The 139,305-nt window shown below is 44.3% G+C and overlaps 1 protein-coding gene across 5 annotated transcripts; it reads right to left on the minus strand.

The window, feature by feature from the left end:
- Positions 1-14,129: 14,129 nt before the first annotated feature.
- Positions 14,130-121,270, minus strand: SERINC5 (serine incorporator 5). Of its 5 annotated transcripts, none has more exons than XM_042252036.2 (13): positions 121,116-121,270; positions 69,972-70,133; positions 45,831-46,009; positions 45,269-45,351; positions 43,697-43,790; positions 36,090-36,301; positions 34,458-34,553; positions 31,047-31,173; positions 24,766-24,832; positions 23,330-23,434; positions 21,641-21,680; positions 20,846-20,990; positions 14,130-18,603 (listed from the first exon to the last, which is right to left on the minus strand). In XM_042252036.2, the coding sequence occupies exons 1-13, from the start codon at positions 121,140-121,142 to the stop codon at positions 18,456-18,458; spliced, it is 1,485 nt and encodes a 494-aa protein (XP_042107970.1). In that variant the 5' UTR covers positions 121,143-121,270; the 3' UTR covers positions 14,130-18,455. The 5 variants fall into 5 exon arrangements, with proteins under 5 accessions (XP_042107970.1, XP_042107969.1, XP_060274807.1 ...); XM_042252035.2 differs by lacking the exon at positions 121,116-121,270 and adding an exon at positions 87,707-105,658; XM_060418824.1 differs by lacking the exon at positions 121,116-121,270 and adding an exon at positions 70,911-105,658.
- Between the last annotated feature and the right edge of the window lie 18,035 nt (positions 121,271-139,305).

Consider the following 139,305-nt stretch of genomic DNA (forward strand, 5'->3'; position numbering starts at 1 on the left):
CAGATTATTCACAAAGTTAATTCCACACTGGAAGGGATAGAAGATGTCAATTCCATACACATGTAAAAGAAATCAACGGGCTGGCCTCATGGAACCCCATGCTGCGGAAGGAGGCAGGGAGTGGGGACAGAGCAAAAAGCACACCTCTTGGCTGCAACAAAATGCAAAACCAGATGTCTTACCTTTAGCCCCTCAGCTTGGCATTCTGTCTTGTCTCTCCCCTACTTGGAGAAAAGCAAACTAGATCCAATCACCTTCTCAAATTCTAAAACCAGGCTTTCTGTCAGAATCAGGGCCAAGGATTTTCCATTCTCTCTTGCACTGCAGATAGTTTACCTGGGTCTTAATCCATAACATTGACAGCTTCTAAAAAAGAAACAGAAATGAAAATCTAGCCTCGTGTCCTCTCCCTCTAGCTGAACAGAGAGTGGGACGGGGTCAGTCAGTCCAGATCACCACCAGCCCAGAGGGAGCTTCAGCCCAGATTTCCCATTCTCTTCACGGGTATCTACACGCCACACCTCCATTCCCCGTGGGTGAGGCAGAGGCGAGAGAAGGTGCTCACCCGCTTTCTCTCACACCCTGTGTAGCAGCCCAATAACACAACGCAGAAACCGGTGACTTACCTCCGAGAGGATGTCACATGCTTCTCCAATGGCTATGAGGCGGCCCAGGCTCAGCTGTCATCCTGTCCCATCATTAACAAACATCTGCAGAGTCACGCCTGCTGTGGCCTAGAGAGGCACGCCAGACACTAGAGGACTCGGGCTCACAGAGACCACGCTCAGGCCACCCTTCTGGCCCTGGCCTCCCAAAATGAGGGAGCCCTTAATCACACTGACTAAGCATGTGTAAGAATTTACTAAAAGGGAAGATGGGGTAGGAAACAGCTTAAGCTGAGACTCAGGAGCAAGACAGACCTGAGCCCCTGCCTCCCACTGGCACTTATTCACTGTACAACCGCAGGTGGGAAATTACCTTTCTGAACCTCAAGCTTCTCATCTGAAAAATAGGCTAATACTAGTACTTACCTCTTAGAACCGACGGGAGTTTTAACGGAGGTGACACAGGAAAAGCACTTAGTCTGGTGCCCAGTGCATATTAAGCAGTCAACAGTAACAGAAATGATGAAGGTGATGATGATGGAAGCCTGATACAGGGAGGGGTACTAACAGATAATTACATGGGGCCAACTGATCCCCAAGTTCAGTGATCTCTTGCTCTGATTTTCAAACATTTTTTAATCTCTCAGCACACAACATAATTCATCCTTGACTTATATGTTCCCTGAGGATTTTGATGAAATTAAATCGAGTGTATTAGTGTCCTGTGACTGCTGTTAAAAACAAAAGCCAGCCACAAACCCGTGGCTTAGAACACAGAAATTTATTTTCTTGCAATTTTGGAGTACAGAAATCTGAAACCAAGTTGTTGTAGGGCCCTCCACACTCTAGGGGACAAAACATTCCTTACGTCTTCCAGCTTCTGGTGACTATTAGCATTCCTTTGCTTATAGCTGTATCACCACTGCGATCTCTGCCTAGCTGTCACGTCTCTTAAGTATGTTTCTCCTCTGTGTGTCCCTTATAAGGACACTTGTTACCCACCTGGATAGTCCAGGATGATCTCTTCATCTCAAGATCTGTACCTTTGTTATTTCAGAGGCCACATTCACAGGTTCTGGGGGATTAGGGTATGGATATATTCCTTCAATCTACCGCTCAAAGTAACTAAGAACATGAGCTTTAGAATCAAATTGACCTGGACTCAAATACCAGCTTCACCACCACTAGTTGGTTGAGTCATCTTAACTAATTTACTTAACATCTCTGAGCCTCAGTTTTTGCCAGTTCCTCGGGGTTGTTTGTAAGAAGTAAATAAGTTAATATGTTACCTCCTTCTGTAAACAGTACTCCTCTCATTAATGGTAGGTTTACCCTACCATTACTAGGCTGCAAGCTCCCAACAGCAGGCAGCATCTTGCTTTTCTTCCTTTTCAGGTCCTTCTAATACAAGCCTGCAAGCATTTCATCCTCAGCAAAGACAGGGTGAGAAATCGGCTAAACAAGCTATGCAGGCAAGGAACACCACCAATGACATGAGATTTCACAGATGATAGGAAGTTGGGTTCAAATTCCACACATCTGAAGGAGGCTGTTAGAGGAGTCCAACAGTGACCCTAATCTGAGCATTGCAGGGCTCAGATGGGTGGGCTTCGGGCAGAGAATAGAATAATTAGACAGGCATGCAATTGGCCTCACTCAGCCGTATTGTTACCATTAAAAAAAAAGAAATCCCTCCCAGTGACCTCATTCCTTGGAGTGGGGCAGGGAAAGATACTCTGGAGAAGCCCCAGAATTTCATAAGAACTCGAAATCCTAGTGAGGGGCCCTTTACCAGACCACAAGCGGGAATTCACCTCCTCATGTTCCCTATCCCAGAAGGGCGGGCTGCACTGGCATATTACAAACATTTCAACACATCTGAATAACCCAAGCAGCTCACTTTAATGCAGATTTCTGCTTCCCCTCCCACTCCCAGACTGGCTGAATGAAACTTTAGTGGGTGGGATTAGAAACTAATGATTTCAAACAACCCACTGAGGTAACTCTGATTCACTTGGAGAAAAACCAGCCATGATAATCAAATTATAATTCAACCAACCCATCCCTAAACAAGAGCTTAATCTCCAAACACTGTATAGAAGAACTAATATGTCAAACTGGAGACAGAGTTTGGGAGTCAAGGAGGATACAGATCCTAGCTTAGGTCCTTCACATAACAGCTATGGAACTGTGGGGAAATTCTATCTCTGGCTGTCAGTTTCCAGTTCTGTTGAGCAGACCAATATACCTCTCAGGGCTGTGGTTTTAATTAAATGAGAATTATATAAGGTGCCAGCACACAGAAGGCAATGGCAACCCACTCCAGTACTCTTGCCTGGAAAATCCCATGGGTGGAGGAGCCTGATAGGCTGCAGTCCATGGGGTCGCTAAGAGTCACACACGACTGAGCAACTTCACTTTTACTCTTCACTTTCATGCATTGGAGAAGGACATGGCAACCCACTCCAGTGTTCTTGCCTGGAGAATCCCAGGGACGGCAGAGCCTGGTGGGCTGCCGTCTATGGGGTCGCACAGAGTCAGACACGACTGAAGCGACTTAGCAGCAGCAGCAGCAGCCAGCACACAGTAGGTTGAAGCAGAGAGTACTACTATTCACCAATCCATTTCTTCTTCACTAATACACAGCTAGACTCTATTTCCAAGCATCCTGACAGTTTGGCACGTGACTAGTTGACACCAAGGGAATGATTGTAAGTAATGTGTGATTCCGCTAGACAAAGGCTTGAAGAAGAGATGCATGTACTTCCTGTTCTTTCATCTTGCACCAATTGGATGCAGGCGATGGCCCTAGGAAAGTGGGGAGCTACAACACGGATGGAACCTGGGGGTCTCTGAATCACTGGGTAGAGGAAGGCCACCCACCAACCAGAATACCTGCCTTGGATTTTTTTTTTTTTTGCAAATGAGACTAAAGTCCCTATACCTTCAGGAATTTAACAATGAATGTATAGATGGTCAGAAAAATGTTCATCTTTTTTCTGCACCTTTACATAATAATTACACATTACCTAGAATTGGTTCAAAAGTCTATCTCTGCTCAGAATTTCTTTGTAATATAAAACATGTAGTAAGCAAATCTTAAGATGGCCTCTCTGAGAGTCCTGTCCTCTGGTTATTCATTCAGTTAAACACTAATCTTCAGATTTCTGTGAAGGAATTCTTCAGATAAAACTAAAGCTCCAAGCCAATTGGCCTTAACATGAGGAGATTATCTGGGTGGACCAGATCCAGTCATGTGAGTCTTTTAAAGCTCAGAAGGGGGAGTCAGAGAAGCTGGAGCGTGAGAAGGCTCCATATGCTCTTGCTGCTCCGGAGATGGAGGGCCATTTGAGAAGGGACCAAGGGTGGCCCCTGGCTAGCAGCCAGGGAGGAAACCAAAACCTCAGACCTACAGCCGCACAGAACTGACTTCTGCCAATAACTTGAAAGACTTTGGAAGCAGATTCTTCCCAGGGGTTGCAGAGACGAGCCAATGCTTACTTTCTGGCCCTGTGATATCCTGAGAAAAAAAACCTCACCGAGCCCACCCAGACTTACAACCTCCAGAACTGTGAACAAATTCAATTGTGTTGCTTAAACCACTAAGTCTGTGATAATTCGTTACAGCTGCCACAAAAAACCAATACATTTTCTAAATCTGTTTCCTCACCTAGATTTTTTTATTTTAAAGAATTCTACGAGGAGGTGGTAGAAAGCAGGTTAGGTGATACCCAAGCATTCTTTTCGTGGAGACATCGTTCCGTGTCTCCACTGTATATGAAGGAGCCCTATGCCACTTGGAATCTGAGGGGAACATGGAGCAGTCTGGGTATTAGTTGCAGCTATATGAGCAGACGATCCACTTCCCATTTCACCAGCCCTCAAATCCAAGCCTTAGATGTGGCCACGTTATCAAAGAAAACAAAGTTTGGCAAAGTGATTCCAAAGCCACTGTGCTGACTTTAACCTCCCGGCAGATTTCCAAGCCTGATGAACGTGGAGGATCTGGCATTTCCCACTGTTCTCCAGGAAGGTGGCTTCTTCTGATCACATCTCCTGGAACCCCCAGCCGGATGCATATACTTATTTCTGTGTCTCTTATGCTAAAACACTTTCCCAAAGCAGAACATGTTTCCACATACATTATGCCCTCGACCAAGGTGAACTGAAGAAGTTTCTTTTACTATTTTTTTTAAAGTAAAGGAGGCAGATACATACAAGTATCATCATGAGATACTGAAATAAATGGACAATGGCCAGATTATATATATGGAAACAGAATGCTGGGGAATTTCCTGGCAGTCCAGTTAGGACTTGGCACTCTCACTGTCGGGGTCCTGGATTCAATCCCTCCCGGGTCAGGCAACTAAAATCCTACAGGCTGCGCAGTACAGTTAAAAAAAAAAACAACCGACAACCAAAAACACACAAAATAAAAGAACTATGATCCACAACATGAAGCAACCAGCCCAGGAATCCAAACAACAACCTTTGTAGTGATTGACTCAAAATGGCCAGAATTGGATTAATAACTGATAGCTTCCCTAATTGTTGCCCCCACTTCCAATTTAGGACTAAGTGGAGAAAACGAAATCTCCACCCATACCAACCACAAGGGATGCCTGCATCTAGTTAGCCTGTTAGCTTGAAAACAAGTTTCTTCATGGCAGCAGCTTCCAATCAGAACATAACCCTCCACTATGAAGCTCTTCTACTCCTCTGCCTGCCTTTGAGTCTGCCAAGCACCTGTGATGGTGGCTGATGCCCCTGCAAGATCGGGAGAGCTTTCGCTTGCTCTCCTTTAGCTAGTCTTCATTTCTGTACTTTTTGTTCAAGCAGATTTAGGGCCCTAAGACATAAAGTGACATCCTGTTTTTAGTAATGTTAAATTATCCACACTAATACCAATAATAAAAGAAAAATTTCTTATTAGGCTACAGGAGTGTTTCATGGAAACTCAGAGTCAAGACAGTATCTGGGCCACGTGAAGTTCCTAAGACCAGAGTCTGGAAGAGTTACCAGAGCTCTCTCACGATCTTGCCTCTTATCTCAGAGAGTTTTCTCTACCTTATCTTGTTTCCAACAGAAATCTCTGGTTTTCTGGTCCGCAGGGCAGAAACTATGGCCATGAACAGGGCCTATGTCAAATGGTGCTTGTCTAGACAAGGGGGAGTTATTTTCAGAGATAATTCCCCTTTCCCCTTCTTTTTTCTTCTCCTGATCTCTGTCTAGTCTCCAGGGGAAAGGACACAGGGTCTATCTTAGAATAATTCACCAACTAATTCACCAACTATTACAATTCAATATTCTAGGATAAAATAATTCATCCTAGAATAGTCCCCAACCCCGAACCCAGTTGGTGATGGCTGTGGGCAGCCTTGGTTATGACCACGGCGACCAGGAGTCCATCCCTATAACCCTTTGAAGAGGAGGGAGGGCTGGGACAGTCTGCAAAGTAAATGGACAGAGGCAGACAACCTGAAAGGGGTTCCCTTCATTCCTGGGGCAGGGAGATGGTAGTTGTGAGGTGCTAGATTCTGTGCCTCCCAGTATCACTAACCAGCATGGTCTAGTTACTGATTTTCCCTGGCAAGACATCCATCCATCCATCCATCCATTTAACAAACAGCAATTGCACATCCTAGCATTATCCTAGGTGCTAGGTATACCGTGGTGAAAAAACTCATCATCTCTGCCCTCACGGAGAAGAGGATGCCACCACAAAACTGGAAAATTACAACACTGTGAAAAGTATTATGCTCATTCGATAACCCAAAGCTGAACAGGAGTGGGGCTGAGCGGGGAGCTGTTTTAAGAAGTGTGTCCTTAAAGAACAGGTATCTGAAAGGAAGCTTGAAATTTAGGGAGGCTGGTAGAAACGAAGGATGGAGGAATGCTCCCGGCAGGATCAAATTCACGATCCAGGAGGGACGTTTAGGGATACCAAAGGACTGAAAAGTATTGCAAAGTTGACACGAGAAGTATTAGGGTGAGAGCCCTGGGAGGTAGATGAGAGAGGGGGCAAAGGCCAGGTTTCTGGGACTTGAAAGCCATAAATATATGATGAGGCCTAGGGCTCCTTACACAGGAGTGGCCTGGATTACTAGATTTACATTCTTGAAAGGTCACCGACGCTAGTAAAGAACTGGGCATATCTGAAAATTGAGAGCGCCAGTTGGGCAAGTTCATTTTACTAATCTTGGGGTTCTAAGGTGAACTAAAAAGGCCTGGAGATAGAGAAGAGCAAGTTGATTCAAGAGATGTTACCAAATGGATCAAAAAAGGCCATGCTGTGGGTTGAGTGGTGGGAGGAAGATATGGAGATATCAAGTTATTACTTGAAAGAATGGAAGAAAGACTGAAATAAATTGATTCTGTCACCGTTTATTGGTGGGATCACAGGCTGAATCATGAGCCTTCTTGCAAGCCTCATCTAAAGCTTGCTCAGTTCAGAGATTATATCTGAGCAAGGAGAAGCTTATGAGTCAGTCACCTATCAAAGTGATTTTGCGAGCTTTCTTGTCTCCGAGAGACAAAGAAGAGAAGAACATTTTAGGATTATCATTATGAAAATTCATTTAAATATACTGAAAAACCAAAGTAGTGGGGTAGGGGGGAGAACTGAAAATCTGATTTTGTCTCAACCACTATGCAGAATTGGGACAGAAACAACCAATTAGGCAGAAATCCAATTTGGATTACAAAAAACTAGTTCATCAGTAAGACCAGTACTGACTGTAAAATCAGATGCAAAGGAGAGCCAATTAAGCAGGAAAGTTTCACTGTGATAACATGTAATGAAAGCCAAACTGTACTAAGTATTTAAGTTTCCTGCCAAGGAGAAATATCATCTTCCCTGGTGGCAAAAGTCAGAATTTCATGACATCAGCCAGATAACCATAAAAGAATGTATCTTGTAATACAAAATGCCTCTAAGTCATCATGAGACTATGCTTTCCCTAGCCAACTAACCAACATTCATCATGTACCGAGGTATTTATTTAACAAACACATTCCATTTCATAACCACACTCTAAGCTGACAGATTGGATAGAGAGATACCTAAAACACAAGCTATACAACTTATTTTTTCCTTCTATGTTGTGAGATATTAAAAGTTTTGGACATATCACCCTTCCTTATTAAACATAACAGGTTATGTGGATAACTGCCTTTTTTGTTCAAATAAAATTTATAAATTTTAATCTGGTTATGGGCTTCCCTTGTAGCTCAGTTGGTAAAGAATCTGCCTGCAGTGCAGGAGACCCGGGTTCGATCCCTGGGTTGGGAAGATCCCCTGGAGAAGGAAATGGCAACCCACTCCAGTATCCTTGCCTGGAAAATCTCATGGACAGAGGAACCTGGTGGACTGCAGTCCATGGGGTCGCAAAGAGTCGGGCACGACTGAGCGACTAACACACAATCTGGTTATGAAATAAATTTTTGCCTTAAATTTTTTTTTGTTTACATTCAAAAGTAATTTTTAATAAAAATTTCTCAATTGAAATTTTAATCTCAAAAGAAACACATTCACTATAGAAGTTTTCAAAGGAGAAAATTAAAAATCACCCTAATTCCAATACCCAGGAATGATCACATCTGTAAGTTAAGACACATTGACCTCATGTATAACAAGGGAAAAAAGTACATTGTAAGAATTTTTAAAAATCTTATTCCCCATTATAGTAGGTTGTATTATTGTTCAAAATATCAGCTTCCCCACTCTGGGGGAGGGTAACAATTGCCTGCCTCATTGCACCAGCCTTGACTATGTGACTTGAGACACCTCTCCTTGTGGCAAGATTATATTTCCCCCCACTTGTTGACCTCAAGGGTGGCCATAGGATGTGCTCTGATTAATGCAGTGATAACAAATGCGATGTATACCACCTCAAGGAAGAAGCTTTGGGAGTCACTTTGTGATTCTGCCAGTGGTCTTTCTTGAGCCCAATGTATATAAGGAAAAAAAACCCAAAAACTCTCCCTCCATTCTTCTAAGCTGAGACCTCTGTAATATAACATATTAACAAAAGAAAAATAGACACATTTATTAACATGCATACCTCACATATACATGAAAGATACTCAAGGGAAAACTGGCTCCCCAAAGTGGCTTACAATTCACGTGCATACCATCTTAATAGGGAAAGGAGAAAGGGGACATAGGCATCTTAGGGAAGAGTAAATGATTTTTAAGAAAGATAAATAAATGGACCCTTTGAAGAACAGATGGGGGTTTATGTTGAAATCTGGGTGTGGGGGCAACTTCTACTCTCCTTTGGTTGATGACAGTCTCCAGGGAAGGGACTGTCAACTACAAACGGGCACTTGCCAAGGGCACTCGCCATCTGCCTCTTTGGAGATTGAACCCTGTGCTGCTGCTGACCTTCAACACTCCCCGAGGGAGTTCAGGGTGAAGAGTGAGGCGCTTTGTGCTCCAGGAAAACTGGTGGAAGAGGACTTTGGATAGTTAGATATTTTCAGGAACTGATTTCAAGATCCCAATCCTCAAATCTAGAAAAGCACTAAATCCCTTCATAGTGACATCAGCTCCTTGTGACTAGCAGAAAATCTATAAGATAAGTTCATGATTGTGTGACTTCCTCGTTCACCAAAATCACATATATTGACCCTGAAAGTTTTTCACAGATATGCTTCTTAACTATATATGGGCTGGGCTTCCCTTGTGGCTCAGCTGGTAATACGGGAGACCTGAGTTCAGTCCCTGCACTGGGAAGATCCCCTGGAGAAGGGGAAGGCTACCCACTTCAGTCTTCTGCCCTGGAGAAGTCCATGGACTGTAGAGTCCATGGGGTCACAAAGAGTTGGACACGACTGAGCGACTTTGACTTCACTCCACTTGCCCCACTACTTCTCTGGAGCAGTTTCTCAGCACTATCTGAGGTATTGTTTCCTGGGCAGAAATCCTCACTTTGCCCCCCAAAACACTTAACTCAAAACACTCACATCATGCATCTTTTGAGTCAACATGGTCTATGACTATTGAGTCCCTTTTGGAGGATCTGTCTATAAGCAGGCAAGGGGCATTCAGAGAAAGCCTCTCCCTGCTTTGCTCCTTACTTGCTATAGCTCAAAATTATTGATACACCCAAGTGGCATATTTTGGGGTGGAATGTTTTGCTACCCTTTATTTTATACATCATGTATACATGGGAAATATACAGGAAAAATTAGTAACTCTCAAAAGTAGCTTAGAACTCAGATTTAAATACCATCTTTAGCTAAAGGCAAAGAAAAGGTATAGGGCAAGCCAAGGATGAAGAGGTGGCCAGGAAAAGCCAAGGATGAAAAGGTGACCAGGGAAAGCGTGGCAAATTAGAGAAAGGTTTATTATGCAGATTTAAGTCAATGTCTTCTCCATGGATAAGGGTCCAAAGTCGTCTCCAGGGATTAATGCTTGTCCGTCCGGGTAGAGGGGGGAGGAGGGATGCTTTTCTAAATTTATGTTCTGCTTTCAGACAAATAGGGAAAGGCAAAGAATTTTTCTTATATATTCTCAATTGCCTTTTTCCAAAGTAGCATATTTTGGAGCGGCAAATTCAGCCACCTTCATCAGCAATGTCCCAGATAGGGGCTGCTTTATCAGTCTGGCTCTCAGAATGAAGAGAACTTGGAGCAGAGCTGCAGACATCTGATAGCTGAAATGCATCATGAGTGAGAACTGAACTTTAGTCACTGTAAACACTGAGATTTTTAGACTTGTTACCACAGCATATCTTAGCCTATAGTGACTGACACACCCAAAGAATCTAAACTTTCCTTATGTTTGAAGACAACTTTTATGTACTGAAATGTTTCAACTTCCATTTCATATATTAAATTATATATATTTTAAAATAATTTAAAACCTTTTAAACTCATGTCATTTTCTTTGCAAATTGATTAATTTTATGTTTGTTTTTGATTAACATCTCTTTGGCCTATCAATGTGATAAATACATTTGGTTTATAAATGTGATAAATACTTTGGCTTAAAAATGTGATAAAACATTCATCATATTTTTTAAAAAAAATCTTAGAAATTTCAAAGTACAATTTAATTTTAATACATTTGATTTTCTCAAACCTTTCAAAAATCCAACAAAGATGACTCACATTAGCATAGACAAAACTTTCTAAACACTTAAAACACAGGAAACCTAAAAAGTTTAACCTTATAAACTTAGTAATTTAAGCATTTAAACATTGACTTTAATTACCTGTATCTTTTGAATTTTTATTAATATTATAATTCTAACTCAAGAGTCTTTTCACTCACTTTCTCCCCTTAAAAGGCAGAAAAATACACATAAACATACAATGATTATAAGACTTATTTCTAGGTAATAGTTAGTATTGGACATAATTTAGCTTGTCATCAGAGGGTCTTCAAAATTCTTCCTGTTTTCTGGCAATAACAAGATATTTCAGAACTTTATGCTTCCTGTGCTGAAATATGCAATGTACTTTTCTCTTCTGCTCGGAGTGTAAATAAGATAAATCTGCAAAGTAACCCCTGGAGTTCACAAAAGAGCCAGAAATTCACAGTAACCTTTGGCCTGACATCCTTGGGATGCTGAACTAAAATCCCATGTGTTTAAGACACTGAGGTTCACTCTGTTATAACTCAGAGGCAATTCCTTACTGATATACCTATGCAAACACAGAAACCAAGAGGAAGTTCTGTGTATTAAAAGCAAAAACTGACCTAAAAGGGGAAACCTTGAGGGATGGAAAATGATAAAGAAAAGGAGATGGGAAAGATGGGTGGGAAGAGCTAAGATTTGGCCACCTCTGTAAAAGAAAAATAAAAGAAAAAACTGCAGGAAGGATTTTAAGAAGAGTTTGCCTTTCCCCCCCAAATTTAAAATGAAAGTTAGAACAGTAATTTCCATAGGGTCATTATGAGAATTTTACAAGGCATGCATAAAGTGCTCAATGAACAATTGCTCTCGTTGCTGTTTCAAACAGAGGCGCCAGAACGGGATTCGAGTGGGGAACATTAAGAACACCCTGAAAACCCAGAAGCCCATTCTCTCTGCCCCACCCTTCCCCTCTTTCATACCTGCCCCTCTGCACATCCATTTTAATCCCAGATCTTCACAAATTGGCTTTCTCCCTGTGTCCATAACACCTAAACCAGACACTAACAACATCGTTTAAGCTTCCCAGCTCCTCACTTCAAGTCCGAACTTCCAGAGAGGCTGATCACCCAACTTAAATGAAAAGTCGAATCCTGAATCAACTAACTGTAGCTATGACAATTATATGGAAAAAAAATAGCTGTTCCTGCTGCCACCATGCAAAGAGTTCCCCAAATATGAAGGAAACGGAGGGTGGGGACAAAACAGTCATACCCTTTGGGTGCATTTTCTCCGAGCACGCGAGCACAACGTGCGTGTTCCGACCAAGTCCGTCTCCTTGACCAAACCAGGCTCCTCTGAGCTCTCTTCTTGACCAGACCTCAACCTTAGCCTTCCACATCCATTCTGTCCTTGCCAGGGCAGCACAACCTTGGCTCAGCAAGACTCCCCACCCTTGATATCTGAAGTTCTTCATTCCCCCCATCTTTGGTGTAAAATCCTTTCATTACCCAGGAACTGGGTTTGCCTCTTGGTGGGTTTCACAGCCAAAAGATACAAATAAGCCCAAGACTGAGAGAAGGAAGGATTTATTATCACTTGCAGCAAGTAAAGAAAACACCAGGGATCTTTCCCAAAGCAGTGTCTCCCTGAACAAAAAAACTTGGTAAGTTTTAAGCTAAGGGGACATGTGTATTCACGAAGGGGTGTGAGCAGAGGAGAATATGGCATAGAATTGGGGCAACAATTGACAGAGTCCAGGCTGTAGTTGATCGGAGTCATGAGGATCAGAAAAAATCATCATCCCTTGTATGTATCCTGTTTACAGACGTGTCCAACTCTTTGAGACCCCATGGACTGCAGCCCACTAGGCTCCTCTGTCCACAGACTTTTCCAGGCAAAGAATATTGGAGTGGGTGGCCATTTCCTACTCCAGGGGACCTTCTCATCCCAGGGAGCAAACGTGCTTCTTCTGTGTCTCCTGCATTGGCAGGCAGATTCTTTACCACTGTGCCACCTGGGAAACCCATCGTATCTTAGGTCCCAGTTAATCTGATGGCTGAGGACTCCTGTGGAGTTGAATTCTGCAAAACAGCTCAAGAGCATGCTTTGGATTATTCCTGACTTTTGAAACAGAACTGGGAGTCTTTACAACTGACATGTTGTCTCTGATGAAGTTAGGTTATCTGCTTGTCTTGGTAGTTACTAATTCTTACCTTCTTTTGTTCCTTTAATATAATTTACTACTGAGACCTAGCCCTCTGCAAGGGCAGGCACTGTGGCCAGGCTTAGATCACAAAATAGCTCAGGCCTAAAACGGCTTCTGTTGCTAAAGTTATGCCTGGTTCTTTCTCGGGGGGCCCCCTACCCTGTCTGCTTACACTTGGCCTGTCTACCTTGAGAAAGAATGTCTCTACCCGAGGTCTCCTCTTGTAATTTTCCATCTACTGGATCCCCTCTCTCTGCTCTTTTTGTTCTCAGTCCCTCAGTCATGTCCAACTCTTTGAAACCCCATGGACTGCAGCATGCCAGGCTTCCCTGTCCTTCACTGTCTCCCGGAGCTTGCTCAAACTCATGTCTAATGAGTTGGTGATACCATCCAACAATCCAACCACCTCATCCCTCTGCTTGTTGGCTGTCAACCCCACTTATCCTTGTATTGAGTTGATTTCTCGGCCCTCACTGCCCAAGTCCCCTCACCTCCCCACCTGCTCCCGCACAGTGAACATGCTGAGTCCTAACCACTAGACCACCAGGAAATTCCTAAGTCTTACTGTTTTAACAAGTGCCAGAATTTTTTTTTTTTTTAAGAGTTCATACATGCAGGATTTGGATCACATTGAACAATTTATTTCATTTAACACCACACTGAAACCCACTCAATGAAATATCTTTCCAACCACACTGTTTTATTAACTACTTATCATTTCTAAGATGCCACAAGTAAAAATGTAGCTTCAAGGTCAAGATAAAGCCTCTTATTAAGATCTCAAAGATTTAAGGAAGTGCCAAATCCTCTGGCCAAACCGAAGATTTCTAAGACTCTTAAGTGTCTCCTAATCTCAGTTAGTTAGATTAGAGGGCTTCTGCCAAAATATGAGTATTGTCACACAGCATGCTCCAGTGCAGGAGGCCCAGCTTTGTTCCTTGGTCCAGCAACTAAGGGCTGCATGCTATGACTAAAGATTCTGAGCACCACAGCAAAGACCCTTCACAGCAAAGTAAATTAAAAATAATAATAATAAGAAAGCAGTCTGTAGAGGCTTTCAGCAAGGAAGAAGGCAAAAAACTTGGGTTTTACTTTGTATCTTCTAGAAGCAGAGCAGACTCTATGAAATTTGACAGAGATTAAATTAACATTTGAAGACATCTTTGGAAGATGGTACCTGGCAGACTTTATTTATAAATATATTCAATAGCAAGAAGAAGAAAAAACACATAGTTTTCAATTTTTAATTTTATTAAAGTACAGAGTTAACAAGTTTTGAGTTTTCTACCTAGGAAAAGACTGGTCAACTTCGGCTGCTTCAGAGAAAAATTAGCACTCAAAAAAACCCCAGTTATAAATCCATAGGTGCCTTTGTGACTTAAAACAAAAAAATTACTAGTTTTAAAAGTTACCAAAACTCAAACATATCTGAGACCATTATAAATTTCAAACAGTAGATTACCACACATACTACATTTTCAAATTCTAACAGCAAAACATAACCACATAATTTGGCTACATCTAATTATTTCAGACAAGTTTTTTTAAAAAAAGTAACAAAGTTATGACTATAAAACTTCTGTAGTTTCTTTTTTCAAAGTAAAATAACCTTAAATCTTTAATAAAGGAAAACAAACAATCCTTAAATTTCTTATAAATAGCTCTCAAGACATATATTACCCATCTGCTGCAAGCTTGCTTTACCTGAGAGAATTTCCCAGGATCCTTCACCACAAAGGACTACCTTAAAGAGTTCTTTCCAACATTTTACTCACATAAACATGATCAACCTACAGAAGTGGATGTGGACAAATGCATTCTTAACCCACCATTCCCCAAGTTAAGTTTTTGCTGAAAGGATTTTGCTTTTTAAAAAAGAACACCTCTTTGGTAAAAGCCAAATACTTCATCCTCTCAAAATGAACACTTCTGTAAATGATTTACTGAGGAAGGGAAAAAAGAGAGAGAAATCTTTAGAATGGTTAGCATTAATTCAAAAGACCTGTATCCTGCTAAGCGAGTATATTAGCACATCTCTGCCTAAAATACAAAACTGGATTAAAATGTCTGAGGCTTTACAAATATATTAAGGATGGCAGGAAAGACAGTTAAGAACGAAGCCAGAGGGATTTAGTAAATCAAGGAGAATACCCTACAGAGAACATCATGAACCCAGGGGTACTGGCACCGTCCTCAATGAAGGAGAGCCCAGGGTGCTCTTTGGACATGTGGGATCCTGGCCCAAGATCACATCCTTCGTAGTTATATCTAAAACCCCCTTTCATTTTCAAGACGAGTAGGACATGAATGTACACCAAAATGAGATGCTCTTTAGAAAGGCAATCAAAGGAGAAAAAGACCTAGGCAGCGTAAATGCATACAGGCTCTGGAATTCCCTTTGCAGGGTAACAGGAAGAACCAACGGTAGTAAATTTCTGGCCAAAATTATTATAAATAAGCAAATAATCTTAAAAAGTCAGAAAGAGACAATGCGGGGGGAATTAGCACTGCACAGAGGTCAACCATAGTGAAGGCATCTCTGAGCAACTGGAAATAAACAAAGGGGTGTAGGAGTGCCCTCGCTGGCCCCCAGAATCCCAAAGCCCCAGGGACCCCAACCTTCACTGGCCCACATGCACACAGCCCATCTACTCTACAAAAGAGCTCCAGGGACTTCTGGCAAACAATTCTTTCAAGCCATTTCCCAAGAAATTGTGAGGACAGAAACGAAACCAACTAACCAGCATTAAAAAAAAAAAAAAAAAAAAAATCAACCCAGTAAGGACCAAGTAGGGTTTCTAAAAGCCTCTGATGAGCAAGTTTCTGGTCTTCAGTCAGGTTACACACCTAGACACAAACAGCAACACTCCCAGAAGAATCCCTTCCTCTATTTATGCGTATCTACTCATGAAAATGAGAAGTGAAAAAATTTCCACATTGGACGAACAGCACCGAGGAAGCTGGCACACAGTTTTAAAAAATCTTCAGCTCTCATCGCTTAAGGAATCTGACCAGCAGCTTCTGAGAATGCACTTTTTAAACCATGTATAAAAAGTTGTAGGAAGCAAAGTCTATTATTTTGAAAAGATTATCAGTGAGTTTATCAAATGAACATCATCCTTAACAGCAACTCAAAGCAATTGGCACTGTGTTTCCAGTTTCTTAAAACATAAGAGCACAAAAACGTAGACTCTTTAAACCCATGAATGTTGACTTATCACCTGAGTACTGTTTACTACGATTAATAATCATTAAAGTCAACATCTTATTTATATACCCTTACTCCTCAGAGAACGTCCACATCTCTCTTGATCATTCAAATAAAACTGCTTAAATGTTCAGTTGAGAATAAAAATCAGAGTGACTGTAACTCTTCTTGTGTCAGACTGACCTTCAGAAAGGAACATTATCAGGCACCAACCAAGTCTTAAGCAGCTGGAAAATGTGGGTTGGCTGCGGGGGAGAGGGGCTCAAGAAGGAAGCCTGGCCACTGGCGATGTCCTTTCCTCTGTGTCTCCTTGAGCTAGTTTCTGCACGGGAAGGGCCAGCTCGAAAGTCACAGAGTTGGATGCTAGACCCTAGCAGGAAAAAAAACACAACAAAACCACCCCAGCTCTTGACCTGCCTGTCCTCTTGATCTCTGTAAAGCCAGTCTCGCTTACCCAGAGCCTGTCACTCACCAGCCACTGCTGTGGCCCCTGCCAGGGTGCTGTGACACACACCATCCACTGCCGCCACCTGTCTGACCACAGAGCTCCCACCCCCATGGGCTTCCGTGCGGGCCACACACGGCAACCTCTCATTTTGTGCCTACAGAAGACCTCCGGACCAAGTTTGAAGAGCTCCTGATCTGGGCGGGGGCGAGGGGGAATAACTTGATCAAGTGTACAAAACAAGGCTCTCCACACACACAATGAGTGCCTTTAAAAAGTGAATCTCCAGCACTGTAACTAAGGCAAGTTTCTGGAGGAATTCAGCCACTGGATGCCCCTTGCGTCCACCCAACTCCCCCATTTGCTTGAGAGGAGGGCAAAGGAGTGAGTGGAAATGAAGAGTGGGACTAATTTCCCAGGTCAGCATTTGGCACCCTGGAGCCCAGCTTACGGGGGACCCAACGTGCCGAGAGGATTCTTTCCATCCTGCATGAAATACTAAAAGGTGGGTCCCCACTGCGTTTCCACTGGGGTCTCCAGTGGACATTACACTGTGTAAACTCCTCCCTGGACGAGAGCATCAACACTGAAAATGGAGATCTTCTTGCACAGCTGCCTAGAGTCAAATCTCTCTTAAGTGTCACCTTAGGAGTATGTACTTTGGATATTTCTGTGGCTTTTGCTCATGGCTTAATTAAATAACTCCCCATCCCACCCACCTCTTTTTCTAAGTATATCTGGTCACTTCTACAACTTGTATAATTGGAGGCCTTACCTGGTCGCCCTGTTTGAGGTGCTGCCTATGATTCTCACCTTAGCAAATCTACCCCTAAAATCATAAGGGACATTAACGGTGTGGTCACATTACAGAGCTGGAAAACAAAAGCCCTTTTGCTTTTACAATTTCAAAGGCCTCACGTGGAAGAGAAACTGGTTGACTTCAGTAATGGAAAGAGGGGTGCAGCAGGCTTCCGTCAAGAAGCAACTTCCCAAGTAAGGTCCTAAAGTATCATGACTATCAACCCACAAACAAGAACTATAGCAAAGAAAATAACACGAACATTGTTCTGTCATCACATGAACACCACCACAAGTAAGGGTCAAATTACTCCATCACCGCCTGACCTGAGTTACAAAGCAAGTCACTAAGGCAGGAACTCAGATCAGGCGGTGACAATCTGGTTGGGGGGAATCACATGGGTGGTGATGGCAAACTGTGCTTTTTCACATTGTAAGGTAGATGCTGAACCCGAAGGGATGAGGGCACCTCTGGGAAGGGCAAGGGCAGAGTGAAGCCTGTGATTCCCAGCATCACAACTTCAAAGGGAAACGTGTCGGGGCAGGGTGGAGATAGCACAGGGGTGGAATGAAAATCAGATGCTTCTTCTTGGAGCCAATAAATACCAGGACGGTGAGCAGGAGCTCTGCAGGCTGAGGTGTGGAGCCTTCTGAAGGGTCTACCTTCTACTGGGGGCAAAGGGCTCCAGATTTTGTCATGTCTCTTTCAGGGATAGGTAATAGGCCACACAAAGTAAGCTTTTATCCCAGTGAAATGATGTCATTCCCCAAACTCTGCTTTGGTAAAAACACGCTGAAGGGAAATACTAGTCTGACCACTATCCCAATATTTAGGGGTAAAACACATACAAAATCTATAAACACTCAGCATCAACTTAGGTGAAATTTTCAATTCTTTAGGGGCAAATTGGTAGCTTCTTTTTGAATTTCAGAATTACAAAAAGCGAATCAAGTGATTTCTTTTTTTCCCCTGAAGGTTTTTCAGACCCAGTGAAGCCAGCCAGGGGAATGCCAGCTTGTCACAAAGTACCAGTCACTGCTTGACTCCTGGGATATTTGTTCAAGGGCATCACTTTCTGCTGCAGAACCAAGGAGATTGCTCAGATCCTCACACGGAGTACTGCGGAGAAGGTCGACAGAGGGGGGCAATGAGCGTACCCAGGTACAGGAGAACACATATCCAGCAGGAAGCCATCTTGACCCAAAAGATGGACCAGCTCCCGCTGAAGAAGGTCTCAATGTTGGCACTTTCATAACTGTGGAAACAAGAGACCCAGCTGTGGTCAGAGCAGGAAGAAAACAGGTGGTGAAAAGGGCTCTTCCCACCAAGTGTGTCCCTCCCTGATTCCACCGCCACCCCACCCCAGCCTTTCTTTTTTTCCCTAGCAACTCAATTAATATAATTCACACCCTCTTAGAGCACACAATTTTTTTTATACTCATAGACTTGTGTAACCACCACCACAGTCAATCCTAGGGCATTCTCATCACCCTAGAAAGAAACCCTGCACCCTTTAGCTGTCCTCCCATTTCCTCCTCCACTTGGCCCCTGGCATGACTTAACCACTTTCTGTCTGTATGGCTTTGCCAGTTCTGGACATGTCACTGGGCATGGAATCAAGTGGCCTCTTAAGACTGGCTTTTCTCAGTATATTTCTTTTGGGGTGTCTCCATGCTGTAGTATGTAACAATACTTTATCCCTTTCTGTTGTAGAGGAATATTCCATTGAGTGGATATGGCCCCTTTTGTTTATCCATTTGTCAGCTGATGGACATTTGGTTGCTTCCACTTAGCTATTATGAACGATGCTGCCATGAACATTTGTGTATAAGCTTTTGCGTGGACATGTTTTTTTCTCCTCTTGAGTATATAATTAGGAGTACCATTGCGGGATCATATAACAACTCTGTGTTCAACATTTTGAGGAACTATTTTTCAAAGTGCCTATACCCACCTACCAGGAGCGAGAGAGGGCTCCAGTTTTAACACATCCTTGATATCTGTTATTTTCTGCCTCCAACCTTTTTTAAGCTTCCCAAGCCAAAATGTTCCAGGAATTCCCTGGTATACTGCAAGGAGATCCAACCAGTCCATTCTGAAGGCGATCAGCCCTGGGATTTCTTTGGAGGGAATGATGCTGAAGCTGAAACTCCAGTACTTTGGCCACCTCATGAGAAGAGTTGACTCATTGGAAAAGATTCTGATGCTGGGAGGGATTGAGGGCAGGAGGAGAAGGGGACGACAGAGGATGAGATAGCTGGATGGCATCACTGACTCGATGGACCTGAGTCTGAGTGAACTCCGGGAGTTGGTGATGGACAGGGAGGCCTGGCGTGCTGCGATTCATGGGGTCACAAAGAGTCGAACACGACTGAGTGACTGAACTGAACTGAACTGAACTGCCTGCCTCCGCATTAGAGTATAGGCCCTGCCACCCACAGCAGTGTGGCCCAGAGGAGCCACTCATATGTTTGTTGCACAATGAGTCTAAATAAATTCTCCAGGCCAGAATACTGGAGTGGGTAGCCTTTCCCTTCTCCAGGGGATCTTCCCAACCCAGGGATCAAACCCAGGTCTCCCACACTGTAGGCAGTTTCTTTACCAGCTAAGCCACAAGGGAAGCCCAATAATACTGGAGTAGGTAGCCTATCCCTTCTCCAGAGGATCTTCCTAACCTAGGAATCGAACTGGGGCCTCCTGCATTGCAGGCAGATTCTTTACCAACTGAGCTATCAGGGAAGCCCAAATATCTATTCTAAGTTATTCTAATGTCTACCTTAGGTATATCCTAACGTACACCAAATTATGATCCAACAGAAACTCTGGATCAAAGAAAGATAAAAACGAATTGAAAAGAATCTTCATGTAGTAACAGGGAAAGTCAGACTCATCATGGAAGTTAAAAAAACAAAAAACAAACAAACAAAAAACCTAACCCTCAAGGGAGAAAATATGTGTAATCACATTTATATTAAAAAAAATTATATACGCTTATAAATGCACAGAAAAGAAATGAAAGGAAATACATCATATGATTAGCAGTGGTTATGGAGTTGGGGTGGAGGGCCCATGCTACTTTTCATACTTACATATTAGTTGGTTTTTTGTGTTTTTTTTGAGATGTTTCAAACTTTTGTAATGAAGGTGTTAAAAAAAAAAGACAAAGTAGAAAAAAAGAGTATCATCTCTTTTCTAAAAGCCAGATGGTTGCTTAAGAATTCTAAGTTCTTTTTCCATTTCTGTTACTATGTGCTATAGACTGTCCATATGCTATTAACCTCCTATTTTCTTAAGGCTGCAGTAAGCATCACCAATTTCCAGGGTTAAAAGTATGCCAAAAGACTGTCAGGAACTTGGACTGTTTCTGCGAAGACGAGTGCAGCAGGTCTTGGAGAAGAGGCTAATTAACTTCAAGAGGTCTGATTTTCAGGCTGTCAAGAATATAGGATGTTTTAAAAAATTAACTTCTGAAACATCTAAGACGAGGGGCCACTCACTTGAACCAGTTGGTGACGGTCATCATCACATAGAGGGAAGCCAAGAAGAACATGAAGTGGAAATAGGCATAGCTGTAGACGGTGCTTTTCTTCTCATCATAAATGACCCGTGGGCCCTCTTTCATATTCCGCTTCTCTTCAGCGTCTGTGAACCACAAAGTGAGCACAAGCTCCGTGAGTGAACACAAGGATGCTTACCACTTTCGCAAAGCCAAACTTGCTAATTTCCAACCCAGAGGCTGTTGAGTAGGAAAGCTGTCAAACACCATTTGTACCCTCAGGCGATCTCATCTATGCCATAAGCCCCAAGCTCCCACCTCACCCCTGAACCTTCTGTAATAAGATGAGTTATCTACTGGCACATTTATTTTAATAGACGAGAGCTCTTAAACACAGAAAACTTCTTATAAACTCAGAAGAAAGCGACAGCAGAGAAAGAGTTCTCAAGCCCCTGGAATGTTCCAATTCAAGAAGAGGAAGCTGAATGAAAGAAATTTTCCAAATTTGCATTCCTTTAAAAAAATGTACTTCTTGCTCCTCAAAAATGTACTGTGAAATTTAACTTATAAATATGAGCCAAAAATATCAACTTTTCCTCATCTGCCAGAATACCAACACAAATTCCAAAGGCCCTTTGGGAAGAATGTGTAAAGTATATAAACAATAACCAGCTCTGGAATAAAGGAATTCCCCTTATCACTCAAGTTATTTGTGCCTAAATCCCAAACACCTACAGACGAGTGGTACAGGTCTGCAGGGCATCACGGAGGCCCAGACGGAATGCTGTCCACTTACCCTCTCCTCCAGAGCCGAAGCAAAAGCAACACCGAGCTACCTGTGAGGGCAAAACCAACCAAGTCAGGAGGCTTGCTTTCTGCTTTTCCATCTCCACATCGGTTAGGAACTAAAGGCCATCTGCGTGCCAAATTTTCCCCATCTGAACTACACTCCAAATCCAGCACTGCACACTTCATCCCTTTGAAAGGTTCTACTAAGTGTGTGTTCTTCCCTGATGGTCTGGGGGCTGGTGAGATGGGAAACATGAGGACATGGAGGTGAGCCACCCAGAGCTCCTTCCAGGGTGCCCCTTCCAGGGTGCCCCTTTAGTGCCTGCTCAACCCCTGCAGGCCGCTGGGTGGCAGCTCCAGGTTCTGCCCTAGCTGGGAGTCGCCCCACCCTCAAGCAAGCCCTTCCTGGGCAACCCACGCAGGATAAGAGCTCCTAGCAGAGGTGTAAAGGTGCAGCCACAACCCGTGGGGGACAGCTTTGATGGGTCATATCTGCTCCGAGCACCCATGGGGTGAGCAGTGGCTCTGTCCAGCCTGCAGTGCCCTTCAACTTCCCTTCCCTCCTCCGCATGTGTTGAAAAGTCAAAGTGTTAGTTGCTCAGTCATGTCTGACACCCATGGACTGTACCCGCCAGGCTCCTCTGTCCAGGGGATTCTCTAGGCAAGAATACTAGAGTGGGTTGCCATTCCCTGCTCCAGAGGATCTTCCTGACCCATGGATTGAATCCGGTCTCCTACACTGTAGGCAGATTCTTTACATTCTGAGCCACCTGGGGAAGCCTCCCTAATAAATATCCTGCACGTCAGGCTCTGCCCTGGTGGCCACTTCTGGAAAACTCAGCCTGGAACATGAAGTGAATGAGATAAGGTCCCCTCCCTCTGGGAGCTCCCTCCTGGTGCTCTGCTCTACTTGCTGCTCCACTTGATCTTCTTTGGCGCCAGGGGCTGAGATCATTATCCTGCATTTAGGTGAGGAAACTGGGGTCAGCCAGGTTGAAGACCTGGCCTTAAGTCACGAAACAAGCTTAGTGACAGAGCTGGGACAGGAACTTGGGCGGATGGGAACTCCCAGGTCTGTGCTTCACAAGGGGCAACAGGCAGCATGTGATATCTTGATGGTGGAGCTGACAGACTCAGAAAGGGGAAAACTAAGGGATCTGGAGCCAGCAGGCCCACCCACATTGCTACTAGAATCAGACTCTGAACTGGAGGCCTATGGGAAGCAGGGGTACCAGGGACGGCAACGCAGGGGGTGGCTTCTTCCAAAGGTCGTACCACGTTTCTGACCTACTCAAGACAACAAACTTAATCTTTTTAAAAAATCGCGTTTATGAAAAATTACTACATTGATTCCAGAAAGACTCTGGTAAAGAGAATAAGAAACACAACACATACCAGAACAGTCTAGGAAGTGCTGGGTCCTCAATACCTCTTGGCTTGATAGTTTTATGATAAAGAACAGAGAGCTGGGGGCAAGGACGTGGGAATTCATGCCTTTGTCCCATTTATACACCTCAAAGCCAAGCCCTTTTTCCTTCCTGTGTCAAGGAAACTTGTCATAGAGGGACTGGTCTTGACAGAATCTTGGATAAAGGGATATAGTCCAAGATTCACTAATTCATTCCGGGGGCCCAAGACATGTTATGCTGGGGTCCCAGTTCTTTTGAAGCTTAAGTTACCACAAGCAATGACTGACTCTCTCTTTCAAAGGTCTATCCTGTGAAACGTGATGCAAGGAGTTGTCGAGCCAACTTCCATCCTGTGTGCGCTCCGGTTCAGAGGGAAACACTGGGGCTCTTTCCTCGGAATGAGAAGAAAAACATGCTCTTAAATCTAATGCGGAGACTTGCTGTTCTTTGCACTTTTAACTCTGTACACAATAGGGATATTGAAGCCAGAGCGGTCCAGCCTCAGCAGGGGTCACCCAGTCAGTGGTGAGCATGACTGCCTGCCTTCTAGAGCCATTCTCTTCTGAAGAATAGGCAGCAACCCATTCAGACTCAGTACAGTTTGCTCCTTCAAGTGACAGAAAGAACTGGTGAATGCTCCTGGCAGACTGACAACCCCTCGTAACGGTCCGCTCTTTTCAGGTCAGGTGGAGGGAGGTCCATCCCCAGAGCAAAGCGCCCGTGTCTGGACAGACCCCAGGGCTCTTCCTCCATGCAGGGAAAGGCAGCCGGGGGTCGGACGCCAGGCAGGGTCAGCAGCAGAGCCGGCAGACAGCAGCTGGATCTTGGGCAACGGTGGCTGGGAACACAGCACTGACTCGAGCATGACTACAAGGTTTACATGCTGGCGAATCCCAAGTTTAAAGGACTTTACTTTTCTGTTTGTCCCCAACCCTGATGGAAAATGGAGATAAAAGCCTCCTTGGGTTTCTTTGAAGATGAAATCACAGATGCAGTACTTAGAACACAGCAAGTCCTATTCGTCCCTGGAAATGCCTCTTCTTTCCATTCCTGGAGTCAGGGCGGAGTCTCTTTCTGGCTGCTTCCATCTGATTAGACTTATTGTGACCTCAGTGGATGTTCCACCAAGGGCCTCAGAAAACGACTTTTGCATCAGAAAGAAAAAGATATTCTGCTGACCGACAGGCCTCTGTTCACTGTTTGCTATTCTTCACCCCATGAAATGCCCACCTGCTGGAGCTGCTGCAGGGAATAAGCTCACATATAGACAGTGCCCAGCAGTGTGCACAGACAGGGTGTCCCTCCCCTTCTCTTTCCAATAGCCACCGTCTGACCTCACAGTCGTGGCATGTATGGAGAACACATACAGGTACACACTAGGGGAAGGGATCAGAAGTTAAAACAGCCCACATACATTCTGTTACGACAAAGCAAAAAAGCAGAGAGCAGACTGACAAGCTACCCAGGCCTCTGGTGGGAGCGGGGTGGCTGGATGCCACACCAGAGGCTGCATTTGTTGGAGAAAAATCAACAGCTTTTATTTTAATCCTATAATATATTGAGGACATTTCTTTTTCCGTACAGGAATCGTGTTCCTTCCTGAGTAAAGAAAATGGGATCATGGGATGCAGACCACTAAAGATGCAAATAAAGACATAAAAAGCCTTCCTGGAAAATGGGTCTTCCGAGATAAAGCAGGGCCAAGGAAAGGAAATGAACTTACTTCCAGCTCGGGAGCTGTGTACCGGCCCTGCAGAGCATCGGAACTTGACCTTGTAGTCGATGTCAAGCTAAGACAAAACAGAAAGGTCAGCTGAGTATATTAACATGTCACATAACACGTCGAAGGAGGGCAGAGCTGCCTGGCCAGGACTCCCAGGAGGCTCGCTCTAACCTACAGTTCTGCATAAATAAAAGTTGTCTATTTTAATATCCCACTTTATTCCAAAACTGGCTGACCAACTCAACGACCGATATCTTCTTCCATGGATTGCATTAGACCATTTTATGCAAACAGAAGCTTAAAAAAAAAAAAAAGTTGTCTTTTGGTCCTGTTATTTTGGTTTTCACTTTGGTTTTTTGCTTCTCCTCCTTCAAATGCCAACATACTTTTCATATTTCACTTTTATATTTCCCCTCCTTTTGACTAGTCTCACGTAGAAGAGATCAAAAGCAATGAAAGAAGCCAGAAATGGTGATAAAACTCAAGGGCATGAAAAGCAAAGGTCGTCACAATTTTCTGTGATAATCAGCCTTGGACAGACAAGCTTTTCTATTTAGAAATTCGGTATAGAGTAGCTATCAATGTAATTAAAAAAAATTCTTCCTGCCCCTTTCCTCCTGCCTAGAGAGGTAAAATGTTGTAAAATCTGGCTTACAGATTTATTTTTTCCTGGGGTGGGGATCATTTTAAGCACATTTCTATGTGTAAATATACAGTGTACATGAATAATCTATACGGATTCATTTAGCAAATGTTTACTGAAGGTGTGCCGTGTCAGGCCCTGTTCTACGCACTGGGAACTCGGTGAGACATACAGCAATCCCGTTCCTCCTGCCACTCCAGGGATAGGGGAGAGGGTGGGACGGTGGGAGCTGTTAGTGGGGAGGCAGGAATTCCAGACTCATTTCAACCAAATAAACCGCAAAGGGAACACTGTCTTCTGGACTCATTCTCATCCTCTTTCCCAAGGAGAGATCAATGAGATGCAAATAAACAACAGAAAGCTTCCCTCGTAAAAAGGTCCTCTGGGACCCAAGATCATTGTTTCTTTTGTCCACTCAAGTCCAACAGCATCACTTTCATTTCTGCTTTGAACTGATGGATACTAATGGACACCCACTCCACTACCACTTCCTGGCTTGAGCCTGGTCTGAGGAGTGACAGAAGCAATTCCATGGCTGTATGCCCAAGAAACACACACACCTGGCTCCTGCACTCAAGGTGCTATGTTTTGCGCATATGAGTTATGAGTTAATACAGTCTGTCGTTTCCATGGGGGGACATGGGACTTAACTTCAGGAAGAGATCAATATCTGGAATTTTCATCTGAAAGACGACGTTTATTCTTTAAAGGAGCATGGCTTAATATTCCATTTCCTAGCTTCTTGGGAATAAGATGGTTTCAGAAAAGCCAGCTTTTGGTTCTGGCACCTCTGTCACTTCACTTTCATTATCGGAGGACACTAAGAGCGGGAGCTTTTGTTCTTACTTCTAAAAATACTTATAATCAGTTCATCATACATATGGATTTCTATAAGCAAATGTAACTATAAGATCTTTATTCAGTCATAGCCTTTATCCACAAAACATTCTTCTTAGAATTATTGAGAAAATACGTTGCTTTTGTCTTTTACAAACTCTTTAAAAGCCTGGGAAATTCTTACTGTCTGCACTCTATTACTAGAACCATCTGGTCTGCACAAGACAATTCCCGGATTATCCATAACCTCTTCCCTTCCAGGGCTCAGGCCTGAGTGACTTTAACCCTGTACTTCCTGTGGGGGTGGGAGGAACCTGACAGCATTTGGTTGGGGCAGAGCTTCACTGGACACAAAATGTCTAGTAACTTTATTTGATTATTATCCTGAGCCCTCACTCACTAAAAGCCAGTAGCATCTTTCCATTGCTGTGACAATGAAAAAATATAAACACCCCGCTACCCCCAAGCCCTCCCAACCTCTGCTGAGCTCTGAACCCCTTGCACACTGGAAGAAAGATTTGTAATGAAGATGCCCCTCCACATCTGCTTCAGCTGCTTTTGGAACTGGCCAAACTCCACTAGGTCACAGAAAATCTCCAGCCAACACATCGAGACTTTCCTGCTGGAGACCACAGATTCTGCCCCTGACCAACTTACAGGGCCCTTGACAGATCACGTGACTATTCTCAGCCTTGGTGTGATCAAGTTCAACTTCCTTCCCAGTGTAACACAGAGCTGGAGGCTCAGCTCCCAAGAGAAACCAGAGTTTGTAAGAAGGGGCCTTCAACACACCCCTGATGCAGAGACATGAAGATTTCTAGCTGGCAGGTTCTGGAGTAACAGCATTCCCAAAAATATACCCCCCAATTCTTTAAAAAAAAAAAAAAAAAAAAAAGGAGCAGGTCCAGCCCACACCAACAGTACAGGTAACCCTCCTTGATGTGCCAACTTTTCTCAGCTTAAACTAGTCCCTCCAATGCCATCTTACTAACCTTTCAGTTATTTCCAAATGGTCTGCCATATTGCTGTGAATGTCCCATTTGAACTAGCAAGTTGATTGACCACTACTAAAGATTCTTAGTTTTTCCACTTTTGTACCCAAATTCCTAGACAGCTGAAAAAAATACTTATTTTCTTTTCTCTTAAGTATAGCTAAAACTAAAATAGCCAGAAACATTTTATAGCGCAAATGCCTCCTAATAATGCAATTATTAAGTTACCCAGCTGATGGGTCCACCTAAGTAAAACGATCTGACTCCAAGTCATCCCAGGGGAAAGAAAAATGACTACAAACATGTCTCTCCCAATATTTCAGCAAAGGAGGGGGAAGGAAAGGTTTCCGTAACTGGGTGAGACATAAAGGAGCAGGCTCCACATCTCAGTTTCCTTGTACTTTCATGGAGGGAACTGACTATTGTGGGGTGGGGGGCGGGGCACAGCTTGTAGATTCTTAGTTCCCCAACAAGGAATCGAACCCAGGCACTTGGCAGTGAAAGCACAGAGTCCTAACCCCTGGACTTCCAGGAAATTCCACTCCATGGGGGGACTGAACTTGATGGACTCCATAATCCTGTCTCATTGGACAGATTGTGAATTTAAAGCCAACAGACTAAACTGCAGCCAAAATCAAGAGACCAAGGAGGGCCTCAAGGAATAAGTAGGGGAGGACAGGGCAGGTGACAGCCTACGAGGGCACAGGGGCATAGCCATACAGAGAGAGCCACCAGGGAACTCCTGACGGGGTCCAGGCTGTGACATTTCTTTACAGCATAATGCCTGGGTGCAGGGGAAGCGGCCGCCTCAGCTGGAAAGCTGGGGTGTGGTTTTGGCTGAACCCTACTTCCAAGCTAAGACAGCCAGGATTAAAACATCCTCATAGTGAGTGCCACAGAAGCAGGACTTGGGGCAGAAAGCCAAAAAGCAAAACTGGAGTTCATTATGAGAGCCTCCTAAAGAAGCATTAGAGAGAGAGTGTGTGTGTTTGGGTGTCTGTGGTTGGGGGCGAGGAGGGGATACTCCAGTTAGGAAAGAACACAGCACGTGAGCCTCTAAGATCTTACAGAAGTCCCAAGCAGTCCTGGACTCCTGTTGAAATGGGCGATTTCAGACTTCCCTGGTCCAGGGTTGGGAATCTGCCTGCCAATGCAAGGGGCACAGATTCACTCCCTGGTTGGGGAAGATTCTACATGCATTGGGACAACTAAGCCCACGAGCCACAACTACCGAGCCTCCGTGCCACAACTATTGAAGCCTGTGCACCCTAGCACCTGTGCTCTGCCACAGGAGAAGCCATGCAATGAGAAGTCCCAGCTCCACAACAAAGCATAGCTCCCGCTTGCCACAACTAGAGAACACACACTCATAGCAACAGGACCAAAAATAAATAAGAATACAATGTTTTTAAAAAAAGAAAGAAAGTGGGTGAATTCTTCTCTCTGCAGTGCACACAACCAGCTAGTCTTCCTACAGATTCTATCGAACAATCTGGACATTCTTGCAATCATCTTCAAATGACGGTTTTCGCCCAGGCAATGCAGCCTCCTTTTGTAACATCTTCCAACTTCTTAATCCTTTTTGAGGCTAGGAAGTCAAGATTTGAAACCCTCCAAATTGTACCACCTCCCACATTTCCCCTTTTCAAGGCCCTCCTGGGGCTGAACTCAAAGCCCCCTCAAACTCCAGGCTGCTTGCTATAACGTTCTCAAAGCCCACTCTTCCTGGAGCTGCGGTGGGTAATTAGAGCAAGCACCAGTCACCCAGGGCCCCCCTCGCTGTGCAGCACCGTGCTGAACCACCAGGAATCAACTGCCATCACCAGGAGGTATATTCATGCCGTGTGCTGCATCAACCCACAGAGCTGCCTGTTACTCCCCAGCTCCACTTGGTGTGGCTGCTGTTTTCTGTCTCCTCATCCTTCGAGCACTATGGTTCTGCAGATTGATTACCAGCATTCAATAACGTGTGCTATTGGCATTTAGACGGATTTTACATAGCAGCTGTCAGCTTCAAAAGTTCTTTTGGGAATCTCAGACTAGACCTTGCCAACTTCTGCTAAGGTGCTGCTAAATTTCAAAAGCGATGTATAGGGTGGAAATTACACACCACAAACCAAAACCACTGGTGGCAGTTCTATCACCATATTAAATAGTATTTTTGCATCTTTCCCACTGATAGCAAATCTAAGCCCTGTTTTATCCAAGGGAGCAAATATTTTTAATCATGTGGGATTAGGCATTCAGCAACTCATAAAAACATCTGATTTTAGTCTATCAAATATCTTTACAGTTTTTTTCTGATAATACACACAAAAGAAGCAATTGTTCATGTTAAAAAAAAAAAAGAACACTTTTTTTAAAGAAAAAAAAACCAAAAAAATTATATACATAATACAAGCACTATTACAAGCTTGGCTTATCTCTTTCCAGAACTTTTTCTTCATATGTAAATACAACTACATTTTATTCTAAAAATAAAATATTCTACATTTATAGTTCAGTAACCTACTTTCTCCTCGCTGGAATCACCAATATTTTTTACATGCCAATACAGAAAAAAAGTGAATGACAGATCATAAAATTAGCCATGTTGCTGACATTTCTCCCCTAAAGCCCAAAAATAATAGACTCAGGAAGGAAAAACTTAGGAACGGAAGGACTGAGAATCAGGATTAAAATGTGGGTGCCTTAATGGTTTTCCTGAAAACATGCATTGACGTGAGCCCGAGTCAGTGAACACGTATGGAATTAATAATAATGGAAGGCCACAAAGTATTCATGACGGTCACTTTTGCTGCAGTGTGGAGAGGCTGCCACTATGTCACAGACAGGCTGAGAGTCGACACTGCAGGTCTTTGCAAGCTTGATGCATGACTGTGAACACACGCTTCATAAAACTCAGTTCTCCTGTCTATATCTGTTGTCAAGGCCCCTGTCTGCTGGACCCTCTCTACAGCATGAAGGGGTGTTAGAGGCTGTAAGAGAAAATGCCAACATGTACAGAGAGACATTCTACTTATACAAGCTACCAAGGATGGTTCAGTTTTGGCCAAAGGATCACTATAACGTGCCTGTGACTGGTTGAAATTTTTAGACACTGAAATATACCAAAGTGTAAAACACAGGAATAAAACCTAAACATGAAAGGATGACTGTCAAAGGGAAGCACGGAGACATGTAAATGGAATAAGAAACTTACGATTCCTACCCTTTACTCTTCTCCCTCTGGTATGTTTTTTAATACAGATTTAAAAATAATAAACCCCACCCCAAGCACCTAAAACACAGCCTGCTTACATATCACACCTACTTTTGGAGGAATGACTTCACTCCTTAAAAGCAATGTGAGTTTTAGCATAAAAGAAATGTTTCCTGTCTTTCCTGGACCAAGCACAAAATGTCTGTGTATGGAGTACTTTGTACTCTTTCCATCAACAAGAGAACAAACGTTTTTTCTGTTGGAGCAGAAAGTTGCCAAAACATTCTGGCACATACCGTCTCTTCCTCACTTTGTGCTCCCTTACTCTCCAAAAGGGCTTTAGCAACTAATACTCAACCATCTTTTAAAGGATCACAACATACTGTATATGTTTATTTTATTTACCCCAAAGAAATACAAGTTATGTAAAATGAAGTCCAAACAGCTAGATTTCATGTTGTAATACCACCTTCTTACTTCAGGCTTCATTTTCCCTCTTCCTCAGATGGTATTTGTTTGACTGCCTCATACTGCTAAAACTTATGTAAATTTTCTCTCATACTTTCAAAGTCTGCAAAGCTGGCCTCAGGTAACTTCTAAAACTTACCATGAATACAAGATGCACACACACAAGATAGCAGTGCCCAGTCCAGCAACCAAGGTCTTGTCCCTGTATAGGTCCTGACCAAAGTTAGGCACACAGATGGTGACGTTCTTCCCGTGTTCATCCAGAACTTGTGAAGAAAAGAAAAAAGGAATCATTCCCATATTAGAAAAGCCCTCTGTAACTCAGGGAGGCATTCACTTTGGGAAAAGTCATGCAGTATAGAACAGTGAACACTCAGCACTGCAAAGGTTTCCTCTACCATCCAACTTAACTCGGATTAGATCGCTGCTCTGTAAAGCACCCTCTCCCACCTAGGCAGCCTCTCAGAATAAGACCCTTGGGTGTCAGCTTAGTGCTAAAGGGGTCTTCAGTACCAGGGATTTCTAACAGTCATGTTGTTTTTCAGTACTATTGGAGCAATAGTAAAAAGTATTGGCTCATGGGTCTTTCCTCATGGCTCAGCGGTAAAGAACCTGCCTGCCAATGCAGGAGACATCGATCCCTGGGTTGGGAAGATCCCCTGGAGAAGGAAATGGCAGCCCACTCCAGTACTCTTGCCTGGAGAATTCCACGGGCAGAGGAGCCTGGTGGGCTACAGTCCATGGTGTCACAAAAGAGTCGGATACAACTTAGGGACTAAATGATAACAATAAGTTGGCCGACTGGGCAGCAGGTAGCATGCAGGTAACTGAGAGCATCCTCCATGTCTATCATCCTTGGAGACGAACCAACAATCAAGCAGGAACTTGCAGGAACTGCTGTCTGGCCAACAGCCTCCACCCAGATAAGAAGTCATTCTATTGTCAGTAATAGTATGGTCATGACATCTTTTAGGCTATAACCTGGGAAACTTCTCAAATGGCTAGGGTCTAATAAAATTGTAGAGGCTATATAACAAAGATTTCTATCACATTACCATCATTAGTTGTTTACTTTTTATCTAACAGAGTCTTCAATTCTGAATACCCAAGTTGGCTCTATTTGCTCTGCCCCCAAATAGGGAACATAAATACAAAATAACAGGCTACAAACCATTTTACAAACATGCACATTCTATGGGCTTGAAGTTACACTAAAATTATTACTTGTACTCCCACTTGAAACTGTAAACTTAACTGCGTGCTGTGGCTTAAGGAATCTTTATTCTTAGGCCACTGAAAATTTTCTTTACAAACCTGACCAAAATATGAACTTTGCTATTTAAGTACTACCACCCAAAATTAAAAGGTTTTTTTTTCTGTATTTAAGTGATACCTGCCATTGAAAAGAAAAATGCTGTAACCAAAAAACCTCATTAAGTTAAAGCCAGAGATTAATATGTAAACAGTCAAATACTCATAAAAGTTTTAAATAGACTAGATTTAAATAAACTTGAAGTCAAATTTATAGAGCTTTTTTCTAAAAAAATTATATCCAGGATAGACTATACTTAACAAAAGACCTACAATTATATTCACATTGTACTATAAATAGCTATAAAGGCAAGACCCATACATACAACATGTATATGCTAAAACTTTCAAAAACATCTTTGCATTTGCTTTCTAAATTTAAAAGAGGAAAACATCAATTTTCTACTCTAGAGAAAAGAATACGTTTATTTAACCTGATTTATATAAGATAAAATATACCCAAACATACACACATTTATATATACTTACGTATATATGAGTATACATACATCTATATACCACAAAAGTGAAAAAAATGATGAAATATAAGGAGTTTGGAGATCAAAATAAGAAACTATGGTCCTTTACTGGGAAAGCTCAAGGGCTCATACAGTAAGGACGTATAATGGTCTTTTGATAGTTCTCAAATATCCGTTGCAACTACTCTATAAAAATAATAGGCAACCTTTACAAAGCACCTCTGACATGCCAGAAACTGTACATATACATATATACACACGTACTCAACTGAAGTCTTAAAAACCACTCTGTAAAAGAGGAATCTTAATTATCTTCTTAAAATAATAATTAAAATTCTTATTTTAAAGGCAAGACATCTAGGAAGAGAACAGTAAGTCACTCTATATAAGTTACTGAAGTGGCAGAACCACTCCCCCACACTCTTTCCACTCAGAGTCAGAGAAATGATCACTGAAAGTTAATTAATAACCATCTAAAAACAATAGCCATAATAAAGAGAACAAAAAGAAATATCTTGAATATTTCTGATAATGTGATTATTTGATTATTTCTGAGCAGGAAAATGCAGATTAGGCTTAGAAGCAAACTCATTAGCCCTCGTGAGTTCATGTCTTTCCTGCAGAGCAGGAAGCCTCAGGAGAAGGAAGGTCCAGGTTCATGTCCCATGTTGAGGACACTTTTTTTCCCTGCATTTTCTAGTCCTTTTATTTTTTTTCTTTTAAATTTAAATTTATTTATTTTAACTAGAGGCCAATTACTTTACAACATTGTATTGGTTTTGCCATACATCAACATGAATCCGCCACGGGTGTACGCGTGTTCCCCATCCTGAACCCCCCTCCCACCTCCCTCCCTGTACCATCCCTCTGCGTCATCCCAGTGCACCAGCCCCAACCATCCTATATCATGCATCGAACATGGACTGGCGATTCGTTTCATATATGATATTATACATGTTTCCATGCCATTCCCCCAAATCATCCCACCCTCTCCCTCTCTCACAGAATCCAAAAGACTGTTCTATACATCTGTGTCTCTTTTGCTGTCTCGCATACAGGGTTATCGTTACCATCTTTCTAAATTCCATATATATGTGTTAGTATACTGTATTGGTTTTTCTTTCTGGCTTACTTATAATAGGCTCCAGTTTCATCCACCTCATTAGAACTGATTCAAATGTATTCTTTTTAATGGCTGAGTAATAATCCATTGTGTATATGTACCGCAGCTCTCTTATCCATTCATCTGCTGATGGACATCTAGGTTGCTTCCATGTCCTGTCTATTATAAACAGTGCTGCGATGAACATTGGGGTACACGTGTCTCTTTCAGTTCTGGTTTCCTTGGTGTGTATGCCTAGCAGTGGGATTGCTGGGTCATAAGGCAATTCTATTTCCATTTTTTAAAGGAATCTCCACACTGTTCTCCATAGTGGCTGTGCTAGTTTGCATTCCCACCAACAGTGTAAGAGGGTTCCCTTTTCTCCACACCGTCTCCAGCATTTATTGCTTGTAGACGGTTGGATAGCAGCCATTCTGGCTGGCGTGAAATGGTACCTCTTTGTGGTTTTGATTTGCATTTCTCTGGTAATGAGTGATGTTGAGCATCGACACTATTTAGTGAAGAAGTCTAGATCATCTCTCTACTTTGATGCCCTGCATCTCTGATACTTAAACGATAGTTTGAGGAGACACAGTCCTCACCCTACAAATGACAATATTCACCCTGCAAGCACAGTCTGCCTACAAGTCCAGCTTACCTACTTCTGCAGGTTTGCTGGACAGGGCTGAGAACGTGAGATACGTGACATAGCAGCTGATGAGACCCGACTGCAGTATTCCAGAGTGTGGCTGTCCTGGAGAACAACAAGGGACCATGTTATAAATCAATGGTGAGAAAGCATACGCACCCCCCCTCGCCCAACACCAAAAAAAAAGGTCTGCCCCAAATAATATCCCTCAAACCTGGAGCCCCACACATGAAGGTAAGAAGAGGTACATAGTGTATTTCTCATATAACACTAAAATCTTTGGGGGGAGGGAGTGACACACTGAACCTAAATGCCACTTCAGAGATGCCAAGTTCTGCCGAGTTCTCGCCCAACACTTTATTTTGATAATAACTACAGGTGTACTGAAACATACTGCCTGGTCTCCCTGAGGTTTGTAACATTAGTTCTTAAATCACAAGGTCTCCAGAAAAATTCACCGTTAATTTGTGAGATCACATAGCTTAGTGGGGTAAATGATGGATTTTACAGGGAGGACCTGGATTCCATACTCACAAAGCCATCAGATACTCAGAATCCATGCTACTGGGGAAGAGTTCTCATCTGTAAATGGACAGAAAACCTTTGGGAATACCAGAACTGGTCCAAGCCAAAGAATGTGGCTATGGGACTCAGCATTTATTGGGAAAAGGCTTTCTATGTTATAATATTTAAATTAAACGGTTCAGATGGCTAAGAGTAACCAAGATGCGATAAAAAGGACTCATCCTTTTTTTTGGTGAAATTTTCAACCATCCACAGACATAAAATATTTAGTTTTACTCAGTCTTCCCTCTGATTAAATTTATCTCCAGAACTTTACCTATCAAATTATAAGGACCAATAAAGGTAAAAAATAGGGCTTTCCAGTGGTGCTCTTTGGCATGGGAATGAGACCCACCTTAACAATTAATGGCACTAAACCAAATTGCAACTATTTCAAAAGGTAGAATTTAACCCAAAGAATATTTTGATCTGAATATTAATAATGTCTTAGGAAATTCTTAATGGATAAAGGAACTGGGTGAATAATAACAATCTCAATTTCAATAATGAACTTCAGTCATTTCTTTCTTTTGGCTTTGAAACAACCATGAGCAAGATCAGGCTCACAGGTTTCTATTGGCTTTGTTGAGGAAGGACTTGGATCTGAGAAAGGCCAGTTCCTGGGGCCAGTGGATGGCTGAGCCAGGATTGGATTTCCTGTTTCCTGATTCTGGGACCACGCTGTCCTTGATTTGTGGTCCACAGACGTCTTAAGTCAAAGATAAGCCCAAAACAGCTCCTTCGGGAGCCTTCTCATTCATTCAAATTTTACAAAGAGATTATATGAAAGAGCTAAATATCCACCAAAGGCATTTTCCACTGAAACACTCCTTGTAGTACATTATTTAACAATAGTAACAACTATCTTCTTATTTATTGACTTCATTATACTCAAATCTTTGGCAAAGGCATGACTGACTATCACCTTCAGCCCAGTGCAGGGTAGGAAGAGGACAATGGAATCCCACCTGTCCTACTGCTGACCCACCTGTGGTAAATAAAGAACTGACCATAATTTCCAAAATTATAGTCAAAGACATTTATAATATGAACAGGAAGTACGGATCTCATACTTACGATCTCGGACAGAAGGTGAGATGGATACCACTGACATAAGCAGACACAGGCCTCCATTTACTCCCAGGAGAATTTTATTTTCCATGCAGCCATCTTTCTGGGTATAAAACACTGCCATCCAAATCAAGCCTCCCGTGGTGATGGAGTACGCGATGAGGGTCACCAGGGACAGAGAGGCGTACCACAGCTTGTTGGTAGCTGTGCCTGCAGTCCTGTTTCTCCAAAAGTAGAGGAGAGGAAGGGGTGGGGTGAAGACAGGTCAGTTGATTCTCCAACAATATCTACCACCCTTCAAGCATTATTAGCTAATGCTGTCAGGTCCCAGACCATTGTAATGAGTTATTCAGACGACCTATCATTTTACCAGTTTTTGTGGATCACAACAAACTGGGAAATTCTTAAAGAGATGGGAATACCAGACCACCTGACCTGCCTCCTGAGAAACCTGTATGCAGGTCAAGAAGCAACAGTCAGAACTGGACATGGAACAATAGACTAGTTCCAAACTGGGAAAGGAGTATGTCAAGGCTGTATATTGTTACCCTACTTATTTAACTTCTATGCAGGGCACATCATATGAAATGCCAGGATGGATGAATCACAAGCTGGAATCAAGACTGCCAGGAGAACTATCAACAATCTCAAATAGGCAGATGATACCACTTTAATGGCAGAAAACATGGAACTAAAGAGACTCTTGATCAGAAGAGAGTGAAAAAGCTGGCTTGAAACTCAACATTCAAGAAACTAAGACCATGGTATCCTGTGCCATCACTTCACAGCAAATAGAAGGGGAAAAGGTGGAAGCAGCAAGAGATTTTATTTTCTTGGGCTCCAAAATCACTGTGGATGGTGACTGCAGCCATGAAATTAAAAAATGCTTGCTCCTTGGAAGGAAAGCTATGGCAAACCCAGATAGCATATGCAAAAGCAGAGACATCTCTTTGCCAACAAAGGTCCATATAGTCAAAGCTATGGTTTTTCCAGTAGTCATGTATGGATGTAAGAGTTAGACCATAAAGAAGGTTGAGTGCTGAAGAATTGATGCTTTTGAATTATGGTGCTAGGGAAGACTCTTGAGAGTCCTTTGGACCACAAGGAAATCAAACCAGTGAATCCTGAAGGCAATCAACCCTGAACAGTCATTGGAAGGACTGAAGCTGAAGCTCCAACTCTTTGGCCACGTGATTTGAAAGGCCTACTGGCTCAGAGGTTAAAGCGTCTGTCTGCAATGCAGGAGACCTGGGTTCGTTCCCTGGGTCAGGAAGATCCCCTGGAGAAGGAAATGGCAACCCACTGCAGTATTCTTGCCTGGAGAATCCCATGGACAGAGGAGCCTGGTGGGCCACAGTCCATGGGGTCGCAAAGAGTCGGACACGACTGAGTGACTTCACTTCACTTCACTTCACTCATTGGAAAAGACCAAGATGCTGAGAAAGACTGAGGGCAGGAGAAAGGAGCAGCAGAGGATGAGATGGTTAGACAGAATTATCAGCTCAATGCACATGAATGTGAGCAAACTCCAGGAGATAGTGAAGGACAGAGGAGCCTAGGGTGCTGCAGTCTATGGGGTCACAAAGAGTCGGACACGACTTAGTGCATGAACAACAGCAAACAATCATTTTACCAACTGAAAACTAGAAGATACAGCTGAATATGCAAAAAATTCTTGGCTCAAGCTTAGAATTTTTTCTTAACACTGAAAAACTTCAGTCTTTGATACAAGTGTATTCAGTAACTAAAGTGAATATCCACAGACTTTAGCTTCCCCATTCTGGATGTCAACTACCCCAGGACAAGTTCTGGCAGTATTATAAAGTGGGCTGTGTGCTGGAGTTCTCACTGAATTTTCCCAGAAACAGAGCCCGGAGGTGCCAGTCTCTTTCTCCAAGTGCTGCCAGCAGCTCCTGCTGATGCCCATCTTCTGTTTAGGGAGAGAGAAGTAATTGAACTCCACCCAGAGAAAGACTGGCTGACCTCATCTCTTTTGTCTTTGCCCTGAAAAGACGACTCTATACCAGGACTGCTTCTCCCAAACAATGCCAGGTATGATTAAGGAAGAGTCTGACATTAAAAAAAAAGTGAAGGCAGGAATTCCCTGGTGGTCTAGTGGTTAGGTCTCAGTGCTCTCACTGCCAGGGGCCTAGGTTTGATTCCTGGTTGAGGAACTAAGATCCCACATGCCTTGGAGCACAGCCACCCCCTCTAAAAAAAATAAATAAATAAAGTGAAGAATAAAATCAGCCAGAAAAAGAGTAAAACTTTTAATGGGATTTATAATAAAGACTCTAGAAGAGGAGACTAGTGTAAAGATTATATTATTTTATATAAACACAATTAAAGGGATGGGAGAAGTATGTGGTGGCTTAACAACCTATAGAGATTGTTCCGAACAAAGAAGAGTGCTTATTGATGCTAAAAGAAGAGGCCAGAACTACAACAGAGGTTGGTCTGAATCACCTCATCTGCCTTAGGGGTCAACTGCCCTTTGTAACCACATCTCACAAAACTTCGAGAGCAGGCAACTTGCTTAATGTCTTCTCAGAGCTGGAAGCTGTTCAAGCAGCCCAGCTGAAATGTTTGAATGATGGAGAAGTTACTGCGGCCAGAAAGAAAACAAAGAGGAAAGGCCAAAATGATAATGACCGTCACACTCCTGACACTGAGCCAGGCGGTCCGATGACTGTGGAGTCATTGTAATAAAGAAGGCACACAAATCACATGAAGATAAAGTGAGACTCAGAGAAAGCAGAGAGTCAAATGCCACCTGTTGACAGGGAGAGAAAATGGCTTATGAAGAAAAAGGTGAACACTGCTGACCAGTGTGTAAGTGGGGGCGTCCAGCTATGTCCTCACCAGTCTTTTGGGCTATTTTATTAGTGTAAGAAGGACTTTCTTAACAGTTGATTTTGCTTGGATTCCCAAGGTTAAATCTTCAACCCTAACCTCTCCCCTCTACTCCAGACTCGTATTATCCCTGTTAGTGTCTCCACTTGGAGGTCTAACTGGCTTGTGGACCTTAGGAGGTCCAGGTTAACTTGCCAGGATTCAAACTTCCATCCCCAAACCTGCTCTCCTATGGTCTTCCCAACCTCAGAATGTGGGAATTCCATTAGGGGTGAGGGTAGATAAAGAACTGTAGTTGCTCAACCACTGTCTTTCACTCCCTGCCTCTCCCCTCTCCCCAACATCATGCCAATTCCAGCAGCAAACGCACTTGGTTCCCACTTCAGACTCTATCAGCATCTGACTGCTGCTACCATCTAGCATCAAGCTACGGCACCCCTCCCCTGGGTCACCTCCCACTAGTCTCCTTACTTGCACCTGCAACCTCCTCTCGTCTTTTCTTAAAGTAAAATGTGCATTAGATTCTGTCCCTCTAGTGCCCTGCCATCTGCCATGATGGCCCCAGAAACCTTTCATGATCTGGTCCAGGGCCATCTCTGATGAATGACTTTATCCCTTGCTCCCTCCCCTCGCACCTCTGGGGTCCAGCCACAGTGGATGTCTCCTCGCTCCTTAGACAAGCCAGCACAGCTCTTGTGTGCTTCTTGAGAAGCTCAGGCTCTTCTCAAGTTCCTTCATCTCCTTCATGCCTTATAATGAAACCCTTTCCCTGCCCTGCTTGCCCCAGCTCTCACACCCACAGCACACTCTCCACCATTGAACCTATCACTTACTTGCTTGATTAGACTTATTAGCTACCCCGTCTCCTCTCCAGGAGAATATACACTCCACAGAGCAGGGCACTGTTGCATTCACTGCCTACTGTCAAATGCCTGGCAAGCAACAGGTGCTTAAAGAATGTCGGTGCAAGGACTGCCAACTGTCAGAGGACAACTTGAAGCAACAATGAGGACAGAGTGGCCGCTACCTGTTGCTCCGGACTCTGCTGGTCCTCCCGAGACCACCTCTGTAGACACGCCAAATAATGCCATGACTATACTCTCGGTGCCTGGTACAGAGTTGGCACTCCAAAAATTTTGAATCAATGCTCAATGCGAGCACTTGGATGAAGATTAGAAAAGGACCAAGCAGCAGGATGAAGTGTATAGATACAGAAGCAAGCAGGTTATCAGGTTAGAAGAGGTGGCTGGGCTCAGGGATGAGGGCTAGCAGAGAACAAAAGCCAACAACGTGAATTTTTAAATCTAGAAAGTCTAGAAAATGAGTCTTCATTAGAAACACCTGACTATACTATTTTTTGTGATTTCAGTTTTGATAATAGAACTGACACTTTAAACCACAAAAATTGACCTAGGAAGTGTTAAAAAAAACAAGATGAAAGACTTAGAATGAAGTCACCAAGGCTAAGCCCCATGTCACCAAACCAACGCAACAGAGTATCAGCTCTCCCAGAAACAGTCCATCAGAAACTAAACCAGTCAATCAGAAATCTCCTATTCAGCACTAATTAGATAGTCTAGTTAACTAGTTAGGTAGTCTGACTGGTAGGACCTGCCATCCCCTATAGGGAAGTTACCTCACAATAACTAAATTGCTTTTCTGCCTAATGTAATTTCCTTGTCTCTGCTCCTTTTTGCCTATAAAAGTCCTTTTATTTTGTACAGCTCCTCAGAGCTCCTTTCTACTTGCTAGATTCAGTTCAGTTCAGCTGCATCCGACTCTTTGCGACCCCATGAATCACAGCACGCCAGGCCTTCCTGTCCATCACCAACTCCCGGAGTTCACTCAAACTCATGTCCATCGAGTCAGTGATGCCATCCAGCCATCTCATCCTCTGTTGTCCCATTCTCCTCCTGCCCCCAATCCCTCCCAGCATCAGTCTTTTCTAATGAGTCAACTCTTCACAGGAGGTGTTGGAGAGTGCTAAATTTGAACCAATTTTAACAAACATTTTTAAATGCCCTAGCTTATCTTTTAACAAAAGAACAAGACACATCACTTCACAGGTATAAAAACTGAGGTCACAGTAGTCAAGTCATATGCCTTAAGATTCAAAGATGGTAAGGAATCCGCCTGCAATGCGGGAAACCCGGGTTCAATCCCTGGGTCAGGAAGATCCCCTGGAAAAGGGAATGGCAACCTACGCCAGTATTCTTGCCGGGAGAATCCCATGGACAGGGGAGTCTAGTGGGCTATAGTCCCTGTGATTATAGTCAGACACGACTGAGCAACTGAAGACGCACACTTGCCTCAAGTGAAACAGCCAGATAGTCAGGGACATTAAAACCTGCTGCCTGGTATCCAGGCCCATGGCCTTTCTGTCCTGCTGCCTTTGAGATTATCTCTTTCTCAAGATCTTTACAAAAGGAGAAAAAAAAAAAGGGAAGAAAAACTTTGGTTGTTTCATCCTTGAAGAGAGATACAAGCATTATATTTTCTAGACTAACCTTGAAAGCAAGAATCTCCACTAAAAAAAAAAACACCTAAATTAAATGAACTTACATAAAAATAACAATACTTGTACACTTCCTATCTTAATCTTAATTTTAGGCAGATCAACAAGCCACGACTATGTGGACAAAAGGGATTTTGTTGGGATACTGGCCCCACAGCCAGTACAACAGCAACATCAATTGCTGCAAAGCTCTTAAGCCATTCCTATTAGGTGGCTTCTGAAAAGTTTTTAAAGTGATCAAACGCTTCCAAAATGCCTGTTAAAACTTGGCATCGATAATCAGTCCTAGAAAATGGCTTCAGAATCAATCAAAACATTAAAAGTCAGAATAAAGCAGCACAAGCATTCTCGAGAGAACATACTATTTAATGGGCAAATCAGGCCCTCAGCATCAAAGATATTCATATTTTACTACCCAAGTTCCTAACTTGAAATTTGTGAAAATCTTAGAAAAAATTGGGGATGACATATTATACTTTGTCCAATAAAAAATTCAGAGTGAAAGTACATTAAGAATCAATGGAAAGTGTGATATTTAATCAATTAAAATGCATTTCTAACTTACTGTGCACATTTCTTCTGTACAACTGAGAAAACAGGGTCACATAAAACTATAGTCACCCATTAGACTTATCTTCAGGAAAACTTTGCAGCCTCAAAACAAGATCTAGTAGAAACCCCAAACATACTAGGTTTTCAGGATGACTCAAAATGTAGGACAGCATGCAATAATAAACTTATATTTTGGACTTCCCTGGTGGTACAGTGGATAAGTATCTGCCAGTGCAGGGGACACAGGTTCAATCCCTGGTCTGGGAAGATTCCACATGCCGCAGAACCACCAAAGCCTGTGCACCACACTGCTGAGCCCGTGCTCCCCAAGAGAAGCCCGGGCACCACAATGAAGAGTGGCCCCTGCTCGCCGCAACTAGAGAAGAGTCTGAGCGGCAGTGACGGCCCAGCACAACCAAAAACAAATACACTTAAAAAAAATTCACACAGGAGCACAATTCAGACCTAGAAATCTGCATTTTCATAGTGATTAAGACTTGAAAAATACCAAAATATGACTGTAGCACTACTTGAAAGATGATCTGATGTGCTATAAACATTTTTAATGTTGGCATTTGGGTGCATACTCTAGTATTTACCAAATAATAGAATGACTAGCAGTATCTTTTTATTCATGCATCTCATGATTTGATCTTTAAAAAACAAAACAAAACCCAAACAAAACAACAAGTACCAAGCTGCAGAATATAATCAGAATGAAAAGTGTTTTGAGAGAATGTGGACAGTATATTTTATGTTATCCAAAATTTAAAAAATAAATTCACATTCATATAGAACTTTCAGATCTCCCCTACCCCAAAACAGTATAAAATAACATAATGCCTAGAAAATCTACAAAATAACAAGAGCCTTACTAGATACAGCAGGCAGTTATTTTCATTCATATGTTATAAAGTCAGACAGAGCAGTTAAGGCAGACAGAGCTTCGCCCAGAGTAACAAAGTCACCTTGGCCTTAGCACTGAAGAAGCCGGACCCCTGTCTAGTCATTTCCTCAACGTAGCTCAGCAAGAAATAAAATGAGCCACTAATAGTCTGGCATTTGCCACACATCTTGGGACGTGAATCCTATTTTTAAGGCACTTAGTGTCTATATTTTTAAAAGTCAGGATGGCTTTCTAAGTGAGCACAACAAAAGGTCCTAATGAAGGGGCCCTTCTTCTCTTAGGCAGTTGAGAAGCAACAGAATTATTTTTAAAGAGGAAAGAACTAGTCCATTGAATAGTCTTTGCTGAAAGTGAACTTTCAGCTCCAAACTACTTTTTTCTTTTTTAATCTGCCAAGGATGGGGGACCAAGATAAAGCTCACTCAGTGTTTTTAGCCACTGACACAGCACACAGCTGGGCTGCGAGGCTTCAGCAAGCAGGGGGGTTGCCCGTGGCCAAGTCTCAGAGTCCAAACGAGAGGGTGTAGGGGAAAAGGCAGAAAAAAGTGGAAAGAACTGATGCAGGAAAAAGAAAGGTAGGAATGAGAGAAAATCAGTGTGGGAGAGGAGTGAAGGAAGAGGTTCAGAGAGCAGAGGGAAGGGAGAGAACCAGCAAAAGCCAGTTTCGGTGCAAGCAGGCTGCTAACCCCTGGCAATACGACTCAGGGTAGGGCCTCTGTCGACAATGGGCACTTCCTCTGAGCCAGAGAGTGAGTTCACGTGGAAGCTTTCCACAAAGGCACATACCAGTTCTTGTTCCATTTATGCGCAAACTCCACAAGCAAGAGGAGCTGGATGACTATGAAGAGGAAGCCTCCGACGGCTCCCACATAGCGCCAGGCTGCAAAAGAAGACCGTTTGAACGGAGATGAGGTTACGGTCCCAAGTGTCTAACTCAAGACAGTAATGCCTATGGGTAATTCTTACCTCAGGCTCCCTGTACTGCTAACACACTGAACTCCCACACAACTGTACAAGGTGGGTACTACTATTATACCCGCTTTACAGATGATAAAAACAGAGTCTACATAAGCTGACCAGGTCCTGCAGCCAGTAAAGGATGTGGCTGGGATGTGAGCACAGGCAGTCTGGCACCACAGCATCCAAGCTTCACCTCCATGCTATAAATAAATGCCAGATACCTTAACAGATGTAGTTAATTCATAAAAGCAACAACAACCTCCCATTTAAAGTAAAATCACACGTTTCCAGAAACACCCAAGATTTGAATTTTACTGGGGAGAGAACCATGAAGGTTCAGTGAAGAAATGAGGTTCAAACTGGAGTTCTACCTCTGGCTCAGCCACAAAGCAGCTCAAACCTTGGATGAGCACCTCACATCTCTGGGTTATCTATAAAACAACTGAGCTGAGCTAGCGGACTAACTGTTAGGCCCCCTCCATTCTAAGTATATTATTCTAATATATACAAGGACCTCTGTGGGGACTAGAAAACTAGTTACAGGCATTTTAGGTTAAAAGACAACTGGGATACAACTTCCTTAAGGAATGCATAGAAGCAGTGTGACCCTAAGAAACTCGCTGGACCTGGCATGTGGCTCTTTGAGGACCTAAGCTCATTCATAGCGTGAATACTTTCACTATCTTGATTAGGAAAGTGAATCCATTACGTCTGAATAGTGCTTTGAAACTCTGAAACGCAGGCTTTATTTTTCCCCTCCCCAGCTCAAATAAAGAAAGGCCCCTAGTTTCACTTATGATTGAATGCTTCATATTAAATATTTCTGGTAGATTCCATCGATAAGGATATACAATTGAATTGAATATAACTGACTGAATAGAGTTAAATGTTACACAGTTTCACACCAGTCAGGTTTAGACACAGCCTAGAGGACCCCACTGTCTTAGACACAGCTACGTCTTAGACATAGCCTTTTTTAGCCCACTATCGCTGCAGCAGATTAAAAGCTGCTAAGAAGCCCTGGGTTTCTGTGTAGGGCAGAAAGAACAAGGTCTCCCTGCTCATGCTGCTGACATGCTAAACTAGTTTTCAAACAAGTTTTCCAAGTGCCTCATTTTCTCTTCAGGCCAATAACCTTTAACTTCAATTCTTCAGCCAGCAGAGTAACTAGAGGTTCTGTCACCAATCCGGGGAGGTGGGGGTGGGGTGGGGGGTGTTGGGGGGAGACAAGAAGTAGAGAGGGTGAATGAGTGTGGGCTGGTGAGGCAGGTGTTTTTTTTAAGCTACAAGAATGTTAGTGACCTAAACTATCAAAGGCACCCTGGACTATGCTTTGGAACAATTTTACAAAGTGGGTGAAAACACAATAAATAGATACCCCCAACTCTCCATTCGTACCATTCAGAAAGGTCTCCTGATCTGGAATGAAGAAGGCTCCTGAGCACATGGCCCCCAACAGCAGAAGTTTAAAGAACCAAAAGCTGGAGGGGAAAAAACAAAACAAAACAAAACAGGAAATGTATTCAAATGATATTCAAGGAAGGACAAAAGACCTCTTAGAAGGTAAGTGTGTCAACCCATGATTCTGTTCACTTCAAATGGAGGGGAAGAAATTAAGTGACTGGAGACTGCCTCCTCCCATAATTAGACAGACTCAATGTTTGGCCTCTGATTCTGCCAAACCCTTTTGTTGCAGGGTGGAAATGACCTGGGGGAAGGTCTTCGTATGAGAAATAAACTCTTATCTCCACTGCATTTCTCATTACGGCATCAGGTGTCACAAATAGGAATTCAGTTCGTAGTCCACTGTGCAGTGAAAAGTGTAATTTCCACCTTCTCTAGAATCATTGTCAACAATTTCAAGTAGAGGAAAGCAGTCAGAGGGTGTGACAAGTAGAAGACACCTTGGAATGCTGCTCTGAGTTCAAGGAAAGGAGAAACGATCCCTGTGAAGACTCACCCATTGTGAATGTAGGCTCTACAGCTTTTACTGTTGTTGATATTCAAGGTCAGGAGGCAGAAGATGAAGAAGAAACAGGCCATTCCAAAACAGACTCTGTATACTGCAGAATATCCCACCAGCTTCTCACAGGTGTCACCAGCTTTAATGCCTTTACAAATATCTTCAAAATAAGGGATCTGAAGAAAAAGAGAGAAAGTCTTTGTTAAAACTACATAAGGAAGAGTTGGTACGGTTCTTTCAACCTGCAAGTCAAAATCCAATGTGAAATATACCATGTACCAAGAGAAATTAAGACTGAGAAGAAAGTCTCTCTTCCAAAGACCTTTTCCTTAATTTTCTCTGAATCCTTTCGAGAGATACAGCGCTCATAACGTACCACTCACCCTTCACTTACCCCTAATGAATTCTGAAATCCAGCATCAGAAGTTTTAAAAGTTATGCTTATAATACACGGGTATTTTTTCTTAAAATGTGTAAATATAGAGATTAAGTGCACATATGCCTTTATTTATGCAGGATAAGCTCCTAACCTAGCAATGAAATCAATGGGTCAGGTAGTAGCTACATTTTAAAATTTCAAGCAACAAAGTCAAATCACTGTTTTCAAAGGCTGCATTTATATCCCACCAGCAATATTTGAGACTGCTCACATTCCCAGCCTGAGCACCACATTTAAGGGTTAAAAACCATGAAATTGTTTCAATGTCCATAGTCCTCATTACTAGTAAGGTTCACATCTTTTTTTAAATTTAATATATTGTTCTGTGAATTGGTGGTTAATAGGATTTTTACTTGATCCACTGGAGTTCTTTATTTATGGATCTTAATCTGATAAATGTCAACAATGGTTTCAGTTCAGTTCAGTCACTCAGTCATGTCAGACTCTTTGCGACCCCATGAATTGCAGCACGCCAGGCCTCCCTGGACGCCAGGCGTCCATCACCAACTCCCGGAGTTCACTCAGACTCGCGTCCATCGAGTCCGTGATGCCATCCAGCCATTTCATCCTCGGTCGTCCCCTTTTCCTCCTGCCCCCAATCCCTCCTAGCATCAGAGTCTTTTCCAATGAGTCAACTCTTCGCATGAGGTGGCCAGAGTACTGGAGCTTCAGCTTTAGCATCATTCCTTCCAAACAAATCCTAGGGCTGATCTCCTTCAGAATGGACTGCTTGGATCTCCTTGCAGTCCAAGGGACTCTCAAGAGTCTTCTCCAACACCGCAGTTCAAAAGCATCAATTCTTTGGCGCTCAGCCTTCTTCACAGTCCAACTCTCACATCCATACATGACTACTGGGAAAACCATAGCCTTGACTAGACGGACCTTAGTCGGCAAAGTAATGTCTCTGCTTTTGAATATGTTTGAAGGTGAAGTCACTCAGTCGTGTCCAACTCTTTGCAACCCCATGGACTGTAGCCCACCAGGCTCCTCAGTCCATGGAATTTTCCAGGCAAGGGTACTGGAGTGGGTTGCCATTTTTATTCCAGTATAATTAGAAGGTTTTAATATAAAACCCACTTACATTATCAGAATAATTAAAAACTTACATTATGAGAACAAGCAGCACATTTCTATTAATGTCAGAAAATAAAGATTTACTGTTAAAAAAAAAGAAAAATCTGCTTCTTACCAACATCAAAGGTGAACACTCTTCAGAACAGAAAATAAGTTGAAAAATCACATTTAGCCTTTACTCACAAAACAAAAACTAAAACCAGGGAGAGAAAGGACAAAACACTAAAGGTAGAGCTGAAGCATGATAATTTCGTTTATTCTACAGAAAAGATCCTAAACGACGAGGTTATTAAAATTTCCATCCGAGACCTAAGAGCCCACAAGTCACCTAGCACAGCCAAAAAATAAAAATTAAAAAAGTTTTAAAATAAAAGATTTCCATAAACAGAAGGAAGACTAAATGCAATTGAAGTTCATCTTCCTCCCTGAGGATTCTCTCCCTCAGAAAAGATCTGCAATCATTACTATACCTGGATCTCAAATATGATTTTTTTTTAAATGAGTGTCTCAGGCAAAAATGCATTGCTACTGAGATCCCATTATAATAGTTCCACTTTCATGCATAGCTATAAAATATTTCATAAAGAAATACCAAACATTTTGTGGTCAGCAAGTTCCTACAACTCCAATTTTTTTAGATCACAGCAAGATGTAAATGCACAAAGAGAGATATTACTATTATTTTTTGACCAAGCCAGGTAAAACACAGATTGTCTAGTTAAATTTAAATGTTGTATAAATAACAACTAATTTTTAATATAACAATATTTTGGGATACACTTAGACTAAATATGGAATGGGGCATACTTATACTAAAAAAGTATTCCTTGCCAAGAGATAAAGCTCAAAAGAAGGCATGATCTTGGTGAGAAGGGCCGGGTATATGCCACGCCAAGAAGACTGGCTCCCACACTGTAAGGAAGGGGAAACAGCTATTTAAGCCGGAATGCCTTTGGCTGCAAAGTGAAGAACATGTGAGAAAAGGGACAAGTTTGAGGCAGGAGGATTAGAAGGCCACTGAATTAACAGTCCAGGTAACAGTTGAAGAAAGGAAACTAGTAGCAGAAAAAAATACAAAGTCTATGGGTAGAAGTCATAGTTGGCAGGACTGAAGGATAGGGAGAGGGTTCTTATCTGCCTTTTTAAAGTATTTAGGGTGGAGGGGGAGTAGGGTTAAAGGGAAAAAGGAAAGTGAAGTTGCTCAGTCGTGTCCAACTCTTTGCCACCCCATGGACTGCAGCCTCCCAGGCTCCTCTGTCTGATTTTCCGGGCAAGAGTACTGGAGTGGGTAGCCTATCCCTTCTCCAGGGAATCTTCCTGACTCAGGAATTGAACCCAGGTCTTCTCATTCCAGGTGAACGCTTTACCCTCTAAGCCACCAGGGAAGCCCTAGGAACTGAAAAGAGCTCTGGGAGTTTGTTTTTAACATATAGGGTTGGAAGCACCCTGGAGCATTCCAGTGAGAAGGTGAGTCTGGAAACTGCTTGAAAACAGTGATTAAGATACAGGATGCACCCCCACCAGGTCATGAGAGACCTTAGCAAGGGCTTTCTGAAGGAGTCTGAATTTTCAGCTGTTTCACAGTGAGTGAGCAAATTCACACGGTTAAAATCTTCATCTACTGAAGTCATGGGGGACCCCATACAAGTGAATGTTTCAGAGTCTGTAGCAGGAAACAAAAGCTGCACCCTATGAGCGGTACTGGTAATAAGGAGGTTCAGTTCAGTTGCTCAGTCATATCCGACTCTTTGTGACCTCATGAACCACAGCACGCCAGACCCCTGTCCATCAAGTGGGCCTTAGGAAGCATCACTATGAACAAAGCTAGTGGAGGTGATTGAATTCCAGTTGAGCTATTTCAAACCCTGAAAGATGACGCTGTGAAAGTGCTGCACTCAATATGCCAGCAAATTTGGAAAACTCAGCAGTGGCCACAAGACTAGAAAAGGTCAGTTTTCATTCCAGTCCCAAAGAAAGGTAATGCCAAAGAATGCTCAAACTACCGCACAATTGCACTCACCTCACACAATAGTAAAGTTATAGGGAGGTAATGTTGCTTTAAATTTGTAAAAGGAGGCACCATGCCTCCACCTTATTTGTTTTATTCATAAGGGATTTACTGCTCTGTAATATTCATTCAGCTCTTCCCCTACCTTCTCTGTTCCCCCTATCAGCAAAGCTAATCCCTTTCGCACAGCGCCGCCACACTCCTGCCATAACATGCATGTCAATTCAGTTCAGTCGCTCAGTCGTGTCCGACTCTGCGACCCCATGAACCACAGCACACCAGGCCTCCCTGTCCATCACCAACTCCCGGAGTTTACCCAAACTCATGTACATTGAGTTGGTGATGCCATCCAACCATCTCATCCTCTGTCGTCCCCTTCTCCTCCTGCCCTCAATCTTTCCCAGCATCAGGGTCTTTTCAGATGAGTCAGCCCTTCGCATCAGGTGGCCAAAGTATTGGAGTTTCAGCTTCAACATCAGCCCTTCCAATGAACACCCAGGACTGATCTCCCTTAGGATGGATTGGTTGGATCTCCTTGCAGTCCAGGGGACTCTCAAGAGTCTTCTCTAACACCATAGCTCAAAAGCATCAATTCTTCGGCACTTTATAGTCCAACTCTCACATCCATACATGACTACTGGAAAAACCACAGCCTTGACTAGACAGACCTTTGTTGACAAAGTAATGTCTTTGCTTTTTAATATTCTGTCTAGGCTGGTCATAACTTTCCATCCAAGGAGTAAATGTCTCTTAATTTCATGGCTGCAGTCACCACCTGCAGTGATTTGGGAGTCAGCATCCCTTTAATTTACCCAGCCCATCTTTCCCAGTCAGATTCTTCTCCAGCTCCCTACCCACATCCAAGTCTCTCTTCTCAGATCAGTTCAAGAAGAATGCTCCTGCCAGCAGGCATGGGTACCCACCCTGTCATCCCCCACAAACTCCCCTCCCCCAAACCCTTACTTACTGTGCCTGGGGCCCTTAGGCTGATCAAAGGGTGAGTATGTGGCACTGTATATCTCATCCACAATAAAGTGGGCAAACAACCCCCTGCTCTAAATACCAAGACCTGCCTTATGCTCTGTGGGTGACTCAAGTCGTCTAGCTTTCAGCATGTGGTGAATATTTTTGGGTAAAGAACCTCCGAGTAGAACAAGCTGGCAGGATTTAGCAACGAGAATTTGCTCTGATTAAATATTTGCTGTTCCGAGCTCCATCCCAGTTTTAGAAAAAGAAAACATACATCACACACAGATTCCACACTGTGGGCTGGAGGGGGCGGGCCTGCTAAGGATGTTGCCTCTTCTGTCTGGCTCTGGGCATCCAGGGACACTGCATCTGTGTTGGTTCTGCACAGACCCAAGGGCAAGGAGTTTCCTCCCAACCACTGAGCAACCAAACTCAAAGTCACAAAGTATCAGTGAGAATAAAGAGCTCATGCGGACTTCCAACCCTAACTCCACTAATAACTTGGGAAAATTACACACGCTAGCTGAGCCTCAGTTTCCCTATCTGTACAATGAAATAATACTGCCTTCCACCTCATGAAGCTGCTCTGAGAATTAAATCAGTGAATCCTTGTAAAAAGGGCTCATCACAGTTCTTGATCCATAGTAGCCATTAAGCAAACGTATTTAATTCTAAAGTTATTATTTAAAAAAAAAAAACTTTCAGGGGAGGGAGTCAGGCACATTACATGAACCCCTGATTGGCTGATGCATTCTGATTTAAACAAGAGGGGAGATGAACATCTTAGAACTCAGTAGACACTCTATTCACTTTACCAAAGGATTCATACTGAAAGATACAGTTGAACTTCTGTATAACTGCCAGTTCTGCATCTATGGATTTGACTAACCACAAAAAAAAATTAAAAAAAAATTTTTCCCCAGAAACTTTCAAAAAACAAAACTTGAATTTGCCATGTACCTGGAACTATTTACATAATATTAGATATTTTAAGCAATTTAATTAAGTATTTAATTAGATATTTTAAATCAATCTAGCAATGATTTAAAGTATATAAGAGGATGTGCCTAAGTTATACGCAAGTCCGTTTTATATAAGGGACTTGAGCATCAGTGGATTCTGATATCCAAGAGGGTCCTGGAACCAACCCCCAAAGGATACCAAGGAACAATTGTACTGGCAACTTTCAATAAGATGAACCTTTCCCTGGCACATCTATATAGGCATACCTCAGAGATACTGTGGGTTTGGTTCCAGATCAACGCAATCAAGCAAAGGGCACAGTAAAGCAAGCCACATGAATTTTTTGGTTTTCCAGGGCACATAACAGTTTAAGTTTACACTATACTGCCGTCTATTAAGTGTGCAATAGCATTATGTGATTTTTTTTTAAAAAAAAGCATTGTTTAAAAATTTAATAACATAAGATTTTAAAATATTTTATTGCTAAAGAACACCAATCATCTAAGCCTTTGCTGAGTCATGGCAGTAACATCAAAGATCACTGAACATGCAACAACAGTAACGAAAAAGTTTGAAATACTGCAAGAATTATCCAAGTGCGACACAGAATGAGCAAATGCTGTTCAGAAAATGGCACACTGATTCACTTGCTCGAGGCAGGGTTCCCACAAACCTTCAGTTTGTAAGTAAAGCACAACAAAACAAGGTATGCCTGTATAAGAACTGAGTTCTAAAAACAGTACTCACTACCTGTCTTTCAGAGACCTAGTCACCACTCAAAAGAAAATATATCTGAACTTCCAAATCAGGGAAGACATTTCAAAACATCAGCACAAGTATTAAGCCTAGAGATGTTTGCTAGAAAATCCCCATGGCTTGTCTGTTGAGGGGAGATGCTGGCTATGCCCTTAAAACAATTTGAATCTTGGGCAAATAAATGTGAAGAAATAATGGCAGGGTTAGAAAGGCCTATAGGTCTAGTTGGCCAGGGGCCCACATGATATAAACTTGGAAATAAAGAATAGAATTTGGGAGTGGTTCTTACAGAAATGAAGAGGAAAAGGAGCATCATGTCCCCATAACATTATTTTAGAGAGATGAGTAAACGGCACATTAGCAAAGCTAATGAGTCTTCAGTTCAGTTCAGTCGCTCAGTCGTATCCGACTCTTTGCAACCCCATGAATTGCAGCACGCCAGGCCTCCCTGTCCATCACCAACTCCCGGAGTTCACTCAGATTCACGTTCATCGAGTCAGTGATGCCAACCAGCCATCTCATCCTCTGTCGTCCCCTTCTCCTCCTGCCCCCAATCCCTCCCAGCATCAAAGTCTTTTCCAATGAGTCAACTCTTTGCATGAGGTGGCCAAAGTACTGGAGTTTCAACTTTAGCATCATTCCTTCCAAAGAAATCGCAGGGCTGATCTCCTTCAGAATGGAGTCTTACCTTCCATTATATCAAATTTTTAGGACACTGAATGAAACCAAGCTGCAAAGAAAGCTTGGGGAGAGCTGAGCAGGAGAGCTATCACAGAACCTAGAAGAACTAGATCTACAGGTTCTGTTTCATATCTTACTTGAAATAAACTTCAGAACCAAGACTCTCTTCCCTTTCTGACATTCCAATTATTCGTAAACTTTTAAAGACAGTTTAGTTTTCTCTGTGGAAAAATTCCAGTCTCCATGACAGTGGACCCACCCATGTCTGTTACCCACCCATGAACAGGAGTTGCAAAACAGGGAAGGCTAAAATCAGCTTCCATCCTCCCCTTGACGGCTTCTAGCAATCAAGAGTCATTTCTCTGTAAATTATTACCTTTGAGGCCCTTTCGGGATTGTGGGGGCTATTTTTAAAAACAGTAACCACCAGGGACTTCCCTGGTGGTCCAGTGGTTAAGACTCTGCACTTCTAAGGTAGGAGGCACAGGTTCCATCCCTGGTCAGGGAACCAAGATCATCGCACGTGCAACGCAGCGCAGCCAAACAAAAAGAGTAACCACCAGTACTCACATCTCTCTTGTTCAGATTTCTAAATATTTTTAAGAGAAAAGTTTACAATGTGTTATTATTAAAAGTCATATGTGGGTGCTCAGTTGCTCAGTCCTGTCTGACTCTTTGTACCTTCATGGACTGTAGCCTGCCAGGCTCCTCTGCCCATGGATTTCCCAGGCAACAATACTGGAGTGGGTTGCTATTTCCTACTCCAGGGGATCTTCTTGACCCAGGGATCAAACCTGTGTCTCTTGCATCTCTTGCATTGGCAGGCAGATTGTTTACCACTGAGCCACCTGGGATGCCCATTAAAAGTTATAAGGGGAACTAAAATTCCACTGAGCCTGGTTTTACTTGACCCAGTCACCTCTGCAGTCAGGAACTTAATGTCTCCAATAGTAACTCCCCAGAATCTCAGAAGCATGCAAGACAGAGACGATGCTAGAGTTCACAGCTCCCCCTCCACCATGAGCCTTTCAGGATCAAACCGCCACAACTATGATTAGATAGTTAGAAAACAACTCCAATCACAAACTTCAAATAATAAGCTTTCAATTGAAACAAGACAGCTTGCAGAGAACTGACTAATAATGATGACATGAGGGGCTCTTCCTCAGAAGGGAAACAGGGGGCAGCTACCGTCAATCTGCTCAGGGAATTAGGATTTATGAAGGCAGAATGTACAAAGAACCACTCCACTTCCTAACCTTGAAGGAGGGATAAGAGTTAATCCCAGCGAAAACTCATATAAAGCTTCAATGAGGCAACAGCAGTGGGGCTTGGGGCCACGGAATACCTAGGTCCTATGTGCTGACTGGTGCGGCCTATGAGGGAAGGCAGAGGGACCAAAGACCAAGATTCCCCATTTCTAGTTTGGCGGCGGGTTGGATGGTGGGCCAGCAGTGGATAGGAAGCACCGGAGAGGGGCGGTTTCAGGGTGCAGGGGCAGTAATTCCCTTAAGTATAGGCTTCCAGAATCACGGAGGAATATGGGCAGATGGCGAGAGAGCAGGACTACAGAAGAGGACTGGTAGGGCCAGAAGAGATGGCAAAGGAGGCACTCAATGGAATAAGTAAATTTACCAGGAGAGGAACCCAGGTGGAGGAGCGAGGGATGAAGGAGACACAGCTGGGAACAGCCCAGAGAGCTGAGAAATGCAAACATTCAGGGACTGGGAAGAAGGGGTAAAAAAAAAAAAGAAAAAAAAAAAACCAAGAAAGAAACTGAAAAGACACAGAGCCAGAGAGAAGCTGAGCCAGCAGAGTGTGTCAAATACCACCAGCTGATGAGACGCCAGAAGTAACATTGGATTTGGCAACAAAGAGTCATTTGGGGAAGTAATCAGAATATTCTCCAGAGCAGAGACTGAAGGCTGAGGAGAGGAGACAGTCCAGGGGGCTGGATACTGGGCAGGAAGTGACCCCAACAGGCCTTTCACCCCTGCTTTCAAGAAATCTAACTGCAAACCTAAAAGTACATCATTCTAAAATATATTTATTTACCAATATACAAGCAATCTGGAGAAGAGAATGCCAACCCACTCCAGTATTCCTGCCTGGAGAATCCCCTCGACAGAGGAGCTTGGCGGGTTATAGTCCACAGAGGTGCAAAGAGTCAGATACAACTGAGCAAGTGAACATACATATAAGCAACACATATTTACATCCTTGTTGCCGAGGAAAATGTAAATTACAACAGATACAGGTAACTGAGTCTCCCTAACCATCATGACTCCAACTCTAACCTGACTGCTTCCAGAGGGAACCCGTCACACTTCCTTGTAGGCCCTTTGCTCTGTTACTCCCCACTCATTATGTCCCACAGATTGTTGCATGCTCAACACATAAATCTATTTGCAACATTTTAAACTGCTACGTAAAGAAAGCTGCTGCTGCTGCTGCTAAGTCGCTTCAGTCGCGTCCGACTCTGTGCGACCCCATAGACGGCAGTCCACCAGGCTCCACCATCCCTGGGATTCTCCAGGCAAGAACACTGCAGTGGGTTGCCATTTCCTTCTCCAATGCATGAAAGTGAAAAGTGAAAGTGAGGTTGCTCAGTCGTGTCCGACCCTCAGCGACCCCATGGACTGCAGCCTACCAGGCTCCTCCGTCCATGGGATTTTCCAGGCAAGAGTACTGGAGTGGGGTGCCATTGCTGAACACTGAAGAACTGATGCTTTTGAACTGTGGTGTTGGAGAAGACTCTTGAGAGTCCCTTGGACTGCAAGGAGATCCAACCAGTCCATCCTAAAGATCAGTCCTGGGTGTTCATTGGAAGGACTGATGTTGAAGCTGAAGCTCCAATACTTCGACCACCTCATGCAAAGAGCTGACTCATTGGAACAGACCCTGATGCTGGGAAAGATTGAGGGCAGGAGGAGAAGGGGACGACAGAGGATGAGATGGCTGGATGGCATCACTGACTCAATGGAGATGGCTCCAGAAGTTGGTGATGGACAGGGAGGCCCGGCGTGCTGCGGTTCATGGGGTTGCAAAGAGTTGGACACGACTGAGCGACTGAACTGACTGAAACTACTATACAGAAGTCCACAGCCCAGACCCACGGTAATTTAGTCTCTGTGACCCTAGTGGCAGCCATTCACACTGTCTCTGAGTTTTCACCCTTAGGAACAAGGTATAATTGATAGTGCCCGTATGGTGGGTATCTGCACATGTAGAGGCACTAAGGAGGACTGACATCCAGAAGATAAATGCTGGATCAGGAAGGTGGTTAAATTTTAATAGACACTGACAAACTCTTCCCAGGGAGGGTTGAAAACTCTAGGGTAACAGGGAGAGCAGACAAGACGAACAGAGGAGCCAACAGAGCCCCCCACCCCGTCTCAGAGCTAGGAAAGCCTCTGCTGCTCCCACAGGGTCAGCTTCTCAGTAAGCACTGCCCCCCAAAATCAAGAGGAAAAGAGTGGACCAGGGCCCTGAGTCCAGACAGCAAATCCATACCTAAGCCCAGAGATAAGACTGCAGCTGTGGAGGCACAGACTTTGTTTTAGATGGAAGACACAGTTACTGACCCACACTCTCTCCCGCAGGATGCAGGGTCTGATAGAGGAGTCTGTGCCCCCTGAGAGGAGCAAAGCCCACTGACAGTTCTCTCTTGAACACTCAGATGCTGGGGTTTCTTTGAAAAGGACCAAGTGTCTAAACAGGCAGGGCTTTCTAGTCAGACCGCTTATCAGTGGGGAGATGTGCTTATGGTGTAAGTGAGCAGCACCAAATCAGCTAACTTCCCATTGAATGTGTGAACAGGAAGAGCCTGGTGATCTGAATATGCAAATCCAACCACGCTCATGGCTGTTTTCTGTAAATAGCCACTGAAAGTCCAATGAAATGGGAGTTTACAGGTGTATTCCTCATGCACACTATATGGTATGCAAATATACCTAGATATCACAGCACAGGGCTTGGTCATTCTCATTCATATCTACTATGTACAGGTATGCTTCTAGGTTATGGAGATTCAAGCAGCAAATAAAACAGATTAAAAATCTAAGCTAGGGCTTCCCTGGTGGTCTAGGGGTTAAGAATTTGCCTGCCAGCGCAGGGTACACAGGTTTGGTCCGGCAGTATCTCACATGCCACGGAGCAACGTGCACCCCAACTATTGGGCCAGCACTCTAGAGTCCAGGCTCTGCAAGAAAAGCCACTGCAATGAGCAGCCCGCGCACTGTAACGAGAGAGTAGCCCTTGCTCTCCGCAACTGGAGAAAGCCCGAGCAGAGCACCAAAGACCCGGCACAGCCAAAAATAAATAAATGAATAAAGAAATATATAAAAAAAATCCAAGCTAACAAGGAGCTAACTTTCTAAAGAAATGCTAACCATGTGAGCTCTACTTTACGGGTATTTCAGGCATTTTCATGGTTCAGTTTTGACTACCCACATTAGTTAGTCCATCCTAAAGGAAATCGACCCTGAATATTCACTGGAAGGACTGAGACTGAAGCTGAAGCTCCAATCCTTCGGCCATCTGATGTGAAGAGCCTACTCACTAGAAAAGACTCTGATGTTGGGAAAGATTGGAGGCAGGAGGAGAAGGGGGCGACAGAGGATGAGATGATTGTGTTGCAGGAAGGAGGACCCCTTCCAGGGCCAGAAACCGGGCTCTTCTCTAACACTCGGAAATGAATTGTCCGAGGAGACACATGTGCTGACAAAGCAAGAGACTTTATTGGGAAAAAGCACCCGGGTGGAGAGCAGTAGGGTAAGGGAACCCAGGAGAACTACTCTGCTGCATGGCTCGCAGTCTTGGGTTTTATGGTGATGGGATTAGCTTCCGGGTGGTCTTTTGGCCAATCATTCTAATTCAGAGTCTTTCCTGGTGGCGCACGCATCGCTCAGCCAAGATGGATGCTAGCGAGAGGATTCTGGGAAGTGGACGGACACGCAGTGTCTCCTTTAGACCTTTCCCGAACCCTTCCGGTTGGTGGTGGCTTATTAGTTCTGTATTCCTTATCAGGATCTCCTGTCATAAAACAACTCATGCAAATGGTTACTATGGTACCTGGCCAGGGTGGGCGGTTTCAATCAGTGTGCTTCCCCTAACAGTTGGATGGTATCCCCGACTCGAAAGACATCAGTTTGAGCAAACTCTGGGAGATAGTGAAGAACAGGGAAGCCTGGAGTGCTGCAGTTCATGGGGTCACAAAGAATTAGACATGACTTAGCAACTGAACAATGATGACAATCCATGATTTTGCCTTAGGTAGGCACAGAAACCTAACGTTCCCCAAAAGATGGAACTCTACTGTGAAATGAAATATTCCCCACTCTACACTCAAGTCTCTTTCAAATGCAAATATCTGAGCCTGAAACAAAGCCAGCTGTTTGGAAGCCATCCGCTACTTCCTCCCCATTAGAGCTGAGGAGCCGGTGGAATGTGAGAGGTGGCCTCATCGGACGCCCCTTACAGTAAACGGGAGTAGGAAGTGAACAATAAAGAAAGCAGGTCTGGCCCCAGATTGTTAGAGGCATATGAAAGAAATGATTTCAGCAAACCCAGAGACTTGCATTTTCCCATACGTAAAAGATGGCTGAATCTCTTCACATGACAGATTTGGCTTTTCTTAAGTGTGTGCTTGCTCCATTCCTTCAGTCCTCCTTGCGACTGAAGAGTCCTCTTCAGTCCTCTACCATGGACTAGCCCCCCAGGCTCCTCTGTCCATGGGATTCTCCAGGCAAGAATACTGCAGTGGGTTGTCATTTCCTTCTCCAGGGGATCTTTCTGACCCAGGAATTGAACCCCCATCTCCTGAGTCTGTATTGCAGGATTATTTATCCACTGAGCCACCTAAAAGTGTGAAAGTCGCTCAGTTGTGTCTGACTCTTTGCGACCCCAGGGACTATACAGTCCACGGAATTCTCCAGGCCAGAATACTGGAGTGGGTAGCGTTTCCCTTCTCCAGGGGATCTTCCCAACTCAGGGATGGAACCCAGGTCTCCTGCATTGCAGGCGGATTCTTTACCAACTGAGCCACAGAGTAGTCTTTCAATATTCAGACTACCTGCCTCCTTGCTGCAAACTTATACATAGCCTAGGTCCTCCTCCGCCTCCTCAGAGTCAGCTCTCTCAGGATTGGCTGAGATGCTGTCTCCTGGGCTCGAGTCCTAACATTCCCACTGAATGAAACCTAACACTCAAAGTTTGCACCTGTTTTTCCGGTCAACACTACCAAACCTACACCCTCCAGATTCTGAGAGCCCCTGGTCACTTGTTCCCCAATTCTAGGGCTAAGACCCCAGCCACACACACAGTTCGGTTTCTAGCCCACCATCCTTCTCATTTTACACTGGACCAGGAATTGGGGGCCCCCAGGAGAAGAACTGGGGTACCCACATACTCATTTTCTCCACCCCTACTTCCTCCCAATCACCAAAATGCTTGGATTGGCTACACAGAAAGAAGGGCTGATATTATTATTTTTAACCTGTGAATGATTTACCATGTATCTCAAAAGGCCAGGATGAGTAAATCCGTCACGAGTAAAAACATCATGCTGTTCAATGTGTCTCACTAAACTTATTGCTGTGCTGTTCTTGTCTAGTCAACCCAGAACATGGCTCATACAGCCTGGTATCTGCAACTTAATCAGGAGCTCCAGGACCCTCAGCACAAAGTTTAGCCCATTCAGGCTTCTGCTTTAGGGAAAGGGGAGAACAATTGCGTAGGACACCAACTGGGCCACTGAGGTCAACCATGGGCCAGCACAGCAAAGGAAAGCCTGTGGGTCAGAACCAGCCAGCTCCTGTTTATGTAAATAAAGTTTTATTGGAACACAGCCATGCTCATTTGTTGGTATTTTGTTTCAGCCGCAGAGTTGAGTAGTTGCTAAGGACCACAGGGCCTTCATAGCTGAAATGTTTACTAGCTGGCTCTTTACAGAAAAGGTTTGCCCAGCCCAGGACCAGGAAGTAGAGCTGAGGAGCTGTGCTAACTGCTGAAGTGTAAATTAGCATCTCAAAGGCAAATGACAACTTACTCTACAGATCAACAGTCAAAGGAACAGCAGACAGGCAATCAGCTCAACTGGTCGTGATCAATTGGCTGTGGTCCTCCCCTGAGTGTCCTGCCTTCTCCAGAGCATGCCCTGATGCCCCCCAAATGGAACCTGGTGCTTTAAGTGAATTAAATTGTTCATCTGCCATATGTTATTTTCAGGGCTACAGCTTAAGGGTTTAATTTGTCTGTCTACAAAAAAAAAAAAAAAAAGATTTGTGGAAGGGGTGGTGGAGGACATGTCTTTGAGTTCAGCACTTTTTTTCTGTGGGTCAGAAGCCCACATAGTAGGAAAAAAAAAAAACAAACCCTCACATCTGTTATACAAACACGGCTTGTGGAACCAAAAATAAAACCCACACTGATGAAAGCCGGCGTGTTGCAAGATATAATTTTAGACTTAATTTTAAGACTGTAGAAACAGCCTCACTAAAATTTAAAAACCACAACCTTGCTTCCCCCCTCCCCCCCCCGAAGCCCCAACCCTCCCAGCAAATACCTAACCCCTCTTTGTGATTAAGCTCAACCCTGCTTTAGAGGGCAAAACACTCTAAGCCCTTTTACAAACCTCCCACCTCAACTGGACTTCCAGTTCCCCCACATAAGGATAGGGAGAAAGCATTCCTGAGTTCTGATGTGACCCCAGAGGTCAACAGAAGGGAGCACTAAGCTGACACCACCATCTCTGATAATCACTAATGGAATTCAGATATTTTTAACTTTCAAACACAACCACGTGCACATGTGGCCTGATGCTAGGGGCGCCTTCCTCACACACAGAAAGTACATAAGGAGGCCCAGTTCTCACGCCCGCATCCCATGCACCTGGCATACTGCTTGGCACTCACACAGGCAGGAAAGAAGGGAGGAAGGAATCAGTTACGTGACTTAAAAGATTTTTTTTTAAAACAAGAACTCAGATTACAGTTTAACCAAGTAACAGGATCAGTCTTTTAAACCCTTATCAAGTATCAAGACTCAACTATTCACAAAATGTCTGTCTGCTGCTCACCGCCGCAATCTGAGGCTACTGTTTAATGTTGTGCCATTTGTCTGTGCCTCTGGCCCTGTCACAGCAGAGCTGTTTCCAGCCATAAGACCATGTCTGTCCCATTTATCTGTAGACAGCATCAAGGCCTCTGCAGATCGTTGCTTAACGGACACTTTTGATGATGACAGAAAAACGGGGTTAGGAAAATTTCAGTTCTCACATCTCATTGTCCCTCGCCCACAGTGAGGTGCATCCTGAAACGGAGATCCTACTAACATCCGATGCTCCCCAAAAGCTTCTGGATAATAGATCTTCCAGACAAAGGACAATAACTATTGTTTCTTGTTTTCTGGCTCCTGGAGAGCTCATTATTACTGGACAAGGGTCAAACCTCTTTGTCTTTGGTTCAGACTCAAAAAGGCTCTCAGCAGGGTTTCACATTAGTTCAGATCGTTGCCTGCAGAACCAATCTGCTTCCCACCATCATTTCCCCACATTCACTAAGTACTGAAGGCTGGGGCCTGAGCCACGAAAGAAGCGACGGATGGGGGGCCACAGGAATGGTCTTCTTTGGGTGGTGTTACGTCTGGATGCAATGCAGACCTAAGATAGAACTGTTTGGAAACACATGTCCCCAGAGTCAGCCAACTGAGAGTGGAGGGGACCCAGAAGATTTAAAAGATGGAATCTCACTGCCAGCACACCCCTGGCTAACTGATCAGGCCACAGTAAGAATTCCCCCTCTGCATTCTACAGAGAACTTGAAGTTCAATGGCCCAGACCAACCTTTTAACCTCAGAAACACGCTGGCTGATCTGCTGGAGACATATAAGGAACAATAGCAGTACAATGAACTCAGCAGGTGTTCAGAAGGAGGACTTCTGAAAAGCATTCTATCTCAGCTGAATTTAAAAAAATAAAAATAAAAAACTCCAGAATCAGATAACTAGGTCAGCAATTTTGGGGGTGGGGGGTGGGCCAGGGGGTACTAAGTCAACACTTGTTCTAACACAAAACAGAAAATACCAGCTGAGACTATAGAGTTCCGCTCCCTAGAACTTGAATACACTACAGCAATACCTGTTGCAAGGTCTCAGGTACAAGGGTCTAACATTCAACCAGTAAAGACCAAAATCAAAGCGAGAGCCAGACTCCCCAGCTTGAGTGTGAATACCTGTCATTCTGTGCTGTGACAAATTACATGGTGTTTGTGACCAAAGCAGAGGATTTTTCACCGCTGCTGTTTACTTTGAAAAGATGGTCACACCAAACACGACTTGAAGGCAGGTTCTATTTCACAGGCAAAGCCACCGCATAAGTAAACAGTAGATCTGTGGTGGCCCCTATTTTCTACTTCAGACTAACTGTCGTCCCTGGAGCCCAGCTTCTGGTTCTCACGGGGGAAGGAGGCTGGTGGGGAAGGAAAGCTAAGGAAGCTGCCGAGGCCCGTGTTTTCCAGAGGAGATGCTTCTCCCTCACCGTAAGTCCAGAAGGAAGGTCAGGAATTGTGAGGAAGGGTGCTTGCTAAGGCTTCTCCTGCTGCTTCTCAGCAACAGCCAGACCCGGCTGAACAGGCCAGAGAGGCGCCCCCAGCGGGGGCCCAGCAGCCCTGGGTCCTCGTCCAGCGCTACCTGGTGTCACGCCTTGGACAAGCCACCTCACTGCCCTGGGCCACCCCTCTCATCTGTCAAAAGAGGAGACTGGTGAGGATTATAATGAAGACTCTGACACTGTGAAACAATGTTTTACTCAAATCATACTGTCAAAAGAGGGCAATATGTTCTGCGTCGCATGTAACACCACGTAGTATCTGCTGTCTCTTCACTGGGGAGAAGACTTAAATAGAAGCTGCATCCTTCCCCCCCGCCCCCCGCCCCCGCCATCTATTATCTTTTTAACTAGATTCTTTAACTAGTAATTTTATTTCCTTTTTTTTTTTTTTATCCCCTGTGACTAGCAAGGGACTGGGAACAGGAGGGCTTTCCCCAAAACAATACTATCCCTAATGCTTTCATATTCCTAATAATACAGGTTAAACATAAAAAGTAGAACAGCTCATTACTGAATTTCAGCATCTCTAACGTAGTGGATCAAAGCTCTGTCAACTCTAGGAACCACCAAAGCTGGCTAAACGTCACTGAACTGACCACAGGTGTGCTCAGGAGAGCATTCTGAAATCCAAGTTTTTCTCTGAGGCAAGTAGCTTCTGCGTTCCTCTACAGCCTGTGGGGACTCTGGAATTTGAACATGGAGTACCATCTGGGAGAAATACAAGTTCCAACAACATCCTCAGGTCACCCATGGGGATAGTTATCTAGAGAAAGAAGTCTGAGGGAAGTGAACATGCGAAGCCGGGGACAGGAGGGCAATCCAAGTCTCAATAAGAGAACTGGAATGAGCCATCAGGAAGCCTGGCGGGCTGAAGCAGGACTGTCCAACAGCAGACTGGAAACCCAACACTTCATGACCTTTGTGGGGAAGTATGTGGTCAGCACTGGACCTGGAAAAGGTGGGGAGGATGACCTGTCAGGATCCCGGGCCTGTCCTGAGAAAAGCCTGCCTCAACCAGCTGACCTGTCGGGATGTGAACAATCAAAGGCAGAAATGAAAGTGCTGCTTCAGGGAAGGGATCAGGCCAGGATGTGACCTCTTCACTGCCTGCGGGGTGGGGGGAATCTCCAGATATGGATGTGGCTTGGAACAAGCCTGGCTATAAATAGTAGTTCTTTATTTCATTTTCATCCATCTACTTCCAAATAATCTTATGCTAATACAGCTAATATACATGAATTTCCTATTAACACATCTTCTTCTAATGCACAGTGAAAATGACTGGGAAATACAGGCCAAAGGTAATTTATATATCACCTCTAGGGGATATGTTGAGAGAGACTAGATTTTCTGAATAAATAGAGAAAAATCCTTTAAGCCCATCCTGCTACCTCCATTCCAAGGGCCTAAATCCATAGCTGGCAGCCTCAACATCCATCCCTGTTCCCCTTCCCTTGCAAATTTGGACTTCATAATAACTGTAGAAATCGTGATTAGAACATATACTTGAAATTTGTTTAAGGTGGGGGAGGTGGTGACGGTAACCTGGGAGTGTAACTGAAAAGGGGGCCAGATTCAGATCCCATCACTGTCCCACTTCCACCCCACACTGGTCCTGAGATTGAGCAGTCTACTGAACCAAAGTGACTAGGACAATTTCTAAATGGCTCCTTGGATAAAAAACTCCAGATTCCAGCAAGCCAAGGGCAGACCAGCCACGGCAGGAAGGGGCTTCTCGGGTCCAGCCTGGGCCTGTGTGCACAGATCCGCACAGACCACTGAGCACACTCAGCAACCTCTCTCCTCATCAGGCTGGGCAACGAGCCTGGGCTCCATTCTGATACATACAAGCCTTTTCACAAACTCATAAACTCAGAATTTAAGCTGTTTCAGGAGATGCACATCCAAATGCCTTTCTTGGGAAGCAAGAAGTAAGGATAGAGGTAAGCATCCAGCAACAGGGCCTACGGTGAGCTAGCAGGCTTGGCCCTCTAAAGGCAGCCAACCGCACATTACAAAAAAAAAAAAAAAAAAAAAAAATCTGCAGGTCAAACAAGAAGAGCTTGTAAACCAACGAACAATTCCTAGGCTAGGAGGTTTTCAGGGGCACCTGAAATCCCTGGGTGTGGCCCTGGCTAATGGGCGGGGCTGGGGCTGGCTTTTCTCAAATTCAGGGAAAGAATGGAATTCAGAAGCTGCTTTTAAGACACTGAGGAACTGCAGCCGGAGGCAGCCCCTCACCTCTGGGATCTCATCCAGCCCTCCTTTTCTGCCTACGTTATCACCCTGTGCTGAAAAGAACCAAAATGCTCTTTTCATCCAATCATAGGGAGGATGCAATTTCACATTCCTACTCAGAGGAAAATGACCTAAACTCACCAGCAGAAAGTCATGTATATGAAGAAAACATGTCTCCAAAAGAGATCAAGTTAAGACTATAAAACGTTAACACTTTCTACAACAAAGGAAGGGACCAAAAAGACCACTGCTATCTAAACCAAAGATCATAGTAGCTTCTCCTCTCAATACAAGGAATGATGCTTCAAATTTTAAATTTCAAGCAAACCCACACACACTACAACAACAACACAAACACCGGTCTTCCAAAATATGGAAGATGTGTTTTGGTTCTGAAAAAAAAGTAAGACACAAAGCTTCAGCCATCTCAGGCACCACCTACCACCCCATCAATGAGTCAGCCTGGGGACCAAGTGAACACGGGTTGGAGGAGACGGATCTGAGACGCTTCAGTGCAGGGGCCTGCGGGCTCTTCCTACCTGGACCTGGCACACAGCTCACAGGGAGGCAGCCCCAACGGCCATACATGCCCTTCCCTCCCTTTTCCAGCACTGGCTTAGTCTTCAGAGCTCCTACCCGACAGGAAACAAGAACAGCCCTCCTTGGCACAGCTTCCCAGGATGCCCAAACCTCAGGGTCAGCACCCCTCCACACAGAAGTTCCATCTTGATTCGGTGGTGCCGGGCAGAAGGCTCACATCTCTCGCCCATTTTGTAGTTATTCTCCGATGTTCTAAAGTGGATTTTTAATCCCCACAGGCATCACATATCTCAAGACTATTTCTGAGTGAATTACACAGCTACTGACGACGATGACTTGCAATAAAACAGGTGGTATGTTTTGAGATGGGAAAAATGCTCACAGGAGAAGACAGAAATCACACCCAGGTCAACCAGCACAGCAGAATCAGAGTGCTCATGAGAAAAAGGAGGTTCCTAAGGGGAAAAGGGAGGACGTGCGCTCATCTTCTCCTGGGAGAACACCAAGATCTCAACTCGCTGCTGAACGATCACTGACAGGAGAATGCGGCAACCCACCAAAAAGATACCCCGCGAGCAAGGACAAAGGAGAAGCCCCAACAAGACGGGAGGAGGGGCACAATCACATCTAAAATCAAACTTCATATCCACCAGAGACTCTAGGAGGGCACACACCAAACCTTGTGCGCACCAGGACCCAGGGAAAGGAGCAGTGACCCCACAAGAGACTGACCCAGACCTGCCTGGGTCTGAGGGCCTTCTGCGGAGGCTCGGGTCAGCAGTGGCCTGCCACAGGGCCGGGGCACGAGCAGCAGCAGTCCTGGGAGGCGCGGCGTGTGGCATTCGTCCTCGTGGAGGAGGTCGCCATTAGCTCCACCAAGGGCTCCACTCCAGCACTCTTGCCTGGAAAATCCCATGGAGGGAGGAGCCTGGTAGGCTGCAGTCCATGGGGTCGCAAAGAGTGGGACACGACTGAGTGACTTCACTTCAGTCACTTCATACTTCATCACTGGAGAAGGAAATGGCAACCCACTCCAGTATTCTTGCCTGGAGAATCCCGTGGACAGAGGAGCCTGGCGGGCCGTGGTCCATGAGGTCGCAGAGAGTCGGACACGACTGATGTGACTAAGCACGCATGCACAAGCCCGTGGGTGGGTCCTCCACAAACTGGAGAACAGTTACACCCGAGAAGTTCTCGCACTGTTGCAGAAGCTCTAGACCCCACAACAGACTTCCCAACCTGGGGATCCAGCAAAGGCTCTGAGAACCCCCCAGGCAATCTGACTTTGAGGGTCAGCAGGATTCGATTACAAAACTTCCACAGGTCTGCAGAAACAGTGAGAAGAGGCAGGATGAAGTCTGGCCCAGCAGCTCTTGGCAGCTCCCTCTTGCTCAGACTTCAACACCCGCCTCGTTCTGCAGCCAAGGCGAAAACTGAACATAACGGAAAAGGCGCTGCCTTGTGCCCTTCACGCTCACACCAGAGGCCTGCGAGGCTCTGGACAGAGCCCTGGCCGGTGTGCACGAAGGCAAGGCTGCTGGGTGGGAGGCAATTACATACTCCCATCCGGACTGGAAAGGATACGTGCTTTCCCCTCTTTCTCTCACATCCTCCGACATCTCCACAGGCCAGCAAAGAGAGGGCAAGGACTGCGGCAAAGCCCAGTGTGTGTCCCCACAAGGGGACCTTTCAGCGCCTGCCCTCAAGCAAGGCCTGAGGATGAAGTCAGCCTCTATTCCATTGGCCAAGAAACAAACTGACTTTGTGACCAGCTGGCCGGCCAACCCTGTGAGGCCTGAGATGGAAAAAGGTTGGTTTCACCCACAGGAGCCTCATTCCCTATGCAGAAAGCCCAGCCAAACCATTTTCAAATAAGTACATTCAGGGGACAAGCACAGAAACATTTATAAGAGCCTCTGTGAGGAGTCAGGGTTGCCCCTTCCCTCCTCCCCTCCCTTCCTCCGCCCTCTGCTCTGCACACACACCACTGCTGCCCCGACCTCCCTAAGTAGCACAGCCTGTTTCTATGACAACAGCCTCCTACTCAAGAATCTATAACAGCTTCCTATTTGCCATGAGACCATAGCCAAATGCCTCACCTTAGCCCTGAAATCCCTGCAAGTCACTTTACCCGCCCATGTCTCCTCACTGTCCTTCCACACATGCCTTGCCCTACAGGGCCTAGTCACTAAGAACTCAGTCAGCCTAGGTTCAAATCCCAGCTCCACCACTTGGAGATGGAGACCTTGGGCAAGGTACGTAAACGACTCCGAGCCTCAGTTTCTTCATCTGTAGAGCAGGGAGAGTGGCAGGACCTATTGCTCAGGTTGAGTACAGTAGTGATGAACTGAAATGATTCAGGTAAAATGCTTAAAATTAAACCTGGCATATCACCCAACAGATATTAGCAACTGAAACACTCATCACACGAGTCACTGCTTTCATGAAGCCTTCCCTAGCAATATCAGTCAGCACCTTCTGTTTCTCCCCCGCAATTTTTTTTTTTTCTTAAAAAAAAAAAAAAAGAACCCAAATCTTCTGTTTCTTAAAAGTTCTGCAAACAGCCAGAAGCCATAAATATTGGCTGGAGTTGTTGAGGACCGTTCCATGAGGTAGGTTACTTGGATGGCAATCAAATGTTACAAATTATTATTATTAAACTCACATCCTAAAATATATCTCTTCGTTCCCAAATTAGCTTTACCTCCAGTAACATTTCTGATGGGTTCCTCTCTAAAGAGATTGTGTTTCTGAGATCCAAAGCCTAATCTACAGAGACTGAACGTTTTTTAAGTGTCCCATGGACGCTTACGGGGCAAATGGGGATACACTGGCAGTTTCTCCCAGAGTGACATGCGGGGTCCCTAAGCCAATGCTTGTTCATTTAAAAAGAGAACATTACGTTACCTGAAAAGCTGAAGTAATCAAAGTAAGAGTTACATCTACTCTTTCAAAGATTCCTCCTCTCAAACTTCTTGTCACAAACATTCAAGATTAAACCATGGTAAGAGGGGAGATGAGTGGCAAACACACCTGAGGTATAGCAGGACCTGGTGTAGTCAAACAAAGCAGCCTTAGCCCTCGGTCTCCCTGCCGCCAAACTTCACAGCACTTCATGCATCCTCTCATATGGCACAATTTCTACCTGGTTTTAAGCCTCAGGAGACTTTATACCAGTCTTCTGAGTTATAAGCTCCTTTCCTCTCAAGTTTGAAGGCCCCACAGGCCCCAACGCAGGGCCTTATTGAGCAGAGATCCATGTTTAAAGCAATCAGAGAAGAATCTAAATTTCACAAGTTTTGACAGTAGTTCTAATATATTCCAGACCATACAACCCCAGTAATAAGAGCCTTACCCTACAGAAAACTTCCAAGGGCCTACCTTAACTACTGGGTAAGACTGTAACAAATACTTCTGCTGCTGCTGCTAAGTTGCTTCAGTCATGTCCGACTCTGTGCAACCCCACAGACGGCAGCCCACCAGGCTCTCCCGTCCCTGGGATTCTCCAGGTAAGAACACTGGAGTGGGTTGCCATTTCCTTCTCCAATGCATCAAAGTGAAAAGTAAAAGTGAAGTCACTCAGTCGTGTCCGACCTCAGCGACCCCATGGACTGCAGCTTTCCAGGCTCCTCCGTCCATGGGATTTTCCAGGCAAAAGTACTGGAGTAGGGTGCCATTGCCTTCTCCAACAAGTACTTCTAAGAAAATGGTTTTTCTGAGGCCCTTAAGTACATTTAAAATAGTCTGCATTTGCAGCCTAAGGTCAGGGGGAACAAACACTTCCTTGGGAGTTGCTCCTGGTGGCTCCATCTCCGTGGTTCCAGCAGGGCACTGTCTGACCTTGCCCCTTTGGGCAAGGGAAGATGGGTCTGGGCCCCTGGAAGATGCAGTGCTAAGCGCTAAGTCTGTGGGGCAAATAGGGTCTAGCTGGTCAGCCTTTCTTCTTCTCTCCCGTTCCCTCTGAGGAGAGCTGCCCCCAGAGAACACGCCTGCAGCAAACGTGCCCCTGTAGAGGAAGTGTTCCCTGGCTCAGGTGGGGTCCCCAGGTGGGTTAAGTCTGACTCAGTTTTGGGGTTCAGTAGTAGGAAGCCCACTTCCTTGCAAATATGAGTCATGCTGTCTTATACCAGCTTTTTGGGAGGGATAAAAGTGATGTTTGTATCTACCTGCTGACATTGTAGTATTTTTTGTCAGTTTATTCAGAACCTGAGAAGGGAAGGATGGTGTTATTTATTGGGCTCCCTCAGAATCCCCAACTCAACCCCTCATCATCAGGCCCATTATGAGGAAACTCCAGAAAAAGGTCCTATATGTGTCTCTCTCAGAGTCACATACCAGGGATACCTTGCAGATACTGCCCAGGCAATGACTGGAAGAAAATCTATCCTTCACCCTTGGAAACATCCACCCTACAAGTGACATGTCCAGAAAAGGAAAACCCGCCCTGTAGCCCACTCCTCATTATGTGTGGGCTGGTCTAGGCTTTACCACACTGGCCACATTAAGTGTTTATATAATAGCTGCTGGAGACACTGGCAGTCATCCTTAGGACAAGGGAAAAGTACAAAAGCCTACAAGGAAAGACTACACATCTAATCAGCCATCAGCAAAGCTAAGACAACACATACAATCTTCTCCACCAAGAGCATCAGAAGGCATCTGACCTACCACTAAAGATCAAGATGGGGAAGGGTTTGCCCGCTTAGAGAGAAAGCATTGAAGAGGCTTCAGCAAGGCTTGGGGAGAGCAGGTATAACCCCAAACCACCCCGGGTGGCTGGGCCCCATGCTCTACACTGAATGCTTCCCACACCCCCTGATTAACCATCGCCGGTGATGGGCAGAGTGGACGGGGCTGACTCACGTGCTCCCTCATCTGGTTGGCCACGGTGTCGGACATCATGACGCAGCAGATGATGACGACCAGGATGAAGTAGAGCGCGTACATGAAGCGGGTGCTCCGGGACTGGCGCACCTTGGGGCCACAGCAGTAGGAGCAGCCGGCGTTCCCACAGCAGCAGGCCAGCTAGGAAGGAAACACAGAGCGTCTTCTCAGAGCCTCTCCTTTATAGACCTACTGAGCCCAGGCCTCTGCAGGTGAGCTCCCACCCATAGGACGTGTGTGAACAAAGCTGTCGCCAGGACTGGTCTGACATTGTCTTTAATAAACATGGTGAGGCTTAGGAGATGTCCAATAGCTAAACAGAAAAGGCGCCCTTCACCCGAAGCACTGTGATCACTCAGACAAAAACAATCAGGGAAGAGCACAAGAAGCCAAGAACTAGAAGAAGAACTAAGGGAAGTGGGAAGGATGGGAAAACCAAGAAGCTGAGCCCAAGAAAGAGACGTGTCAAAATCCATAGCCAAAGAAAGAACTGCATGCATGGTGGGGGTGGGGGCGGGGGCCGGAGGAGGGGGCTGGGGCCGGGCGGAGGAGGGGGCGGATTACCACGAACAGGAAGCACAAAAGACACAGGCGCCTCTCAGAGATTCACACAGGAAGGGTGGGCCTGAGGCTAATGAGTGGGCAGGACTGGGCTTTATCGGTCAATGCAACTGGACATAATTTGACTTGAGAATATTAAATAAAAACAGGGACTAAGTTTTCAGGTTTGGGTCTGGAGTTAAGTTTTCTTGAAGAGTTTTTTTTTTTTTTTTTTTTTTAAGAGTAGTTTTAGGTTTTACAACAAAATTAAGGGGAAGGCACAGCGATGTCCCGTATGCCCCCTATTCCCACACAGGTACAGTCTCTCCCACTGTCAATATCATCGACCAGAATGGTACATTAAAAAAAATTTTTTACCAAGGATGAACTTGCACTGGCACCTCAAAATCACACCAAGTCCATGGTTTACATAAGGCTCCATTCTCGGTGTCCTGTACGTTACGGGTTTAGATAAATGTCCAATGACATCGATCCATCATTACAGTATTAAGAGTATTTTCACTGCCCTAAAAGGAAACTATTCTTTAGTAACCACCGGGCAAGAGAACACAGCGTTGTTACAAGCTCAAAGTATTCAGCCAGCCTGGATTTGGGACCTGGCTCTGCAACCTATTAGCTATGAGCCCCAAGCAAGTTTCCTTACTTTTCAAGACTCAGACTCCTCATGTATTAGAGTACGGGTGGTAACCTACTTAATGTACTGCTGGTCTCTTGGATAACCTAATCAGACATACCTGGTTTTAGGGAGGAATTTGCTCTTTAGTAAATAGAGAATAATACAAAAGAGATTACCATAAACTACAAATGACCACCAAAACCTATGTGTTTTAACACTATATATAAAAACCTAACAATGTAATCTTTTGATCATGATTTAGCAGGAAGTTCAGAGTTTTGCGCGGCTTCAAAACAAGCATCAGTTAGAAGGCTACACTATAAACATCACTTATGGTAAGAAGAGATCACGGGAGTAAGATGACAACAGGCTGTAATCATCAGGACAGATCTTGGAAAGATACACATTTCCCAGATTATTTAATCTACTTCATGAAATCGCTGTTGTTTAAGCCCTTTGTCATTCTGCACTATTTCATTACTTGAAATGTCCTAATGTGCCCTTTCCATCTTACATGCAGTTTTCTAAGCCATTTTCCTCAAGACTCTTCTTGCCTCATAAGGCTGGGCCACTGCTTTGCAAGATCAGCTCCTCTACCGGGCTGAGCTAACAGATCACACAGCAGAACCCTAACTCCGCTGCCTTTATGGTGTTCTTACAGGCCACCTTCCTTCACAGTTCACTCGCCCACGGTCTCTGTCTTTGATTTGCTGATCCCTTTCCACTCATATGCCCCAATTTTTCTTTTCTCTCCCTCGCAGCTCCCTCTTTTCTCCTCCCACTGGCCTAGCTGGCTCCTCTCCCAGCCCTGCCTCCCTCCTCTGCCTCTCAAATTCCTTCCCAACTGCCTCATTCACTGGTTGCTAACTCTTTAAGCTCCATGGTCTTAGATAACCAGTTTTACTGTCTTTCAAATTCAAATGTGATCAAATATTTATCCTACATGGAAAAAGAAATATTTAGAAGCAGATGATACATACCATGACATCACTTACCCAAAGCAGAATCAACCTTTATACTTAACTGTCTCCGCAGAGGGAAAAATGAACAGATGCAGATATAATGTGAGCCTAATCGATCATTTAAAGACAGATGGTAACAGAGGAATATGATTATGGAAAATGAAGAGAAAATCATATTGGTTTAATCCTATCATTTTTAAAGTCACGTAGCATTGTATAGACCTAATTTTTTAGTTGGAAAATGAAACTATTTCCTGCCATATCAGTAAACAAGTATGTGACAGTCATCCGCAACTGCAGTCTCCACGTGAGCCAGGAGCTCTGAGGACACTCAGGATGTGAAAACACGAGAAACTTGCCCCAAAGAGCTGAGATCTATATCAAAGGAACAATTTCAATGAGACCCAACTCGCGCATCTCCCCACACATAGCAAAGTGCCAAACTTCTGGGGACAGTAATCTTCTGATATTCAGACTGCGTGCCCTTTGTTGCAAAGTGAGTTGAGTGAAGTCGCTCAGTCGTGTCCGACTCTTTGCGAGCCTGTGGACTGTAGCCCACCAGGCTCCTCCGTCCATGGGATTCTCCAGGCAAGAGTACTCGAGTGGGTTGCCATTTCCTTCTCCAGGGGATCTTCCCGACCCAGGGATCGAACCCAGGTCTCCCACATTGCAGGCAGACGCTTTAACCTCTGAGCCACCAGGGATGTCTTTGTTGCAAAGCTGCTATATATCCTAGCTTCCCCTTACCTCCTCAGAGCAGGTTCTCAGAACTATCTGAAATGCTGTCTCCTAGGCTACAGTCCTCATTTTGCCCCCAAAGAAAACTTAAATGGCAACTCTCATTTTGTGCGTTTTTTTTAATCAACAAAGTTCTCCTTATTTTTCACTTTCACTCTGTATATGGTATTTATGTGTATATACATATGAGTTTCCCTGGTGGCTCAGTGATAAAGAATCCACCTGCAATGCAGGAGATGCAGGTTTGATCCCTCAGTCCCCTAGAGGAGGAAATGGCAATCCACTCCAGTATTCTTGCCTGGGAAATCCTATGGACAGAGCAGCCAGCTGGCTATAGTCCATTGGGTCACAAAAGAGTCAGCTATGACTTAGCAACTAAACCACCACCATACACACACACATACATATAGATAGATAGGCAGATATAGATGTGTGCACATATATACACACACACGCCTATTATTAGAATCAAATAGCAGAGCTCTACTAGCCTACAAGTTATTTATCAATGAAAACTAGGCCAATCACAAACAGTAAAAGTGTACTACGTGCATGCTAAGTCACTTCAGTCATGTCCGACTCTTTGCAACCCCACGGACTGTAGCCTGCCGGGCTCCTCTGTCTGTGAGATTCTCCAGGAAAGAACACTGGAGTTGGTTGCCATGCCCTCCTCCAGGAGATCTTCTTGACCCAGAGAAAAAACCCCCGTCTCTTACGTCTCATTATCTTAAGCTATCATTGACATGGAAGTGGAAATTCAAAACAGCATCCATGAAAGTACTGTTATGTTAGCATCAGGGAAAATCTCACAGCCCTGCTGACTTACCCCTTCCTTCTGGAAGAGTATAATTTATAAAATGGGTTTATCTTTTATTCCCTGACATTCACAGCTTTATTACTCTGGGCATTTGTTGTTCAGTTGCTCAGTCGTGTCTGACTCTTTGTGACCCCATGGACTGCAGCATGCCAGGCTTGTCTTTCACCTTCTCCCAGAGTTTACTCAAACTCATGTCCATTGAGTCAGTGATGCCATCCAATCATCTTGTCCTCTGTTGTCCCCTTCCTCCCCTGCCTTCAGTCTTTCCCAGCATCAGGGTCTTTTCCAATGAGTCCATTCTTTGCATCAGGTGGCCAAAGTATTGTAGCTTCAGCATCAGTCCTCCCAATGAATAGTCAGAACTGATCTCCTTTAGGATGATCTGGTTGGATCTCCTTGCAGTCCAAGGGACTCTCAAGAGCCTTCACCAACACCACAGTTCAAAAGCATCAATTCTTCGGTGCTCAGCTTTCTTTATAGTCCAACTCTCACATCCATACATGAGTACTGGAAAAACCATAGCTTTGACTAGATGGACCTTTGTTGGCAAAGTAATGTCTTTGTTTTTTAATACACTGTCTAGGTTTGTCATAACTTTCCTTCCAAGGAGTAAGCGTCTTTTAATTTCATGGCTGCAGTCACCATCTGAAGTGATCTTGGAGCCCAAGAAAATAAAGTCTGTCACTGTTTCCATTGTTTCCCCATCATATTGCCATGAAGTGATGGGCCCAGATGCCATGATCTTCATTTTTTGAATGCTGAATTTTAAGCCAGCTTTTTCACTCTCCTCTTTAACCTGCAAGAGGCTCTTTAGTTCCTCTTCACTTTTTGCCTAAGGGTGGTATCATCTGCATACCTGTGGTTATTGATATTTCTCCCAGCATTCTTGATTCCAGCTTGTGCTTCATCCAGCCTGGCATTTCACATGATGTACTCTGCATATAAGTTAAATAGGCAGGGTGACAATATACAGCCCTGACATACTCCTTTCCCAATTGGAACCAGTCTGTTGTTCCATGTCCAGTTCTGTTGTTTCTTGACCTGCATACATGGCACTCCCCAAACCTACAACTTCAAAACTGGAGAAATCAATTCCTAGCCAGTCTAACTTCTGGGGCTGTCACCAGCTTGGAGATGAATGTCTGTGTCTTGTTACTCCTGATTCCAAAGGACTTAAACTTTCTACTGAAAAGGTAGAAAAAACAAAGGCAGAATGTGCAACACCCAGAGTGAACCCTAATGTAAACGGCGGACTTTAGATGGTAATGAAGTGTCCACACAGATCACTGGTGGTACCGGACGCACCGCCATGGCTGCTGCGGCTGCTGCTGAGTCGCTTCAGTCGTGTCCGACTCTGTGCAACCCCATAGACGGCAGCCCACCAGGTGCCCGCGTCCCTGGGATTCTGCAGGCAAGAACACTGGAGTGGGGTGCCATTTCCTTCTCCAGAGCATCAAAGTGAAAAGTGAAAGTGAAGTCGCTCAGTCGTGTCCGACTCCTAGCGACCCCATGGACTGCAGCCTACCAGGCTCCTCCATCCATGGGATTTTCCAGGCAAGAGTGCTGGAGTGGGGTGCCATTGCCTTCTCCGACCACTATGGCAGGGGGTGTGAATAATGGAAGAGCTGTGTGTGTAATGAACATAACATTCTGGTGGGGATGTGAATAGTGGGAGAGCGGTGTGTGTATAATGAAGTACCACTCTGGCGGGGCATGTGAGTAGTGGGAGAGCTGTGTGTGTAATGAAGGTACCACTCTAGTTGGGGGTGTGAATAGTGGGAAAGCTGTGTAAAGAATGTAGCACTCTGGTAGGGGGGTGAATAGTGGGAGAGCTATGGTGGGGTGAATGTGGTGCTGTAGTGAGGGGTGTGAACAATGGGAGAGCGGTGGTGGGGTGACTGTGCCGCTGTAGCGAGCGGTGTGAACAATGGGAGAGCGGTGGTGGGGTGACTGTGCCGCTGTAGCGAGCGGTGTGAACAATGGGAGAGCGGTGGTGGGGTGACTGTGCCGCTGTAGCAAGCGGTGTGAACAATGGGAGAGCTGTGGTGGGGTGACTGTGCCGCTGTAGCGAGGGGTGTGAACAATGGGAGAGCGGTGGTGGGGTGAATGTGCCGCTGTAGCGAGCGGTGTGAACAATGGGAGAGCGGTGGTGGGGTGACTGTGCCACTGTAGCGAGGGGTATAAACAATGGGAGAGCTGTGGTGGGGTGACTGTGCCGCTGTAGCGAGCGGTGTGAACAATGGGAGAGCGGTGGTGGGGTGAGGAAGCACGGATTATGTTTGAAGTCTGTGTCTCTTCCTCTTCGTTTTGCTGGAACCCCGAACATCTTAAAAATAAATCTATCGAAAAGCAAACAACATATGAACAAAACAGTGCCCATCAATGGCTCAATAAACAGATGCTAAATGAATAACATACGATAAATTCCTAACAGCAACGCTCCTCAAATGAAAGGGCTCACAGCCCCACTCCACAAGGCCAAGGGTACACGGCACATGCTGCACTCTGGACCTCTCACGCCCACACGGTATCACAGAGGGCTCATTAGGAAGGCCTTGAATTTCTGCACACAATCTTTCCCCACAAGAAATCAGTATACATTCAAGAGGGACCCAAGACAATCCTTTGGGAGGACCCTGTTTACAATTCTTCTAGAAGTTCGTCCTGCAGGTATGATTACACAAGGGCAGAGGTTTAAGTATAAGATTGCTCATTAAAAGCATAAAAACAGTCTTATTCTCCAGCTGCACAGGGACTGAATAAATTAATTATGGACTCTCCCCAAAGGAAGAAGGCAGCATTATGGGCCTCCTCTCACATGCTGAAGTCCTAATCCCCTGTATCTCTGCACGTGACTATTTGGACAGAGGGCCCTGAAAGAGGTAGTTAAGATTAAACAAGGTCATCGGGTGGGCCCTAATCCAGTATGACTGGGGTCCTTATAAGAAGAAGAGATTAGGACACAGACACACACAGAAGGAAGACCATGTGAAGCCACAGGGGGAGGTCAGCCATCTGCGAGTCAAGGAGAGAAGCCTCCCATGATCCTGGACTTCTAGCCCCCAGATCTGTGAACAATTAAGTGTCGGATGTTTACTTACACCACCCGGTCTGTGGTACTTGGTTATGACGGTAAACTAACACAGTCAGTAGAGCCGGATACTTTAAAGTAATGCATATCTATAAGTGGGGTGTGTGGATACAAAGACCACTAACATCAATCAGCCAGAGGGTGGGCCTAGGAGGCTGGGCCTCGATGTGGGGAGGGAAATAAGACAGCTATGCCGCACAGTTCTGCTCTCCTATTTGGGTTTTTAACCATGTATGTGTATCGCCCTTGTGATTAAAAAAATAAAAAAAGAAAATAGACTATTTAAGAGTAACTGTGTTTTGAGATATTGATACAGAAGTATTTGCAACGTGGCATTGACTTGTGTGATTTCTTTCTTTCTGAAGAACTCCCCCTCCTTCAAATATACTGAAAAAGAAAAAATTTCAAAGAGCTGTTCACACCCTATGTTTAACTTCCTTTGAAATAACCACAGCATAAAGAGTAAAGGTTTTTCTAAATAGAAGGTGCTTTTTCCAAAGAGGAGGGTGAGCAGAGTCCACATGAAAGGATAAGCCAGCCTCTTGCTGCTACCTGGAGCTGGGCCTTCCCCTTAGTGTGAGTTTTCCTCTCTTATCTAAGGAGAATACACACACACCCGCGCGCGCGCGCACGCACACACACACACACACACACTCACACACTCCCCACAATAATAAACATCAGTCACCCTCCCTGTCCTCCCCACTGGCCTTGGGCTTGTCAACCACAAATTGTCGCTTGCCCTGGGTGCTTGCTTGCCTTTCACCTCTGCAAGGATTAAGTCATGCGCTGCTGCAGCAGCTGACCTCAACACCCCCTGAAGGAGTTCAGGGTGGAGAGCAGAAGAGAGGCATCTTTGAGCTGGGAAAACTGGCAGGACAGGTCTTCAGAGAGTTGCATATTCTCAGGAGCTGATTTTATGAGCCCAGTTCTTACATGTGGACATGAGGTCCACAGAAGCACTAAAATCCTTCATGGTGATGACTGTTTCTTGTGACTAGCAGAAGCTTCACAAGAGTAGTAGAAACCTCCTAAAAATAAACATGCTTGATTGTACGTACTCCCCCTTTACCAAAATCACATACATACTGTCCCTCTCCCCTGCCTCTTTCGAGCAGTTTCTCAGAGCTCTCTGAGGTGCTCTCTCCCGGGCTGCAGTCCTCATCTTGCCCTAACTAGAACCTGACTCACAACTCTCACATTGTGCAATTTTTTTTTTTTTTTTTTTAAGTCAACAGGTTGAGAGTTCTTCTAAGGACTGATGCCAGGGACATGAGGAAATGATCACAGAAGTGAAACATGAGTTCGGACTGGTAGTAACTTCCAGGCTCTTCTTTTGTTAAATTAAAAAGCACAATTTCTATATTATCTAGAATTCCCTGCTGACACCCCCACCAATTGGAAATAGCCAGAAATAAGGAAGAAAGCCAAAGAGATGTCACAGAATCATAAAATCCATGTAAACAGACACACATGTATCTGGTAAGAGTTCCCCTCTCCCTCCCTCAGGCCTAGTCTTCACAATTCCAAAAGGCTTGCCTAAGCCCACTGGTGGAAGAGTACAGGTCTGAGGACCAGAGGGCCTGGACTCTAACTCTGTACAGCTCTGGGACTTGGTTTTCCTCATCTGCACACTGAAGGAGCCTAGCAGAGGATAGGTAAAGAGGTTTCATCTCGTGCTCAACTCATTGGCAATGGCAGTCCTGAGGTGGGTTCTAAGGCTGAATGTCTCACTCCACAGGGGAAATGCAAGCACCAATGAGCACCAGGTGCCAGAGGCACGGAGGCACCCCTGCTAGAGTCTGGTCATCCCTGCAACAGGTGACCTGACCCCTCCCATCCATAAACTCTCAGATGTTGAAAATGACCTGCAAGAGGCAAGCACACTGGGTTAATAAGCCCAAAGCACGAAGGCAGAAAGATCAATCAGAAAGAGAAGAATTGAAAAGTGGAGCAATCAAAGGCTCCTCGCGTAGCCGTGGGTTCTATGAGCATCCCTGCAGCACTGCCTTCCATACTACGTCTGCAGTGTTCAGCTCCCGAGGCAGTGCCAAAACTCACGTTCATCATCATGGCTCAGGCATCCCATTACCTCGGGTTCCCTTCCTTCCACTTAGGAAGGTAAACAAGCTGCGTACGACGCTTTTGTTACAAGAATCACTCCAAACTCAGGACACATTTTTAGTTCCAGTGCTTTAGTTTGGGGGAGTGTAAGCCCCTCAGCAACATGGGAAACATTCGCTTTTCTCTTTTGGCACACCTCACAGCTTGCTAGATATCTTAGTTCTCCAATCAGGGATCGAACCCATGTCCCCCTGCAGTGGAAGCCCAGAGCCCTAACCACTGGACAACCAGGGATTCCCAGCATTTATTCAGACTTATTCCACAAGAGCTCTGGACAGCCTGGTTGGCTTTAGTGCCATCTAAACTGAGTTCAAACTTCAAAAGGAAAGAACGCTTCAAATCTGACATGGACCTTCATTCAGTCCTTTTCCACTTGGAAATGCAGGAGCCCAACAGAACTGAAGAAAAGACTTCACAGAGATTTTTGTTAACTACAATAATTATAATACTGTCCCCTAATAAATAGTGAGGGGATGGAGCAGCAGTAGCAAGTTCCTAAAAAAGGGAAGATGTTGAAGCTGTTGGAAGCAGAACCCAGGTGTTCCCGTGCAAGCCAGGGGCATGTAACACCAAGAAAATAGAAGAAAAATACTCAAGACATAAAAGTAGGTTCAGGATATTTTATAAAAGTAAATCGTGCTCTCTTTTAATTTTGATCCCCGCATCTTTTGGCGACACATAATATACTCCTCGGAGAAGGCAATGGCACCCCACTCCAGTTCTCTTGCCTGGAAAACCCCATGGATGGAGGAGCCTAGTGGGCTATAGTCCATGGGGTCGTTAAGAGTCAGACACGACTGAGTGACTTCACTTTCACTTTTCACTTCCATGCACTGGGGAAGGAAATGGCAAACCACTCCAGTACTCTTGCCTGGAGAATCCCAGGGACAAGGGAGCCTGGTGGGCTGCCGTCTGTGGGGTCGCACAGAGTCGGACATGACTGAAGCGACTCAGCAGCAATATACTCCTCATGCCCCATCACAGCCTGCTTGCCTTCCTTCTCCTTTGAGGTTTCAGGACTCTCTGTGAATCACCAGCAGTCAGCATAGGTACGGAAGAACTGATTCTACCTCGACAGCAGTATTTATCTAAATTTGGGTCTCCACCACCAGCCCTCTGCAGCTCATTCTCCTCACTCTATGCTCAGAAACAGCTTCCCATTGAGCTCACACAGACCTTCTCCTTCTCCACAACCAGGAGGCAGAGGGAGTGGTAAACGGCAACGCTTGCCAGCACGGCGCCACGTGCTGCCTGTTCCCGGTAGCTTTGCGGGGGAATGACGTGCCTTGAAAGCTAGAGTCAGAACACTCAACTACTCTGCTCAATAAGGAAGTATCTTACTGCATAAGAAATACAGGTGGCAGGCAGTCGCTAATTCACACAATGATCGTGTTTTAGAAAACTCAACACATACTATGTATATGTTAATAAGCTGGTTTGTTTAGGGCTTATTGGATTTCTCCCACTCAAAAGAATATAGGGCAGGACTTGCCTGGTGGTACAGTGGTGAAGAAGCGACCTGTCAATGCAGGCGACACAGGTTCCACCCCTGGTCTGGGAAGTTCCCACATGCCTCTGGGAAACCAAGCCCATGCATCACAATGACTGACCCCTGTGCTGTGAGTACCGGAGCCTGTGAGCCCAGAGCCAGGAGAGGCCACCCCAGTGAGAAGCCTGTGCTGTGACTACCCAGGCATGTGAGCCCAGAGCAAGAAGCCACCACAGTGAGAAGCTTGCGCTGTGACTACCGCAGCCTGTGAGCCCAGAGCCAGGAGAGGCCAGCACAGTGAGAAGCTGCCCAGAGCCAGGAGAGGCCAGCACAGTGAGAAGCTGCCCAGAGCCAGGAGAGGCCAGCACAGTGAGAAGCTGCCCAGAGCCAGGAGAGGCCAGCACAGTGAGAAGCTGCCCAGAGCCAGGAGAGGCCAGCACAGTGAGAAGCTTGCGTACCACTGCTAGAAAGCAGCCACCACTCGCTGCAACTCAAGACGGTTGCAGCACAGCAATGAAAAAGAATCAGTGCCGCCACAGAGAAATAGATAGATAGGAACAGAATGTAGGGCAACCTTGTAAAGCTTATTTAATCCATAATAATATTAGCTAACCAGAGCTAACGCTGTGCCCTTTGTAAGGTACAACAACTTTTATCACTAGCTGTTATATCGCCCCCACTTACGGAGCTGGCAAGTGGCAGGGTCAGGATTTGAATCTGTAGGCTCTTTGCAAACCTGCTCCCCTCACTGTTGGTATACAAAGAGGATGTACCACAGACCACACTGGCCTGAAACCTTGGTTCCTACAGAAGGGGAACCAGCTGTGTGGGGAGGAAGGGGCAAGTCAGGAAGCTGTTCCAGTCTCCTGTCCTCAGGGGGACAGAAAGCATTCAACAAGTATCTGAAGAAGCCGTCTCCCTTTGTGTGCCCTTCCTCTCTCCAAGTAACCTCTGGCTTCAGTGGACCTGGAGGACCTCTACTAGAGACCTGCCCAAGCAGCTCAGCCCCTCCCATCACCAAGCTCCCCACTTCACCACCAAGTCCTATCCCATTAAAAAAAAAAAAAGTCACTCAGTCATGTCCGACTTTTTGCAACCCCGTGGACTGTAGCCACCAGGCTCCTCTGTCTGTGGGATTCTCCAGGCAAGAATACTGGCGTGGGTTGCCATTTCCTTCTCCAGGGGATCTTCCCGACCCAGGGATCGAACCAAGGTCTCTCGCATTGCAGGCAAACGCTTTAACCTCTGAGCCACCAGGGAAGCCCCACCCCATTTTTAAAGCCCTACCCTTAATCCTATGGAAGTAACCAAGTGATTTATTCACTCAACTAATGGTTACTATATCAATACTACATACCTCCTGTGCAATGTTAATTCCTGGAAATGCAGCAATAGGCCCCATGGGACCATCCTCTAAACCCTCTGCTTCAGCTCCTCTCTGAAGTACCTAGATAACACTATCTAATGGACATTCCTGAGTTGTCTTACAGATGTGAAAACTCCCACCAAGTGGAAGACACTAACTACTCGATGACCATGAGCACCTAGCTCCTAGACTTACTACTGCCTAAAGCTTGATAATGTTAACTCCTGACATCACCCTGTCACCTCACCATCAGCCATTCAGAGAACTGTGCACAAGCTGATCACCTTAAAAACGCTTTGCTGGAACTCTTCAGGGAGTTTGGGCACAAACCACCTGCCTCCTTGAATGGCCCTGCAATGAACCTTTCTCTGCTCCAAACTCTGATGTTTTGGTTTGTCTGGCTTCACTACGCGTTGGGCACATGAACTTACACTAAACATTTTGTTTAAAAGAAAGGACACTTGGATGCTCCTTTCTGTACTGGAAGGAGTACTGATCACTGAAATTATGGTACATTCATATTATTGAATCCAATGCACCCAGTGATTATACAGAAAAAATTGCCATCATGGAAAGGTAGGGGTGTGTGTGTGTGTGTGTGTGTGTGTGGGTGTGTGTGTGTGTGTGGGTGTGTGTGTGTGTGTGTGTGTGTGTGTGTGTGTGTGTGTGTGTGTGTACTGCAGCCCGCCAAGCTCTTTCCAACCCAGGCAAGAATACTGAAGTTGGTTGACATTTCCTACACCAGGGGATCTTCCCAACCCAGGGATCAAACCCGTGTTTCTTGCATCTTCTGCACTGGCAGGTGGATTTTTTACCACTGAGCCACCTGGGAAGCCCATGGAAAGATATCCACACTGCATTAACTGAAAATAGTTAATAACACAAAAACACAGAGTATGATAGCATTTGGAGTAAAATTATAACAACACATAGATCTGCCGTAACATCAACAAAAAGCAATCTAGAAGGATACACCAGTGCATCAACAGTAGTTAACAGGGTTGTGGGATGATGAGTGACTATGCTTTTCCATATTTTCTGAACTCTGTGCAATAAGTACATATCTTTTTAAAAAATACATTTTAAAGGCACATATCTTATAATTAGAAAAACACTTCAAGTTTCTATTTTGGAAGAAAACAAAACAACATTCCTATTCTACCTTATGGGTGGTAAACATTCAAATATTTGCTAAATGAATCACCCAGTGAGTAAATAAGATCTACTTCAGCTATGTAATTGGTAGAAAACAGATAGAATTATTGCTATAACTGAGTCATAAAAGTAGAAAGTTCCTACTGTGCTGTATCTTTAAATATGGTTAAAATGGTAAACTTTTTTACCTCAACTTAAAATTTCTTTAACCCTTGTAACATTTTTTTAGTTCAGCTGCTATAAATAAACTTCTGCTTGGTAGACTATGAAGCAAATAAAAGTGAAATGGGGAAAATTAATGGCTCCTAAGGATTCAAGGAGTTGAATTAGAAGCTGTGTATTTGCCTGAACCCGAAATTGGCTCTTGTGCGTCCCTTCATTTCAGATTCTTAAGTTTTTCTCTTTTGAGTTCAGAGAATTCCTTAAAGCTCCAAGGGTTTCACTTCATGTCTCTTCCATAACTGTAGGGACAGGACTCTGTAGGCATGTCAGAAAGGAATTTGGGACAGGGGTTTCTGACACAGGTTTCAACATTCTAGAATGTGCCAGTTTCAACAGCATCCCATGAAAACTGTCAAGGGTCAGTGTCCTTCCTTCAAGAGCACTGAACACCCACAGCCGCCGGGACCCAAACTGAATCAGCCAAAGACGGGCCATCAACCAACACCTGCCAAGCCAGCACTGGCTTTCCGATTACAGTGAATCTGGACAAAACCGTCCCCACTGCTGGGAGTCTCTTTCTCACAAGGTCAGTGTTACTTTCAGCACCGAAGGAATGCCGATGAAGCTCTCTGCTCTCAGACAGCAGTCGGATTCTTGGAGTCATTCCCTGACACCACTCCCCGCTTATGTATCTTCTAAAAAAAACACCACACTTGATGTATTTTAGTAGGTTGGTGGAGAGGATCTATAAAGTTTAAGTTAAAAGGTAAACTCTGCTTTCTGGCAGTTCAATCGAAAACAAACTCTCCTGGGAGACAGATCATTCTAGAGAAGAGTTTGTCAAACTCAGCACCACTGGGGGCCACATAATTCTTCGTGGGGGGTGGGGAGGGGCGTCCTTTGAGCTATGGGATGTTTAGCAGCAGCATCCTCAGCCTTTATGTACTACATGCCACGAGCAACCACCCCACCCCCCAACACACACAAGTGGAGATAATCAGAAATGCCTCAGACAACTGCCCTCCCCCTTCTCAGTGGGGCCAGGGTGTCTGGGTTCACACCCAAGCCTGGTTATGGGCTCTTGGGCCAATTCTTTACCTCTCCACGTTTCAATTACCTCATTGTTCAATGGGTATAAAAGCACCTCCTTCACAGGGTTATTTTGAGGAGTAAATGAATCAGTTCAGGGAAAGTTCTTAGCACAGAGCCTGGCAAAGGGTACCACCCTCTTCCCAAGAAAGCCACCTGTACTTATCATCTATATCACCATAGTCACGTCCTTCCTCCTCAGAGACACCCCTTCTCCTCAGTCCACCAGGGAGGCATGGAAAAAGGTAAAGATGGGAGGGGGATGCAAGCAAATCATGATACCTCATTTATAATAATATTTTCATTTTCTGCTCTAATGTGGATGGTAACTGCACCTGTTGAAGGAAAATACTTTTATAAATAAAAACTCCTGAGATCTGAGCCCAGGAAAGCATCCCACCAACTTGGGAAAAAGTAGTCTCATGTGCATGGAGGCACTTTCCTCAAGCCCTCTTTATTGCCACTAAGGAATGAAGGAGGCGATCAGAACATTCATTTGCACCCACTGAAGCCACAAATACCTGCAGCAGAACAGGGCTGAGAAAGACGAGTTAAACAAGTTCTAGGAGGGAAAATGGTATACGAAAACAAAACCTTGAAATTCAAAATGGAAATGTGTAGGATGATGGGAAGGAAAGTGCTCATTAGATTTAAACCATTTTTAAAAGTCAGTTTCAAGTCTTCTCATCAAAAGGAGAGGTGGGGGGGAAATCCTGCTTGTTCTACTTCATAACAGCTTATCAATAAGCAGTTAATGAACCACAAAACCCGAAATTTGCCTGATTGATTGTGTCATAGAGATTATGCCGCAGTGAAGAATCTTCCAAGTCCTTTCTAAGAAGCACTCTTCTCCAGCCCAACCCCAGACCCTGCCAAGTGCAATGAAGGAGGCCACAGAGCCAAATATGCTCTGGGAAGGAGAACAGAAATGACCTCGTTTCAACAATTCCAGTGGCCATGACCTCAGTGCTGAGGTGGGCCAGCAGTTTCAAGGGGTTAGCAATGCACTCCTTTCTCACCAAATGAAATCCCATGTGCAACTCCAATGCATAAGACATGGATACACAACACTACAAATGTTCTTACATATTGATACAACACACATTTACCAAGTGCTTCTTAGTGACCAGGCACCATTCTAGGAGCTAGTAGTACAGTCACTGCCCTCGTGAAGCTCTAGGGGATTTACCCCAAAATTCTACTCAAATTGGGACATGTCACAGCACCTCTGATCCAGTCCAGTCTCTTTAATTTCCTGATAGGAAATCTGAGGACAGATCTAATGAAGGGCATCAGTGGACCAGCAAAAAACACATCGGTTGAGACAACCCAGCAGTCTGGAAGCAGGATGAGCTAATAACTCAGGCGTGGGTCCCACAATTCTGAATCCATAGTGCAATCAATCCACAGACATGCAAACCTACTAAAACATGGCACTTTGAGTAAACGATGGTCTGTCAACTCTTAACAGGAAGGCAGTAAGTGTCTAAGTGTCTAATACAATGTGAAAGGTTTCCATCACAGCATAGTTACGGTGATGGCATTTCATGGCTTATGATGAGTCAACCCTGGGGGGTCCACAAAGCTGAAGCTCTTGAAGCCACAGGCTATGGCTGCCAAGTGTCCAGGCCCCCTGATGTGCCCACTTCTCACTTCTGAAAAGCAAGCAAGTCCCTCCCCGCATCCCCCCCACAACCCACATGCCTAGTCAACTGCTGGCCACTTTCCCTCCCCAAGACACCTCCAACCTGTGGCGGTGACAAGCCGGCTATCTCTGAAGATGAGACTAGCTGCAGTGACTCTGCGCAGGGACAAACTTGCACATGCCTCCTGTTCCTAGATTTTCCGGCAGTCAGGATTTCATATAATTCTGTTCTTCAGGATTCCCAAATGCCTGACAAAAGGTAACATTTCAAACCTGTTTTCACCTAACTGAATAAAAAAACTGAAAACAGTAATGTCAGAAAATGGCCTCTGGTTTGGAAAACCCAGAGCTGCAAGCAGATGGCCCTCAGAGGCAGGGAGGGAAGAGACAGAGGCCCATGGGAGCTGCTGGCTCTCACAGGGACCCTCCTACAGGGCCGCCCTCAGTCATCTCTCTGTGGCAAGCCTGGGGGCCACATGAAAGGGCCTGGGGGCACAGCCTTTTCTCAGAGCTGAAGTAAGAGCTGCACTGTTTTCCTACAGCTGAGAAAACACTTTCTCAGTTAATTTCTCCATTCTTCAGCCCCTCAAAGCTTCAGAAAGCCTTCTTTTCAGCACTCCTCTCCTTGAAGTTTCTCCCTCCCCCGTTCTAGCTTGAAGGGGAAGGAACACATATGTGTGTGCCCGCCCCCCAGGCAAATGTCCACAGTTAATTGTCTGCTACATCTGAAGAGCTGCCCAGACACCCAGTGCATTTTATCAGCAGCCCTCTTCTGAACCAGGGCCTCAGGACAAGGTGACAGGGTTTGTCAGGATGCTTTTGTTCAGGGACGGGAGGTCTCGATGGCATCAGATAGCACAGAACTCTCCGACACGTGCAACTCCCCCCACGACTGTGCCCCCAACCTGAGAAACTTCCTACTTCCTGTTACTGTTCTTAAAATACATCTGCACAAGGAACCAAGGCCACACATGAGGGAGCTCATGAATCATGTTTTCCTATCAAAATATCACAGAAATGAAAATATTCTCATACAGGCCCTCCTCCCCCCAGCCCAACCTTCAACCTTCATAGTTTTCACCCATCAGAGCACTGACTGTGCCAGCAAGTAGGGCAGAGGGGAATCTAAGGGAGGTTTTCCCAGGGGTATTCTTTTTAATGAAAGAAGTCACTCATGTTGGGGGTGGTGTTCCCTCTGCTACTTAAAACCACAAAGGTAGAGCTCTTCTATCAGGCCTAGACGTGAAGAACAGTACCTCAGCATCAAAATCAAACACAGGGACCACAGAGCTAGACAGAAGCACACACTCAATGAACTATTATTGGGTTTCAAGGTAAACAGGCCCAAGGGGTGGGCAGTTCAGGAAATAGGCCTTAATTACTGTTATTTGTTCAGTCAAACCTAGCATTTCTCAAGCCAACTGGGTGGAGTGGACAGAGAAGAGGGCTCCAGGGAAGAGTCTGGATCTGTCTGGCCCCTCCTTCCTTCCCCCAGGGAAATCCAAGCCCTGGTTCAAAGGGCCCAAGCTTGGGAGTTGGCAGGCTGGGGCCATGCTAGGGTTATGGGATGGAGTCTCTGAAGCGGGGAGCCCCCACCCTCTATGAAGAGAGAGGAATCAGCCAGCACAAGGCCTGAGCACCCACGCAAGAAGCTGGGAGGATGCGGGCGTCAATGAAGTCAAAGCCCTTAGCTTACCTCCCTGGACCTTGACTTGGTGGTGGACACGGGAGGGGGAGGCCTGGGGAGCTGCTGGAGTGAGGAGAAAAGCAGGTCTGGTGAGGATGTGATGTGAGTGGAGGGCCACGGACAAGAGCCTGGACCAGGGGATAGTCAAAGAAAGTGCAGGAAGGCCCCCAGATTGGCCCAGAGCAGAACGTGACTGGCAAATTCGTAAGTACCTGAGCTCCGTGGTGCCTAGTGCGGGGCAGCAGGGTGGGGATCACTGGAAGCCTCTCAGTTCTCAGAATTAGAACCTGCATTTAATAAGCTCCCCAGGTGATCTGTGGCTCCTTCAAAGTTGTGCCCAAGCTCAAGGAATTCAGGGAGGGCTTCTCTTTCGCAGTGGCAGAGCCTCCTGTTCCGTGGATATGGAACAAGTAAGAGGCAGACACGGCCGTGTGTTTAAGGAAGACGTTCCACTCCCCTCACAGCAAGTTCCTCAGTTTCCACTCAGGAGGACTCTTCAGGAATGGCAGATGGGAACACACATCTCCAGGGGGATCAAGCACTGTCTCAGTATGACAAGGGGATTGTGACAGACAAGTATACAGTCCCTGAAAAAGATGCCATTAAATAATTAATACAAGAAAATGCTCATGGACACGTCTCTGGGAAAAGACAGAGAAAACAGACTAAAATATTAACCAGAGCTGTGATTTTAAATCATGTTTGTCTTCTTTACCTTGTCCCAGTTTTTCCAGATTTTCAACATTAGGATGGATTTTAAAAAGTATGCAAAATCTTAATAGGTGAAGAATAAAACAGTAGAAATCTTCTGACCCAGAAAAAAAAGTACAAAGCCCACTTAATTCGCTACATTCCACATAGGCTTGGCTTTGCTATTTTATGTATAAAATTCATTCTCTTGGGGATAGGTTATAGAACAAGACAACCTTGGCAAAATCAAAAATATCAGAAGGGAAGAAATAGCATAAAATGAGTTTCAAGGATCGCTTTATTTACAACGGCCCCAACCTCACTGTTCTCCAGGCCAGAACACTGGAGTGGGTAGCCTTTCCCCCCTCCAGGGGATCTTCCCAACCCAGGGATCAAAGCCAGGTCTCCTGCATTGCAGGCGGATTCTTTATCAACTGAGCTATCAGGGAAGCCCCCTAGCTAATCCCTAGATGTAGCAAATAAATCCTCTATAAGTAAACCTCTCACATGTAAACTAGTCAACCCAGGGTCATATTCTGAATCACCCCTACTATCTGGCTCTTAGGCTCCAGGAAGTAATATTTCTCTGCCCTGACCATCCCAGCGTCACATACCAGACATAGACACCACTCCTCAGCCCCAGAGCCCACTGACATTACCCAAACCAGCCAACCCTAAACGTGCTCACCCTGCCCTGCCTTCCCAAGGAAGCCACAATAAAGACTCCTGCCCATGCCTTTCCCTCACTCCTCCTGTCTCCTGACCCTGCTGCTTCCCCGTGTGGCCCAGGATGGCATGGGGACCCCTATAACAAACTGCCTTTGCAATGGCAGTCATCTCTTGATCTGTGGGCTTCACCACACTCAAATGATAATTAAACCTACATTTTAAAATATTCCCCCCAAATGGCCTCATTTTCTCAATTTTCATTTCTTAATTCCATATATTTTTCCTTAAGCCTTCACCATATGCTGTCAATTATGTATGGACAGATGGCAAACAGAAAGAACACATCATAAATATTAATAAAAAGCTAGGCATTAGAAGATGACATTTAGCTTGCTTTTTCAATAATAAATGCTTGGGATTTTATAGGACATATATATAATAATTATATTCTGCTACATAATCGTATCTAGTTCATATCACTAACTTTCTCATAGTGCTCAGTAAGGAACTCCACGTTCTACAGAGAGTATCTCATCCCAAGGACAAGTTTGAGAGTCAGTATTCTAATCAAATTAAAACTCATCTCACAGAATAAATTCCTGGTACCCTTTGGTTTCCAAAATAACTTGAAGCATTCCAAAGCAGGGGAAAAAAAAAAAAAAAAACGAAAAGGAGGAGCTACCAGGAACAAACAGAAATCCACTTAACCTTCGATGATAAAATGTGTCCCACTCACCAACTAGACAGCAAGAAGGGCTTGACTGTCAGGCATTTTAGCCAATGTCCAGTTTTCCCAAAGAAGGCAAGGGAGAAACTGGGGAAAACTAGAAAAAATAGGATAAGATAAGCATAAAAAATAAAATTAACATAAGCAACAGCTACTGAAAAGTGTGTACAAAAACAATTCATTGGGCACCTATTAAGCAAAACATATTCCTAAGCCGGGCGTGCTGCAGTCCATGGGGTTGCAGAGTCGGATACAACTTAGCGACTAACAACAATACCTCACTAGATTCTTCATATACACTACAGAATTTAATGTTCATCATAACCCTGTTATCATCAACCTCTACTATAGATGGGAAAGTTGATCAAAGAACAAAGGTATACCTAGTAGGTGGAAGAACTGGGATTTCTGCCTCAGTTGGGTGTCATCCATCTCCATCTCTATTTAATATACAAGGTTTAATTATCAGTGTAACATTTTAATCATACCTTCAGAAACTTCCTCCCATTCTATCCTGATAACCATCCTATGTGACAAACATGGAGTGTAACTTTGTTCCCACTACAGGGATGAACATAAAGCCTTGAACTCATTCTTGTTCTTTCTAATACAGCACTCTACAAGGATGAGAGCAGTGAGCAGCAAAACCCTGAAGGTGCAAGGACCGGAGACTTGTAACAGAGGAAAGATAAAGACAGCAGCTTTGCCACCTCAACAGTGCCTTGGAAGCACAGGGTGGGTTTGTGTGCGTGTGTGACAAGCACCTACACATACACTGTGTGTCTGCACATATGCAGCTGTACCTAAGAAGAGCAAATAGAACTCCAGCGACAGAACAAAGCCCCAGCCCTACTTCAAAGCATCAAACTTTGCAGCAAGTTCCACAAGTTAAAAATGCAAAGAATTACATGCTATTCTGCCATTAAAACACTGGAAATTAAAGCTGGGAGTGTCTTTAAAAAAAGAAAGAAAGAAACCTGGGAGTGCCTTAAGCAACCAGGGAGATCATTCTGCCCAGTTCAGTCACTCACTCATGTCCAACTCTGCGACCCCATAGACTGCAGCACGCCAGGCTTCCCTGTCCATCACCAACTCCCAGAGCTTGCTCAAACTCATATCCATGGAGTCTGTGATGCCATCCAACCATCTCATCCTCTGTTGTCCCCTTCTCCTTCTGCCTCCAATCTTTCTCAGCATCAGCATCTTTTCTAAGGAGTCAGTTCTTTGCATCAGGTACTCATTATAAATAATAGCTACAATTTCTTAAACATTTCCTCTATATCAAGGCACTATACTAAGCTGTTTTCAAGACAGTTTTTGATTTAACCTTTTGCAGGGAGGGGGTACCAAGGCACGTGGGATCTTAGTTCCCCAAGTAGGAATTGAACCCGCGCTCCCGGCAGTGGCAGTGCGGAGTTCTAACCACGGAACCACCAGGAATCCCGATTCAATATGATGTATCACGATCCTCATTTTATAGATGAGGAAACCTCAGCCTCTGACTGCAAAGCCCATCAGAATTCCAAAAACTGTTTCACATCACCTCATCCCCAGAAGACTTGGAGTACACTGTTTTGAAGCCTCTTCCACCTGCCTCCATACAGAGACATAAAATCAAGAGGGCCTCTAAAGCACCTTCATGCACACGAGATCTGAGGCCCATGAGATCTGCATCTTCCTCACCGACCCTCACTCAGCACCATACCAGAGGCTTGTTACACGAAAGTACAGCCACAGTCTCCAGCATCCAAGTACCATTCTGTGGCAGAGGGCACATCACCCCCAACATGAGTGACTTCTTTCATTAAAAAGAATGCCCACCCCCCTCCCAGGAGAACCCCCCCTTAGATTCTCCTCTGTCTTACTTGCTGGCACAGTCAGTGCTCTGATGGATTAAAAATATGAAGGTGAAGGTTGGGGTTGGGGAGGAGGGCCTGTATGAGAATATTTTCATTTCTGTGATATTTTGATAGAAAAACATGATTCATGAGCTCCCTCATGTGTGGCCTTGGTTCCTTGTGCAGATGTATTTTAAGAACAGTAACAGGAAGTTTCGTCTCTGTTGGGGATGGGGGGTGCGTTGCACGTGTTGGAGAGTTTTGTGCTATCCAATGCCATCCAGACCTCCTGTCCCTGAACAAAAGCATCCTGACAAACCCTGTCACCTTGTCCTGAGGCCCTGGTTCAGAAGAGGGTAGGGGGGCTGCTGATAAAATGCACTGGGTGTTTGGGCAGCTCTTCAAATGAAGCAGTTAACTGTAGACATTTGCCTGGGGGAAGGGCACACACTTCTTCATTCTGAAAAGCATTTGGCATTGTTTACTTTTCTTGTAAGTTGTGGCAGCAGTAGTAATGAATTTTTTTTAATATAATAGAAAATTGTATTGTGCATTTTCTAGGTGCCAGGTGAGGTCCTAAATTCCTAACATAGAGTCATTTCATCCTCAAATCCTAGTGCTGATATGATTTACCCATTTTCAATGGTATTTTTGCTATCTTTTCACAAATGAGAAAATACTACTGAAATTTTTGGCATGAAAATGTACTACATTAACAATCAGAAAAAAAATTTAGACGCTATTCTGACTTTGAATGAGTGACAGAAAAAGTTAAAAAGAATGTTGATTCCAGTTGTTTTTCTTTTTCACAAGTGAAAAAAACTGAGGTCAGCAGAAGTGAGGCAACTTTCCTAAGGTCCTGAGAAGTGAACTCAACCAGCCAGGTCCTAACAGTGAAACCTAAACCTTTATGGTACCATCTTTAAGACGGAAGAGGTCCTGTGATATGAACTCAACCAGCCAGGTCCTAACACTCAAACTCAAACCTTTATGGTACCATCTGTAAGAAGGAGTGGGCATCAGGAGCTCCTGAGATGTGAACTCAACCAGCCAGGTCCTAACACTCAAACCCAAACTTTTATGGCACCATCTGTAATTTGGAGCAGGCACCAAGAGGTGCTGAGATGTGAACTCAACCAATCAGGTCCTAACACTCAAAGCCAAACCGTTTTGGCACCATCAAAGATGGAGCATGCATCAGGAGATGCTGAGTTAGTTACTAAGTTCAATCACTCAGTTATGTCCGACTCTTTGCGATCCCATGGACTATAGCAAGCCAGGCCTCTCTGTCCATCACCAACTCCCAGAGTCCACTCCAATCCATGCCCATTGAGTTGGTAACATCATCCAACCATCTCATCTTCTGTGATCCCCTTCTGCCACCTTCAATCTTTACCAGCATCAGGGTCTTTTCCAATGAGTCAGTTTTTCACATCAGGTGGCCAAAGTATCAGAGTTTCAGTTTTAGCATCAATCCTTCCAATGAGTATTCCAGACTGATTTCCTTTAGGATGGAATGGCTGGGTCTCCTTGCATTCCACGGGACTCTCAAGAGTCTCCTCCAACACCACAAGTCAAAAGCATCAATTCTTCGGCACTCAGCCTTCTTCACAGTCCAACTCTCACATCCATACATGACTACTGGAAAAACCATAGCCTTGACTAGACGGACCTTTGTTGGCAAAGTAATGTCTCTGCTTTCAATATGCAGTCTAGGTTGGTCATAACTTTTCTTCCAAGGAGCAAGCATCTTTTAATTCCATGGCTGTAGTCACCACCTGCAGTGATTTTGGAGACCCCCAAAATAAAGTCTGTCACTGTTTCCATTGTTTCCCCATCTATTTGCCATGAAGTGATGAGACCAGATGCCATGATCTTAGTTTTCTGAACAGAGTTTTAAGCCAACTTTTTCACTCTCCTTACACTTTCATCAAGAAGCTCTTTAATTCTTCTTCACTTTCTGTCATAAGGGTGGTGTAATCTGCATATCTGAGGTTATTGATATTTCTCCCGGCAATCTTGATTCCAGCTTGTGCCTCACCCAGCCCAGCATTTCTCATGATGTACTCTGCATAGAAGTTAAATAAGCAGGGTGACAATATACAGCCTTGACGTACGTACTCCTTTTCCTATTTGGAACCAGTCTGTTGTTCCATGTCCAGTTCTAACTGTTGCTTCCTGACTTGCATACAGATTTCTCAGGAGGCAGGTCAGGTGGTCTGGTATTCCCATCTCTCTCAGAATTTTCCACAGTTTGTTGTGATCCACACAGTCAAAGGCTTTGGCATAGTCAAGAAAGCAGAAATACATATTTTTCTGGAACTCTCTTGCTTTTCCGATGATCCAACGGATGTTGGCAATTTGATCTCTGGTTCCTCTGCCTTTTCTAAAACCAGCTTGAACATCTGAAGTTCACGGCTCACGTATTGTTGAAGCCTGGCTTGGAGAATTTTAAGCATTATTTGCTAGCGTGTGAGATGAGTGCAATTGTGCGGTAGTCTGAGCATTCTTTGCCATTGCCTTTCTTTAGGACTGGAATGAAGCCTTTTCCAGTCCTGTGGCCACTGCTGAGTTTTCCAAATTTGCAGGCATCTAGAGTGCAGCACTTTCACAGCATCATCTTTCAGGATTTGAAATAGCTCTACTGGAATTCCATCACCTCCACTAGCTTTGTTTGTAGTGATGCTTTATAAGGCCCACTTGACTTCACATTCCAAGATGTCTGGCTCTACGTGAGTGATCACACCATCATGATTATCTGAGTCATGAAGATCTTTTTTGTACAGTTCTTCTGTGTATTCTTGCCACTGTTTCATAGCATCTTCTGCTGTTAGGTCCATACCATTCCTGTCCTTTATCGAGCCCATCTTTGCATGAAATGTTCCCTTGGTATCTCTGATTTTCTTGAAGAGGTCTTTAGTCTTTCCCATTCTTGTTTTCCTCTATTTCTTTGCATTGATCACTGAGCAAGGCTTTCTTTCCTCCCCTAGGTATTCTTTGGAACTCTGCATTCAAACGGGTGTATCTTTTCTTTTCTCCTTAGCCTTTAGCTTCTCTTCTTTTCTCAGCTATTTGTAAGGTCTCCTCAGACAACCATTTTGCCTTTTTGCACTGCTTTTTCTTGGGGATGGTCTTGATCACTGCCTCCTATCTCAGTCCATACTTCTTCAGGTACTCTATCAGATCTAATTCCTTGAATCTATTTGTCACTTCCACTGTATAATCATAAGGGATTTGATTTCAGTCATACCTCAATGGTCTAGTGGTTTTCCCTACTTTCTTCAATTTAAGTCTGAATTTGGCAGCAAATTCATGATCCAAGCCACAGCTCCTGGTCTTGTTTTTGCTGACTGTATAGAGCTTCTCCATCTTTGGCTGCAAAGAATATACTCAATCTGGTTTCAGTGTTGACCATCTGGTGGTGTTTATATGTAGAGTCTTCTCTTGTGCTGTTGGAAGAGGGTGTTTGCTATGACCAGTGTTTTCTCTTAGCGAAACTCTTTGCCCTGCTTCATTCTGTACTCCAAGGCCAAATTTGCCTGTTACTCCATGTATTTCTTGACTTCCTACTTTTGCATTCCAGTCCCCTATAATGAAAAGGGCATCTTTTTTGGGTGTTAGTTCTAGAAGGTCTTGTAGGTCTTCATAGAACCATTCAACTTCAGCTTCTTCAGCATTACTGTTTGGGGCATAGACTTGGATTACTGTGATACTGAATGGTTTGCCTTTGAAACAAATACAGATCATTCTGTCGTTTTTGAGATTGCATCCAAGTACTGCATTTCGGACTCTCTTCTTGACTATGATGGCTACTCCATTTCTTCTAAGGGATTCTTGCCCACAGTAGGAGATATAAAGGTCATCTGAATTAAATTCAACCATTCCAGTCCACTTTAATTCGCTGATTCCTAAAATGTTGATGTTCACTCTTGCTGTCTCCTGTTTGACCACTTCCAATTTACCTTGATTCATGGACCTGACATTCCAGGTTCCTATGAATACTGCTCTTTACAGCATCGGACTTTACTTCCATCACCAGTCACATCCACAACTGGGTGTTGTTTTTGCTTTGGCTCCAACTCTTCATTCTTTCTGGAGTTACTTCTCCACTGATCTCCAGTATCATATTGGGCACCTACCGACCTGGGGAGTTCATCTTTCAGTGTCCTATCTTTTTGCCTTTTCATACTGTTCATGGAGTTCTCAAGGTAAGAATACTGAAGTGTTTTGCCATTCCCTTCTCCAGTGGACCACATTCTGTCAGACCTCTCCACCATGACCTGTCCATCTTGAGTGGTCCTACATGGCATGGCTCATAGTTTCACTGAGCTAGACAAGGCTGTGGTCCACGTCCTTGAACTCTAACCATCCTTTATCAGTGATCTTTGCTTCTCTTTCCTCATATCTTTCTAATTCTTCCTCGGTATATTGTGGCTTTTCCTGTTTCAAGGACTTGTCCAGATCTAAGGCATCTGTAGTGAAGGGGTTTCATAAAGCGCCACCTTTCTGGTTGACAGCCAGCCAGTTGATGACCCTTGGCTCCTCTACTCCAGTCCCTGCCGTGCCCTTTGCAAGGCGTAATGGCTACTTCTTTAGGACAATACATAGCAGTTAAGAGACTTTCAGTCTCTACAAACTGCATAATAGATTCTCCTGTTGCCATTTTAAACTGCCGTGGCCATGCAGTATCACAAGGAAGATCAGGGGTGTCTTCTTTAAGCTCTGGGGATCAAATCTTTCCCAGTTTTTCAGGACACAGTTCAAAGGAGTGAGGCTAGAATGGTTAGCTCCCATCTTATCTGCTTTGAATACATCAAGGCTGTCCAAATGACTGAAAATCTCAGTAACACTCCAAACAAAAACCAGATCAAGTTCAAGGGAAGTTGTGATGCTCACTGTTCTTGCAGGAGTCCACGTGGTATGAAGCAGCACTGTGGGAAGAGTCCATTAGTAGCCACCATGTCCTGAGTCCACTGGATGGCTTCCTGTCTACAACTAGACGTGCTGAGATGTGAACTCAACCAGCCAGGTCCTAACACTCAAACCCAAACCTTTATGGTACCATCTGTAAGATGGAGAGGGTATCAAGAGGTGCTGAGATGCACTCATGATACAGTGATATTCTACAGAGAGGGATGATTTTTAAAAGTTTCTAGCGATTATTTTGGACTTTAGTTTTAAAAACAGACACTAAGCATAAAATAGAATGAAACTGAATTTGGCACTTGCAGCAAGCCTAAAATCTTAACTACAATCCAAACCTATTATCATTAGCCTTCTTCTTTCAACAATTACTTTAAGTAAAAAAAAATTAAGTTGCCTGCATTCTCAATCAATGATTCTGCACAAAATGCCCATTTCTAAACTGTTCCATGATTCACATTTTTCCTGCTGTTGACATTAGAATACCTCCCACTCTTTCTTAAAAAAAAAAAAAAAAAAAAAAAACCTCTTCCAAATGAATCATACAAGATGCAAAAGATAGAAAACAAAAATTAGATTTAGATTTAAAGCAAATTTCTTAAGTTCAGAAGACCCTCTTTCCCTCAAAATATCACCTCAATACTTCACATAGAAAAAAAAATTGTTTCTAATTTAATTACTAGGGGTCATCTCTTCAGAGACTGCATAAAACAAAATAGTTTTCTGAATAACCTTTGAAGTTATCAAATAACTGAAAAGTGATCAATATAAACAAACAAGAATTTGAACTCGCCACATTAAATATTCATAGTTTAAGTCAACACTAGGCAAGGGCAAAAGTAAACAAAGTTAGAAACTTGCTCCCTAATGAAGGTAGGAATCTCTTGGCTGTTGGAATAATGCAAACAGACTTATTACTCCATATCAAAGCGATAATGATATCTGTAAGTACATGAGACCCAGGTCCTCAGCCTACATTCCTGGCACATAAAAATATTCAACATTAGCTTGTACTAAATGTTCCATCAAATACAAGGTCACTTAACATCTCTGCACCTCCATCACTTCATCTACAAAAAGAGATAATAGTAGTTCCAACACCATCAGTTCAGTTCAGTTACATCTGATTCTTTGTGACCCCATGAATTGCAGCATGCCAGGCCTCCCTGTCCATCACCAACTCCCAGAGTTCACTCAGACTCACACCCATCAAGTCCGTGATGCCATCCAGCCATCTCATCCTCTGTCGTCCCCTTCTTCTCCTGCCCCCAATCCCTCCCAGTGTCAGAGTCTTTTCCAATGAGTCAACTCTTCGCATGAGGTGGCCAAAGTCCTGGAGCTGCAGCTTTAGCATCATTCCTTCCAAAGAAATCCCAGGGCTGATCTCCTTCAGAATGGACTGGTTGGATCTCCTTGCAGTCCAAGGGACTCTCAGGAGTCTTCTCCAACACCACAGTTCGAAAGCATCAATTCTTCGGCACTCAGCCTTCTTCACAGTCCAACTCTCACATCCATACATGATTACTGGAAAAACCATAGCCTTGACTAGACAGACCTTTGTTGGCAAAGTAATGTCTCTGCTTTTGAATATGCTAGCTAGGTTGGTCATAACTTTTCTTCCAAGGAGTAAGCGTCTTTTAATTTCATGGCTGCAATCACCATCTGCAGTGATTTCGGAGCCCCCCAAAATAAAGTCTGACACTGTTTCCACTGTTTCCCATCTATTTCCCATGAAGTAATGGGACCAGATGCCATGATCTTCGTTTTCTGAATGTTGAGCTTTAAGCCAACTTTTTCACTCTCCACTTTCACTTTCATCAAGAGGCTTTTAAGTTCCTCTTCACTTTCTGCCATAAGGGTGGTGTCATCTGCATATCTGAGGTTATTGATATTTCTCCCAGCAACCTTGATTCCAGCTTGTGCTTCTTCCAGCCCAGCGTTTCCCATGATGTACTCTGTATATAAGTTAAATAAGCAGGGTGACAATATCCAGCCTTGACATACTCCTTTTCCTACTTGGAACCAGTCTGTTGTTCCATGTCCAGTTCTAACTGTTGCTTCCTGACCTGCATACAGATTTCTCAAGAAGCAGGTCAGGTGGTCTGGTATTCCCATCTCTTTCAGAATTTTCCACAGTTTATTGTAATACACACAGTCAAAGGCTTTGGCATAGTCAAGAAAGCAGAAATAGATGTTTTTCTGGAACTCTCTTGCTTTTTCCATGATCCAGCAGATGTTGGCAATTTGATCTCTGGTTCCTCTGCCTTTTCTAAAACCAGCTTGAACATCTGGAATTCACGGATCACATACGGCTGAAGCCTGGCTTGGAGAATTTTGAGCATTACTTTACTAGTGTGAGAGATGAGTACAATTGTGCGGTAGTTTGAGCATTCTTTGGCATTGCCTTTCTTTGGGATTGGAATAAAAATGGACCTTTTCCAGTCCTGCGGCCACTGCTGAGTTTTCCATACTTGCTGGCATATTGAGTGCAGCACTTTCACAGCATCACCTTTCAGGATTTGAAATAGCTCTACTGGAATTCCATCACCTCCACTAGCTTTGTTTGTAGTGATGCTTTCTAAGGCTCACTTGACTTCACATTCCAGGATGTCTGGCTCTAGATGAGTGATCACACCATCGTGATTATCTGGGTCTTGAAGATCTTTTTTGCACATTTCTTCTGTGTATTCTTGCCACCTTTTCTTAGGACAGAAAATGTAGTAAAACACTTAGAACAACAGTGGTAGGTACCAACATTATTCTTGCCCTCAAAAAGAAAGCTCAGAGGCTTAAAGGGCTGGGATCTGAACTTAGTTGTTGCAAAGTAGCTGGCATCTCATTTCCTCCAACTCAAACCTGGAGCTGATGCTTAGGGAGATTTACCTGGCTGCCAGCTCTCTTCCCACTGCACAAGGGACAGGGGGACAAGGAACATAAGGGTTCTCTTCTTCTTGGCAACTCAACTTGTTCCAGGAACCTGTAGCTTCAGCATCCTCAGTCCCATCACCCAAACCTCACATGTGACCAAAAAAATTATTTCCCCTTGCATTTCAGTTTCCTTCAATGGGTTTGGTGAGGGGTGGGAGGGCATGTTTCACAACTACTTAACAACAAACAACAACACAGGGAAGTGCTCCCGTTTCTGCAGCTTTCACTTCCCAGTGCTCGGAAGGCCTCTCTCACACGTGGACAACTTCTCCCGACCTGTGAGACACTTTTCTTACCATCCCCACCAGAGCAATGAGAAGCTTAGCTCAAGGAAATGAGCTGCCCATGTTCATAGCTTATTAAGAGTGAGGACAGGCCCTAAAAGCAGGTGTGATTTAAAGTCAGCACTCTTAACTGCCTCATGGAAAACATGGAAATGAAAAAAAGAGGAACTGGCACTTTTAAAAACAATAATTGTTTTGGAAAATCCAATCAAAATTTGTTTTCCAATTAAGCTATTGCTTAATAAATGACAGTATTACATGAAGAACTGGCTAGTGCTTCATACAGCAAGGAAGTGTACTTCAGTCAGTCCAGACAACGCCATGACTCAGGAGCACAGTTTAACTGTGATATAGGGATGACTCCAGTTTCTACTGCCGCAGTATTTATACTTTGTGATTTGTACAAACAAAACCATCTCTCATGCCTCCAACAACATCTACTACAACCCTGTGTAACTTACAATTAGACCTCTGTAAATACTTAATCTCATGATCACAAAGAAATGAGTCAACTCTCTAAGAATGACTGGTCATCAGTCCCCAAACTGCAACCTCCAGGCCACTGATCAACAGTCCCACTGTGTCCAAACCCCAGATGAGTAATTCCTCCAACATAGGGTCAATTTCAAAAACTTAACAGAATTGAGAGCCTGAAAATAAACCCTAACATTTATGGTTAATTAATTTCTGCCAAGTGGGCTGAGTTAATTCACTGAAGGAAAAAGATACTCTTTTCTTTTTTTCAGCTTTATTGCGATAAAATTGACGAAACTGTAAAGATATTTCAAGGGCACATTATGATATACATTGAAAGGATTCCACCCATCTAGGTAATTACCACATCCATCACCTCACATATTTACCTTTTTGTGTATGAGAACATTTCAGTTCTCCTCTCTTAGCAAATTTCAATTATATATAGTGTTATATAAGAGTGTTATCAACTACAGTTACCAGGTTATATATTAATATTAGATCCTCAGGTCTTATTCATCTTAGAGCTGAAAGTTTGTACTCTTTAACCAACATCTGATTTTCCCCCCACCCCCAGCAACTACTTTTCTATTGTTTTTGTGAGTATGACATTTTATTTAGATTCCAAGTGTAAGTGATACCTTGCAATAGTTGCCTTTCTGCTTCTGACTTACTTAACATAATGCCTCAAGGTCTATCTGTATTGTTGTTGTACATCTTCTTTTGTCTTCATCTGTTGATGGACACTTAGGTTGGAAATAAACAATATTTTCAATAAATGGTGCTAGAACTGGATATCCAAATGCAAAAGAATAGTTGGGCCTCTTCGTTATACACAAAAAAATGAACTCGAAAAATGGACCAAAGGCCTACACATATGAGCTAAAACTATGGAACTCTTAGAAGAAAACACAAGACTAAGTCTTCATAACCTTTTAAGCTGCAAGTGATACCATTGAGAAACTGGAAAGACAGCTCACAGAATGAGAGGGAACACATGCAAATCACATGTCTTACAGAGCTGGTATCTAGAATATAAAAAGAACTCTTAAAATTAAATTTAAAAAAAAGTTTAGAAATGAGCAAAGAGCCCAGTTCGATCACTGGGTTGGGAAGATCCCCTGGCAAAGTTAATGGCATTCCATTGCACTATTCTTGTCTGGAAAATTCCATGGATGGAGGAACCTGGCGGGCTACAGTCCATGGGGCTGCAAACAGTCAGACATGACTGAGCAACTGAGCACCATAATGGATCTGAATTGACATTTCTCCAAAGAATAATACGAAGGGACAATAAGCACCTGAAAAGATGCTCAACATCCTCAGCTATTAGGGAAATCAAAACCAAATAAGATATCACTTCACACACTAGAATGGATATAATCCAAATTTTTTTAAAAAAGAGGAAAAACTGTTGGTGAGGGTATGGATAAATTAGAACCCACATACATTGCTGGTGGGAATACCTCTTTGGAAAACTATTTATTTGAAACAGCCATAAAGTGGAAACAATCTAAACAGCTATCAGCTGAAAAAATGGCTGAGTACAATGTGGCATACGGCACAAAAAGCAACGAAGTATGGACATGCGCTACGACTCAGATGACTCTTGAAAACAAGTGGAAGAAGCCCGTCACAGAAAGCCACGTAGAAGTGTACAGTTCCACTCTCATACAACATCCAGGATAGGTAAGTCGATCGAGTCAGCAAGTGAATTAGTGGTTGCCAGGGCTCTGCAGAGGTCTGAGCAGAAACTGGGAACAACTGCCAATGATCACAGAGGTGATAAAAATGTCCTCATATTAGACTGCAGTGATGGCTGTAAAACTCCGTGAATATACTAAAAAAACACTGAATTTTTAACATTTTAAATGGATGAGCTATGTGAACTCAGCTATGAGGTATGTGAACTACATCTCAAAACTATTTTAATTTTTATAAGGAATTTCTTTAAATAAAAAATAATCTAATATACTCATTTTTAGACAAATCAGAAAGTAGTTGAGCTTCCCTGGTGGCTCAGTGGTCAAGAATCCGCCTGCCAGTGCAGGAGATGTGGGTTCAGTCGCTGGTTTGGGGAGATCTCCTGGAGGAGGAAATGGCAACCCACTCCAGCATTCTTGCCTGTGAAATCCCATGGACAGAGGAGCCCTGGCGGGCTACAGTCCATGGGGTTACAAAGATTCGGACACGACTGAGCGACTGAAAGCAACAATAAAGGAAGTATCCCCCCCAAAAAAGAAAAAAGGGAAATCTCAAATAATTTTAAAAGGTTGGCTATTTCTGCTCAGCAGAGAAGTAAATGCTTGGGCACTGCTCCAACTCCACTTTAAGAATAAAAATAAAACTATGAGGTTTTTTGAACACCTGTTAATTTAAACAGGAGTAACGCGTCCCCAAGGGCAAATTCCCAGCACTTTGGAGCTGAAATTGTTCCCTGTGATTCTTTAGTTATTGGTCAGCTGTCAAATGCTTTGTGAAGTTTACTTTAAGTGCTTCGTGGATCTTTCAACACTGAGTTTTCTTGAGACTGCACAAATGGGAAATGGCTGATTCTTAGTGCTCGAGCTCCCATTCCTCTAACAATTTTCTTGTATCCAAAACAGCCCTTTCAATACTTCCTAGTAACCCACAGCCCGCTGCAGCACTCTGACAAAGACTGGTTTGACAGCTTAACTATAATCTTGGCACCCACTTTTATGAGTGGCACAATTTTTTTTCCTAGTTCTATTCACCTCAGTACATTTTAGTCAAGAAAAGCCTCATTTACATATGTAAACTGTGGGTGGGGGCAGATAAAAATAAATTACATCCTTTACCAACTGTTGTGGAACCAAACTGATAATCTCAGTTTCCTATCTCCTTGGACTCAGGCTGCCAATCACCAGAATCGGCTCTTAACTACTCAACTGTACAGCTTCTGGACTATCCACACAAAAAAGCAACTAAATGCACGCTGGGAAAATGTCTAAATGAACCCTCTCACCATAAAGCATGCTTTTCCTTCTCCTATCACATACAATTTATCTAACTAGCTTAAACACTCAACCTTAATATGACACTTCTGAGCAATATTTAAAGTAAACTATGCCCAAAATACAACCTGCCATCTGTATGTCAAGTTTTGAACACATATTATGGGAGTCAAGGTGGTGCGATGGTCGAATTATCTACGTTGCTGTGCCCTTTTTCCATCTCTGTATGCATAGGAAGTAGGATCCAGTCCATGCTGCAGTTTTAAACTATATGAAAAAGGCCAAAGCACTGAGTAGTTCTTATCTGGGCAGCACCATCCCACCCTTCTGTCCTGGTGGGTTGTTGTTAATAAAGGTGGTGGCAGTGTTCTTACAAAGACTGTTGAGTGCTACTGACATCTGACTGGCTTAGCTTAGACACTACATGTTACCAAGCATGCTATTAATAAATACCAGCTCAGGACTCCCTCAAGAGAAAGAACTGCTTCACCCAAAATACAAAGAGCACTGCCCCAGGGACCCACTAGTTAAGATCATTCCTCCCAAATGCCACAACTCAATTAGTTACAGCTTTTTCTTCAACCCTTCCAATAACAGCCTTATAGAATTGATAACTGTTTCTGATGAGGAGCTCCCTATTTTGCTTATAGTAACTCAAGCATTTATATCACCCTCGGTCTTAGGAAGATGGGGAAAGGGGAATGGCAGGACAGTGCTGGGAGGAGGAGAAGCGGGGCATCTAGAATCTGGGAGTATGGCTAGTCTCACAATGAAGGGCAGATGGGAGAAACGACAGCCGCTTCCAGCGCTCTGCAACCTGCTTCCTTTCTGCCACGCCACAGCAGGAAAGTGAAGCCAGAGCCTTAGCTCTGCCGGACCTCTGGCTTCCAAGAAAATACAATCCCATGACAACCCACATCCCTCTCCTCCCCCACTCACCACCCCCTCCCATCCCATCATAAGGAAATAATTTAGTGCTTCACGCTTTTCAAAGCCTGCAGCCAGAAGCCACTGCTGAGCATAACAATTTGCATAGAGAGCCTTGTTGGTTAACCAGCTCAATCTAAATAGCCTAATGCCCCTTACTCAGCAACCTGCAACTTTCACAAACTATATGGTTTAGTAAGTAGTAAGAAAGCACATTCTTAAAACTGCTTTCTGTTAAAGTGCATGATCCACAGAGCAGGACTTCATGGGAAAAAAAAAAAGTCAAACGGCTGCTTGGGAGTTTAAGAGAAGAGAGGGGACAAAAGGTTTAAACTGATTTTACTGCAGCAAAATACAGAGGGGGGAAAAAAAGTGAAATTTCAGCTATAAGATTATATTTAAAATCTGTATCCATGAGCTCCTCTGGTGGCTCAGTGGTAAAGAAATCACCTGTCAATGCAGAGGTCATGGGTTCAAGCCTTGGTCCAGGGAGATCCCACATGCCACAGAGCAACTAAGCCTGTATGCCAAAACCACTGAGCCACCTGCTGTAACTACTGCCATCCGTGCAGCCTAGAGCCTGTACTCCACAGCAGAGAAGCCACAGCAATGAGAGGTCCGGTGCACCACAGGTAGAGAGTGGCCCCCGCTCGCCACAACTACAGAAAAGCTCATGCAGCAGCAAAGACCCAGCACAGCCAAAAATAAATACTAAAGAAACAAAATTTTAAAAATCTACATCCATGAACTCGTCATTGGAAAGTGAAAGTCGCTCAGTCGTGTTCCACTCTTTGTGACCCCATGGACCATCCAGTCCATGGAATTCTCCAGGTCAGAATACTGGAGTGGGTGGCCTTTCCCTTCTCCAGAGGATCCTCCCAACCAAGGGATCAAACCCAGGTCTCCCGCATTGCAGACAGAGTCTTTACCAGCTGAGCCACAAGGGAAGCACTCTTCATTGAACTGCTCTGCAAAGACAGCAGAAAAAGCCCAATACCCACCCATCCCCTCTCTCATCAGTTACCAAATGTCCACTGTGTATAAGGCACAGGGGCTGAGCAAAGGCCACGGCGGAAGGCACTGCTGCACGCTGAAGAGCTGTGTGCAGCTGGAAGAGGATCTGAGCTCTGCGGCCTGTCTCTCCTTTAATCCCTTAAGAATTTATCTAGCTCTAGAAGGTGACTGTATAAGTGACCAGATTCTCCTGGTCTGAAAGGTGTCTGAGAATAGTAACCCCCCCAAAGGAGGGATGGGCATTACTCCAGTCAGAATCTCACAGTCAGCAGTGAGACTTTCTCTGGCTTGCTGCCAACCAAAAACTCCCCAGGATGGTTCTAATCTCAAACTGCCTGCCCATTACCCTTAAAAATGATTTGGGTATGCCAGAAGTTCCAGTAATTTGGCTTCTGACTGAAGCTTCTCATACCCAGAGGTAGAATTCCCCTTCGTCAGCATGTCCCAATTTTCAGTTTAATGTTTGGGTGGACAGTGAGGATTTTCATAACTAGGAGCAGCTGCATATACCCAACTGTGGTCCTCCACATCCCAAGAGCCAGAGCCCATCGCCACCTTCAATGCTGCCTCTTCTATTCTGCAAAACTATGGCAACTCTCCATTACCTGGGCCAACAGGTCATTTCAGCCTGGGGAGACTGGCAGGAAGAGGAATTCAACCAGAGCTCCCTAAAATGAGGCAGAGCTGTTTCCGAAGAGAGGAAGTTCCCGTCTCTAGAGTTGTCCGCTTACGATAGCACAAGAAATGCGAGCACAATTGGGTAGGAGGAGCAGCAGACCCTTCCAGCCACTTCCAGCACCAGTTTTCTGGGAGTTGGTCCAAAGAGAGACAGGGGGGCCAGCTCCTCCCTCAGGCTGCTAACAGGCATGTGAATTGGTCGGCCTTCCTGAAGGACATCTGCCACGTCCAGGGCTTCTGCGCTATGCATCTTATACTTGGTTCTGCTATACTTGCCCTGAAAATATAGATTTGTTCTACCAGGATTAATATGGAAGGAGTTCAGAGCATCTTCCCCCAGAAAGCAGTTTGGCGTACTGATTATTCTGAGCTAAGATTCACGAGAAACAGCAGGTGCAAGGAGGGCATTCTGACCTTCGTGTTTCTTTCTGAAAGGAGGAGATGTACTTCCTACATGAGAAGCACCCTCCCTGCACCAGGAGGAAGACATTCTTATCAAGGACAAGAAGTAGAGATGGAGAGAATTCTCTACAAAGAGACCTTGTTAAAATAATTTTTATCTTCCTTTTACCTCCCCACACAGTTGAGTCATTTTCCCACAACTGCCTCTCCTGGTTCAATCTAATATAAAAGTAGGTCTCACTATTTTTGAGACCTTCATTTCCTTATGAAGGCTCCCGAGTGAAAGTCGCTCAGTCATGACCCACTCTTTGTGACCCCATGGACTATACAGTCCATGGAATTCTCCAGGCCAGAATACTGGAGTGGGTAGCCTTTCCCTTCTCCAGGGGATCTTCCCAACCCAGGAATCAAACCCAGGTCTCCTGCATTGCAGGTGTATTGTTTACCGGCTGAACCACAAGAGAAGCCCAAGAATACCAGAGTGGGTAGCCTAGTCCCTCCTCTATCAGATCTTCCCGACCCAGGAATTGAACTGGGGTCTCCAGCATTGCAGGCGGATTCTTTACCAACTGAGCTGTCAGGGAAGCCCTGTGAGGGCTCCCAAGTCACATAAAGTTTGTATATAAAATAAATGTGTACGCCTTTCACCTAATAATCTGTCCTTGTTAATTTAATTTTCAGATCCAGCCAAGAGACCCTACGAGAGTCAAGGAAAACTTTTTCTTTTCCTGCCATGTTAAGGAACAGTATGAGCATAACAGGATGTGTGCATTTCGTTTGTGAGAAATGTGCACCAAAGGCAGAATACTGCCCAGCTGAACTGAGCTGCACAGAAACCGTAGCTGCACACTCCCCCACTCCACGTGCGTGATGAGTCACTCCAAAGCACATCTGGTGTTACAACTTCCGATCCAACTTCAGATAACCCTCCGTCCACCACTTCACAACTCACAACCTGCAGCTTTTCCAACACCTCCTTCCACAGGCAACTTTCAGGTCTTTTTCAAGATCAAGTGCCAAATTTTCATAGTATTTATATACCTCTTAAACATTTAACATTTGTAAACCTGTAATATCATTTTTACTAGGCTCCTTTAATTCTTAATGTGTCACTGACAAAACATTCACTGCTGTGCTCCAACCCATCTTCCCCACAAGACCTGTGGTTTGTACTGTTCTGTTTGGCAGAGTGTGATTTTTAGGAATGCATATTCATGTTGTATGATGGAAGGACTACTTCCACGGCTCTAACCTAAAGTAAGAGGTATGGGGCTAAAAACAAAAAAGATTATTTTAATATACTAACCATTTACTAAAGGATAATTAGTGAAATAAATGTCAACATGATCAATTAAATGTGATGTAAAATTTTCTCATTATTACCATATATGGAAATGTCCATAATGTTTGAAAATAGAATATAAGACAGTACACAAAGCATAGTCTAGTCTAATTTATTTTGTCTATTTTATTTAGTTAGTTAGCTTTTACCCATGCAGCTTGTCGTATCTTTTTAGTTCCCCAACCAGGGGTGAACCCAGACCCTCAACAGTGAGAGTGCAGAGCCCTAACCACGGGACAGCCAGGGAACTCCCAGTCTAATTTACTTTTTTTTTTAATACTAGAATGAAAAAAAAAAACCAACCTATCAGGGTTTGTTCTCTGTGGGATGACAAATGATACTCATTTTCTTCTTTGTACTTTCCTGTATTTCCCAAATTTTCTATGATAACTATATATTATTTTTATAAAGCAGAAAATACTGTTAATTTATTATTTGCTAAAAAAAAATTGAATTAGTGGCTAGCAAATTGACCCACTCTTATCCTTTAAAATATTATAATCTTTGCAGAATTTTAAGGAAAAGGCAATAAAGAGGAATTCTCTGGTGAGTGGTCCAGTGGTTAGGACTCCACACTTTCACCATAGTGGGGCACAGGTTTGATCTCATGGCTAGGGATCTCACATGCCTGTAAGGTACAGCCTAAAACACTTTAAAAAATAATAAAATAACATAAGGCTACAAAGAAAATAGAATACTGAAAAAAATTTAACATCCACCCTACCCCCCCTAAAAAGGTAACGAAGAACAAAGAAGCGGAAATGGAAATGACCACCAATATATAGCCTGAAGTTCAAGCATGAATAATTACATAAATGTAAATGATCTAAACACCCAATTAAAAGGTAGAGATTGTCAGAATGGATCAAAAAACAAGTCCCAACTACATTTGTTTATAAGAGACAGATTTTAAAATACAGAACACAAATGAGTTAAAAGGGTAGCTTGGGGCTTCCCTAGAGGCTCAGTGGTAAAGAATCGACCTGCCAGTGCAGGAGATACAGGTTCCCTCCCTGGTCTGGGATGATCCCACATGATGTGGAAGCAACTAAGCACAGGAGCCGCAATACTGAGCCTGTGCGCTAGGGCCCGGGAGCTGCAACTACCGAGGTCCGCGTGCCTAGAGCCCAAGCTCCACAACACGAGAAGCCACTGCAAAGAGAAGCCTGCAAATTAAAAAAAAAAAGAGAGAAGCCTGCAACTAGAGAGAAGCCCCTGCTTGGCACAGCTACAGAAGAGCCCACGCAGCAGCAAAGATGCATGACCCAAAAAATAAATTAAAGAAAAAAACAATGTGATATAAAAAGGGCGCGGGGGTAGTACGGTCACCAAAGACTTGAAGATAAACAGCATTACCAGAGATAAAAAGAATCATTTTACAAGAGGATCAATTCATTAAGGAGATATATCAACCCCAAATGTATATATATACCTAAAAGTTTCAAAATATATTAAACAAAAACTGACATAACCAACGGGAGAAAGAGACAAAAATATAATCATATTTGAAAAATGTAACATCCTTCTCCCAGTTAGATAAAGATGATGAGCACAACACTAGCAACCAACCTGAACACTATGTCCAATAACTGTAGAAAATAAGTTCTTTTCAAAAGCACAGAGAACATTCACCAAGATGTATCACACTGTGGGAAATTAAAAAGAAAAACATATACAGAGTATGTTCACTGATCACAAGAGTAAGAAAGTTAAAGTCGCTCGTGTCTCACTCTTTGCAACCCCATGGACTATACAGTCCATGGAATTCTCCAGACCAGAATACTGGAGTGGGTAGCCTTTCCCTTCTCCAGAGGATCTTCCCAACCCAGGGATCGAACCCAGGTCTCCCGCATTGCCAGTGGGTTCTTTACCAGCTAAGCCACAAGGGAAGCCCAAGAATACTGGAGTGGGTATAGCCTATCCCTTCTCCAGGGGATGTTCCCAACCTAGGGATCAAACCAGGGTCTCTTGCATTGCAGGTGGATTCTTTACCAACTGAGCTATCAGGGAAGCCCCCTACAGGAGTAAACTAGCAATCAATAGCAAAAATATTTCCGGAAAATTCTCAAATATTTGTAAAATAACAACACACTTCCAAATAACTCATAGATCAAAGTAGAAATCCTAGGGGAAATTAGAAAATATTTTGAATTGAATGATATCAAAATGTGTGGGACATAAAATGACTTTCAATATTCATTTTAGAGGAAAAAGATTTAAAATAAGGATCTAAGTATCTTAAAATAGTCCATAAAATAACCTAAAATAAATAATAATAGATTAAGCTGAAAGTAAGTAAAAAGAGGGAAATAAAGAGCAGAAATCAACGAAACAGAAAACAAACAACAATTTAAAAGGTTTCTTTTACAACACTGATCAAATTGATGAACTCTTGGAGGCATTAAAAAGAAAAAAGAACACAAATTACTAATATCAGGAATGTTATTTGGAATATGTTACCTTGATAGAAACCACTAACAGAATCCTACCAAAGACCTGTATTTAGAAAATCCATTACATTAACCCCACTGGGGTTGAAAAATCAGCAAGGGATGGCATGATTGGGACTAAACGTTGGTAGGAGGATTAACAAGCTGACTATATGGGAAAATTAGCAGGGAACAAAGAGACTAGGGGAGGAAAACCAGTTTACATGACACACGTTTCATCTTCCTGCCTCTAAATGAACCCCCTTAACACTCTGGCGGCCGTCATTTGGTCAGGCCATGATGCGATTAGTGCCGCACACACACGAGGGTAGGGTTGTTACACTAGTTCTTCCCAGCTTACGCTCCACACGGTTAGTTATCTCCTTCAGTCTCCATTCCCTCCTTCTCCTATGGGTCTTCCAGTATTGAAGAATCTGGAATATGCAACATTTCTCAGACTCCTTTGCTGCTTGGGACCTGACAACTGGCAACACTCACAATATTTGGAAGATGAAAACATGGCGGGGGCCACCCCCTGCTGCAAGGCCTGCCGCCAGGCAAGATTCTAGGAGAGGACAGGCGGTTGCCGTGGACAGACACAGGGCTCTGCTGTGAAGCCACCATCTGTGCCGGTGTCAAGGCAGTCGTGGTGATGGAGCAGCCTGGGCTTCCAGGCTCCTGGATTACTGCTGCAGCTGTGTGCTCCTAAAGCCCAGAGTTCAAAGGGTGGCCCCTGACGCTTGTTCCTCTAGGTCTTTTATTTCTTAAACAGCTAATTGCCTGCATTAAATCCTCTTCTGCTTAAATTACTCAGAGTGGTCTCAGTTTTCTGCACTGAACCCTGACACACCCGCATCACCAGTTTACAGATGACAGAGTTTAATACTGACACACACAAATTTCCCCCATTTGATGAACAAAGAAAGCAAGGCTCAGAAAACTTAAAAACTGGGAACAGTAGTGAGCCCTCCAACACTGGAGAGGTTCAAACATACCAGATGTAACTTAGCAGAGGCATTTTTAAAAGATCTCTAAGCTTCAGATGGGGAATTAAAAAGGATGCCTTTCAAAGTCTCTTCCAAAAATTTCCAATTTCACCGTCTACCTCATCAATCACCATACAAACAGCCTAACCTGGATCCAGAACTACACATGCCTCCCTAGAATTTTCCAAAGAATAAAATCCCTGTAGATTAAACACACAAACAACAAAAAAAAAAAGAGAGAGAGAGAGAGAGAGAGGCAAGGGAAAAAGAGGGAGAAGGAAGAAGAGGAAAATCAAAGGGATGGGAGTCACCTCTACATTAAATTTTGGCAGGTTACTGGAAAACTTACAGTAAATAAGCTTCAGCGTCCTGCAATTTGGAAAGAGGAAGTACCCAAGCCTCTTCAGGGCTGGTCTTTCCAAGCTCAGGCTATATTGGGGTTTTCCTGGTCAGAAGACGATTTTGAGAAGCTGAGAAATGCTAAAGATCCTCTTCTAGGAAAAGTGTTTAGAATACACACAGACATGTGAGTGTGACCACAGGGCTACATGGAACCCCCAGAGCCCATTCTCAGGGACCCAGCTCTCCACATGCTCCCCTGGGTAGGCTCATCTCCCTCAAGGGGCCCCCTGCTTGCTGCCTTTTCTTTCCCAAGCATAAAAGAAAAAAGGTGAGGTACATAAATCTCTATCAGGTATGCAGAAGGAATTTTATACTCAAGTCCATCCAGCATCAATTTACCAGTTGCTCCTAAGCATGAATGGCAGTCCGCTGATTTACATTATGCTAGGTACCAATGAACATTTATCAATTGACATATAGTTTTAGGGGTTGTTAGCCTTTATTTAAAAGGAAAAATAGGAAATGAAATAAGTCAACAATGTCCTAGGATTCTGAGGAATAATGCTATGAAAGCTGGAGAAAATTCATAATAACAGAGTATCTTATTATAGAGAACAGTCTCATTACTATGGTTACAAAATACTGCCATTATTTCTGAGAATGCCACTGGAGGAGTTCAATGAGCAGGGAGACAGGCACAAAAGAATGAACTCTTTCCCAGTTTTGGTGAGCCACACACACTAAGGATCAGAACATTAGGCGACTCAGCCCTCTGTTAAATTACCGAGATACAAAGCACTGGAAAATAAATCCCATAAAGACCTCATGGGCTTTGTTTCAAAGAGCAGTTGGCCAGTTTATAAAAAATGATACTTAAACAAACATTAGCCTGATTTTCCATCTTTCCTAGTTATCTTTGCATAAATAAGATTTAAGGGGTTGTATGTATGCGTTTTTCCTACTTTTGTTTTGACTAGACAGTTTTCATGAGGGGGAAAATGCTGTCTAATCACTATACACTGTAACCTTACTTCAAACCCACAAATTGTTTCAAAGTTTATTCTGTGATAAAAACCTACCCTAAGTTTTTCCATAACAGCTGCTTTCCTTAAACATCAGCTCAACTTTAATTTCACAAGGCAAACTACACAAGAAAAGCCAAAAGTAAAGTCTTGTTTCCTTCAAAATTCAAACAGATGTTTTGTGTAATCAAAACAATCCACTATTTGAGTCTCCTGTACACACACTGCGCTGACTTCCAGATTATGTTCTAAAATCTTTAAAACACTGACTAGAAAATAAGAGGATGTCCCCACTGGAAATGTTTTAACATTCATTTTAACGAGGGTTGCAAAGGTTCACTTTGGAATTAAGGACAATCAAGGTGTTTTAGATGAGTCCTTGATTGCTCTCAGCGCCCAATCTCAGCCATAAATCCAACTAACAAGAGCAATATGCAAGGACAATTCACTTACAATGCTGCTTGACTTAGGACAAGGAAAGAACACAAGATCTTTATCTATAATTACCATTATAATTAAAGCCACAGAAAGCAGCTGAGTCAAAGGATAAAATGGAATTGTGTCCAATTTTAATGTCAAATTATCATAGATGAACAGGCCACGTATCACTTGTCCTGCTCTCAAATCAAGTAGACGATGCCTTCCTTATTGCTCTGTCCCTTCTTAGGTTTCTACATGTTGATTTACATGGAAACACCTGGGAAACTGAAACGCTTCTGAGTCTCACAGTTAACACACTTGCAGATACTAAATATCTTTGGGAAATCTAGAGGTGATATTGACAGAGAAAACAGAGGTGGGAAGCAAGCACTGGGCAAGATGTTTTTCCCTTTTACCTCATTAGCAGAGAGATGATTTGGAGGCTGCCTTCTACTCCCAACAGATCGGCCTGATCCCAGCAAAGTAAGCCCACTCAGACTTGCCTCAGCCCTAAGCCATTTGTCAGCTCGCCAGGTCAGCTCTAAAGCTGCCCAAGAAAACAAATCAGAATGAGCGACTTTCCACCTACAACGGTGATCTTCACTCTCTTTACTGTTTAAGGTCAGTGACAGACTTCTTTCCGACAACCTGAACTTGGCTAACTACACAGAGACATCTCCAAACCACTCTTTCTGTATTAGTAACTGTTTCAGTTCAGTTCAGTCGCTCTGTCGTCTCCGACTCTTTGCGACTCCATGAATCGCAGCACGCCAGGCCTCCCTGTCCATCACCGACTCCTGGAGTTCACTCAGATTCATGTCCATCAAGTCAGTGATGCCATCCAGCCATCTCATCCTGGGTCGTCCCCTTCTCCTCCTGCCCCCAATCCCTCCCAGCATCAGAGTCTTTTCCAATGAGTCAACTCTTCGCATGAGGTGGCCAAAGTACTGGAGCTTCAGTTTACTTTGGTCAAACCACCACCTTTGTCAGTAAGGTAGAGCAACGATATAGCCATTTTACTGCATCTGGACTGGATTTTATAAAATAAAAATAAAAAATGCCAACACTAGTGATAAGCACAGGACTCAAACTTAATGCAACTAAAACAGAATCTTTCACACAGCAAGAAAACAGGGATCCAAACACCATCTAGACAGATGGTATCTGCATAAGCAGCTGTAAAGAAAAAGACCAAAGTTAAAGATGATATTAAAAATGGCTGAACCAGGGGCCTTTCCTGGCGGTCCCGTGGTTAAGACTTCACCTTCCAATGCAGGAAGGTGCATTGGAAAGTTCAAAGAGTGCAGGTTCAATCCCTAGTCAGGGAGCTAACATTCCCACATGTCTTGCTGTGGCCAAAAAAACCAAAACATACACAACAGAAGCAATATGACAACAAATTCAACAAAGACTATTTTTTAAAAAAGAGGAAGAAAATGGTTGCACCATATCGTCAATGGCATCTAAAAAGGGTGAAATTGGGATTTTCTTCATTATTTTTAGTCTTTTGGGAATTGGAACACCCATACATATACACTCCTATTAATACATAAGCCTATTAGCTGACTGTCACATAGTTACATTTACTTAATTCCTCTGGAAAAATTTCCAAAGTTGAAGGTAGAGGACTACTACACTATTTCCTGGGTATAAGCATAAAAAGCGTGGCTGCAAATGAGTGGCTGGTACATTTAAAAACCTGCCTTGGTCACCCTGTAATTCAGCAAAGAGGTGAATCAAACATAGTACCTACAACATAATCCCAACTCTGCAAAGTAAAATTGTATGTTAAATCTGAGTCAAAATATCAAATACAGTTCTCTCTGGGTGAGGATATGTATTTCATAAATACCCCCTCACTGTTCAAAAGAGCACCAGTCGTGAAAAGCATGAACTTTTGTACTTGGATCCCTTCCAAGTATGGAAGCAACACGTGATATAATGTGGACCTAACATTTCCAATCACTGTAAACAACGAGCTGTAGAGAAAAAGAGTTGTGTAACCAAAAACACACAACAAGGGGTTCAGCTAATCTACAGTACACACTCTGTCTAGGAGGAGAGAGGAAGTGTACCCACGCAGTAACCAGGGAACAACTCCAGTGTGTCAGACGGACCATGTTCTGGTACAGACAGGTTTTGGGTGCAAGTTCTGAAGGATCTCGAAAAGAAAGGGAAAGGTCATTTCTGAGGAAAAGGCTTCTTGAGCTTGGCCTTAAATGAGAGATTTGGGTTTTACAGAGAAAAAGGAGACACCTCAGGGAAATCAGTACCTTTATCTGGTACGTAATTTACTCTTCAAAGAAGTCTTAATGGATTGATTGTGTGTGTGTGCTTATCTGTTTTAAGCTACCATCTAGAGGTGAAAAGATGCCCTGATAAGGAAGATCGACCAATTCCAGTTAACACTTAACAGAGGCCACCCCCTAAGAACCTCCTGTGGGGACTTCAGTTATCTCTAACTCCCATGACCCCAGGTTTTATTAACTAGCGGAATGATGAGAATTGGTGAAAACTGCAAGAACTCTCGATACACAGCTGCTGCTGCTGCTAAGTCACTTCAGTCGTGTCCAACTCTGTGCGACCCCATAGACGGCAGCCCACCAGGGTCCCCCGTCCCTGGGATTCTCCAGGCAAGAATACTGGAGTGGGTTGCCATTTCCTTCTCCAATGCATGAAAGGGAAAAGTGAAAGGGAAGTCGCTCAGCCATGTCTGACTCTTCGTGACCCCATGGACTGCAGCCCACCAGGCTCCTCCGTCCACGGGATTTTCCAGGCAAGAGTACTGGAGTGGGGTGCACAGCCACTCTGCCCAAACTCCTGCATGAAGAACTTGAGCAAACTTTATCAGGGCTTCTAGCAGCCTAAGGCTGCATTGCCTGGGATGACACAGCTGCCTTCTGAGTCCTTGTGCAGAAAGGTTCAGGGCTGGGAAAAGAAATTTATACAGTCAAGATAAGCCCTGACCTCCCTTTCTTAACAGCATCATACAACCGTGAGTCCTTCCTCTGCTCCTGCAGACAGCAACAGGCAGACACATTTCCTAACAAGTGTGGAATGTCTTTCTCAAGGACTTAAACTCCTTTCCTTTAAAATGAAGTCCTCTGGAAAGATAGGGCCTATCTCCCAGTCTCGGTGGAAGAAGAGAATCTAACTTGCTAGCTAGGAGACCCTGCTGGCCTCATCCCCCAACCCATATGAACAAACACGTCTCACTTCCCTAACTCTGCTTGGGCCCCCACTCACTCCTCCCTTTAAAACTCCCTGCTGCTGCTGCTAAGTCACTTCAGTCGTGTCTGACTCTGTGCGACCCCATAGACGGCAGCCCACCAGGCTCCCCCATCCCTGGGATTCTCCAGGCAAGAACGCTGGAGTGGGTTGCCATTTCCTTCTCCAATGCATGAAAGGGAAAAGTGAAAGGAAGTCGCTCAGTCGTGTCTGACTCTTCGAGACCCCATGGACTGCAGCCCACCAGGCTCCTCCGCCCATGGGACTTTCCAGGCAAGAGTACTGGAGTGGGTTGCCACTGCCTTTTCCAAGGCACCTGTACATCAGAATGCAGCTCAGCTCTTTCTGTCAATGAGTGATTACTGAATAAAATCTGTTTTCATTGCTTTAACTAATGTCCAGTTTTATTTATCTTTGACAATGGGGAGTCTCTGGGTGACTTTTGACAATTAACATAACAGATGTTAGAAACAGACTTTTTTTGGGGAAAATCTCAGGAATCAAGTAATATGATCTGGTTGGAAATACCTTGGCATTTCTGCCCTTATATGAACTGGTTATAAAGACAAAGTGAGTCTTCTGCCTGAGAGGGGCACCGTGGGTTTGATCTATCCAAGAGGGCCTATGCTTCGGCAGTCCTGGGCAAGTTCTTCCTTCTAGAAGGTTATCTGCTTCAGGTGAACATGCAAACTGCATGTTGGTTCACCAAGAAGGACAAAGAGCTGCAACTTCGAGAAGCCACAAGTCAGGCTGTGTACCTGTGCTGTGCCTGCCTGCCGATAACTATCTGCGCCAGTCGCAGAATGTGGTCTGAGACGCACTGTCTATAACCTGGACCGCTGTGAGAAAGAAGCTAAACCTCGCCAGACTCCTGACAACTGCCAATAACTACCAAGACGGCCGCATAATGATGTATTTAACACAGCCTTAGGGTCACTATGAAAGTGAAAGTCGCTCAGTCGTGTCTGACTCTTTGAGACCCCATGGACTCTGAGTCCGTGGAATTCTCCAGGCCATAATACTGGAGTGGGTAGCCTTTCCCTTCTCCAGGGGATCTTCCCAACCCAGGAACTGAACTGGGGTCTCCCACACTGCAGGTGGATTCTTTATCAACTGAGCTATCAGGGAAGCATTATAGCTCTTTACCAACTGAGCTATTAGGGCCATTATGAGCAACAACAATGAGCAGCAGTTTCCGATTTATTCATATTGTATTTAGAATAATAAGGAATAGCAGTCTCCCAGTTAAAAAATCCGACTCAAGTCAGGTGGAGCAGTGTTGAAGGCCTGGCTCCACCACCATGTAAACATCAGTCAAGCTAATTTATCTCTTGCAGTTGCCTCACCTGCAAAAGGAAGCCAAAATGAACGTTCCTCGACCTCACAGAGTTCCTGCGAAGTGTGAGTGATATACTGTAGGTAAAAACAGCACACTTGTGGACATGAAATAAGCTCCAGCTATTGTTACTATTATCATTAATGCTTATACCTGCCTGGAGTAAAACCTGCCAAGCCTTACTCTCAAACTGCCTTGATAGCGGTTATCAAGATTTTCCAATTATATATTTCACCTCTGAAAGGGCGTCCTGTCATTTTTCGGTAGTGAGCCTACCTCACAGTTCCAGCCCCAACTAGCCTTTAAGTTCCAGGAGAGCAAGGATGCACTTTGTTCACTGCCTAGAGGCCTTAGCACAGCGCTGGGTACCCAGAAGGTATAGAGTGACCATCCTCCTGTGATTTCTGCTTCCATTAGCATCCACCGGGGTTTCCCTGGTGGTTCAGATGGTAAAGAATCTGCCTACAATGCAGGAGACATGGGTTTGATCCCTGGGTCAAGAAGGTCCCCTGGAAAAGAGAATGGCTACCCACTCCAGTATTCTTGCCTAGAGAATTCCATGGAAGAGGAGCCTGGCAGGCTACCGTCCATGGAGTCACAGAGTCAGACACGACTGAGCAGCTAACAGACTAGAAGCCAACAGCCCAAGCAAAATCTAAGTGTATCAGAGTCAAAGCAAAAATAAAACGACCTGGAGACTGTCCAGGTACAACTGGGTAACAGCCACCAAGATGTGGGGGGTCCCTGACTCTGTACCAAATCCTGTACTAGAGACATTATTGCATGTAATCCTCCCAATAACCTTGGGAGATATTATCATACCCATTCAACAGCTGAGGAAAACTGAGGGTAAATAATATGCACAGTCACACCAGCCCTCAGTGTCCGAATTTCCCCAATTCAAACCCAGACCTGAGTCCAAAGCCCAGGCTATTTTCTAGGTTACACATTGTTTCAGTTAAGGTCCCCAAATTTCTATCTCCAACTTCAAACTTCTCCCAACTTAAAAATCCAACTGATAACTGGCCATCTCTATTTAACTTCTAATAGGCATTTCAAATGTAACAAAGCCAGAAGAAAACGATGGGTTTTTCTTGCCAAATATCCTCCTTCCTCACCTCAGTGAGGCACTGTCATCTATTCAGTTGCCTGGGTCACAGACAGAATCTCTTATTTCCACATTCCACTTCTAACCCATGCAAAAGTCCAGCTCTACCTCTAAAATATTCCCAGAAGCCAACACCATCCCACCGTCAGCAGATTGCCAGGATTCAAGCTCCACCAGGAAGGATTCTGGTTCACTGCTGAAGCCTAGATCACTGCTCACACCCAGGAGGAGGCGGTTTAAAAGCATTCACTGAATGGACGGTTCTGACTGCTCTCACCTCCACACTAGTCCCTGACACACTCAAATCTTCATGGCACCCAAAATGATCTTCTAAGTGTAAATCAAGCCACAGTTCTCACCTGCTCAAAATTCCCCAACAACCTTTCCCTGTAAGAGAAATAAACCCCAAATCCATCGGTGACTGACCCCACCTGGCCCTACCTGCCTCTTTACCTCATCTAAGACACTCCAGCCTCCTGGACTCTTCCAACACCTCACTGTTCCTCAAACACCCTGGAAGGCTCGCTACCCAGACCCTCACATGGGTGCCTCTCCATCAGTCTCAATTCCAAGGGCATCTTCTCAGACAGACTTCCCCAACAACCCTACAGAGGCCGCTTTGCCCACCAGGACCTGTTACAGTATCAGTATTGTTTACTGGTTACAGTATATTATTGTTTCATTGCTCCAATGTTTATATAACGCCACCCCATCCCCGCCCCAGCAGGACCAACCACTGAGGGCAGAGATGATGTCTGTCTGGCTCACTGCCCTATCTCCAGCTCTTAGCACATAGTAGGTGCTGTGATATTGTGATATAATCAGGAATATTTATTTGGTCTTCTACTTGGGTATGGGAGGCCCAGAGACTTAATGCCAACAGCTGAATGCTGAAATGTGCAGGGTGCCAGACAGGGAGGAGGGTGGTGTTGCGGGATTAGGCCCCTAGCCTGGGGGATATCTGACATCCAGGTAATGTCAGAATTAAACTGTATTGTTGTACATCCAGTTAATATCTGGGGAGTTGGGGAACTGACTGGTGTGGGGTGGGGGGTGGTGGGGTCCGTAAATTGATGTCAGAAGTGATGTAAGTAAAAACAGTGCACATGTGCTCAAAAAAGTTGTAAGGATTTCTAGACTTAGATACTTTCTGATGGTGCTGTTTTTTTAATGTAAACTTAACAGTTTCATTCATATGAAATCATAGAGTCATCACCCGCCTCCTAGCGTTGAGACCCACCACAGTGAAGCCTCAAGCAGTCCCAAGAAAGAAGAAGTTAACTTCCCTGTGATGAACAGCCAGTATTTGGTTCTTTCCAAAGTCCTGAGAAGGGGATTTTAGAAACAAGTCATAAAACCCTGCCAAAATATCAACCATACCAATAATTCTTTTACAAGACCCACTTGAGTACTGGCAATAATTTTCTGAGCTCTAAATTACCCACTAGGAGCCACAGAAAGCCTCAAGGGGCTTTCAAGCGACTGGGGACAGGTGCCTCGAAATATCATAACCTAATCACTGTATAATGAGGGGTCATCTCAAAATGGAACTCCCTCAAAACAACCACAATGAACTATTTGCAAAGCCTTCTTGAGATCTGGAATATTCTGAAAGCCGCCTTCTGAGGTCCACTTTGGTCTCCAGTGCCCTCTTGTCACTTCGCCTGACTGAGGGCAAGTCATTCCACCTCAAGTTAAAAAACCTCAATTTCCTCATCTCTGAAAAGACCAGCCTGAATGCATGCCAAGGACAGTATTAGACCTCAAAAACCCAAGCGATAACTTCTCACAGGGCCACTGCAAAGAGGTCGGATTATCTACCAGTCTAATCGGTGGCTATACAGAAACCCACAGCTTAGCCCCTGCATCCCTTACGGGCTGGCCTGATTATCGCAAGGCTGAATGTACCAGCAAGCAGCGACAGCCGGGCTAGACTCACTGGAAAAAAACGAACTATTAAAACTCTGTAAAGAAATGTCGATAATCAACATGTCTGAGAAGGTGGGAGCGCAACGCCTGGCAGATTTTACCTACTTCTTCCTTTCTAACTCTGCAAGAAGGAATGAAAGCAGGGCTAAGGGTTAACACCTACTACCAATTCTGCCCTGACGTACTGCCAACCCGTAGAAGACGCCGATCCCAAGCGGGCACAGGTGTTTTAAGATCTCGGGAGTTTAATAGGCGAGAGTTACAAACAAGCTCGGGCAAGTTCATAGCTGAAAGGGGGATGAGAACGCTCGAGGTTCCTACCCAGGCGGCGCGTTCGTGTCCAGCCAGGGTTGGGTCGGGAAATTCAACAAACAGGGCTGACTTCCCAGCGCCGAGACCTGAGCCCTGCGGTTTGGAAAGCAGGCTTCTCTGTTCTCGAATGAACAGAGCCAGGGTTCTGGAGCCCTGGGAGATGTCAAGCGCAATACGCCTGAGCCAAACGAGCCGAGTTTCGTTCAGGGCATGGTAGAGGAGTGGTTGCCCAAACCCACGTCTTCTCCTGGATTCACGGGGCTGGCAGAGCCCGGTGGCCTACGGAGCTCGGCTCCACACACTCGTGCCCTGGAGAGTAGGCGACACGCTCCAGAAACAGTCGGCACCTTCCGCCCGAACCCTGCCTGCCCCGCCCTAAGCCAAGTTCCTACCTAACGCCCAACGAGAAGACCTCGGGGTCACCTCTCGGGCTGCCCCCCGTGTGCCCCTGGTCCGCCCGCCGAAGCAGAGGGTTTCCCTGACGGCTGAGCGCCGGGCTCCGGCCCGGGGCACTCACCCAGGCGGCGCGGGGTCACCCGCCCCACTTTCGGCGGCGGAGGCGGGGCGCACACCCAGGGAAGCCCGTAGTGCCTCGGGCTACTGGCCAGGTTTCCACCGATCTGTCTCCCTCTTCTCACCTGGCCCGCACAGCACCGCGCTGACATAGCAGCGGCCGACCACCACCACCCGCGCGCTCGTCCGCTTGCAGCTTCGCTCCGGCGCTCCTGGCTAGCTCCGGCAGCAAGCGTCCGTCCGCAGACCGCTCACACCTCCACGCCGCGCAGCCCCAGCTGAGCTTGGGGGACCTAGGCCTGGGTGAAAACAACCTCCGCCAAACCCCGCCCCTCGGCCCAGGCCCCGCCCCTCGGCCCAGGCCCCGCCCCGTCAGGCCGCCACCGCCCGTAGCCCCTCCCTGTTCCCGCCCCTTCCCGGGGCACCGCCTCCGAACTCCATCTCCCCCGGCTCGCACTTCCGCTGGCGTCAAGCAGCAGGCAGTGGTCATCACTTCCCGGTCCTGCGCTGGACTGCGAAGTCCGACCGCCGACAGGCTGGCCCGGCACTCTCGGTCCCCAGCCCTGAAGGGAGCAGCGCCCCCAATCCGCGGCTCCGGTGGAAGAGCTGGTTGCTGACTCCAATAAAGCCTTTTGTGAATGATTCCGAGTGCCCTGCACTGAACCGGCGCGATAGGGATGGCCGGGTGCTAGTCTGTGCTCGGCCTCGCCCCGAACTGGTGTATGCACGGGATGCCTGTTTCAGAAGTCCCTTTATCTTCTTCATCTCCCAATAACATTTCTCAAACTTTGGTAAGATTCCCTCTGCCCAAGCTACGAATCCCTGGTCACTTTGCTGTCTTGGCATGTTACCATGGCACCTTAAGGGATCCAGAGAGGACCCTTTCTGTGCTTCCCTGTTTTCCAGTCTCTCCGCCACCCATAGGAGACCGCATCCGCGCCCAGGGATTGGTTTGCATTCCTCCTTCCTCTCTGGCTTCCCAGGTGGTTCAGAGGTAATGAGTTCACCTGCCAATGTAGGAGACACAAGGGGCGCCGGTTCAGTCCCTGGGTGGAGGAAGACCCCTGGGAGGAGGAAATGGCAACCTGTTCCAATATTCTTGCCTGGAAAAATCCCTTGAATAAAGGAGCCTGAAGGGCTACGTCCATGCGGTCACAAAGAGTTGGATGCCAGTGAGCACAGATATTTGTGACATGCAGAAAGAGTTCTCCCTACCTAAATCTCCTCGTGGCCACTTCCCCAAGAAGAGGAATTTCTGTTAGTGCAAACTTTGCACCAAATTCCTTTCATTTCTTAAAATAAGGATTATTCTCTATTTTAGAAATGGGGCGACTGAAGCTCAGGCAATTTAAATAACCTGCCCAAAGTTTAACAGTAAAGCTGAAAAAAACAATACAGGGACTGGGAGGCACATGTCTGATCCCCTGGGACATGACACAAATCTGACCTTTGCCTTTGGCAAAGTAGTGTCTGTCGGCAGTTGAGGAGATGGAAAGTAAGAGAAAAGTCCATGGGAACCAATGCTTGGATTATGAGCAGCACAGACTCTTCTAGAATTGAGACAGGCTTCCAGAGTGCTTGCACCTGGACAACCTTCTTGAGCAGTAGGATACAGGGAAATTATAAGTGACTAAAAATAACTGCACCCATGCTCAGTTGAGACAACCTTGAGCAAGAGGATACAAAAAAAGCCACAGACTACAAGTTTTTGAGGTGCCAGGAGCTAACGCAGGGTACTATGCATGATCCCTGTACACTGCACCACCAAAGGGGTAGACAGACATAGTAAAGTACCTAGCAGGGTACTATGCATGATCCCTGTACACACCACCAAAGGGGTAGACAGACATAGTAAGGTACCTGTACACGTGCTCAGTCCTGTCTGACTCTGTGCACCCCTATGGAATGTAGCCCACCAAACTCCTCTGTCCATGGGATTCTCCAGGTGAGAACACTGGAGTGGGTCACCGTGCCCTTGGCCAGAGGATCTTCCTGGCCCAGGGAATGAACCCACATCTCTTACATCCCCTGCATTGGCAGGTGGGTTCTTTATCACTAGTGCTGCCTGGGAAGCCCATAATAAGGTTAACCTTTTGCCAAACCCACTCCTCCATCCCTATTGTTACACCAGTCAAGGACACACGCAGCTTCCCTCCAAGAGCTCGCAAGGGTACCTGTTTCTTGCTTCTATTCCCTGGTGATGAAACTGTTGTTCAGTAGCCCAATTTTGTCTGATTCTTTGTGACCCCATGGACTGCTGCACGCCAGGATCCCTGTCCCTCACCATCTCCCAAAGTTTGCCCAAGTTCATGTCCATTGGATTGGTGATGTCATCCAGCTGTCTCATCCTCTGATGCCCTTTTCTCCTTCTACCCTTAAACTTTCCCAGCATCGGGGACTTTTCCAATGAGTCACCTGTTCTCATCAGATGACCAAAATACTGGAGCTTCAGCTTCAATATCAGTCCTTTTCAACGAGTATTCAGGGTTGATTTCCCTTAAGGTTGACTGGTTTGATATCCAAGGGACTTTCAGGAGTCTTCTCCAGCACCACAGTTCAAAGGCATCAATTCTTTGGTGCTCTGCCTTCTCTATGGTCCAGCTCTCCTAACCGTACATGGCCACTGGGAAGACCATAGCCTTGACTATATGGACCTTGGTGGACTAAGTAATGTCTCTGCTTTTCAACACACTGTCTAGGTTTGTCATAGCTTTCCTTTTAAGAAGCAAACATCTTCTGATTTTATGGCTGCAGTCACCATCCACAGTGATTTTAGAGCCCAAGAAGAGGAAATGTGTCATTACTTCCACCTTTCCCCATCTATTTGCCATGAAGTAATGGAGCCAGATGCCATGAACTTAGTTTTCTTTTTTTAAGATTTGGGTTTAAGCCAGCTCTTTCACTCTTCTCCTTCACCCTCATCAAGAGACTCTTTAGTTCCTCTTTGCTTTCTGCCATCTGCATATCTGAGGTTGTGATGTTTCTCCGCCTTTATTGGGGCTGGAGTTTCTTGCCTGAAATTCTCCTCTGGCCCCTTATCAATTTCTGTTGATTAAAAGGGTCCAAGAGTGGTGGTCAGTTCCAGAATCTCCTTGAATCTCAGGTGCCAGCATTTAGAGGAAGAGAAATAATGGAGCAGGCCCTACTCAGAGCCATGGAAAGTAATGAGAAATGGCTCCAACTAAAATTTTTAAAATAATAATTTAAAACAGCAACAACAACAAAACCAGCCTAAACAGTACCAGACTGGTGCAGCCTCCTGCTTGGTGGCTGTCTATGACTCATCAGAAGCCAAGGATCTCACTGAGACTGTCTAGTCAGGTTCACTGTTGTTTGGGATGGTCATTCTGGGCCCACTTCTCACCCTGGGAGACTACTTGGGTGCCAGGAGTTGCTCTTCCCTTGGGAAGAGTCAGGCAGCTTCTGGGGAGGGGAAGGTGTGAAATCTACTTCAGTTTGAGCCTGCTGGGGCTATGAAGTCTCCTCACCTTTTAGGGAAATTGGAGCATACCACTGGGTTACAGGCAGAGCTGGTAGTAGGATCCAGGCCTCTTGAATCTTGAGCTTTTTTTTCTCAAATCTTTGTCAAATGTGGAAGGATTCTATGATGATATTAACATCAGCTGGCAAAGAGACAACACAACTTAATGACCAGAGAATTTGTAGACTGTGCCCAAGGTACCCAAAAAGCATACTGGAAGCCTGAACTTCTAAAGCTATAAAGTTTTAAATTTTAGCTTCAACCAAGAACTGGCTGGATGACCTCTGAGCCTCAGTTTTATCATCTGCAGAATGGGGACTAACCATGCATGAAATTAAATTGATAAAGAATCTACCTGCCAATGCAGGAGATGCAAGAGACAAAGGTTCAGTTCCTGGGTGGGGAAGATCCCCTGGAGTAGGAACTGGCAATCAACTCCAGTATTCTTCCTTGGGAAATCCCATAAACAGAGGAGCCTGGCCAGCTACAGTCCATGGGGTTGCAGAGTCCGACATGACTGGTATTAATAAACCAGTTTAAAAATGTTAAATAATCTATGCAGGCTGATTCTTCCTCTCTTCTGGAAGATCTCAAAGGAATATGGCCGCTGTCAACTGAAAGAAAAATACACAATGTAAAGTGAGTTCAGGTGTGGGACCTTACTGTGAATCATAGCCCAGGAGATGGGCTCTCAGATAAGACCAAATTGAGAAATTGGCTTCAGAGAGAGAAGGGGAAAGCCAGGATAAATGTAAATAATAAATAGATAATGTAAATAATAAATTTTTAGCTGGGGAAAAAACATGTGGTCAAACATAAAAAGATAACTACTAATCTCAAGGTAATTATTTCATACTTTTTTATTATTTCAATTTTCAATATTTTTATTGAAATAATTGAAATTTCAATATTTTTAATTATTTTAATACTTTTCTATGAATGGGAAAAGGTAGGAATCTGAGATTCTTGAAATTTTTTCATAGATATGCCTCTTAATTATATAGGGGCCAGGATGTTTTACCTTAGAGATGCATCCTAACTATCTCTGGGGTAAAATGCAGAATGCTTCTTGGCTTTCTCCATCCTGAAGTCCCTTCTGGGTGCACTGTTGTGGGCAACAGTGCTAATGGCTTGATCTCTGTAGAAATGGACTAGCTGGTAACTCTTTTTTGTCTTCATGCCGAGTCTGAAGTTTTCCTCCTTTCCTGGTTCTGAGGGTTTTGCAGTTACTCCTTAAGGTCTGGTCGGTAACATCCTTTGCATCTGTGGTGAGTAAAAAAGAACAGACGTAATGTCAGCAGGCATGACAGAAAACAGTGGCACCTTAATTTTATTTTAAGTGCTCTGCAGGCCTTTTCAAGAAAGACAGTTGCACAGTGTTCCTCACATATAGGTAATTTTCTCAGGAATAAGCAATAAAAGGCCTGTTTTAATAAGACTGTAGCTCTTGGCAGACCATGTGAAATATTCTCCCCACAAAAATGTTCTTAAATTAACTAAATTAGCTCCTTTTATACAGGTTAATTAGACATGCATATATATATGACATACTATAAATAACAAGCTTATAATTTGCTTTTTTCTCCTTTCAAATTTGAAGTGTTTTTTTTCTTTTTTTCCCCCCCCCTTTTAGGAAGGAGAAGGCAATGTTGAGTTTAAAAACACTCACTGAACTGAAAACAATATTGATATACATATGTTATTAGAGAAAAAAAATAGTCATGCACTTGCTGTTTTATAACTTTTGATTTTAGAAAACTTCATTGCAAATTTTAATTTCTAGTTCAAGAAGGGCTTAAAAGCCAACAAAACTAATTATTCTAATTCCCTAAAATTTTCTCAACTATGAAAAGAAAACCTAGTGAGGCATTCTATTGGTGTTTAAATAGAAAAGAAGAAATTTCTCCAGTCTTCTCTTATAAAGGTCCTGGGACCTCAGTCTGATAGTGAAAGTTTAATTAATTTCAGTTCCAGGTAAACAAGAAAGTATTCATGTAGGAAAAAATAGCTATAAATTTTGGGACTCAGGCAAAAAACAATCCAAGTGCTATAGTGCCCCCACCCCAGTCCTTCTCCTTCATTTCTATTAAATTAATATATGTACAGGGGTTTTTGTTTGTTTGTGGATTTTTTGCCACACCACTTGGCTTGTGGGGCTTTAGTTCCCCCATAAGGAATCAAACCTGGGCCCTCAGCAGTGAGAGTGTGGAGCACTAACCACCGAACCACCAGGGGATTTCCTATACAATGTTTTTTAAACGTTGCAAATATTATAAAACATAAAATAAAAAGAAGTAGCATCTCCCTCAGATCCTTTTCAGTCCCCTCCCCAGAGGTAATCACTTTCAATTATTCAAGCAGTTTTTCCTTATTACCTCCGTATTTTTTAAAACATTTATTTTATTTTATTTTTCCACATTGCACAGCATGTGGAATCTTAGTTTCCCCACCAGGATTGAACCCATGCCCTCTGTAGTGGAAGCAGAGTCTTTGGGAAGTCCCAACTGCATATTTTTAAATAATATTTTGTGCTTTTATTTCCTGACCTGTTGACTATATTTGTTGTGTTTTATCTTTTATGTTGCATGTGGGCTGAAAGCTTAACCCATTGAGCACTTCTTTCTGCTATCTTGACAGTCTAATCACATCACGTTTTTCACAAAATAACATAATTAATTTTATAAATGAATAGGAAGTTAATATGTAGTTATGGCTAGTAAGAATTATTCATTGCATAGCCACAGAGTGTATAATGACAGCATTTCTTTCTTGTCTCTTTCTATTTTTCATTCTCATTCCCCTTCCCTGGAGAGGCAGTATATTCTAGTGGTTAGGGTTAGAGACTCTGGAGACCTTTGCTTTTGTCACTTATTAGATCTGTGATTTTAAGCAACTGATTTCATCTCGCTGTCCTTCAGTTTCTTATTCTTTAAATGAGGAGGATTAATAAAAGTATACATATTAAAGTACACCTGGAAAATCCCATGGACGGAGGAGCCTGGGGGGCTGCAGTCCATGGGGTCGCAGGGAGTTGGACATGACTGAACGACTTCACTTTCACTTTTCACTTTCGTGCATTGGAGAAGGAAATGGCAACCCACTCCAGTGTTCTTGCCTGGAGAATCCCAGGGATGGCAGAGCCTGGTCGGCTGCCATCTACGGGGTCGCACAGAGTCGGACACGACTGAAGCGACTTAGCAGCAGCAGCAGCAGCAGCACATAGCATCCAGCATGTACTAGGTGTCTGAAGTTATGTTTGACTTGCATGGTTTCCTTGGTACCTAATCTTGACTTTTTTCCATTTGTCCATCTGATCTGTCATCTCTTCTCCCAGATAATCAACAACATCAGGTAATCTATCAATTCCATTTTCCCCAAGAGCCCTTTCCTTCCCTAAGAGCTCTCCAAACTGTTGCAACCTGGATCCCTCTAGGCTGCTACTGACGGTTGCCCTCCTGGCATTACCCTTGAGATGTGAAAACCAAGTTCTCTTCATGGAACCAAAGAATGAATTGTTCAAACTCGCAAACACACAGGCAAAGTTTATTTTAAAGGATAGAGATACAAACTTCTCAGCATAGACCCTGAGAGGGGGTGAAGAGACCCAAAAAGAAGGAGATAACAGCAGTTCTTATATCGTTACTAGTATTGATCTGTACATTTTTGGTTGGCTTGTGACGTTAATATATATCATTTTTGACCAATCAGTTTGAATGTTGCAATGTCCAGTTTTTCATTTTTATGGCTTTCTTTTGGTTCCCAGTTTCTCAGTTCCTGAGACATTGAGACGCCATCCCTCAACACTATCTCGAGACCCCAGACCATTATTTAGGAACCTGATGCATGTTTAAGAGTTAATGATTTACCTGCAGTTCTGCTTGATATACTGGACAGCAGTTAATGATTGTCTTGTCCTGGGTCTGAAAGTTTTATGACCCTCCAGACCAGGGAGGCATTCCTCTGAATGCCTAGAAACTGGAGCTTTGGGCTAACGGAGTGAATAAGTTGAAATTAGAAGACCGAGGCTCTCAACCCTACACTGACTACCTAACAATTTGTACCTCACCCGTGCCCCTCTCTTCTTGGACATCTGGCCTTGTGGAGTCCTCTTTCTTGATTTACTCCCTTGCTTTGGTGAGCACATTAGCAGCCTTAGGACTCCAACCTCACCACCCCCGAATTTTTTTAACCCTGTATTGACCTTCCTTGACCTGTCCAACTTAAAACAAAAATTATTCCGCTTCTTTTTGAACTCTAATCACTCCACTGTACCCTCATCCTACCTTTAGTTCCATTACTTCCTGTCTCCTCAATGCTCTCTCCTCCAACATTTTAAATCTTTCCTTTCTGTTAAATCATTCTCAAGCTACAAACATAGTCAGATTTTTCTTAAACAACAAGCAACCTCATTTTAACCCAGTACCACCCCCATTCCTCTTTTCTTTGTCTTAAAACTTCTTGAAAAGAAAGTTTGGTGGTCCACTCTCCTGAATCCTCTCTGGTGTGGCTTCTGTCCTTCCAGGCCACTGAAGCTGCAGCTTCTGAGGTCACTGGAGCCCCCAGTTTCTCCTCCTGTTTGCCTTAACATCTTAAAATAATTGTTTTTTTTAATCTATTAATCCCAGGGACAGGGGAGCCTGGTGGGCTGCCATCTATGGGGTCACACAGAGTCGGACACGACTGAAGCGACTTAGCAGCAGCAGCAGCAGAGGAATTTTTAAAGAAAAGTGCTTTTATTTTTCCTAATTCAGGTAATGACAACAAATAGGCTAACCATATGTTTCCTGGTCAAGATTTTTAAGGTAGATGCTTTGGGAAACTGAAGAAATCTTTCGTAATCACCCTGTTATTTTGTGCCTAGAGAAACCTAATTTTCAAGCCTCAAATGGGTGCTTTAAAAGTTTTGCCTCAGTATTTTAAAAGATTTTTACCTTTAATCCATTTCACATTATTAATTTGCTTGATAAGCCCTTTGAGTATAAATAATACAAAGGAAAATACTCCTGTGTAACACCACAGGGAAAACAAATTCCAAGTTAATGAAGAGGGTAGAGCATTGTTCAACAGATTTATCAGCATTGCTCAACCCTTCTGGGAACAAATAAATATTTTTAAAGTTCTCTTGGACTAAGGGCCTAGTCTTCATATCAGTGGGAAAACTCTGAGAAATGGAGTATTCCTGCCTTTTCAGTAAGTAAGGATGTCATAGTCATTAGCGAATCCAGCCCTCAGTGTGAGTCCCTGAGCCCTATGGGCACTCTGGAAGGAGAAACATACATGATAACTAGCAGCCAATAGAACTCCCACTCTCTAAGGGGAGCTCTGGATATGAAAAAACACAAGATACTGCCCCCAGGTAGGTGAGATGCATATGAAAGGGAAGATTTCAGTGAGCCCAGACTCTTGGCATCTTCCCATATACAGAAAAGCACTAAATGCCTTAACTTGAGATATCTGGTTTTCTTTAATTAACAACACTCTTTTGATGTTCAGACTACCTTTGTTTCAAAACTTGGGTATAACCTGGCCCCCCCCTCACCTCCTCAGAACAGTTCTCTCGGGGTTCCTTGAGATGCTGGTGTTCCAGGCTTGAAGTCCTAAAAATTCCCGCCAAGTAAAACGTAACTCTGAACTTTTTAGGTTGTGATGATTTTTTAATTTGACAAATATGTATGTATATTCTTTGCACATAATATGTATATGTTCCCCACCCTACCCCACCATCTCTGAGATGTGTAATACATACTCAGATTTGAGTTACATTGGAGCTTGGTGGGCTACAGTCCACGGGCCGCAGAGTTGGACATGACTGAGCAACTTCACTTCACTTCAAGAAAATTCAGTAGATGAATATAGAGAGGCTTTGCCTTTCTAATTAAAATATGTAGCAGGCTTTGAGTAGATTTTTGAAAGTTTCCAATTTCTTCTCTTAGAAATAAATATTCCGGTAAATCAGGCAAATAATCATTATAAAATCACTATTCAATCTTATTATTGTTGTGGAATCTGGAGTTGCAAAACACACCTCGGAGGACACTCAAGACAGTGGAGTACAGTTTATTACACCAGCGGGTCCAAGGGGAATCGGTTCCCAACAAGGACCCTGATGTTTCTGAGAGGCCCAGTTTTATACTCCCCACTACATGACTTGTTACACATTAGCAACCTCTTTGTTGTACATGACTGAGTTTTACAAGTAGGTGCTAGGAGAACAAGCAATTAAGGTTAAAGCGGGGGAAAACAATGTTTATACATCAAGGGGGGATGTTTCATGGTTAATCTAACAGGGGCAGCCTGACCTCAACTACAATCTCCATTTGCCATCTGTAGGGAGGGTTGATTAGCAATGGTTTCCTCACTCCTGCGCAGGGTTCAGGCCCAGTTTACATCCTGCCTTTCAGGTGGATGACAAGCTTCAAGATGGAGTCTCTCCTGCTTTGCTCACACTGGCCCCAACATTGCCCCCTCTTGACGCTCATCTTATCTTTAGCAATGGGCATCAGTCATGGGTAGGTATTGTACATGGGGGCTATGTAACTGCAGCAGGGCTGTCAGTCTGGAGGCTACACATTGAGGTATACACTAAAGAATACAAGGCCCCCAAATTAGTAATACAATGATTAACAAAATAATTACAAAAAGATTTTTCTACCAATCACCTTTGATCCAAGAAAATACCAACATCCAAAAAGGAGGATTATCATTTCACATAGCTTTTACCTGGTTTTTCATGCTGTCTAGAGCAGCTGATACATTGCCAGATAAATCAGAGATATATACACAGCATTTAACTTTAATTGTAGCAGAAGTCTCTCCTTGGGCAGCCATAAGTATGTCAAAGAAAGTGAAAGTTAGAAGGTGAAGTCACTCAGTCGTGTCCGACTCTTTGGGACCCACCAGGCTCCTCCGTCCATGGGATTCTCCAGGCAAGAATACTGGAGTGGGTTGTCATTTCCTTCTCCAGGGGGATCTTCCCGACCTAGGGATTGAACCCAGGTCTCCCGCATTGCAGGCAGACACTTTAACCTCTGAGCCACCAGGGAAGCCCAAGTATGTCAAAAGTCATCAAATTTTGAATCACTGTCTTTCTCATTTGTATTTGTTCTTCATTTAAAACTTGGATTGCCTTTGTGTTGTCCAGGAGGGCCTGTTTCATGAAGTTAGTTAGAGCTTCTACTTTAATCATAATGTCTGTTGTTTCTATAGATGGTATAAACAAGGCAGCTATGTAATCACACCATTGAAATATAGACCTTGCCCACTGCATGTCAATAAGGCAAAGTTACTAGGGCTTGTTGTAAGGATGGCTTAATACTTCCATGAGCAAAGGCAAATCCTAAAGTGTAGCGGCCGACCCAACTGACTGGAAGCCAAGGCTGTAAGTTCGATCCATACAGTCATTGGGTGCTGTTGGGGCCACCCATCAGATCCCAGGGTTGCCCTTCCAGTCTGAGCCAGGCCAGTGAGCTAGTAAATCTGGGCGATAAGTGACCTCTTATGTTTGTTCACATCGCTCAGAGGATAAGTATCCCACATATTTTAATTCTTTTGGATCTATGGGACAGTCACCAAATCCACTCTTTTGTTCCCTTTGCTCCCAACAGATAGGGGCAGGGACAATAGGTTGGCCTTTTTCTGGAGTCATCCGAATATATTTATCCCATATCTGATAAAATTGTTCAAAGTACATGATGGATTGGCCCTTTTTATTGGCCATAGAGTTTTTATCTTTTTTAAAATTTTTTAAGTAAAAAGTATAGGCTTTTGTTACTTCTGGAAAGCTTGCATTTGCTTTAAATGTCACCCCATGGCCTTGATCAATCTGATTAGAGTCCAGTTTACACCAAGAAAGAAGTGACAGGTTGTGAGTTATCAAAGAAATGTTTCCTGTTGTTGTCTCAAAAAAAGGAAGCAGGAGGCTAAAGTCCCCTCTGTGGAGGGGAGACACCCACCAGGGAAGTCCACCGATCACTGACAAAGGCATGGCCCCACAAACAAACAGTTAGAAGTGTTACAGAGTTTGCATACAAGTGGGCCCAGGACAGGAGCACCTTATCTTGAGTCTGCAGTCCCAGTAGGGTTGTCACGCCGACTAGGAATAGCAGAATCATCTGTACCAGCTCCATCCTGGGTCTGTGGTCGTCGATGGAAGATGAGTCGGGTCTTCAGTGGTTCTTCTGGATTAGTGTGGGCAGTGTCCCTTTCCCTCCGCTGCTGTCTTGAGCTGAGTGTGGTGAGTCCAGGGAGTAATACCTGAAACTTTACCTGCACTGGGAGTGGTTACTACAATAGTGTACGGCCCTCTCCAGGTGGGGGATACCATCTGCTGTTTCCAATCATTTACGGATACTAAATCTCCTGGTGAGTATGGGTGCATCAGTTCAGTTCAGTTCGTTGCTCAGTCTTGTCTGACTCTTTGTGACATCATGAATCGCAGCACGCCAGGCCTCCCTGTCCATCACCAACTCCCGGAGTTCACTCAGACTCACATCCATCGAGTCAGTGATGCCATCTCATCCTCTGTCATCCCCTTCCTCCAACTGCCCCCATTCCCTCCCAGCATCAGAGTCTTTTCCAATGAGTCAACTCTTCGCATGAGGTGGCCAAAGTATTGGAGCTTCAGCTTTAGCATCATTCCTTCCAAAGAAATCCCAGGGCTGATCTCCTTTAGAATGGACTGGTTAGATCTCCTTGTAGTCCAAGGGACTTTCAAGAGTCTTCTCCAACACCACAGTTCAAACGCATCAATTCTTCAGCTCTCAGCCTTCTTCACAGTCCAACTCTCACATCCATACATGACCACAGGAAAAACCATAGCCTTGACTAGACGGACCTTAGTCAGTAAAGTAGTGTCTCTGCTTTTGAATATGCTATCTAGGTTGGTCATAACTTTCCTTCCAAGGAGTAAGCATCTTTTAATTTCATGGCTACAATCACCATCTGCAGTGATTTTGGAGCCCCCCAAAATAAAGTCTGACACTGTTTCCACTGTTTCCCCATCTCTTTCCCATGAAGTGATGGGACTGGATGCCATGATCTTCGTTTTCTGAATGTTGAGGTTTAAGCGAACCTTTTCACTCTCCTCTTTCACTTTCATCAAGAGGCTTTTTAGTTCCTCTTCACTTTCTGCCATAAGGGTGGTGTCATCTGCATATCTGAGGTTATTGATATTTCTCCCGGCAATCTTGATACCAGCTTGTGTTTCTTCCAGTCCAGTGTTTCTCATGAGTACTGTGCATAGAAGTTAAATAAGCAGGGTGACAATATATAGCCTTGATGTACTCCTTTTCCTACTTGGAACCGTTCTGTTGTTCCATGTCCAGTTCTAACTGTTGCTTCCTGGCCTGCATACAGATTTCTCAACAGGCAGGTCAGGCGGTCTGGTATTCCCATCTCTTTCAGAATTTTCCACAGTTTATTGTGATCCACATAGTCAAAGGCTTTGGCATAGTCAAGAAAGCAGAAATAGATGTTTTTTCAACTCTCTTGCTATTTCCGTGATGCAGAAGATGGTGGCAATTTGATCTCTGGTTCCTCTGCCTTTTCTAAAACCAGCTTGAACATCAGGAAGTTCACGGTTCACGTATTGCTGAAGTCTGGCTTGGAGAATTTTGAGCATTACTTTACTGGAGTGTGAGATGAGTGCAATTGTGCGGTAGCTTGAGCCTTCTTTGGCATTGCCTTTCTTTGGGATTGGAATGAAAACGGACCTTTTCCAGTCCTGTGGCCACTGCTGAGTTTTCCAAATTTGCTGGCATATTGAGTGCAGCACTTTCACAGCATCATCTTTCAGGATTTGAAATAGCTCTACTGGAATTCCATCACCTCCACTACCTTTGTTCATAGTAATGCTTTCTAAGGCCCACTTGACTTCACATTCCAGGATGTCTGGCTCTAGATGAGTGATCACACCATTGTGATTATCCAGGTCGTGAAGATCTTTTTTGTACAGTTCTTCTGTGTATTCTTGCCACCTCTTCTTGATATCTTCTGCTTCTGTTATATCCATACCATTTCTGTCCTTTATCGAGCCCATCTTTGCATGAAATGTTCCCTTGGTATCTCTAATTTTCTTGTAGAGACCTCTGGTCTTTCACATTCTGTTCTTTTCCTCTATTTCTTTGCATTGATCACTGAAGAAGGCTTTCTTATCTCTTCTTGCTATTCTTTGGAATTCTGCATTCAGATGCTTATATCTTTCCTTTTCTCCTTTGCTTTTCACATAGTAGTATCTAAAGAAAATGGAATCCTTTCTTGAACATAAAGGATGATATCATGGATTACCTCTCCCAACTGTTCCAGTTGCAGTGACACCTCATCCCTCCTCTTGGTAATCAGTTCAGTTCAGTAGCTCAGTCTTGTCCGACTCTTTGTGACCCCATGAAAAGTTCACTCAGACTCATGTCTATCGAGTCAGTGATGCCATCCAGCCATCTCATCCTCGGTCGTCCCCTTCTTCTCCTGCCCCCAATCCCTCCCAGCATCAGAGTCTTTCCCAATGAGTCAACTCTTCCCATGAGGTGTCCAAAGTACTGGAGTTTCAGCTTTAGCATCAATCCTTCCAAACAAATCCCCTGGTTGATCTCCTTTAGAATGGACTGGTTAGATCTCCTTGTAGTCCAAGGGACTTTCAAGAGTCTTCTCCAACACCACAGTTCAAACACATCAATTCTTCAGCACTCAGCCTTCTTCACAGTTCAACTCTCACATCCATATATGACTACTGGAAAACCATAGCCTTGACTAGATGGATCTTAGTCGGCAAAGTAATGTCTCTGCTTTTGAATATGCTATCTAGGTTGCTCATAACTTTTCTTCCAAGGAGTAAGCGTCTTTTAATTTCATGTCTGCAATCACCATCTGCAGTCATTTTGGAGCCCAGAAAATAAAGTCTGACACTGTTTCCACTGTTTCCCCATCTCTTTCCCATGAAGTGATGGGACCGGATGCCACGATCTTCGTTTTCTGAATGTTGAGCTTTAAGCCAACTTTTTCACTCTCCTCTTTTACTTTCATCAAGAGGCTTTTTAGTTCCTCTTCACTTTCTGCCATAAGGGTGGTGTCATCTGCATATCTGAGGTTATTGATATTTCTTCCGGCAATCTTGATACCAGCTTGTGTTTCTTCCAGTCCAGCATTTCTCATGATGTACTCTGCATAGAAGTTAAATAAGCAGGGTGACAATATCCAGCCTTGACGTACTCCTTTTCCTATTTGGAACCAGTCTGTTGTTCCATGTCCAGTTCTAACTGTTGCTTCCTGGCCTGCATACAGATTTCTCAAGAGGCAGGTTAGGTGGTCTAGTATTCTCATCTCTTTCAGAATTTCCCACAGTTTATTGTGATCCACATAGTCAAAGGCTTTGGCATAGTCAAGAAAGCAGAAATAGATGTTTTTCTGGAACTCTCTTGCTATTTCCATGATGCAGAAGATGGTGGCAATTTGATCTCTGGTTCCTCTGCCTTTTCTAAAACCAGCTTGAACATCAGGAAGTTCACGGTTCACGTATTGCTGAAGTCTGGCTTGGAGAATTTTGAGCATTACTTTACTGGAGTGTGAGATGAGTGCAATTGTGCGGTAGCTTGAGCCTTCTTTGGCATTGCCTTTCTTTGGGATTGGAATGAAAACGGACCTTTTCCAGTCCTGTGGCCACTGCTGAGTTTTCCAAATTTGCTGGCATATTGAGTGCAGCACTTTCACAGCATCATCTTTCAGGATTTGAAACAGCTCAACTGGAATTCCATCACCTCCACTACCTTTGTTCGTAGTGATGCTTTCTAAGGCCCATACTTGACTTCACATTCCAGGATGTCTGGCTCTAGATGAGTGATCACACCATCGTGATTATCTGGGTTGTGAAGATCTTTTTTGTACATTTCTTCAGTGTATTCTTGCCACCTCTTCTTAATATCTTCTGCTCTGTTAGGTCCGTACCATTTCTGTCCTTTATTGAGCCCATCTTTGCATGAAATGTTCCCTTGGTATCTCTAATTTTCTTGTAGAGACCTCTGGTCTTTCCCATTCTGTTCTTTTCCTCTATTTCTTTGCATTGATCGCTGAAGAAGGCTTTCTTATCTCTGCTTGCTATTCTTTGAAATTCTGCATTCAGATGCTTATATCTTTCCTTTTCTCCTTGGCTTTTCGCTTGTCTTCTTGTCTGAGCTATTTGTAAGGCTTCCCCAGACAGCCATTTTGCTTTTTTGCATTTCTTTTCCATGGGGATGGTCTTGATCCCTATCTCCTGTACAATGTAACGAACCTCATTCCATGGTTCATCAGGCACTCTATCTATCAGATCTAGGCCCTTAAATCTATTTCTCACTTCCAGTGTATAACCATAAGGGATCTGATGGAGGTCATACCTGAATGGTCTAGCGGTTTTCCCTTCTTTCTTCAATTTCAGTCTGAATTTGGTAATAAGGAGCTCATGATCTGAGCCACAGTCAGCTCCTGGTCTTGTTTTTGTTGACTGTATAGACCTTCTCCATTTTTTGCTGCAGAGAATATAATCAATCTGATTTAAGTGTTGACCATCTGGTGATGTCCATGTGTAGTCTTCTCTTGTGTTGTTGGAAGAGGGTGTTTGCTATGACCAGTGCATTTTCTTGACAAAACTCTATTAGTCTTTGCCCTGCTTCATTCCGTATTCCAAGGCCAAATTTGCCTGTTACTCCAGGTGTTTCCTGACTTCCTACTTTTGCATTCCAGTCCCCTATAATGAAAAGGGCATCTTTTTTGGGTGTTAGTTCTAGAAGGTCTTGTAGGTCTTCATAGAACCATTCAACCTCAGCTTCTTCAGCATTACTGGTTGGGGCATAGACTTGGATTACTGTGATATTGAATGGTTTGCCTTGGAAACGAACAGAGATCATTCTGTCGTTTTTGAGATTGCATCCAAGTACTGCATTTTGGACTCTTCTGTTGACCATGATGGCTACTCCATTTCTTCCAAGGGATTCTTGCCCGTGGTAGTAGATATAATGGTCATCTGAGTTAAATTCACCCATTCCAGTCCATTTTAGGTCACTGATTCCTAGAATGTTGATGTTCACTCTTGCCATCTCCTGTTTGACCACTTCCAATTTGCCTTGATTCATGGACCTGACATTCCAGGTTCCTATGCAATATTGCTCTTTACAACATCGGATCTTGCTTCTATCACCAGTCACGTCCACAACTGGATATTGTTTTTGCTTTGGCTCCAACTCTTCATTCTTTCTGGAGTTATTTCTCCACTGACCTCCAGTAGCATATTGGGCACCTACTGACCTGGGGAGTTCCTCTTTCAGTATCCTATCATTTTGCCTTTTCATACTGTTCATGGGGTTCTCAAGGCAGGAATACTGAAGTGGTTTGCCATTCCCTTCTCCAGTGGACCACAATCTGTCAGACCTCTCCACGATGACCCACCCGTCTTGGGTTGCCCCACGGGCATGGCTTGGTTTCATTGAGTTAGACAAGGCTGTGGTCCTAGTATGATTAGATTGACTAGATTTCTGTGAGTATGGTTTCAGTGTGTCTGCCCTCTGATGCCCTCTTGCAACACCTACCATCTTACTTGGGTTTCTCTTACCTCGGGCGTGGGGTATCTCTTCACGGCTGCTCCAGCAAAGCACAGCCGCTGCTCCTTACCTTGGATGAGGGGTATCTCCTCCCGCCGCCCTTCCTGACTGAATAAGTGGAGAAGGCCTCCCGAACATTATCTCATAGGGGGAATACCTGTGGGACCAAGGGTCATTCTGATCCTCATTAGCACTAATGGCAGCACGTCCATCCAGGGGGGCACCAGTTTCTTGCAGCCATTTGCCAAAGTCACCTTGATGGTCCGGGTCATTCTCTCAACTCTTCCTAAGCTTTGTGGCCTATACGCTGTATGCAGTTTCCATTTAATGTTTACTGCTTTGCAGACCAGTTGAAGTAATTCAGCCACAAATACAGGCCCACTATCGGATTCTATACTCAGAGGGAACCCAAACGTAGGAATACTGTGTCTCAGCAAGAATCAGGCCACTTCCTTTGCTTTTTCAATCTTGGTGGGGTAAGCTTCTACCCATCCCGTAAACGTACATACCATCACCAGCAAATATCTGTGTCCTCGGCCTGGCTTTACCTCAGTGAAGTCCACTTCTAGATGTTTCCTTATCCTTGGCACAGGTTACACATGTGCGGCTTGCATCTGTACAAAAGGCTATTAGACATGGTGTGACAAAATACTGAGCTAAAATCTTGCTCAGTTCGCACCCAGGTGGTTTTATCCTCATCATAGACTGGGGCTGCTTGGTGGTTAGTAGGCTAGACACCGCAGGCATCACCGTAAGTTTGGTTGCCGTATTGTCCTGGGCGGCTGCTTGCTTTGCCGGTCGGTCGGCCAGACAGTTCCCTTTCGCCTGAGGTGTGTCTGCCCTCTGGTGGCCTCTATGGTGCATTACTGCCACTGCAGCGGGTTCCCACAGTGCTTCCAACAGCGGCAGAATTGCCTCTTTGTTTTTTATCTCTTTATCAATAGTCCCCTTTCCTTAGATATGGAGAATGGCTGGTAGTAAAAAGCAGTGGGGCCAGGATGAATGTGCCCATCTGACCCCACCTTAAAACTCAACATTCAGAAAACTAAGATCATCGCATCCGGTCGCATCACTTCATGGCAAATAGATGGGGAAACAGTGGAAACAGTGACAGACTTTATTTGGGGGGCTCCAAAGTCCCGGGCTCGATCCCTGGGTCGGGAAGATCCCCTGGAGAAGGAAATGGTAACCCACTCCAGTATTCTTGCCTGGAAAATCCCATGGACGGAGAAGCATGGTAGGCTACAGTCCATAGGGTTGTAAAGAGTCGGA

The sequence above is a fragment of the Ovis aries genome, chromosome 7 (genome assembly GCF_016772045.2).
Source record: "Ovis aries strain OAR_USU_Benz2616 breed Rambouillet chromosome 7, ARS-UI_Ramb_v3.0, whole genome shotgun sequence".
Classification (NCBI taxonomy): Eukaryota; Metazoa; Chordata; class Mammalia; order Artiodactyla; family Bovidae; genus Ovis; species Ovis aries.

Bases quoted from the DNA above. Each gene is read 5' to 3' on its own strand.
- SERINC5 (XM_042252035.2), bottom strand. From the start codon at position 87,787: ATGCAGGTTCTAATTCTGAGAACTGAGAGGCTTCCAGTGATCCCCACC. The intron at 70,134-87,706 runs GTACTTACGAAT...TTTCCTTCCTAG, and splicing joins CTAGGCACCACGGAGCTCAG to CTGGCCTGCTGCTGTGGGAA. The intron at 24,833-31,046 runs GTAAGTTTTAGA...GTTTTGTCTTAG, and splicing joins GTGTGCATCTTGTATTCATG to CTTGACATCGACTACAAGGT.